Source organism: Eretmochelys imbricata, chromosome 18 (genome assembly GCF_965152235.1).
Source record: "Eretmochelys imbricata isolate rEreImb1 chromosome 18, rEreImb1.hap1, whole genome shotgun sequence".
NCBI lineage: Eukaryota > Metazoa > Chordata > Testudines > Cheloniidae > Eretmochelys > Eretmochelys imbricata.
Window position 1 is genome coordinate 23841841 of NC_135589.1, and position 123160 is coordinate 23965000.

General features: G+C 42.8%; 1 protein-coding gene across 1 annotated transcript; it reads left to right on the plus strand.

Annotated features, from left to right (window-relative positions):
* Nucleotides 1–52790: 52790 nt before the first annotated feature.
* On the plus strand, nt 52791–120372 carry SLC45A1 (solute carrier family 45 member 1). Its single transcript, XM_077837295.1, has 9 exons — nt 52791–52841; nt 97560–97967; nt 100733–100825; nt 102414–102638; nt 103793–104532; nt 106398–106551; nt 108143–108319; nt 111530–111735; nt 120106–120372. The coding sequence occupies exons 2-9, from the start codon at nt 97571–97573 to the stop codon at nt 120370–120372; spliced, it is 2259 nt and encodes a 752-aa protein (XP_077693421.1). The 5' UTR covers nt 52791–52841; nt 97560–97570.
* The last annotated feature ends 2788 nt before the right edge of the window (nt 120373–123160 follow it).

A 123160-nucleotide genomic window follows, 5' to 3' on the forward strand; every position in this document is an offset into this window, starting at 1 on the left:
CCAAAGAGCTTACCATCTAAGTAATAATGAATGATATAATTGAATGAACCTGGACGTGAAGGCTGCAGGCTTTATATGAACTTTGCACTGGTCCTAAGCCCATCCACTCCTATCCCTAAACTCTGCTATTGCAGCTTTCTCCTGACCTGCTGCAACTCCATTCCTGACCCTGATACCCAATTCTGCCAAAGCACCTTAACCCTGCCCAGCAAAACCCCTTCTGTTCCACTTCCACTCCACTAATCACTGGCAGTTGTACCTGATACCAGAGATGGTTTTCTGATGTTTATGAAAAACCACTGGAGGAGATATTGAACTCACTACACTCCTTTCATTTGTAAGTTACCTCCTCACTTCAGAGAATGCAGTCAGGTGCAGTGAACTCATGCGTCATTGATAAGGCTATGATTTTTTCATGGAGGTCGCGGAAGTCACAGAATCCGTGACATCCAGCAATTTCCATGAATTCAGCCCTGTAGGCCAGGAGCGAATGGCAGGGGGACCCGGGAGCTCCAAGCTGCTGTAGGCGGGTGGGGGTACCCTGAAGCTCCTGGTCACCACGGGTGGCAGGGGTACCCCGGAGCTCTGAGCCACCAAGGGCGGTGGGGCCCCTGGAGTTCCAAGCTGCCACGGGTGCCTGAGGTCCTTCAAAGCTCCTGGCCACCATGGGTGGTAGGGGTACCCTGGAGCTCCAAGCCGGGGGACTCTGGAGCTCCGAGCCCCCAGAACTTGGAGCAGCCCCCATAGCTGCCCAACCTCTGCAGGTGGTGTGGGGACTCTGCAGCTGGGCTCCCCATTTTGTCAGGGATATTTTTAGTAAAAGTCAGGGACAGGTCACGGGCTTCCGTGAATTTTTCTTTATTGCCTGTGACCTGTCTGTGACTTTTACTAAAAATATCCCTGACAAAATCTTAGCCTTAGTCATTGAGCCCCCAACTCCTGCCTATGTCTGTAGTTGTATGTGAATGGTTTGGAGAGTCCTTACAGACCCCACTAGCACCCTCCAGACTCAATAGAAAGGAGAACTGGGTATGCAAGGACAGAGAAGATGTTGCCAAAAACATTTTAAAGAAAGAGATTGAATTTTATGGATCAGAAAACACATTATCTCTTAGAATCTCATTTTGAGTGACTGTTTGTGCAGTAAACCCTGGAATATCTGCAAAGCAACATGCTGTGGTTGCTGAACAGGAAAATGACTTTCCTGCATTGGTTTGTCTCTAATTATAAGAGCGCGTATCCTGCAGTCTTTTTTACCGTTTCAGAATGCTTCATTCTTCTGTGTGCACTACATGCTCTTTATTGGAATCACTCACCAGTAGAGAACAGATGAAAATAATTCTAGTCATCACTGAGTTTCACACAACTACTTGGTCTCTTCTAGGCATTTCTGTCACAACTGAGTCTTTTCAGAGACAGATCGCAGTCTGTAATAGTAATAAACACACATATCAAAACAAGGGCAGTTATTTAGGGGGTACATATTTGAAGAGATATGTAGTTGGCATATGCATAGGCATCACAATACAAAAGCCCTACAATACAGCTACACAATTAAGCTGAAGTTTTAGGGCCAAATTTTCACATAGGCCTTTACGCAAAATAATTTAATAACAATCCTTCTCAAATAGAGCAATTTATATTTTCACAGCACTCTGTAGGTAGAAACTGAGTTACAAGATGTGCAAATGTGCATTTTACAATCACAAAATGGTGACAGCACCAAACTGGCAGGTGCATCTTGAGATGTTTGTTCAAAAGTGGGTCCCTCTTTGAGCTTGATTATTATGGCATAGCTGACACCCAGTGTTTAAATAGCAGACAGCTTTAAAGAGCCTGGTCAATTGAGGTTACTGGCATGAGAAAGCAGGTCCTCACTCACCTTACAGCTGAACATAGCTTATGCCAGCCATCATACATGTGTCCGCAAAATCATGGGAGGGATGCTCACTCCTGAGACAAAGATAATATCCTTTCCTTTTGAATTCTGACTAGTAATACACAGACTGAGTTAGTTCTGAGCAAATAAAACTCGTTCTTCATCCCATTCTGAACTGAACACTCTTTCCCTGCATCTCTCCAGCTACCAATAGCTGGGTGGCAGGACATTTCCATTTCTCCAGCACTAAGTGACTTCTACAGCTGGCAATGAAGCTACATTCACCTCCACACACCATAGGAAACAGATATTCACTGGGCCTTTCTGCAGTTGGAGGATAAAGTCTCCTGTCTAATAGGGCTAATTTTGGTCAGCTGGAACAACATCAACCTGGTTCAGTCTCTTGGCTGAGAGCTGGGAGGCTCCACTCTCTGCATGAAATCCTGGCCACATTTAAGTCAACAGGAGTTTTATCATTAACACCACTGAAGCCAGGATTTCATTCTCTTTCCCCCAACAGGGATTGTTCAGGCCTGGCAGGGCTTCCTCGGAACACATCTAAGTTCAGGGTTAGAAGTTGGAACTTTGTGCTGCAGACTCCCTGGTGCATAAAGGTCACACGTCTGCATCAGGTGATTGTCCCCACTCTGCCAAGCCAGTAAGCTGCCATTGCCAGGCCGACAGCTGCCGCCAAGACATGCTTGCGCTGTTAGTTTTTAAATCACTGTTATGGTGCCATATACCTGCGCACTCTGATATTCCCTATGTCTATTTTTGCCATTTAATTATGGATACCCTTCAAATCCTGGTGGTGGAGGTTCCATCCTGTAAATACTTGCAAATACGGTAACCGTGGCTTAGCTCCATGGCCCAGCAGCATTAGGGGAGGTCAGAAGGCAGCGCTGCAGTGAAAAGAAGGCCTCAGGATGGTTTGAGTTAGCACAGTTAGTTCAGAATTGAGTCCGTCCAGGTATGTCTAGAGGACACTTGCATTAGTGTAAATTTCACCTTCTTCTGACCCATCAATGTTTGTTACACCAGCTCCGACCCTCCCATATACCAACCTGTAACTTACACCCTCACCTATATGTGATAAATGGGTATACATCTCAGGGATTATGCATTGGTGTCAGTCAGGATAAAGTTTGCAGCCAGAAGAAGGCCAGATCAGGAGCAGAATGAAAGCATAAGTAGGTGTAACTTATGTACATGCATCTTCACTTCTGTTGTCCATGTGTTACACCTGTGTCTGTAAGTCATCTCCGTGCAGTTTCCACTGTCTGCAAAGGGCCAGGGCCATGAGGACCTGCAAGACAGAGGCTCTTGAAGAACAAGGGATATGCTCTGTATTTATATTTCCTTAATCTACAGTAAATCACCTAGGCTGAGAGTCCATATTTGCTTTTTGTGTGCAAACACGTGAAAGCAGGGAAAGGGACTTATGTTACACTCCTCCCCATCCCTGCATTAGTTGCTTTGCTTGCAACACCCTCCTGTGCCAGCCCTCTGGGGCGTGACTTATGTCTACCTAGGCTGATGGGTCAAATGCTGCCTGCTTATGGTACCAAAATGAGACATCACTTGCAATAAATTGGAGTGATGTGAAATAGGAATTAAGTTATACATGGAGAAGAGGGTCCACCTCCAGGACCCTCTTCTCCATGTATAACTTAATTCCTATTGTAGTTAATGTGCTGAGAGGTTGGAAGAAGGTGGACATTACAGCAGATAGCCTCAGTTTTAGCCTCTTCAATATCTGATCGTGTGTGCCTATTGTTGAGTGACAAGGGACTGTTAGACTCTAACTCCCTACTGTATTACATGATTTGGGATTGCACACAATAAAAGACACTAGAGAAAACTACCCCCCTCCCCGCTCCTAATTCTAACACAATGTGCCTGTGTCTTTGTCAGACACAGTGTCTTTCTTTTGATCGGGGAGAGAAATGTTGTTGCTGCCTGTCAACCCCAAAGGGAAGGCACCAGTGATTCATTTATATTAATCTCTCTACCTTTTGCACTCTGAATTCATGCAGACAATGCAGGCAAAATTTTTCCTCTGCTGCCTGACCTACCCTACCCTTGCACTCCTAGACACTAGCCTGTTTTCAAAACAGTCTCAGTCCTGCCTTTAGCTATTAATTTTCAAAGAGCCATAAAGGAGTTATGACCCTTTTTCTGCTACCACTTGAACAAGTTAGTTCACAGCAATGTTTCCTTACATTTTAGAAAGAGGATGTTCTCTTAGCAGTGCTGCTGAGTGAAAAGTTAAGTTGGCCTCAACAGGGGCAAGATCTATGGGAAAAAAAAAACACTATTTAAGCCCCTGAAACCTGAACTGTCCCAAAGATAATAAGAAGAAACCATCACATGAACAGGGCCAGATTAATCTTTTGTGGGCCCCGGCACCTGGACCGTGCCCCACTTGGCCCTCTTTCCCCCAAGGCTCCGCCTGCTGCTTGCATGGTGGGAGGAGGAGGAGAGAAGCGAGCAGGAAGTGAGAGGGGAAGGGGGCGGAGTGGACCGAGTGGCAGGTAGGCCTTTGGGCAGAAGAGGCTGAGTGGGGACAGGGCCTTGGGGTGGAGCATGGGCAGAGCAGCAGGGTGGGGCGGGGCCATGATCCAGGCACCAGGGCCCCTTCTGAATGTGGGCACGGCGCCCTTGGCACCATTGTCCTGGTACTGCATATAAATCCTACTTGCATGGCGATAATTATCATCAAATGCAGTGGGAAATTAAGGTTGACTATCTTCCCAGAGAAAAATTCTATGCTGTGTGTCAGGTTTCAGAGTAACAGCCGTGTTAGTCTGTATTCGCAAAAAGAAAAGGAGTACTTGTGGCACCTTAGAGACTAACCAATTTATTTGAGCATGAGCTTTCGTGAGCTACAGCTCACTTCATCAGATGCATACCGTGGAAACTGCAGCAGACTTTATATATACACAGAGAATATGAAACAATACCTCCTCCCACCCCACTGTCCTGCTGGTAATAGCTTATCTAAAGTAATCATCAGGTTAGGCCATTTCCAGCACAAATCCAGGTTTTCTCACCCTCCACCCCCCCACACAAATTCACTCTCCTGCTGGTGATAGCCCATCCAAAGTGACAACTCTTTACACAATGTGCATGATAATCAAGTTAAGCCATTTCCTGCACAAATCCAGGTTCTCTCACTCCCTCACCCCCCTCCAAAAACCCATCCCCATACACACACAAACTCACTCTCCTGCTGGTAATAGCTCATCCAAACTGACCACTCTCCAAGTTTAAATCCAAGTTAAACCAGAACATCTGGGGGGGGGGGTAGGAAAAAACAAGAGGAAATAGGCTACCTTGCATAATGACTTAGCCACTCCCAGTCTCTATTTAAGCCTAAATTAATAGTATCCAATTTGCAAATGAATTCCAATTCAGCAGTTTCTCGCTGGAGTCTGGATTTGAAGTTTTTTTGTTTTAAGATAGCGACCTTCATGTCTGTGATTGCGTGACCAGAGAGATTGAAGTGTTCTCCGACTGGTTTATGAATGTTATAATTCTTGACATCTGATTTGTGTCCATTTATTCTTTTACGTAGAGACTGTCCAGTTTGACCAATGTACATGGCAGAGGGGCATTGCTGGCACATGATGGCATAAATCACATTGGTGGATGTGCAGGTGAACGAGCCTCTGATAGTGTGGCTGATGTTATTAGGCCCTGTGATGGTGTCCCCTGAATAGATATGTGGGCACAATTGGCAACGGGCTTTGTTGCAAGGATAAATTCCTGGGTTAGTGGTTCTGTTGTGTGGTATGTGGTTGTTGGTGAGTATTTGCTTCAGGTTGCTGGGCTGTCTGTAGGCAAGGACTGGCCTGTCTCCCAAGATTTGTGAGAGTGTTGGGTCATCCTTTAGGATAGGTTGTAGATCCTTAATAATGCGTTGGAGGGGTTTTAGTTGGGGGCTGAAGGTGACGGCTAGTGGCGTTCTGTTATTTTCTTTGTTAGGCCTGTCCTGTAGTAGGTAACTTCTGGGAACTCTTCTGGCTCTATCAATCTGTTTCTTTACTTCCGCAGGTGGGTATTGTAGTTGTAAGAAAGCTTGACAGAGATCTTGTAGGTGTTTGTCTCTGTCTGAGGGGTTGGAGCAAATGCGGTTGTATCGCAGAGCTTGGCTGTAGACGATGGATCATGTGGTGTGGTCAGGGTGAAAGCTGGAGGCATGCAGGTAGGAATAGCGGTCAGTAGGTTTCCGGTATAGGGTGGTGTTTATGTGACCATTGTTTATTAGCACTGTAGTGTCCAGGAAGTGGATCTCTTGTGTGGACTGGACCAGGCTGAGGTTGGTGGTGGGATGGAAATTGTTGAAATCATGGTGGAATTCCTCAAGGGCTTCTTTTCCATGGGTCCAGATGATGAAGATGTCATCAATATAGCGCAAGTAGAGTAGGGGCTTTAGGGGACGAGAGCTGAGGAAGCGTTGTTCTAAATCAGCCATAAAAATGTTGGCATACTGTGGGGCCATGCGGGTACCCATAGCAGTGCCGCTGATCTGAAGGTATACATTGTCCCCAAATGTGAAACAGTTATGGGTAAGGACAAAGTCACAAAGTTCAGCCACCAGGTTAGCCGTGACATTATCGGGGATAGTGTTCCTGACGGCTTGTAGTCCATCTTTGTGTGGAATGTTGGTGTAGAGGGCTTCTACATCCATAGTGGCCAGGATGGTGTTATCAGGAAGATCACCGATGGATTGAAGTTTCCTCAGGAAGTCAGTGGTGTCTCGAAGGTAGCTGGGAGTGCTGGTAGCGTAGGGCCTGAGGAGGGAGTCTACATAGCCAGACAATCCTGCTGTCAGGGTGCCAATGCCTGAAATGATGGGGCGCCCAGGAGTTCCAGGTTTATGGGTCTTGGGTAGTAGATAGAATATCCCAGGTCGGGGTTCCAGGGGTGTGTCTGTGCTGATTTGATCTTGTGCTTTTTCAGGAAGTTTCTTGAGCAAATGCTGTAGTTGCTTTTGGTAACTCTCAGTGGGATCATAGGGTAATGGCTTGTAGAAACTCGTGTTGGAGAGCTGCCGAGCAGCCTCTTGTTCATATTCCGACCTATTCATGATGACAACAGCACCTCCTTTGTGTGTGTGTGTGTGTGTGTGTGTGTACATTCACGTGTGTGTGTGAGAGAGAGTATATGCTGTGTATGTGTGAGTGTGCTGTGAGGACCATATTGTGAAGTCCTTACCCCGGTAAGAGTCTCTTGGAAGTGAATGGGAATTTTCTCTGAGTAAGAACTTCAGCATTTGACTCTGTGCATTTTTGGGCATGCACATAACTCACAGTAACTGGAGAGAGCACTGGTCTATGAATAGTAGGATCTTTGTTCTCTGGGTTTGGTTGGCTTAGAGTTGCCAACCCTCCAGGATTGTCCTGGAGTCTCCAGGAATTAAAGATTAATTTTTAATGAAAGATTATGTCATCGAATGAAACCTCCAGGAATACATCCAACCAAAATTGGTAACTGTATTTTTACACCCCAATCGTGTGAATGGGATGCCTGCCCTACAGGGTGCACACGGGTGCTGTATCTGGAGTTCATTAGAAAAGCTCTTTGGATCTCGGGGAGAATATGTATAGGTAGTGTGAAGAATCTGGACTGGACCACTGAAAAAGACATGCACAGAAGAATCACAGTACAGGGAATGACATAGAGAAGCATTGCTGTTGGTGGTTACCAGGGCCGTCCCTAGCAATTCTGGGGCCCTACACGGCCCCCCCCCACGCAGGGGGTGGGGGGCAGGCCTCCGTGGGGGGCTGGGGCTTGCTCGGGGGGCACCACCCCCCAGCACTCCCCAGCGGTGCGGCCGGGGCCTGGTTGCTGCACTTCCTGCCATGGTGAGTGCAGATCCCGCCCTGCCGCGGAGCTCAGGGGAGTGGGGCAGGGCTGGGGCAGAGCAGGGGCTGGAGCGGCAGGCAGCTGCGCAGAGCAGGAAATTTGCCAGATTTCCTGGTGGCCTATGCAGCTGCGTATTTTGCGTGTGGGTAAGGATGGCCCTGGTTGTTACATTAAGAGAAACCTGATTGTGCCAGGACTTTGTTCCTCATGTGTTATGTATGAGGCACTGACAAAGGAACATACGGGCTACAGTCGCTGGGCACAACAGAAAAGCATCAGAGTGGAGATGCAGTCTTCCTTCTGAGTGTTCTTGAAAATGTTTTGGCTTCATCTATACTCTGACAGTTACTGTATTTAATTTGGGGTGGGGACGTGAGACTTGAACAACTATTGTTATGATCAGTGTTCTGAGTAGCTGTGTAATTTACAGGGATTATTTGTTGTTCTTCAATTTTTTCTCTTTCTCTGTTGGCTGAAGCATTTATATCCCATTACCTGCTTTCTGTTTAGCTGTCAGGAGGATTTTTGATAGCATCCCAAAGATCTAGCAGTCTCTCACTGGAGGAGGATTGGTCATTTCCTTTCTATAAAGGATGGGTTCATTGGATCAAGTGACTATTAAGCACCCACACTGGCTACCTGGAGAGTAGGAGGAAAATGAAGAACCTGGTTCCTGTTTAAAACTCTCAGTCTGAGCCTGTTTCCTAACCCAGCTAATTAGAGGCATGCTCCCAGAATTTCAAGTCAAGCATAGAAATGATACACATCTGGGCTATGCGGCTTCTGCTGAATCCCAGAGCTGCTGCAAGTTTGTGATTTCGAGGGGAAAAAAACCCCTTTTATACTTTTAAACAAAAGGAAAAATTTACACTAAATGTGGAACATTCCTTAGCAATTTTGCGTTACATTCTTGTAACACATGCAGAAAATATTTTCTAGCAGAGAAGTTTAAGTCTTGAAACATCTATTCACCAGGGCAGGATTTTCCCTTCTGGATTCACTGTGACCTACTTCACTATATAGGAAAACCTTGTTTGCAAACTTGTTTAAATGCAATTCAAATCTAGTTCTCAGTAACTCAGTCTGTAGTAGTTTAAAGGGCAGGGTTCAAAACCAGTTGACATGTGTCTCTGTGCTGAACTGGCGCCTCTCTGAAACTACTATCTTGTTCTCTAGAATTTCAGATTTTATTAAAAATGTAAGTCTATTATTATTGTGAAGAAAGCCTAAAAAGTATGAACCAAGTGCAGCCAAGGCAGAGATGTCTGCCTGAGTCTGCATTGAGCCTAGACAAATAACTCAGTCAGGTGTGAACTGCCCTATTCATCTCAGCAAGGAGTCAACAACGTAAACATTGGTTTCAGAGTAACAGCCGTGTTAGTCTGTATTCGCAAAAAGAAAAGGAGTACTTGTGGCACCTTAGAGACTAACCAATTTATTTGAGCATGAGCTTTCGTGAGCTACAGCTCACTTTAAATTATAATCACTGGGCATCTGAGTTAACTATTTCATGCCTCATATGTGACAGGATTGTGAGCATCACAGATCTATACAATTTACTGCAAGTGATGTCTCATTTTGGTACCATAAGCAGGCAGCATTTGGGAGACACCACCAAGGAGAAAACAAGGCCAAAGAGCCTGCTAGAATGCCTGAGTATATTCAAGCTCAAGGAGCTTGTGTAGCCAAGTGGTAACACAATTATATTTTAAATAGCTGCACAAGCTGCTGTGACTGGCATCTGATTTTGGTGATTCGCATGGGCAGAGCTTGGAAAAGTACCATTTGTTTAGCTCCAGTCTGTGCCCTGTGAAAGATCTAGTATGCATAAACCACTGTCAGAAAAGGCTTTTAAAAATATTTTCTAAACAAAGTGGAACACTCATTAACCCTCAGGGGGTCGCAAAGTTATTATCTGGGGGGGTCGCGAGCTGTCAGCCTCCACCCCAAGCCTCGCTTTACCTCCAGCATTTATAATAGTGTTAAATATTTTAAAAATTTTTTTTAATTTATAAGGGAGGGGTCGCACTCAGTCTTGCTGTGTGAAAGGGGTCACCACTACAAAAGTTTGAGAACCACTGGTCTAGTCCATACAGTGAGGAGTCAGCGCAGCTCAACAGAACCCAGATGCACTGGGCTATCAGAGAGAGTGATAGTGTATTTTAACTGAGCTCCCAGATGCAGGTGGAAAAGCCAGAATAGACATTTCCTCTTGACCCTTTGCCAGCCTTGTCTTTGGCAAGTTACTGACCTGGTACATAATAATCTTCTGTAGTTCTCCCAGTTACTGGGCGCTATCCATTACTATTTGTCTTACACAATAATTATACTTCAGGGTTAGAATGAAAAATTTCCCTGGACAAGACCTGCTATTGCATCAGAGCTGAGGCTCCTAGTCTATGAACATTCTGGCAGAGGCATACAAGCAGTTGACTGCAGTAACCTCTTACACATTAAAAAAAGCCAACACTACACTGCAAATTAAAATTGATCAGTCCTCTCAGCATGTAGCAACTGCATAGATTCTGATAGATGGGGAAAAATAATACTGCATTACTGGGGGAAATCAAATACTTCAGAGAGATTTCAAATTGCTTGTTCTATCCATTCAAAAGCTGTTGCTCTGGAAAAAGACAGCATGAAGACATTTGATTATCTTAAAGACACATCAGTCTTGTGTGTGTGTGTGAGAGAGAGAGAGAGACTACCATTGATGTTGTTAGGAGTAAGGTATATGATTCATTAAGGGGAGGTGGCATGCTACAAAGTGAAAGATTATGGCTGCTGCCCTGTTAAATACATTGAGCATGTTTGTTTGCACCAGTGGTAAAATGTGAGTGAAAAATGGCTTGAGAATATTCCTTCCACAGCCTGATATAAGGAAAATCTAAATAAAAGGTGCTGTGTCCCTTAGGTCCTGTCTGCAGGTATTGCTGATCTTTCACAGGGTAAATCTCAGACAGGGCTTGGGGTCTAGCACAGCACAGTGACATGCAGGCCTTGGTGTCTCCCTGTAGGACCCTCCAGAGACAGAAGGCCTCTGAGGCTTGTTAACATGCTGCATTTTTTTCTATGTGAATCCTGCTCCTCTGGATTATTTGACTATGTGCCAAATCACAAACGCTTGGAAATACTATTTCAGCATTTGTTTTGTGTCTGGGGAGCAGACTGACAAGATCATTGGTGGCATTTTCTGTGTCATAATTTGCACTTGTGCCTATATTGTTCAATTTCACGTCAGTTTGCCTTCAGCAGCAAACACACCCATTAGAACAAGGAGGCCATCTCAAGAGCATTGCTCAGTATGTCAGCTATGGCTATAATTGTAGCATCTACTTTTAAACCAGATGTTTTCTGGTGATTCATGCTGAAGTGAGCTGTAGCTCACGAAAGCTTAAGCTCAAATAAATTGGTTATTCTCTAAAGTGCCACAAGTCCTTCTTTTCTTTTTGCGAATACAGACTAACACAGCTGCTACTCTGAAACATGCTGAAAAGTGTAGCCAAACTTGGCAGTTTAACAGATATCGTCAAACACGAGGTTTTGAACAGTGTGTCATATTACACCAATACCACATTGTGGTTACTAGAAGCAAGATGAGTAAAAATATGCTAATTAGTGCCATATGTGAGTTTGTATAGTAAGACACTAGTCTAGATCCCAGAAACATCAGAATTTAGGGCACTAAAGCTTTTTGCTCCATGAGTCATACCTGTCTTTTATAATTTGAAAACCAGTTTATGAATCATTCATGAATACTCCTGCTCTTATTTGGCTAGATGGAGGTTCACTCCTATGTCAGCTTCTGATGGGCTCTGACAACTGCACCAGGCTCCTCCTTCCTGCTGGCAGGAAATAACACTATCTGAAAATTATTAAAGCAAGTCTATTTTACAGTCATGTCCATGCTCATCCAGCTGCTTCCAGGCATGCATGAATGATTAAATGAACTGCACAACACACTGTGTCCCCATGACTAAGAGACTGCCTTTCCTGTCCAGATTCCATCCATGGGTTACGATGAACAACCTGACCAGTTATGGCCTCTGGAACAACTCTCTGACCAGATAGTCAGACTCTCAGGGAGAAATGCAGTTTACGTAGAACTTGCTTATTGATCATGAACTGATTGTATACTGTAAAGTACTAGCAAAGTATGTGCTGTCTATGACTTCTACGTAGAAGGGATGATACTCAACCTACTATTGCAATGCTCAACACAGAGAAAATAATCTAACACTGAATATTTCTTTATTAATACTCAGATCAGTTACAGTAAAAAACAAACTGTAAGAACATGGAAAAGGAGTACTTGTGGCACCTTAGAGACTAACCAATTTATTTGAGCATAAGCTTTCGTGAGCTACAGCTCACTTCATCGGATGCATACTGTGAAAAGTACACAAGATCTTTTTATACACACAAAGCATGAAAAAATGGGTGATTACCACTACAAAAGGTTATCACCCATTTTTTCATGCTTTGTGTGTATAAAAAGATCTTGTGTACTTTTCACAGTATGCATCCGATGAAGTGAGCTGTAGCTCACGAAAGCTTATGCTCAAATAAATTGGTTAGTCTCTAAGGTGCCACAAGTACTCCTTTTTTCTTTTTGAGAATACAGACTAACACGGCTGTTACTCTGAAACCTGTAAGAACATTAGGAAACTTTTACAGATATATTGTTAATTGATATTGAAATTATTTTACCAAGCACTTCTCAATTACTTATGAAACACTGGATACCTTCCATTCTTGTAATATACAATCTTGAGAGGATTTATGTTTACAAACATAAGCTGGAGCCTTCACTTAGTATCATGACACCAGTGAATTATTACTTTAATTAAAATAAATAAGCAATTAACACTTGGTATTTTACATAAATCTATAAAACTAAATATGGACATTTATGCAGCACATGTGTGAACCAGCCCTACCCCATCTTCTTTCACTACATAACACATTTATCTCTATACTTTCTTTTCCATTTGTTTGCATTTTACAAAACAACAATTTTTTAAATTTAACAAAGAAAGAAGGTTTAGAAACAGCATTAGCCTTGGTATGAAGACCAGGGACTGGAAAGTCCATATGGTTGGAGTCACCTAAGTGAGTCATTTCCCAATCTTCTGACTGCCCATCTCCAGTAAATGAACCACTTTCCAATTTCTAACAGCTCTTTTTTAATCACATGGAGGAAAGGAGCCAGCATCTTTTCTGCGGCCCATGACTGGGTGTTAATGAATCATGAATGAGGGAAAGGTGCACTTACAAAAACATCTGTAGGAGCACTGAGTGTTGAGGAGAGGTACAGAGCGTGGAAGTATCATGGAAAGAGGAGCATGGAAGATCAAGGGAAGGGTATTGGGGAGTCAAACAGGGATAGAGGACCATGGGACAAATGAAGAAACCTAGATCAGGGCATAGGGAGCATGAGAAAAGGGAGTATATGAAGATGGTGTGGAAGAGCTTAAAAAAACTAGGCAACTGCAGAGAATGCTTGATGAGCTCCAGGAAGTCATTGGAGCATTTGGAATTTACTTTTCTATGCACCAAGCATCAAACCCCTGTGTCTCTGAAGTGTTTACTAGAGCAGAGGTTCTCCAACTGCTCCACGGAGAAAGCTGGCTGGTCACACACTGCTGTCTCCTCCTCTTCATTTCCAAATGCACATCATCATCAAGACAAATCCAAAAGGGACGTAACCTCCTTGCAGATTGAGCATCACCTGAATTGATCTCTAGCTAGGTCCTTAAAATGGTCTGTCTGGATGTTCAGTCTACCTCCAATCATTAGTGAGCTTAGCACACCTTCAAAGCTTTTGGTAATAGTATGATTGTTGACTGCATAGCGGCTTTCCTTGGCAAATGCACTTCATAATTCATTGGTCTAGTAATATATCCATACCAAGAAAGTTGATAAAATTAAACCAGTGCTAACAGAGATGGTTGCTGGGTTTGGCTATGAATATCTTCATTGCTGATCTTGTCCTACCACTTAATATGGAGCAGCTGACAAAAATAATGCAAACTGAAAATGTCAATTCGTTGTTCTTCAGGGTTTCTTAGCACCCATGTTTCACTGCCTTCCAACAGAGTTGGTATAATCGTGGTTCTGTATATTCACAGAATTGTAGTAAACCTGATGTCCTGACATCTCCACAGACGCTGCAGAAGGACCCAGAATGTGGTGGCAGCAGCTGCTATGAATATCCACATCTTTTGAACATATCCCAGTCCTGTCTATGATGCTACCCAAGTACTTAACAGATGCTACCTGTGCGATATCCTCTTTGGACAGGTTACTACTGAACAGGTTGTAATCTAGCATTGGATGCTGCTTGATGGTAATGGTCAGGGATTTAGTTTTATCTAGATTAATAACCTGACCAATGCATGCTACTTCTTTCCTGAACAGATCAGCCATCAGCTCCAGCAGTCACCCATCTAAGCCAACAAGGCAGTATCATTAATACATTTCAGGGCTCCAAGTAAAATGGTGTTCAGTTCATTGCCACCAGCGGCTGCATCCTCAAAGTTATTCATCAACCAATATACGCCAATATTGAACAACAGTGGTGCTGGAACGCAGCCTTGGGTAACTCCTTTGGGGACAGAAACCATGCCATGTATCATTGACTTGAACATTGCTTTCTCTTCCATTATATAGCTCTTTTATCAATGACACTATCTTTGCACAGATGCCAAGTTGCCACATCGGATCCCATAAACTTGCTCCATGCAGTGACTCAAAGGCCTGAGGAAAGTCTATGAGTGCTTTGCACGGCTTATTAAATTCTCATAAAGCTCTCTCAAGGAAAAGATTTGGTCGATAGTGTGTGTAAAGGTGCACTAAGCCACACTTTGCCATGAAGTGCAATACTGATTCTAGACATTACCTCAGAAATAAAGATTTTCCTGGGACCAACAACAGTGCGATACCTGCCTATTCCTGTTCTTCTGTCCCATACTAAACTTCCTGAGCGTATTTGCCCAGGTGACATTATCCTTTCTTATCTGTACATTAACGTTGCTCACTGTAATGACGTCTTTTATCAAGATTTCATTATCAATTGTCTACAATTGCTGATACAAATTATCTGCAGCTGCATCATTGATCTTGGCGTTGGTGGGACCATACACAGAGACGATGGTATGATGCCTGCAGTCAGTACAGAATCAAACACTGATAAATTGCTCATTAATCATGTGCCAATCCTATGATTCTTGTCTGCCATTGGGTGAGAGTACCATGATCTACACTTGCTCAAGCAACCTAGCAGGGCTGCCTGAGAACAAAAATGTATAGTCCTCAACTTTGTTTTCCCCACTTCCTGGCCAGTGCACCTCAGATAAGGCACAGATATTGATGTTCACGGTTTTCAACTGCCTGATGAGGAGGCTAGCTTAAGCAATTTTGGACAATATTTGGACATGCCAGGCACCAATTTTACATTTACCACTGACATACAGAATGCAGAGATGGCCTTTTCACACGTTTTCACTGGTCATTTCTCCCTCCATTGCAGAAACAAACTCTTGACCATTTTGACTTCAAAAGCAATTGACCAGATTGTCACAGATGATTGGCTTAATTAGAAACACCCTCATGAGATAAACCCATTGATCCTGGAGGACATTTCCAGATGCTAAATTGCATTAAAAGCTAAAAATAGATTATATGTTTCCCGGATGTGGGTTTTCCATGAAAGCAATTGATGCAGGTGCTACAGTGATGTAACCATCAGTGGGAGGGTAGTTGAGTCTGTGGTGTCCCAAATAGGAAGGGCTGTTACTCCATGACAATCTTTTAGTAGGTATGTGCTCCATATCTCAGATGAGTTTGAGAATTCCTGTGCTAGATGGCTTTGGCATTTCTGCAGATCCTTCACAAAGTCAAATTGATACTTGTTCTGTTCTACTACAGATGACTCTGCAGAGAAAATTATTCCCAAATCCTCTTTCTTGTCTTGTCCAGAAGATCAGGAACAATTTCCTGATGGGGAGGAGCTCATCTGGGTCACTGATGCTGCCTTTTGCAATAACATCTGCCTGCCCATCCATATTAGGCAATGTGACCAGCCTGAGAGGCATTCCTTTTTCATTCAGTGTCACTGAGCTGTACGTGACTCAGTTCTGATATATTATTTACACTGCACTGTTATACATACAGCCAGTCACACTGAACATACCCCTGTACATAAAGCAGAGGGCTTGGCCTCCTAACTTTTACACAAACTACTGGGAGCATATTTTAAAGAGCAATATGGAGATTTCCATTTAAATTCTGTACTAGCTGAAAGGCTGTGTCTCTTCCAAATCTCTTGATTGGTCTAGTAAAATCCCTATGTCATCAGTTAGGACTGGCTGACTGAAAATGGTTTAACTGTGTCACAGGCAGGTAGTTTTCTGACTCAGCTGGAGGAAAGTTGAGATGTACAGGTCATGTTGTACACAGACTTTAGAGACTCAACAAGTCTGAGACAATAACCTTGATGCAAAATGTGAATTCCAAACCCAATTGCTTCATCTTTCTGACATGAGCTTAGTTCCTTTTTAAGTAATGGAAAACTGAAAATTCAATCATGTAAAAACCATTCATGCAGGTCACTTAACGCCTCTGCATCTGTTTCCCAGTCTGTACAATGGGAGTGATATAGTGGGATTGAAATGGTTCATTAATGTTTTTAAAGCAATTTGGTATCCTCAAATGAAAAGTGTTGTGTTGTTCTTTTCAGGCCTCAAACATAGTTTCACACGCAGAACATAAAAACTTTATTCATAAAGAAAAAGGTGTTGTTGTCTTTGCCTACATGGTAATATTGACTTGGAAAGACAAATCTTGTCTCTGGACCTGCTTTGCCAAAATATTTATAGAAGGTCAAACATGATTTTCTTCCCCACTGAACTGAGCAGCAAAGCTTATTTTGCATTAAGCTGCAGGTGTGCATGGTAGCCTAGCCTGGCTCATTATCATTTCCTTTCTGAGGAAAGTGAGAAGGACCTGAGTTGAGGCCCAGATACTGGAGAAGAGTCAGGCCTCCCTGCAGAAGCCTCTGAAAAAACAGTCTGCATACAAATTCTAACAAGAGACAGGGCTGAGGGCTTAGAGAGGAACATGAAAGATGGAGGAACCCAGAGTGACTGGCCATTAGCCATTAGATACAAACCTGCAAGAGGGAGATGCCCCTAACTCCCAATCCAAGTATTTTTGTACGTATGCTTAATTTGCTTGTCTTGCCTGTTTCAGAACTGAGCAGCACCTGAACACAACCCTCGGGAAGCTTGTCATTTTACGAGTTGTGTGCCAAATCCTGATGACATGGAAGTTAATGGTAATTCTTTCACCAACTTCAATGAGACCAGGATCCAACTATGTCTGTAGTCATAGAATTATGTGCTGGTCATTTCCCTGCATGTGAGGGGCCTCCAAGACTTAAATCTGTCACAGAACAAATGAAAACAATGGTTTTATCACGTCAGTGAGAGTTTTCATCTTCCAATTTCCGAATTTCTCTGTGTATATACAGCAATGACCCCACTTTGAGCTGTGAAGGGATATGCTCTGTCAAGTAGATCAAATTCCCCAAACTGGGGAGGTATGATATCAGTTATTGGCATCCTGGTCTCTTGGGATCCTGCAACTGACTGATTCCTGAAATGCCCTGCACTGGATGTCTGAGGAGGGACAAAGTCTGCCAGCTACTGCAGCTTTATCCGCCAGGGGATGTACAGAAAACTATCAATTCCTATTCCTCCTGTCTGGAATGTCAATGGGTGGAAGCTTCAAAGCACCCTTAGTTCTCATGCTCCTGGTCGACCTTACGGGCAAACTTGTATTTTGAGGCCCTTCCTTCAAGTTTAAGAACAGCAACGTGCGGCACAGGGAGGACCAGCTCCTGGCTTCAGAGCCTGGCCAGGCTGCACAGGAAAGAATTTCTGAGCCCAGGTGCTCCCCAGCCATACACCCCCTGACCACCAAGCTGGAGGAAAGCAGATGCATGGCCACCACCCATGCCCACAGGAAGCGGGGACCCAGGGGCTGGCCTGCTGGCTCCACCGGGGCAAGCCCTGCTGCCTGCACTTCCCCACCAGGCTGACAACTCTAGATGGTATCACCAGCCACCCACCTGGCTGGCCAGGTATTCCAGCCCTAAGCTTGCTCGTATTCACAGGCCCACCAGCTTGTGGCACTCAACGACACCCCTGGACCATGGCACTCTGGACAGTCACACACATCACCCACCCATAAGGTCAGCCCTGCCCTGGTTAATACCCAGCTTCAGTGAGACACAAGTGGGCCCTTGGAGAAGAGCGCAAATGGGGGCACTAATACATTCTAGTTATAATCGATTATAGCAACCTCTATCCTGAGGCAGTGCCCTACTCAGACTATGATCAAGGAATTAGTCCAAGTTTCACCAGAGTTGAACTCCCTACTGACAGCATCGCAGAGCGAAGAACAAATTTCTTGTCCTGCCTAACACAGAAGGTTTGGGATCCTCAAGCTAAAATCAGTTCCTGCTTCTGTTTATCACTCCAGACAGACGGCTCAGTTGAGATTTTTAATAATCCTCCAAAAGTATATTGCGTAACTTAATGATGACAGATGCAGAAGACTGGGACTGGTGCTTCTCCCTTGATGCCTCTTTGTGATTCGGGACATTCCACACACTGGCAAAATCTGAAAGTTGTCTCCGGTACTTCAGCTAAACTAAGTTAACTGAAGGTGAATGGAAGGTTCCTTTTGGTCTCTGTAGAACCCAGCTACAAGTTAATCATCACATTTTCAAGTTTTACTGATACTCTCTTTTGTACAGCACATTTACAAATGATAAATTATATTTTTCTTCCTTCTGAAAATACCTGTCTACCCCATACAGTCATTCACAGCCACACTACACATTCTGGGTTCTCGCCACCATGCTGAACCATGTGTTTTCGAATTGCTGCAGAATCACTATGAGAAATTACACAGTCCCGGTTTGTCTAATAACTACATACTGTATATCCTCCCTCAGAAACAGCTTACCAACCATACTGGGAGGTCGTCATTAAACTAAATTCAATTATTTTCTCTCTTATCTGAGTTCAGTTGAGACAGAGAGAGCACCCTTTCTGATCCATGTGAATAGACTAGTTGTCCAAGCAGTTTGGCTTTGCTCACGTGACTGGACAAACAAATGGGCAGCTTGATGAATGTTTCAAGTTCTGCAGGAGCAAAAAGCAATTAATTATCTCATAACCAGTGGGTATGCCATGGAGTCCCATTCCCATTGAGCCTCTATTGCTGGTCTCACTTCCACTTGGTAGATAAAATTTGTAAATTCCACTGGGAAGGAGTCTGAATGTCTGTGGGTAGAATTTTAACCATTGTGACTGGCCAGGGGAAAGTTTTATCTCGGGTTGTGGAAAGCTTTGCATGTTAATAGCTTTTATCTTTGCTAAAAAAGCTTTTTCATGTGTGTCCAAAAGGTCAGCCCTGAGGGGCAATTCCAAGAGGTCAGAGTTTCTTCATTAACAAGCCCTGAGGCCCAGCGAAAAAGGGGAAGGATTGAAAAAATATCCCCATAATTCCTCTTTATATAATCTTGTCAAAACAGTTTCAGATTTCTGAGATTTCTACAGGAGTGCAGAACTAGGCTGGAAGACTTGTCTGAGTGTTAATTTACTACCTGATGTCTCAGCCTCCTGGAAAAGACTGGAAAGCAATGGTCTCCTGCTGGAGTCTTGGCCAGAGGTGAATAGCTGAATGAAAAAGCCTTTGCTCTGCATTTGAGCCTCTCTGACCTTTCACTTCCTGTTCAGTTGTGAAACAAAAAAGTAAACATTTAACTGAATGTGGTAGCCTGGGACAATTGGCCTTATTGTGGGATGAATGCCAGTCTCGTCTCTCCCTGCATAAATCCTCTTCACTGGCAATGCTAATGGATCTGCTGCAGAAGAAAGCCATGCCCTGTATAGGGCAAGACCTGCATCTAGTCAGAAACACAAGTGGTCTGTTGTTGGGTCCCTGGTAATGTCCTGTATGAAGAAGGATTGTTACATGGGGTGTGCAGATCTCTCACAGTCAGAGAGAAGAAGGGCTCTAAGTACTTACTTAATTTTCAGTATAGAGTATTATGAGTGAATTTTTAAGTCCCCAACATTACCACGAGGTTTGATTCCAGAGTAAACTGTGGAAGCAGTTAGACTTCAGCCCTAAAATTGTGCTGTCACAGTTATTGGGATAACTGTACCTGTAGCTCTGACTCCTCCTGGTGGTCCGATCAAGAGCACCACCTTTTCAGGTCTCATGACTCAGACCATCACCTGGCTCAGCATGGAATCATGTGATTCTCTCACTTTCAGACTGGCCATGCCTGGCACTCCCCTGGTACTAGCCATGAAAGTCTCAGCAGGTTTGACTTAGGCTCAGATGCTGCAGTTCTGTTCCTTTTGGGGCAATGACGGTAGTAATCAAGGCACCACTTATTTAGGACAAAAGCATTTAAGACTAAATATATCTTAAACACAATAAAACAGACTGTATGAATATCTAGCTTTATCCTAAGGCTTACCTTCTCTGGATCTGAGAAGGCCCAATTTCTTTAGACTCCCTCTGCAGAGTCTCCCTCTGTGTCAGCATGTCCCACTAGACAGCTTTGGACATGTAACTCTCCATCCTCAGAGGGCTTTGAACTCTTTAGTCTCCTGGCAAAACAAGCTTGCTGCTCCTTGGAGACAGGAGGTAAGGTCCTTGAAACTGATAGTTTTGTGCATGGTCTTTCAAGTGCATACTGGGGTGTTCTTATCTGGGAAGCCATTGTGGTGCTTCTGTTTGTTCTTCCCACAGACCCCAGTATAAGTTAGATCAACATAGTCATGCAGGAAATTCTTATCCAATATACAATAACTTTCCCTCACTGACCTGGTCACATACAGGGTTCAGAAAATAGTCACATCTCAGTATTCCCACGATTATTACATATCAGCTCTGCTTGTGTCACATGTATATCTCTGGATTGTTTTGAAGACAACTTGCAGATCCTTTCTAGCTTCCACTACACCTGACCTGACAGGACACTCTTACATCATATGTATTGCTGGGCTCTATTTGAACTAAAGTGAACATAAAAAGCTGTAATTCAAACAGCTATTCTAAATTATAACTTTGCTTTCAGTAAGTCTCACCATTATTTCAAGATTTATGGCTTAGCTCATGAGCTCTACAGAAATCAATACCACATCAAGAAACATTTATTTACAATTACCCATTGGTTTCTGGAAGTACATCTTTCAGAAGGGTTAGCTGGATTGTTGATATGCAGTAACCATTGTTATGTATATTGCAAACATATGCTTCACAATGCCATATTATATGCAAATCCTTATACCTGTTACTTTTGCTTCGTTGCTTAAATGTACTATTGTATTGTTTGAAAAGAAAAAGAGGCTAAATAGTTCCATTATTCAAGCCTTCTGAATCTGAATGTAGAAACATTATAGCTAAAGGCAAGCCTTGTCAAACATTGGAAGTCTGGAGGACAATGCCAACCTCTTGCATATTTTGCTTATTGTAGAAAGTTGCATAATTCCTGGGGTAGAATTTTTAAAGCATGTTCATCAGTGCTGAACACTAAAATTCTACCCTGCCTTGGTTTGTGAGTTCTGAGGATAGGAAATAAGTTGGTATGTGATTGTGTGTTCCCAATAAACATCAAGAAATTAGTCCTTGAAGCCTTCTCATGATTGAAAGGATCCTTCTAAGATTATGGAAATTGGATGCTTTTCTTTCTCAGGCTGACTGGCTTAAGGTGTTGTCTACAGTAGCACTGATGGAGAAACTACCTTTAACAGGTTTCAGAGTAACAGCCGTGTTAGTCTGTATTCGCAAAAAGAAAAGGAGTACTTGCGGCACCTTAGAGACTAACCAATTTATTTAAGCATAAGCTTTCGTGAGCTACAGCTCACTTCATCGGATAGTGAGCTGTAGCTCACGAAAGCTTATGCTCAAATAAATTGGTTAGTCTCTAAGGTGCCACAAGTACTCCTTTTCTTTTTACCTTTAACAGGAGACTCTGGGAAAAGTACAATAATATTTGGTCCCATATGAAAGAGCAACATACCATAGTCATAGGTTTCAGAGTAGCAGCCGTGTTTGTCTATATTCGCAAAAAGAAAAGGAGTACTAGTGGCACCTTAGAGACTAACCAATTTATTTGAGCGTATGCTTTCATGAGCTACAGCTCACTTCATCGGATGCATTCTGTGGAAAATACAGTGAGAAGATTTATATACACACAGCCCCTTATCCATATATAGCTTTCTGGGTACCCATAACTGAGATTCCAACTGCTGACAAAACAAGTGTCAATCCCACATTAATACATTTCCCAATGTTTCCAGTATATTAATGTGGTTAACCTCATGGTTAGACATACTAAAAATCACCCCCAAATTGGTTATTTCGTGATTCTGTGGTGTAATTCTTTATCACAAGCTACATATTGCAAAATATTGCTAAACTTTATAACCTTAGGTTAAGCAATTTGCTACTTAGGCTAACTATTAAAACCACCACTAGGCCTCAGCTTATTGTCAAGCCTACCTTAGTTATTACACAAATTCTTACATTTCCTACTTCCTTTACAGCTTTAATAGATTATGTTTTGCTATCTTAAAGCATTTTAGTATGCTTTGTCACATAATATGTAATTTAATCTTGCACCCTAAAATCAGGTCAGGGGTTACAGGTCAACAGATTGGTCTCTCAGCACCCTGTGTTGCTTTGTAGACTGAATGCAGACTGAACCAACTAGTTTCAACATTGTCAACAGTTTCATCATTTTTTAACCCTAAATATTTATTTATAGCCTTTTCACTCAGAAAAGGGATTTGGTGAAATTAAAGAAAAGTTAAGTTTACATCACATATAATGATGAGCCAGCTAACAGTTCTCTAAGTACACTGAAATGCTCCTATATTTTAGTTTACTTAGTGGGGGGAGGGATAGCTCAGTGGTTTGAGCATGGGCCTGCTAAAGCCAGGGTTGTGAGTTCAATCTTTGAGGGGGCTATTTAGGGACCTGGGGCAAAAATTGGGGATTGGTCCTGCTTCAAGCAGGGGGTTGGACTAGAAGATGACCTCCTGAGGTCCCTTCCAACCCTGACCTTCTATGATATGCCAGATGCCAGAATTGTAAACTGTAAGCATTATATAAGTAAGCTTGAGTCCATAAACCTGAAGTCATAATCATTGCTGGTTTTATTTCACACTTTGGTGGTACTGTTCCATGCAGTATAGACAAATCTTGATTTTACTAAAATTTCAGCAGACAACACAATATTTGTAACATCTACAGAACATGTGATTGCTGGTTATCGGGCAAGGTGACAGAGGCATTTTAAAAATTATTATTGTTTGTAAAATTGGAGTTTGCAAAATCAGAGTTGGGGTGAGATTCTCAACCCCACTGTGTATCTGTGTGCTGGGTAAGACAGCTGGAGCAATGTAAAGGGGGTAGAAGAGCCTTTGATACAACCAGGAAAGAATTCCCCCAGCATGGGAACTGAGAAGACAGCTGCAGGATGTCTTTCAAGGACCTCACCTTTCCCCAGCAAGCCCTAGCACAGGTGGTATGCAGGGAACAGTGGTATGTCTGAGGGGAGAGGGTTATATCTGGGGGAGGGTCTGCAGATAGTCCTGTGGAGACTCTGTGCAGTACTATGTCCCACAGGCAACCAGGAACAGACTGGATAACTTTGGCAGCCCTAAGTTTTGCTAGGGGCTGTGAGAGTCCCCAGAGCAGCCCAGAACTGTAAGGGAGGTTACAAATGTGGTTTAAAGCTACTTCAACCCCACTCTTCCCCTCCTCCTGGACTGTGAGTTCTGTGCTAAGCCTTTTACAAGTGCAGCACAGAATCTCAATGGTAATCTCTGAAAGAGCCCCTGGGTTCTGTGAAGTGCCCTTTAATGTCATGCTGCCAACTGAAATAACTCTAGCACTGAACACTTCTACAGAGATCCTGGATGAGCTGCACAATGAGACTTCACAAGAGACTTGGAAATTGAAACCAGATTTTCTTAGACTATTAACAGAATTGCTACAGATCAGAAATCTTAACTGCCAAATGTTGTTAACACCTTTAGAATTCCCAGTAACGATCCTTCTTAGTTTTTTAAAAATCTCACTCTAGTTTAACACTGTAACTTTTGAGTTCCTGGGGAATCATGAGTTATGGATAAGATTTGGAAATCTAGAGGAAATTTGGTATCATATATGCAGGTACACATTTTTCATTACTTATCTATGGACTACACAGGTTAGGTTAGGAGGAAAAAATGTTAACTTGATGGGTTCAATTCCAGTCTTTGTGATACACTCCTTCTGTACCAATGTGTCTTATTTAATTATGATACTAAGGAATTTTTGGATGTAAAAATCAAAGAAAGGGAATGACCAAGATAAATAATGATCTACGGTAGTTTGTGAAAACATGAATGAGCTGGAGGACAATACATAGGTGATTCTATATTATTCTGAAAAAAGAAAAGGAGTACTTGTGGCACCTTAGAGACTAACCAATTTATTTGAGCATAAGCTTTGATGCATCCGATGAAGTGAGCTGTAGCTCACGAAAGCTTATGCTCAAATAAGTTGGTTAGTCTCTAAGGTGCCACAAGTACTCCTTTTCTTTTTGCGAATACAGACTAACACGGCTGTTACTCTGAAACCTATATTATTCTGAATACTCCCTTCTCTCACTGCAGTAGTGTACAATGACTGAATGTAGGTTTATGGATAATAAGGCCCATGATTGGTGAGACAGTTATCAGTTCATTTGGCACCATTACCTTATGCTAGCCATCTGCAGCATTAGTAAATTGGCGTTAATTTTTCTCACAACATGTCCCACCCCTCGCAAATATTGTGTATTTTAAATCTGAGAGGTTTGGAACAATTTTTAGTAGCCAGAAATACCCTCAAAACACGTATCTTTGGTGTATAATTCAAGTTATGCCACTCAGTGGTCTATTTACCATAAATTTGGGGATGAAATATTATTGCAATGGAGACAATGTTGAGAATACAGTAAATAAAAAGTTAAAATGAACTATTCCAACCAGTTTAGAACTGACATACAATTTCCAAACCAAAATATACAGTATATATCTGGATTGAATCCAAAATACCTTCCCCTCCAAACTGGTTTAGGCCTGACAGACAGGATAGTCTATAGAGCAACAGATCATGTGATTAAAGAGAGTGAACAAACTATGGTGTATCATTAACAAAACACCAGACTGGATTTCATAGTGCTCTTTTGTGATTAGTGACCCATGCAATTTGCTCAAAAAAAAACCAAAGGGACAAAGGTTCATTCTGTTCAAAATATACCCAATAATAAAAAAAAAGCAAATGAAACCGTTTTTGTATAGCAATGTACGGCTACCCATCATTGAAATATAACTGCAAAGAACCTTGTGTTCTCTACACAAACCTCTACACTTTGTAATATACTATGAGAAAGAGTTTGGACAAGTATTGTGCCTGATTTCCGCACACCCCAGTTCTGCTGATGTCCTTCAATCCTGACTCTCAGCCTCCCCAGAAATCTACCTTTGCCAATGCCCGTCTATCCAGGTTCTCTATTTTAGCCCATACCTCCCTATGAACACAACTTGACCAATGCCCTTCAATCCTAAACCACAGCCTCCTGCTATTCCAGTCCTGGGGCCCTTCTGCATTCTGCCAATACCTGTCAATTCTCATCCGCAGCCCTTCCGGATAACTCAGTCCATGGACTCTATTGAGCAGACTGCCATTCAAATTAGGCTGTAGGGTGATCTGAATTAATGAACTGTAGACACAAGGATGAGACCCCACAAAACTCACTTCTTTTGTGATCTGAGCCAAGTTTTGAGCCATTCTCCAGAGATGAAAGGCGAGTCCCCCATCCTCTACCACTATTTTTAGACAATTTTACAATGTTCAGAATATGGGGTAAACACCTTTCATCTAAAATTTTTGCCTAGAACAAATGGCTGCTCTGGGCTGGCTGGCTGTGGCCCTTTAAGGGCTGCTCTGACTTGAAGGCTAGGCACCAACAGGTATGGAGGCTGCTCAGATTGAAGGGCAGATGGCATCTGGAGAATTTTGGAGTACTTTATGGCCAGCTGGTTGGCACCTGATTTTGAGTGAAGATCAGACAGATAAGGGTGAGGTGCCTTGGCTGGGAGCTCAACAGGAGGAGAGTGGAAAATCCTGGATAACCTAGGCAGTAATTCAAAGAAGGGGAAGACCCTATTCTTGGAGCGTTTAAGGGTACTGTGACACAAAGACTCATTTGTGGTTCACTACTCTGACAACAATTCTTGTCAGGTCTGACATACTCCTGACACACCTTACATTCAAAAAGTTGCATGTAATATATCCTTGGAAAACTAATTACACAGTATGCATCTGATGAAGTGAGCTGTAGCTCACAAAAGCTTATGCTCAAATAAATTGGATAGTCTCTAAGGTGCCACAAGTACTCCTTTTCTTTTTGCGAATACAGACTAACACGGCTGTTACTCTAATAACTCACTGATCATTAATATTCTTATGTGCTGTATATACGTGGTGTGTACAAAGAATTATGTTCTTAAAATGTGTTTTGGCAAGCAATGCATAGCACAGTCTGCTTTGGCAAAGGAATGGGTATTTGCTTGTCTGACCAGCCTGGTCAACAGGCAGAGACAAAGGTACGTTTACATAAAAGGTAAACAAAACCATCAAACTAGTAACTGGGGAAGATAGCCTCTTAACTGTAAAGGCAGAGGGCAGAACTTCAAATGATAAGCAATTGAATCAACATTATTGTATTATAGATATGTATCACATATGGTCTTTTATGAAAGCCAGTGACACACTGCTAATTGAGATAATTGTGAAATGTCTGCATTAACACTATATGAGAAATTATAGCTACTCACTGATATTACACTTTAAAGGCTGACCATACACAGGGAGAAATAGGTTCTTTCTCAGACAGGAGAGAATGCAACTATCAACCTGTCTCCAATGTAAATTGACCAGCATGGAATCAAAACAATGGAAGCCCAATTTTCATATGAATCAGCAGGGGGATTAAGGTCCAAAGGAAAGAAAGAACAGCAGGAAGCTTCCTGCTGTCTTGTAAATTCAGACAGCAGCAGAAAGCAACCAGTCCTGAGGCAGGGGGAGAGGGAAACCCCTGACATCAGCCCCTGCCTCCCTCCCCGGGCTCTCTGCACAGCAGTCTCTCTCTCTCACACACACACACACACACACACACACACACACACACCCGCCACCCTGCATTCCACATTAATGGTTTGCTTTGTGTCCTGGAACAGATCAGCACAACAGGCAACAGCTGTCAGAAATGGTGCTTTGAAAGGAGAGAGGTGCATGTCTCCAGGGCAGCCGAGTTCAAACCAATGAGCAGAGCGGTCACGTGAGGCAGTATGGGACAGCTCCAGAGGCCAATTACAGTGCAGAAAGCAATCAAGTGTCTACACTGCCATAGAGCGCTGGAGCCTGCACAAATAGCCTTACAACTCTCATCGATGTGGGGTTTTTTGTGGCACTACAGCTGAGGAGTTTCTGCACACAAAGTGGCTTGGCAGTTGTGTACACGTCTGCAGTTTGAGTGCAAAAAGCTGCTTTACTGTGCAGAAACTTTCCAGTGTAGACAAGTCCTGAATAGCAAAGGTGCTGCTATTTTGAGACTGCAGCTTGTTGCCAATAGCAGTGCTTTTCCCTCAGACACCACTAGTTGTCTTCCCTTTCTGTGCTGTTAGTTGGCACATAGCACCCTATTTCTTGCTGACTCCAAACGGGAAGGTATTTTCCCATCTTTCCTCACTAACTAAAATATCTAACTAGAGGAGCAGGGATTTTCTAAAGCACTTTAGGGATTGCATTGTTTTGGATTAGACAATATTTTTCTATTGAGCAGCATGTATCAAAGTTCCAAATGAAGTGCCTGCCCCAGAATGTGAGCGAGTTGACAGCATTAATCATAAGCTGCAGAACCAGGAAAGCAGGGGTGGCAACATTATTATTATTTGAATAACTTCCTACCCAGCAGCAGGTCAACCTAATGAGCAGCTGCAGCTCAGAGCAAGAGCTTGTTAACTTTCCAGCCAGCAAATAGCTCTGGAAGTGGAACATGTAATGAATAGCTTCAATTCATCAGCCTATTGTACTGTCTATATGTGAAATTTGGTGTTCAATTTCAAGTAATTATCATTGTTTCAGTTTCCTGGAGCCTTCTGTTCACATATTTGTGTTAGGTCAGCTAACCTGTTTCATAAATACTAGAAATGCCTTATGAATCTCAAGAGTTTGCAACATTAAAGCAGAGTTTAAATATTATTAAATCTCAGGAACTGTGATGCTTTACAATAAACTTCAGATATGTAACTTTATTATAGAGTTAAGATTCAACAATTCTCCCTTTCAGTCTTAACCAGCCAAAGAGTTTGTGACCAGGTGTCAAACACACAGTTCCCTTACAGACAAGATTTCCTTCAACAGTGGCAAAAAAAAAAAAAAAAGTTATAACAGATGCTCCTAACTGGGGAGAGGGAAGGGGGAAGCAAGCCTGGTTCCTGTAGCATTTAAAGCCCCACATGAAATTGCAGTCTCATTAGCAAGGGGTCAGCAGTCATTACACATGACTGCTCATTTAAATGTTACTGAGTGGGTAAAGGATCAGTTCTTGCTCTGCAGCTGCTTGCAGATGCAAAGACTGAAATCTAAGGGATCAGTTTGTTTGTTTTGAGGTTGGAGAAGAACTAAATCATCAAATAAGTGAAATATTTAAATAAACATTGAATGGACTCTCTGAATATAAAAATCAACCCAGGGAGGGAACAAATTTCACAGGCATTTCTTTGAGCCCAGAACACATTTCTATACACCGTGAGGAGGAAATTAGAGAATATAAAGATGTTTAAATATACAAAAAATTTCTTCTTCTGCAGGATAGTGGCTACGAAGTGACCCCCTTTACCTCATTCAAATACCTTCCTAAAACTGACTCCTAGAGTCTACCCAGTAATAGCACATCAAGCCCAGAACACAGAATTTACTTTTAAAAATAATTCACTGCTGCATGAATTTTGTCCTTCACCAGTGTCTCTTGTATGTATGACTGTATTTGGACTGTATTGTCTGGGTTTTAGATTAAGCTCCTTAGGGCCAGGACTCCAGATTTCTCTGTTTCATACAGCCCCAAGTAAACTATTAGTACTGAACAAAAATAAATAATGGCAGCTCCCTGCTGCAATGCATGACAATGACAGGCAGATAACCTATACAATTAAGGCTTTAGCTGTGAAGTGGTTAAAAATGGCCAGAACATGTTACGCAGAACATGACAGGGCTTGTGTGTCAGAACAATCAGGGCAAAATTTAGAGCTAGAGCCAATCATTAGAAATTCTTGTTCAGCTCCAGAAAAGTGATTATTGATTGAACTGGGTGAATTCTAATGAACAAAACAAAGAAAACAGCAAGTTGTTTAACAGCAGCCCTGAATTTTGAAAGGATGGAAGATTCTATACTGCCCGGAAAAGAAACTGCACATCTACACAATAGAAATTGAGGGGTGTGTGCGCATATTTTTTAGCTCTGGCTAGGACAATTAATTACTGTCAGTCCCCTCCGTCCAAGAAAAAAAACCCTGTCCAAACCACACATCAAAGGCAATTTATAGCAGACCCATAACAGGGAGGAAAACCATGATTCCATCGAGTCAATTGCCCTAGAAACTGCTGCATGTGACCTTTATGAGAAAATTCTCAGACGTTTCACAACAAAACTGCAAATAGAAACTCTGTGACCTATTTACTAACCAGGGGCATAGATTAGATGTGAACTGATGACAGATGTCAGAATATTTGTGTAAGCAAATATGGCACAAGTTTTCTGCCCAAATTCGGTGTGGTTAATTCAGGTGACTTCAGCCTGCTGAAACATTACATCACTGTTACTTCTCCATGGCTCACATGATGAAATCTCAAAGAACGAGGCAGGAGCTGTTTACATGGGAGGGCACGAAGAATTTTGCTATCGTTTCATAATACATGCACAATGACAGTTGTCAACATCCAGCCCTAGTGCAACTTCACTGATGTCAATTGATGAATTTGGCCCTAAGGGTCAAATTCATGACACTTTGGTTCTGATATTGACTCCAGAGTTGAAGTAGAGAGAATCCAGTAGGGTGCCAAGGATATAGTATGAGGCATGTACAGGGGGGAGATACACAGGCCAGGGTTGAGGAATTTACTAAGACACTAACAGACAAAAGTTTTGTAGACAATTACTGTTTTAATTGGTTTCTTGCAGCTCACTAGACTTAGGCCCTGAGTAATGACCCTACAAATTAGGAAACCAGCCAGCCAGACACCTACAGAGAGACTCCTTTTTTCCATCTTTATTATTCTGGGATGCGCACACTTAGTCTTCTCCAAAAAACCCTCTCAAACAAGGAGTTTTTGAAGCACACCTGGAAGGGTCACCGAATTCAGGGTACTTTGAACCAAGGGAGCGGAGTGGTTTCCAGAGTCTAAGCCCTTCTATAGTGAGGGGGGATACAGCTCAGGCACATCTAATGGCTGCAGGCTGTAGCAATATAGTACAAGGATAGGCGATCACTCAGACAGACTAGGATCAGGCCATGTAGGTAGGGATGACCATTCAATTACATATAAGGTTTAACACTCTTTATGGGAAATGCCATTTAGAGCCAATTATAACCTGGCTGACCTTCACTGGATTTTAGAATGCCTAGATGAAGTTGCTTTATCCTCCATGATGGAGACTTTACTTTCTTGCTCATATCTGGGAAATTCATAGATCTGAATATCATCCTCATTCATCTAAAAATGTTAAAAAATAAGTGCCTTGCATAATGACAGGTTTCAGAGTAGCAGCCGTGTTAGTCTGTATCCGCAAAAAGAAAAGAAGTACTTGTGGCACCTTAGAGACTAACAAATTTACTGGAGCATAAGCTTTTGTGAGCTACAGCTCACTTCATTGAATGCATCCGATGAAGTGAGCTGTAGCTCACGAAAGCTTATGCTCAAATAAATTGGTTAGTCTCTAAGGTGCCACAAGTACTTCTTTTCTTTTTGCGGATACAGACTAACACGGCTGCTACTCTGAAACCTGTCATTATATACACAGAGACCATGAAACAATACCTCCTCCCACCCCACTCTCCTGCTGGTAATAGCTTATCTAAAGTGATCACTCTCCTCAGAGGCTCGTTCACCTGCACATCCACCAATGTGATATATGCCATCATGTGCCAGCAATGCCCCTCTGCCATGTACATTGGTCAAACTGGACAGTCTCTACGTAAAAGAATAAATGGACACAAATCAGATGTCAAGAATTATAACATTCATAAACCAGTCGGAGAACACTTCAATCTCTCTGGTCACGCAATTACAGACATGAAGGTCGCTATCTTAAAACAAAAAAACTTCAAATCCAGACTCCAGCGAGAAACTGCTGAATTGGAATTCATTTGCAAATTGGATACTATTAATTTAGGCTTAAATAGAGACTGGGAGTGGCTAAGTCATTATGCAAGGTAGCCTATTTCCCCTTGTTTTTTCCTACCCCCCCCCACCCCCCGACGTTCTGGTTAAACTTGGATTTATGCTGGAAATGGCCCACCTTGATTATCATACACATTGTAAGGAGAGTGGCCAGTTTGGATAAGCTATTACCAGCAGGAGAGTGGGGTGGGAAAAGGTATTGTTTCATGGTCTCTGTGTATATAATGTCTTCTGCAGTTTCAACAGTATGCATCTAATGAAGTGAGCTGTAGCTCACGAAAGCTTATGCTCAAATAGATTGGTTAGTCTCTAAGGTGCCACAAGTACTCCTTTTCTTTTTGGTTAAAGATCGAGAGAGAACACAAGATCTTGCTATGAAGTCCTATCCATCATGTTTAGAACTGTCAGTGTTAGGCTTTTTTAAAAAAGAAAATGAAAACAATTTGCTGTCTAGAAGTGTAACTGCGCTAAATCCAATGAGGTCGAAGGCAGCCAGTAGGATTTGTTTTATCTTACTAGTCACCTGTCTCCTACAATCCCATCAGCACAATTGCCTTTAATCTATGGCTTTGTGCTCCATACAAATTCTATTTTCAGTTCCACTGGTTAGATCAGAGTAATCTTTTTGATTTAGTGGAGTTACTCTGGATTGGAATCAGAATCATACATCAGAATTCAGGATGTAGTTTTCACTGCAAGGAGAAAGAGCGTGATGCCTAAGTGTTTTGGGAAAACATAATAAAAAGTAAAAGCCAGAATGTTTGTTTGGCTTATGCCCAAAATGTCAAAAAGATAAAATATTTGTGTGTGAAATAGCTTTGCACAGATCACTGTAGGAGCTCAACAGCCTTAAGAATGCCAAATTATTACCCTATAGGGCAAGGTTAGATATCCCTCAGAATCTGGCTTTTAATTTTCTGAGTAATATGGGAGAACCTATACAAAAATAAAATAGTAGAAAAGCATTAGTACACTTTGAAGTAAGTATAATAATGTAGTGCTATTGTCTGTGTTCCCATTGGGTAAGGATGTGGTGTGCATTGATGTCTTTATTGTGTCTGCACCCAACGTGCTCTATGGGAAAAGGCCTGCCACTTCCTCTAATAGATTTTTTTTTTTTTTTTTTTTGGTGCCAAAAGGCAAACCCTCCCGCAGTTGTCCTATGTGTTCATTAGCACTGCAAGGCAGCACAAAAAACTTAAGCAGGCCATGTCTAGATTTCCTTTTAATAAATTTAGAATCCTGTTTAAAGGAATGACTTGGAAAACACTTCTTTAATTAAAGAAAAAAAAGTGTTTGTAAGCAGGAGAGTGGGGGGCTCTCTTTGTATTGATAATCAAGGTGGGCCATTTCCAGCAGTTGTATTGATAATCAAGGTGGGCCATTTCCAGCAGATGGCCCACCTTGATTATCAATACAAAGAGAGCCCCCCCGCACTCTCCTGCTGGTGATAGCTCACTTTACCTGATCACTCTCATTATAGTGTGTATGGTAACACCTATTGTTCCATGTTCTCTGTATATATAAATCTCCCCACTGTATTTTCCATTGCATGCATCTGATGAAGTGAGCTGTAACTCACAAAAGCTTATGCTCAAATAAATTGGTTAGTCTCTAATGTGCCACAAGTACTCCTTTTCTTTTTGCGAATACAGACTAACACGGCTGTTACTCTGAAACTGATCTTTAACCAGTTTTTCTTTAAAAAGAAAAGGAGTACTTGTGGCACCTTAGAGACTAACCAATTTATTTGAGCATGAGCTTTCGTGAGCTACAGCTCACTTCATCAGATGCATACCGTGGAAACTGCAGCAGACTTTATATATACACAGAGAATATGAAACAACACCTCCTCCCACCCCACTGTCCTGCTGGTAATAGCTTATCTAAAGTAATCGTCAGGTTAGGCCATTTCCAGCACAAATCCAGGTTTTGTGGGGGGGGTGGAGGGTGAGAAAACCTGGATTTGTGCTGGAAATGGCCTAACCTGACGATTACTTTAGATAAGCTATTACCAGCAGGACAGTGGGGTGGGAGGAGGTGTTATTTCATATTCTCTGTGTATATATAAAGTCTGCTGCAGTTTCCACGGTATGCATCTGATGAAGTGAGCTGTAGCTCACGAAAGCTCATGCTCAAATAAATTGGTTAGTCTCTAAGGTGCCACAAGTACTCCTTTTCTTTTTGCGAATACAGACTAACACGGCTGTTACTCTGAAACCAGTTTTTCTTTGGCATTCACGTACTGTGAATACAAATTTCCTGGTTTGATCTCTCAGTCAGCTGCTTCTCCCTCTAAACCAAACTACCCTGTCATGGATCAACTGCAGGTCAGTGGTACAATGAACTACCCTTCAACCGTGGTTATGTGTTCCTGGGAGGGTAATAATGATAAAACCCCCAACCTAAAATAACTTTCTTCCTGATCCTGTTGCATCCCTCAGTGGTGACAGGACAGCGTAGACTTACTTGAATGATACACATTATAGGAACAGAGCTCAGGAACACACTCACTCCCATGCAGCCTTTATTGTTTCCTCTCCTTATCTTCTTGTCAGAAGGAAGCTGCTGGGATGAAAGTCACCAGATGACTAGGCACCAGCTGTGTCTGAAGCTGTTGCTGTTATACTCCAATAGGTCAGGTTATCAGTGATGTTATTTAAATGACACAATTAGCCCATGTCTCTGCAGAGTGAAGTGACTTCTCTGAGGCATAGTTACTTTACAGCATACACGCCTGGGGCAGGGAGTGACCTATTCCATTATCCAGCCTGCCAATCTGACTGACAGAGACATGAACTTGTGCTTTTCTAACTTATTCATTCCGAGTTAAGACACAGACATATCGAACCAAACAAATGTTACATGTGCAATCAAAATATTTTCCTAAGTCAGTCATCTATTCCTATTTACCAGTGATTTCTAAAACAAAAGAATCCCCCCCCCCATCGCAAGAGAATGAATCAATAAGTAAATAAGGAATCAGCCTTTTCAGGCAGCTTTTCTTGTTCATATACTGGCTGTTTTCCTTAAAACTTTAATTTATAAGCAAATCCATTGTTGCCAGAAGCGGATCCCCCCCCCACTCAAAAAAATTTTTTTGAGATATATTTCTCAAAAACTGATACTTCTGTAGAAACTAATCAGAGAATTCGTTTCCTAACACAGTTTCTGCACATGCTGGTTGATACACATGTGATTCTAAGAGTTAAAAGGCCTTCATTTCCATATCACATACATATCTCTATAGATTAGAATTTTAGGGTGAATATTTCACTGGAAATTGGTCAGGCAGATGCAGTTCAAGAATTTTTAAAATCTCCATTCAATATGGCTTTGACAGAAGACAGAAGTCTCAATTAATTCAATATGGTTTTGTAATTTCTGCGGCAAGAAGTCAGGAAATCAATGGCAATCTTGAACAAAATGCTTCTACGTGTCTGTCCTAGTTACAAGGTTAGCTGCACCTCTGTCACTTGTCTGGGCACTCTGAGTGCACCCCCTTAAGTTCAAAGCCCTGAGCATTCACCTCTCTGTGGAATCCTGCAATTCTTCCATTCTTAGGCCAGGCCCTGGGCCTGCAGTGCACCATGCTTACCCAGCAGGTGTGAATGGGTTCAGCACCTGCAGTTCTTCCCTTTGGGAACCTGTGACCAGTGGTAAACACAAGTGACCCAACACAGCCTTCTTAAAACAAAGTATTGTCTAGTCTTTAACATTAAGAACAAAGCATTATGTAAGAGAATGTATGTATTTAAAAAAATAATAAAAGTTCTATACACATATCTACCTTACCTAAGGCTTGCCACCCCCCCAGGCTGCTTAGGAAGGCCTAACTTTTTCAGATCGTCAAGCATGTGTCAGAGTGTCAGACTGTTCTCTGCAAACAGCTTCCTAACAACTGCCTGACCTCTGCTGAGAGAGAGCCTTTCTAACTCTTCACTGTCCTTTTGATCTGTTCAATTCCCAGCACTGGCAAAAACAGGCTCTAACGTGGCTGGCACCAAGGTAGTATGATCTTCACAGTTAACAAATGACTGCTTCTTGGAGCAGCTAGTCCTGGAACCCACAAGCAGAGAGGCAATTCTAGATTTAGTCCTAAGTGGATGTGGTCCAAGAAGTGAATATAGCTGAACTGCTTGGTAATAATGATAGGTTTCAGAGTAGCAGCCATGCTAGTCTGTATCCACAAAAAGAACAGGAGTACTAACAGGAGTCGCTAAGGTGCCACAAGTACTCCTGTTCTTTTCACTTGGTAATAGTGACCACAGTACAAATTATATTTAACATCCCTGTGGTGAGGAAAAAACACCACAGCTGCCCAACATGGCAGCATTTAATTAGAGAAAGGGGATCTACACAACGAGGAAGTTAGTAAAACAGAAATTAAAAGGCACAGCTCATGCTCAAATAAATTGGTTAGTCTCTAAGGTGCCACAAGTACTCCTTTTCTTTTTGCGAATACAGACTAACACGGCTGTTACTCTGAAAAGTGTCAAAAGTGAAATCCTTGCAAGCATGGAAACTTTTTAAAGACACCATAATAGAAGCTCAACTTAAATGTACACCCCAAATTAAAAAATACATAGTAAGAAAACCAAAAAAGGGCCATCGTGGCTAAATAAAGTAAAAGAAGCAGTAAGAGACAAAAAGGCATCCTTTTAAAAGTGGAATTTAAATCCTATAGAAGAAACTAGGAAGTAGCATAAACTCTGGAAACAAAGGGTAGGAATGGTCAGTTTTCAGAATGGAGAGAGGTAAACAGTGGTGTCCCCCAGGGGTCTGTGCTGGGACCAGTACTATTCAACATATTCATAAATGATCTGGAAAAAGGGGTAAACACTGAGGTGGCAAAATCTGCAGAAGATACAAAACTATTCAAGATAGTTAAGTCCAAAGCAGACTCTGAAGAGTTACAAAGGGATCTCACACAACTGGGTGACTGGGCAACAAAATGGCAGATGAAATTCACTGTTAATAAATGCACATTAGAAAACATAATCCCAACTATACATATAAAATGATGGGGTCTAAATTAGCTATTACCACTCAAGAAAGATCTTGAAGTCATTGTGGATAGTTCTCTGAAAACATTCACTCAGTGTTGGGAATCATTAAGAAGGGGATTGATAATAAAACAGAAAATATCATATTGCCACTATCTAAATCTATGGTACACCCACGTCTTGAATACTGCATGCAGAGATGGTCACCCTATCTCAAAAAAGATATATTGGAATTAGAAAAGGTACAGAAAAGGGCAACAAAAATGATAGGGGTCTGGAACAACTTCCATATGAGGAGAGATTAATAAAACTGGGATTTTTCAGCTTGGAAAAGAGATGACTACAGGGGAATATGATAGAGGTCTATAAAATCATGACTGGTGTGGAGAAACTAGATAAGGATGTGTAATAAGTAAATAATGCTAGCCTGATTATTGCTTGCATATTTATACCTGCCTCTGGAAATTTCCACTACATGCATCCAACAAAGTGGGTATTCACCCACAAAAGCTTATGCTCCAATACGTCTGTTAGTCTATAAAGTGCCACAGGACTCTTTGCCACTAAATAAGGAAGTGTTATTTATTCCTTCTCATAACACAAGAACTAGGGGTCACCAAATGAAATTAATAGACAGCAGGTTTAAAACAAAGAAAAGGAAATATTTCTTCACACAACACACAGTCAACCGTTGGAACTCCTTTCCAGAGGATGTTGTGAAGGCCAATACTAGATAAATTCATAGACGATAGGTCTATCAACGGCTATTAGCCAGGATGGGCAGGGATGGTGTCCCTAGTCTCTGTTTGCCAGAAGCTGGGAATGGGCAATGGAGATGGATCACTTGATGTTTACCTGTTCTGTTCATTCCCTCCGAAGCACCTGGCATTGGCCATTGTCTGAAGACAGGGTAGTGGACTAGATAGACCTTTGGTCTGAACCAGTATGGCTGTTCTTATGTTCTTAATACCTCAGGCATTGTTTCTTAGTTCCCTTGAAGTGTTTATCCGGAGGTGTTTTGTTTTCCAACAACCTGTTATTTAACTAAACCAATATATGCATACAATAAACATCACAGTGACCCAAGATAGCCACACTGCAATTAGCCCAAAAACCGATTACACACAGGTTTCAAGAATTATTACAGATCAGCCCCACAGCCTTCAAAATGGCATCAAGCTGTGGAAAATTGAAGAATATTTTCAATCCCGACTGCAAATGCAGAGTTACTCCAGACAGCACCTTGCAATGGGAAATGAGAAGTAAGGGGTTAGGGTCTCCCTTCCAAATACCCCAAATCATAGAACTGGAAGGGACCTCGAGAGGTCATCTAGTCCAGTCCTCTGCACTCATGGCAGGACTAAGTATTCTCTAGACCATCCCTGAAAGCGGTTTGTCTAAATGGTTCTTAAAAATCTCCAGTGATGGAGATTCCACAACCTCCCTAGGCAATTTATTCCAGTGCTTAACCACCCTGACAGTTAGGAAGTTTTTCCTATGTCCAACCTGACCCTCCCTTGCTGCAGTTTAAGCCCATTGCTTCTTGTCCTATCCTCAGAAGTTAAGAACAATAATTTTTCTCCCTCCTCCTTGTAACAACCTTTTATGTACTTGAAAACTGTTATCATATCCCCTCTGAGTCTTCTCCTTTCCAGACTAAACAAACCCAGTTTTTTCAGTCTTCCCTCATTGGTCATGTTTTCTAGACCTCTAATAATTTTTGTTCCTCTTCTCTGGACTTCTCCAATTTGTCCACATCTTTCCTGAAATGTGGTGCCCAGAACTGGACGCAATACTCCAGCTGAGGCCTAATCAGCGCAGAGTAGAATGGAAGAATTACTTCTCGTGTCTTGCTTACAACACTCCTGCTAAGACACTCCAGAAAGATGTTTGCATTTTTTGCAACAGTGTTACACTGTTGACTCATATTTAGCTTGTGATCCACTATGACCCCCATCTCTCTTTCTGCAGTACTCCTTCCTAGGCATTCATTTTCCATTTTGTATGCGTGCAGCTGATTGTTCCTTCATAAGTGATGTACTTTGCACTTGTCCTTATTGAATTTCATCTTGTTTACTTCAGACCATTTCCCCAGGTTGTCCAGGTCATTTTGAATTTTAATCCTATCCTCCAAAGCACTTGCAACCTCTCCCAACTTGGTATCGTCCGCAAACTCTACAAGTGTATTCTGTATGCCATTATCTAAATAATTGATGAATACATTGAATAGAACCAGACCCAGAACTGATCCCTGTGGGACCCCACTCATTATGCCCTTCTAGAGTGACTGTGAACCACTGATAACTACTCTCTGGGAATAGTTTTCCAACCAGTTATGCATCCACCTTACAGTAGCTCCATCAAGGTTGCATTTCCCTAGTTTGTTTATGAGAAGGTCATGCAAGACAGTATCAAAGGCCTTACTGAAGTCAAGATATACCACGTCTACCACTTCCCCCTGTCCACAAGGCTTGTTACCCTGTCAAAGAAAGCTATCAGCTTGGTTTGACACGATTTGTTCTTAACAAATCCATGCTGACTGTTACTTATCACCTTATTATCTTCTAGATGTTTGCAAATTGATTGCTTAATTATTTGCTCCATTATCTTTCCGGGTACAGAAGTTAAGCTGATTGGTCTGTTATTCTCCAGGTTGTCCTTATTTCCCTTTTTATAGATGGACAAATATAGTACCATTTTCCAGTCGTCTGGAATCTCTCCTGTCTTCCATGACTTTTCAAAGATAATCACTAATGGCTCAGATATCTCCTCAGTCAGCAACTTGAGTATTTATACAGGCTTCCTGCAGCTTAAGCCCCTGTTGACTTTGTTTTTTTGGCTGAAAGGTCATTCTTCATTATAATTGATTTTAAAGTTTCTACCATTAGTTTAAAGAAATTTGAATTTAATTCAATCCACTAAACGCCATAATTAGTATCTCCTCTCTTTATGGCTATTGTAAGTATCCCATTAGTGCCCATAGCAGCACAGAAATCTCAAACATTTGGGCATCAATGCAATTAAATTAGAAAATTTAAATTGTAGTTTGAATTTTTATGTTGTACGATTTGAAAGTTGAAACATTTACTGTGCTGTTTACGATTTTCAGGTTTCCTTCTTCTGTAAATGACTGAGGGCCCCTTTGACCTGATCCCCTCCCCACCATCAGCGGCATGAAACCTATGGCTCCTGAAACCCACTAAAGAATCAACCCACCCCAAATAATCAATAGTATTTTCTCAGCTGGAAATATGGTTTACTATAACTGGATGATATATCGTAGATGGGCTCGTCTCCCCACAAAACGGGAGACTCACAAGTACCCCCTTCCTAAAGATTCAGAGGACCAACTTCAGCTCTCATTTATACCACTTGCTATCTGGAGTTACTCCATTAAAGTCAGTGACTTCTCCAGATTTACAGTATTGTAACTGAACAGATTTCAGCCCAAAATGTTTGGTTACCTGATGTGATGATATATGGACTATATTGCAGTCAACTGCATGGCATAGAGCAGGGATCTCAAACTCAAATGACCACGAGGGCCACATGGGGACTAATGCATTGGCCCGAGGGCAGCATCACTGACACACCCCCCTGCTGCCCCGGCCCCGCCCCCACTCCACCCCTTCCATGAGGCTCCGCCTCTTCCCAGCCCCCATTCCAACCCCTTCCCTGAAGTCCCCACCCTAACTCCGCCCCCCCACCCCCAGGGGGTGCAGGGGGTGTGCAGGTTATGGCAGGGGACTCAGGGCAGGGAGTTGGGGTGCAGGAGGGGTGAGGGGTGCAACAGGGGGTCCGGGTGCGGGCTCTGGCCCGGCGCCGCTTACCTAGAGTGGCTCTGGGGTGGCAGCAGCGCAACCTGGGGAGCCTGCCCTGGCTCCGCTCCAGGAAGCGGCTGGAACTACGTGCCTGGGGGAGGGGGGCACAGGGCTCCGTGTGCTGTTCTTGCTGCTTCTCCAGGCACCGCCCCACCGAAGCTCCCATTGGCCGCGTTTCCCCATTCCCGGCCAATGGGAGCTGTGGGGGGCGGTGCCTGGAAGCAAGAGCAATGCACGGAGCCCTCTGCCCTCTCTCCCCCAGGGGCCACAGGGACATGGTTCTGGCCACTTCAGGGAGTGGTGCGGGGCTTGCAGCGCCATGGGGGGCAATCCCGTGGGCCGAATCCGGCCCGCAGGCTGTAGTTGCCCACCCCTGGCCTGGAGGTAGGCAGAGGAGTGGGGCGGGGAGCTTGGCGGGCCACACGAAAGAACCGCGTGGGGCCCCGTGTTTGAGGCCCCTGGCATAGAGTCACAGCTTGTAATGTCTGATGTTTGTTTATTGTATTGAGTTTTATTCAGAGGTAATTAAAATGCTATAAGTGTTAATACATTGTAAATGGAGTTCACAGCATGGGGACTGAACAGTTACTGTGGTGAGAAGCTTAATATAGGGCAAATGGGTGTGGTGCTCAAAGGGCCATGGAGGATCCCCCTTCTCTTTTTCTAGTGAACAGGGCCTTCTTGTTCATTATAGCACTGAATGCCTCAGAACACCCAATAAATTATACATATGCCAAAGAGCACTTGTGCCTCACCACAAAAATGCAGAAAACCAACAACAATGGAATGTATGGTGGATGCCTCCTTAATGCGCATCACAGAAAGATTACCTAATGACATGTGCAGAGTCCAAATTAGCAAAATAAAGACAGATTGCAATGGATTAACTTTAACTAACACTTCTTTATTGCAAGGCAGCCATGACAGCAATGGAGGGCACTTCCCCTCAGAGTTCCCCCAACTTAATTTCCATATATCTCACAGGGATATTCTACCTAGTGACCTCACAAAAAAATGCCATTTGACATCTGTTAGGACACAGCCTCCACCTAGAGCAACTTTCTGGTGTCATTATAAACTGTCAAATTTACTCTTTCAGACAGAAATTGCTAAATCAGTGGGGCCATCGAGTCCAGTATCCAGACTCATACAGTGATCAGCACCAGCTGCTTCAGAGGAAGAAGCCCTACGGTAGGCAGCAAGGAAATGAGAAAATGGAGTAGCTTCTAACCCCCAATGCTTAGAAGTTGGCTCATACTTTCAAGCAGGTGGTTTTAGAGCCTTTTCAAAATTCTTGTTTAATTTTTAATATTTACAATTATAGTTCGTGATATTCTGGTTATCCATATAAATCATAGACATGTAGGACTGGAAGGGACCTCAGTAGATCACTTAGTCCAGTCCCCTGTACTCATGACAGGACTAAGTATTATCTAGACCATCCCTGACAGGTGTTTGTCTAACCTGTTTAGGGTGCCAACCTTCCTGGTTTCGCTGGGAGTCTCCCGGAATCAATCCCTATCTCCCAGAGGCTACTGCAGCCAAACCGGGAGATTTTCGGCACTAACAGTCCGGCAGTGCAGCAGGGCCAATGCAGGTTCCCTGCCTGCCCTTGCTCCATGCTGCTCCTGGAAGCGGATGGCCCTGTGGCCCCTGGGTCTCTGTGCACTGCCCCCATCCCGAGTGCCGATGCTGTAGCTTCTATTGGCTGGGAACTGCAGCCAATGGGAGCTGTGGGGGTGGTGCCTGTGGGCAGGGGCAGCACATGGAACTCCTTAGCCCCTCCTCACACCCAGGAGCTGCTGCCAGAGAGATGTGCCAGTCGCTTTCAGGAGTCACCTGAGGTAAGTGCTGACCCTTCACTCCCTCCTGCACTCCAACTCCCTGCCCCAGCCCAGAGCCCACACCCAAACTCACTCCCAGAGCCTGACCCCTCACCTCCTCCTGCACCTAAGCTCCCTCCCAGAGCCCACACCCCCTCCTGAATCCAAACTCCCTCCCAAAGCCCACACCCCCTCACGCACCCCAGCCCTCTGCCCCAGGCTCAGCCCAGAGCCACCTCCTACACTCCAAACCCCTTGGCCCCACCCCCAAGCCCAGAGCCCACACCACTCCTGCACCTCAACCCCCTGCCCAACGTGGTGAAAGTGAGTGAGGGTGAGGAACTAGAGTGAGTAGGGCTGGAGCCTCGGGGAAGGGATGGGAAGGGGGGTGGGGCAAGGGTGTTTGGGTTTGTGCCATTAAACAGTTGGCAACCTGTTCTTAAAAGCCTCCGGTGATGGAGATTCCACAACCTCCTTAGGTAATTTGTTCCAATGCTTAACTACCATTACAGTTGGGATTGTTAAGCACTGGAAAATGCCTAATCACTTTTTCAATCCTGCTAAATAATGTTATCTAGCAGCAATGAGCTCCACAGTCTAATAGTCCACAGTGTGAAAAAGTATTTCATTCTATCAGTACTGAATTTACCACCTTTCAAATAAATTTTAATTGAATGTCCATGCTCTTGTACTATAAGCCAGGGAAAATATAAGTTCCTTACTATCCTCTGTTAGGGGCAAATTCCTAAAGCTGTGTTTGTATGGCTATTAGTATTATGATTTATTATGTTTGTATGGAACCCATTTTGTTATCTAAAATGGAGGACTTGGTCATGTGATCAGGAGGGCAGTTGGAGTGTTTTCCCGCCCTTTCCAACAGTCAGCAGTGGCTCAAGTAGTAAACAAGTTCCAGTTTTAACTGGATTTTCCTGGGGATTCTATGGAGTTTCTCACTATAGTCTATATAAGAGCAGCAGTTACCTCAGCTTGGGGCTGCCCACCTGAGTGGCAGGTGCATGCAGGTTTGCTTCCACAGGTGATCAAAACTCCGGACAAGTGCCATCTCCAGCTATTACTTACCATCTGCAGCAGTTAACATCCATCGTTGTCATTCGCCTGTGAACACCCAGCTGTCATCCTGTGAGTCTGCCGCTGTGTCATCTGGAGCCAGTGAGAAGGACGAGTCATCGAGGGATCTCCTCAGAGTTCCTCTCCTGAGGCTCTGAACAAGCCAAAGGATCGAGGTCCTGAGCGACCATCAGAAGGGTGATATTGTATGTTTACTTACCTTTTGTACTCCATGGGGGTCTAGTTTGGGTCTTGGCTTCAGGACACAGATGTTTGAGTTACTGTACCTATAGAGGGAATACGTTTCTGTTATTGTTTTATGCATTTTTCCTCTTCCCTCCTCAGTTTCCCCAAAATAAACACAATTTGTTTGGTTTACATACACCTTATTCTACTTGCCTCATTCCAGCAGAGAGAGGGGGAGGATGGTTATATAAGGAGGATTATCTTGGCTACCAACCAGGTGATAGATACTGGAGCTCGCAGTAAAGGACTGTGGACCTATATTTTTGTTGGGGGGGGGGGCCTGTAGCCTTTCCATATTTTATTCCTTGACCTAACACCACCTTTACAGATTAAAAAACTCTTGTGATAAGAGATGGACCAGATCTGAATTGTCTGCTGTTTCTATATACCCACTATACACAGATGCCCCCAAATTCCTGTGAACCCTCCAGCTCCCCTATTCTTGAGCTACTGATCCTGTAATTTTTACAGAGAAATTCAGTTGCATGCTAATCTTGAATAAATTATCCAGTGGTCATTGTGTGATTATTAACCAATTCCACAGTTTAAGATTAAAAACGTATTTTCTAAGAGTGCTTTGACTTTGTTTATGGCTCCACTCTAGAACTATTCATGCTGAGAGATTTAACCAGTTTTTCAATATATAATCAATAAAACAGACATAATAAATGTACAAAAGTTTGTACATTACAAACTGGAAAAGGTGATTTCAAGCATAGATTTCACTAGTCTTTCTCCACCACTGTGGTCTAGGGGCTGTGGAATAATTTCTGATGCGTTGCATTGGTGTGGCAAAGTGGATTGATTTAAGGTTTGGCACCGCTGTATCACAGCAAAATTCCTGCAATACACAATTTGACAAAACTGAGGAGTGTTATACAAGATTGTAGTGGAGTAACTCCCATCAGTGGGAATGATGGGGTGAAACCTCATGCAGCATTGTGAAAATGTCCATTTTGTTGTTGTTGTTTGGATTCAATTGTCATGTCACTGCATTGTCCTACATATTATTTTGAGGTCCTAATTCTGCAGTAAAAATCTTAGTGAATTTAGAATCAGTGTATAGAAATCTTTTTTTAAATCCTTGTTCAGATTATATATTTAATTTTGGATATATAATGTCTTGCGAAGATTTATATCCATCCAACCCCCCCCCCCCCAAAATCGCTGATTACCTTGAAATCTAACACAATGTAGACACTCTCCAGTGCCATGCACTGATTTTATAGTTTTACTATTTCCAGAAAAATCTATTGTAATCCTGAAACTTTGTAGATTTGAGTCATACGTTTTATAATCATATACTAATACAGGGCTAAATTCTCCAAGTTTTACTCATGTGAAGAAAAGGTTGAATTCTCTCAGCCTTTACTCCAACCACTTACTCACTCAGATAAACCATGTGTTACTACTTTAAGATGTGGAATCTGTTCCACACTTGGGAAATGTAAAGGACTATCTCCCTCTAGCATTTTAACCTCAATAGTAAAAATAAAATACCTATATGTAGCTATAATATAATAGGCCTTTCCCCTCTAGATTCTATAATTCTGGCAGCACCTTTCATCTCAGGGGATCCCAGAATACTATACTTTACATACAGGATTAGCTTACTCTACAACTGAAATACAGCTACCTTTGGGAAAAAACATGGCAGCTCTCCAGTATTGCACAATGACACCATATGACAGTTTAAAATTGGTGTAAAGAAGAATCCTGCATTAAGCTGAAACTTCAGGGTAATGCAGGAAGGCAGAATGTATTCATCCCAGTAAAAATTTGGCCAAGACAATAGGATTAGCATTCCTATTTTTGTTAAAAGTGCCACTGGATATTTATTGATACCCTCTCCACTTTTAAATGTCTCAAAAAACATCTTTCACTATGCTGATGATAGGGACTCTTGGTCTGTACAGAAAATTCCTTTTGTTTTTTCCTTCAGACTGAACTCCATCTGTCTGGTTGGCTGGCAAAGGAGCACCCTCCAGAGGACAATGATCCTGTCCTATAAATTATACAAACTACAGCTATTGGGCTGCATGACTGGTGATTTATTCCTGTTGAATGTAGCCAATTTAATCATTTTTTTAGTAAATTTATAGTACTATATCCTCACGCATCCTCCAAAAGACTCTGGAATGTACATGTTTCCTCATTCACATATACTTATCCATGACAAGGACAGCTTGAAAGATTAATCTTCAGATGCCATCTAGAAAATTCTGGTAGGGTCTTTGGGTGCAAATGAGAAGTGTCAGCTTTTGTAAATTCAGCTCAACTGTTGGAGACCAGGGTCTTGTTTCACATTATACTGACTAATTCTACTGGAATGAGCCATTGCCCTTTTAAGATACAGCGACATCAAGGAGTGAAATGGAGCTGAGTATTTGAATTAGTAGCATGTAGCAGTGGATGTTAACTTCAGCCTTTCCCACCCCCGCATCCTCTTTGCTGACATTCAGAGCAAGCAAGGCAGCGAGAGCATGAATCAGTGGAAATAGTCACACAGACAGGAAGTGGATTCAGTAAAGCCTGTGGCATGGACTTTTCCTGAAGATCAGGTTTCCATTCCTTTCTGGTGATCTGGTCTTCAACGTGCACTTATCAATTGTATTTTTATACGTTTAGATTTTTTTTTCCCCTTCAAGTGAGCACTTGTGCTACTTGAGCACTTCCTCGTGTCTGTCTTGCACTTTGGAAACTCCAAATTTATTTATAACCTGTATATATATTTATTACTTCACACCTGAAATTTGTCTCTCTGTATAAAGTAACAGACAACGGCAAGTGTCCAAGCATAAAACACCTCTTAGAGGGTTACTGCTTTTCTGAAGATGCTGAAATATTTGGGCTCTGCTTGCATCTGGCTAAAAATAAGTGCCTATACCATGTAACTAGTCACATTAACATATAATTAGAAGGACAGGAAATAATGTTTTGAAGCTTTATAAGGAAACGGAGTGACAGAGACTAGTAAGAAGGCCAGTTTATGCATAGATAGTAGCACAATTGAGAGATGATCAGACTTCCTGTGCAATGCCCAGTTGGTTGAGTCAGACTCAACCGGTGTTCTTGTTTGCTCCGTGAGAGGCTTCATCCTGTAGGGAGGTGAATTATTACAGTGGGATGGAGTTCTCATACTTTAAACTGTTAAGGGGGAAAAAAACCAAAACAAACAAAAGAAAACCAACATTTTCTTCACTCAGCCTGTGATCAGAGCCCATTAGCAATGACGTCTGACCACATGGAGAAGGCCAGAGGTAGCAAAATTAGCAAGTTCAATGCACACTGATGTTTGTAATAATATAAATTAGTAAATATTCTAAATATTTTATTTTAGAAGGAAGGCTACAAACTACCACAAATTTCTGAACCTACACAAAACGACCAGAAAAACTTCCAAGTTAGTTTAAAATTGTTCTGTTCATGAGCACAGCACCATTGTACATCTGTCAAAGTGTCCAGAGACAAGCCCATGGTGGACATGTAGCTTATGTTTAATTAAAAAGATGAATAATTTTCATTACTCAGTTTCTGTCAGGATGAATGTGCCATGTCACATGCAGAATTGTATTGATCAGGATTCCTGACACATTGGGGATGACACAGGCTCTAACCCATTGACTGCTTCTGCATTCCCTTCCATTTTGACAGTCACCATAAAGTTTCACAAATATATACGTGACAGTTAGTTTATGGTGTATTGAAAATTAGGGATAGTTAATTTCATGGATATGTAGCCTGACTTTGGGAGGTGATGAGTGCATACAACTCCTTGTTTCAGTGAGACATTCAGACATACAACTGGTAATTGACAGAGTATGTGAACATAAATGCAATAGCCCCCAACTAAAACCTCTCCAACGCATCATCAAGGATCTACAACCTATCCTGAAGGACGACCCATCACTCTCACAGATCTTGGGAGACAGGTCAGTCCTTGCTTACAGACAGCCACCCAACCTGAAGCAAATACTCACCAGCAACCACACACCACACAACAGAATCACTAACCCAGGAACCTATCCTTGCAACAAAGTCCGTTGCCAAATGTGTCCACATATCTATTCAGGGGACACCATCATATGGCCTAATCACATCAGCCACACTGTCAGAGGCTCGTTCACCTGCACACCTACCAATGTGATATGTGCCAGCAATGCCCCTCTGCCATGTACACTGGCCAAACTGGACAGTCTCTACGTAAAGGAATAAATGGACACAAATCAGACGTCAAGAATTATAACATTCAAAAACCAGTCGGAGAACACTTCAATCTCTCAGGTCACTCGATTACAGACCAAAAAGTGACAATTCTTCAACAAAAAATCTTCAAAAACAGACTCCAAGGAGAGACTGCTGAATTGGAATTAATTTGCAAACTGGATACAATTAACTTAGGCTTGAATAGAGACTGAGAGTGGATGGGTCATAACACAAAGTAAAACTATTTCCCCATGTTTATTCCCCCCCGCCACACACACACACACACACCTGTTCCTCAGACGTTCTTGTCAACTGCTGGTAATAGCTCACCTTACCTGATCACTCTCGTTACAATGTGTATGGTAACACCCATTGTTTCATGTTCTCTGTGTATATAAATCTCCCCGCTGTATTTTCCACTGAATGCATCTGATGAAGTGAGGTGTAGCTCACGAAAGCTTATGCTCAAATAAATTTGTTAGTCTCTAAGGTGCCACAAGTACTCCTTTTCTTTTTGCGGATACAGACTAACACAGCTGCTACTTTGAAACCTGTCATAAATGCAATAGGTTTCAGAAAGCTGCGAGGGAAGGTATTGTGATGCTAACAGACCACTCTCAATAGTTCAGTGGGCAACTATAATAGGATGACCAGATAAAACGGTGGGGAGGGGGAAGCGCAGCGGCCGGAGCAGCGAAAGCCGCAATATCAGGACAAATGGCATCCCGACTGTGCCTCGGTCGGGACGCGGGACAAAGAACTAAAAATCGGGACAGTCCTGATTTTATCAGGACATGTGATCACCCTAAACTATAATGACCTTTTTGTCCAAGCACTGTTGGTAACATTTAACCTGCAGCAAAGCAGGAAGACAGCTAGAGTGCCAGCAGTGGGTCTCATGGTGGGTGACTGTTTACTGCCTATATAATTTTTAAGCCTATATATAATTTAAGCCTATATATAATTAAGCCTATATACCATGGCTGTGCAACGGACAAAGAAAAACTGGGTTGATCTAAACTGATGCTTTTAGTTACAGAACTGAGTGTCTTGGTGTGAGGAATTTTCCATTTACTTTGTGGATTAAAAAAAAAATCTCTGAGACCCAAACTGAACTTTCTGCTTCCATGGGACCCAACCAATATCTCATGGGTAGGGCCCTACTAAATTCACAGTTCACTTTGGTCAATTTCATGACCACAGGGTCTTAAAATTGGTCAATTTCACTATTTCAGATGTGAACATCTGAAATTTCACAGTGTTGTAACCATGAGGGTCCTGATCCAAAAGGGGATCATGGGGGGGGGGTGTCCCAAAGCTGTTGTAGGGGGTTTGCAGGATTGCCATACTCACTTCTGTGCTGCCTTCAGAGCCCAGTTCTGAAGGCAGCAGCTGCAGAGTTTCCTGCAGCTGGAGGAGGCTCCTGGAGGTGGAGGTAGGTCCCATCTCCCCAGTGCTACTGGGAGCGCCCCAGCTAGGGGGCTCCTAGCTGCTAGTCAGGGCCAGTGGTGGATTAATTTATGAGCCCATGCAAGGGGCCCTGGACATTTTGAAAAATGAGTGCCCCAGCCCTGGCAGGAGCGCCAGAGCTCAGGCAGGAGCTGTCAGGGACAGCAGCCCTGAGCCCAGGCACCTGAATCCCTGTCTCGAGCCATAGAGTGGGGGGGTGGGGAGGGGTGCAGCAGCCCTGAGCCTGGTCCCCAGGTCCTGGACAGGAGCTGCAGGGGGTGGCAGCCCCCATCCCAGGTCCCTGAGCCTGGACAGGAGCCACAGGGGATGGAAGCCCCGAGTCCTGTCTGGAGTCCAGATGCCCTCAACCCTGGCAGGAGCCACTGAGGGGGTGGGGGGGGGGCAGGGAGAGGGAGCAGCAGCCCTGGAGCTCGGGCATCCAGAGCCTGGGCAGGAGCCATGGGGTGGAGAAGGGGGGCAGCCCCAAGCTGGGAAGGAGCTGCAGGTGGTGGCAGCCCCCAGCCCAGGTCCCTGAGCCCAGGCAGGAGCTGGGGGGTCAGGGAGAAAGAGGGGAGCAGCAGCCCAGGCAGGAGCCATGGCCCATGAGGGAGAGGGAGCAGTAGCCCTAGAGCTTGGGCTCCCTGAGCCAGGGCAGGAGCTGCGGGAGGTGGCAGCCCCAAGCCTGGGTGCCCCCTGACCCACAAGATCTGTACTACCCTCACTTCTGCGCTGCCTGTGGAGGTGGGTCTGATCTCTCTCCCCATAACAGCCATGCACGGGAAGGACAAGTCCTGTCCCTCCCCAGTCTGGCTGATTTTGGGGAGCTCAGATTTCATGGGGCAGGGTTTATTTCATGGTCCATGAAATTGGTAGGGCCCTACTCATGGGGACACATACAACTTTCAGTGCTTGAGTTTTGGTCAGTTACACTACAGCCAGCACCTATTAGACCCATGTCCTTCCCAATTGGTTACAGCCAATGGGGAGACATTGAAGCCATGAATGGTTGAGATTCTCAGTACCACCATGCGGGAGGAGCAGGAAACCAGGGGTTCTGAAAGCAAGCACTGGCCTATGTTCAAATCCTTGTTGGATATTGATGATCTTGGAAACCACTGACCTGTGTCAAACCTACTGTTTTAGGGAAAGCTAATGAGGCCCTAACAAGTGGATGGAGTTGCTTTAATACAGCTCTGCTCCTTTCTGACCAAGAACCCAGCAGATAATTATGGGTGATTGTCACAGTCTGTTCCCCAGTTACTGTATTTGACATGTAAGCAGAGTATCCCTGGCTCATTAGGCAGCGTGTTGCACACACAACATTTAATTCACTCAAGGCCAAGCAGTGCACAGCTGTGCAGTAAACAGCCTGCCTTGTCAGTGTTTGGCCAGAACAGACTGTTTTAATCTCCCTCATGAATCATGGTCTCTTGAATTTATTTTACATGTTCTGGAACACACAGTTTTCCTCAACTCAGTCAACTGGACATGAAGCCCAACGGGGCGGGGGTGGGGGGGGAACAGAACATAAATCCATTTTCTTTATTTAAAAAAAAAAAAAAAAAAAAGATGTTTGTGGGTGGTGAGTGGCTTGATTACAGATGAACACTTTGTGTCATTAAAATGTACAGGAGAACCTGAACTCTCCTCCTCAACATGGTCACTGCAAGACACTTGGTGTGGGAGCATTATGGGTTTGGCTACTGCCAGTCTGACTGATGTTTTATTTGTAGGGTACCAGATGGAAGAATGACTATTTGTGTGTATGTGTGCACATATTAGGGAGAGGGTAGGGAAACTGCAGGCATGGGAATGTGATAATGATGCCTGCTCTTTTCTCTGAATTGATTCCCAAGGACTTCAGACTCCAAATATTCATATATTAATGTATTTTTCCTTATCTTTACTCATGCTGGTTTTGTGAACAGATCCTTTAGGAAAATAACATTTATTATTTAGTATCTATTGACTTGGACCCTGCCCCAATAAAACAACAGTTTAAATGAGACCCAAACAATATATTAACCCATGGATTAGGGTGCTGTTTTGCAGCAGGGCTGATATTAAATACATACTTCAAAGAGAATAGTGCCTGACCATAGAGTATGAAGACTTATTTGATCATATTGTTCACAAATGAATACCAAGGCCAGACTATCATGATGGGTGGATGAATGCAGGGTTTTTCTAAACTCTAAATCTGTGTAATTACTTCCCATTCCTATAATTATATATGGACTGTGATATTGCAGCCTGAGACCAGGGTGGTCCATATGCACAAAACTAAAAATAACATTCTTCACTTAGATTTCCTAAGTTACCTTCAGGATGGGGGCAGGATCAGCGTCTGCTTGTTGGAAGGGGAAAGCTACGGTGTAGGTGAGTCAAAAATTTCAATACTGAGGGAAGATCAATGGGAAGTTGTAGGATGGGCAGTGGTAGGTGCTCAGATACTATGGTGATGAGCATGGTATAGACCAGTGGTTTTAAAACCGTGGGTCATGACCCATAACTGGGTTGTAGAATGGAAGAGACTGGGTCACGGCAGCTATGGTCAGCACCGATGACCGGGCCGTTAAAAGTCCCGTCGGCGGTGCTGCCTGGCTAAGGCAGCCTAGTCCCTACCTGTTCAGACACCACGCTGAGCCCCGGAAGCAGCCAGCAGCAGGTCCAGTTCCTAGGCTTGCGGGGGAGTGGGGGGCACGGGGCTCCATGTGCTGCCCCAGCCTGAGCACCAGCTCTGCACTCCCATTGGTCAGGAACCGGACAGTGGGAGCTGGTGGGGAGGTGCCTGTGAGCTGCGCAGAGCTGCTTACGTCCCTCTGCCTAGAAGCCGGACCTGCTGCTGGCCACTTCTGGGGCGCAGCTCTGTCCGTGGTGTCAGGACAGGCAGGAAGCCTGCCTCTGCACCCCCGCTGACCGGGAACCGCCCAAGGTAAGCCCACACCCCAACCCTGCTCCCCAATCCTCTGCCCCAGCCCTGAGCCCCCTCCCATACTCCAACCCCCTCATACCCAGCTCCATTGGGTCACAGGCATCAACAATTTTCTTCAACTGGGTCACCAGAAAAAAAAGTTTAAAAACCACTGGTATAGACCTCTGTGTGTAGGGTGCCAGAACGGGGGGGGGCTAAGGGGCCATGGCCCCCCACTTTTTACCGGAGGTAAGGGTGAACGACAGGCAGGCAGGGGGCAGAGAGGAGCAAGTGGGGGGGAGGGTCTAGGGGGAAGAGTTGATACGGGAGTGAGTCCTTGGGGGAAGAGGGAAGGCAGGGGCCCAGGGAGAAGGGGCGGAGTGAGGACGGGGCCTCAGGGGTGGGCCCACAGTTCAGGCGCTTGTGCCCCCCCACTTTTAGGGAGCTTCCATTGCTCCTGTTCTGTGTCATACTTTTGTATGAAGCTAGACCCTTTAACACATGGAATTGTTCACGTAAAATCCACGTCTTCACTTTTTCTGAATACTCAGTAGAAGTTTCTGTTTTTCTAGCTGTACACAGCAGTGCCATATCAATATTATAACAAAGTAATAATATAAATAAATAATACAGACTGAGAAAAGTATGGCAAACTGTGACCAGACATGATCCAGACACATTCCTAATAAAATCCTTAGGGCTGCAATCTCTAGTAATACCTCTATACATGAAAACTGTACCCCCAAATCTGCAATAATTCATATTTTGGGGTGGGGGTGGGGGAAGCCTTCTAGATGATTAATTCATCCTGTTTCAGGTTATTTACTAGACATGACACACCTCTTGGCAGAACCATGAGCACAAGATAACATCCAGTGACGCAGTGATAGCACCAGAATCCCTAGCAACAAGGAGACAATCCTACTGATCCCTAAAGAACCAGATATATTACAGGGCTTCCAAAATACAAAGGTAATATATTATCTGAGCCTGGGTCTAGTCTGCTAAGGAAACAATGGGAATATACCTTCTGACACAACCCCTCTTTGATATTAGGATCTGACCAGCAGTTTCATGGTCTGTGTTTGGATGATGCCTGTTCCATCCCTGTAATGCCAACCCAAAAGATCAAATCAATGCAGAATTAGAAAACAAATCTGAATGGTATAAAATGCTTGTGGTTCTGTACTGTTGGAAGGACATGTCATCATTTACTTTTGCATTGTTTACCCACCTCCTGTGTTTTCTGATTCACAATGACCTGCAAGGGAACATTCCTACACCATAGCCAGGGCACTGAGGTGTAGCTAATTGAGCAATTAAGTTATCAGGTGATGGAAGTAAAAAAAAAAAAAAATCTCATCAGCACAGCTAGATGGATTTGGCTAGCCAGCTCCTTTTTGTTTATTACTTGTTATTATGTAACATGTGTGTATAGCTCCATGGGTGCATAGCTCCATGGGTGCACATAGTTTGGCACAAAGATGTAATCAACCACTCTCAGGTAGACTCCAGCTGGCATCTGGGGTCAGGAGTTCAGTCAACTGACCACTGAGAAAGGATAATAGGAGTTTCTTACCCTATTGTCTGGATTTCGAAAGCCAGTTTTTAAATACAATCCCCCATGTTTCTAATAGAGTTTTCTGTTAGGGGTCGACTTCTGAGGCTGTTGGCATTTAGAAGGGACTATAGTGTCACAGTCTTTTTTCAGTCAGTAGCATTTCACCTATATAAAGTTGCTCACCATAAAGTGTAGGGAAATGGGGAGCTATAAGGTGCTAGTGGATCCACACACATTTGGAGAGGGAAGGAAGGAGGAAGATCAACCCCCATGTCAGTGGAGAATGACAAGTACTACCTAGATGACCCATCAAACCTTGAGGCCCCCTCAGTACTTTAGATGGAGGAAATGCAAGATAACAGTGCTTCTGGAGAGCCTTTAAGTCGTGCTGATGGGTCAAGGCAAGCTTCCCCAAGTCAGTAACAGTGGAAACAATAAATGTAAACCAGCATTCTTGGCCCCTTTGTCTGCCATGCACAGGGCTGCATCAACAGCTGTGCAGCAGTGCTGGAACAATTTTTATAGTGGGGGTGGTGAAAGCCATTTAACAAAACCATAAACTCTGTATATAATGGAAACCACTTTAAGCCAGGGGCTGTGACAGCACCCCCAGCTCCCCTAGTTCCAGCACCTATGCAGCTGTGATTATTTTTAAGAGGCCAAGTCAGTGAGGGAACAAAGGAGGGGCTTTCTGGGTTAAAAATGTATGGTGTCTCTGTATAATTTTTCATGAGGGGAGTACTCAAATATTTGGATGGCAATATCTAAACTATATCGTTAAATTTAATCAATCTAAATTTGGATTATTGCTGATTATGTACTATATTTATTGTATGATTTTTTAAACCAAACTGTACTTTGGGATAATTTAAGCAATATACCCAGATGTACAGACACTATTTCCTTAACCTGTAAAATATACATTAGCTTTAATCACACTGCTCATCGGAACCCATCACTGCTTTGCACCTTTGATGTAGTCAAAATGCCCAAAGAGCTGGAGAGGGCACATTTCTTACTTAACAATGTCATGACTGTAGGAAGTCAGGTGGCTATGCATGTGTATCAAATGTGCATGATGCTCAGGCAAGATTTCTGAGGGGGACCAACTTAGATGAAGTATTATAGTATTCTTTATGGTGAGACGGGCAGGAAGGAGATGAAGGCACTAAGAAATTGGTCTCATTATCTGCACCAACTCAGCCTATTTTAGCTTACTTGGTTTAGAAATCAGGCTGAGGGAGTCTTGCAGGACATCTCAGTTTCGATATTTGTCAAACCAAAGTGTGTCCAAAAAAATCATGAGTCAGACCCTCAAAATTCCAGGGGATGGCTTAAAAAATCATGACTTATTTAAAAATAATACATTGTGGGTTCTTTTTATTTACCAGCTGATTATGGAACTGTGCACCGGGGTGACATTCTCAAATTTTTCTCCGCAACCAGGAAGGTTAGAAACTTTTTTTAAAATGAAACCTGACAGTTATGTAGTCACACAATTCCTGGAGCTGGGGCTTTAAGAAAGGTGACAAATATTGAGAGACTCAACAGAATCTCAAGAGTTGGCAACAGTGTGTGGGAAGATTGCTTGCTTTTTTGACTGGGCTCTGAAACGCCCATATGTATGTTACTTGGGCTTCTTGAGATGCCAACATCAGTCCCCTACTTGTGACCTGTCCTGTCACACCTAAATTAACAATACTTTTCATTTGGAGGGGGATAAAGGGGAGGCATAGATCAGCATTCATGTTACACTCCCCATCAGTATCTGGCCCAAGCCAGCGAAGCTAATGATGCAACCAGTGTGCCAAATTTGGTGGTGACTCCTGGTCACGTGCAACCTGAGGTATGTTCTGCATATGCTAAGATGATGATTTGAAAGGGCCCCAAACTGCTTTGTAAACTATATTTTTTATATTAAACCTCACACTCATGAAAAACTTCACCCATTGCTGAAAAATTGCTTCCTCTGGGGTAGAATTGGGTAGCCATTTAACATAAACTAACTAACAAACAAGTTTAGGACAGAGTGTAAAGAATGCTATTTCTGATAGAAATTGTTGGGGGGCTTTAGGAAGTCAGAATGTAATTACGCAAATGGGAACTTGGCCACCACACCAGGGCCTGCTAAGACTCCTAATCTTGCTGAAAATGCCATGGAATTTTTAATAAATGGCCAGATCCTTGGTTTTATGCCTGTCTGAAAGATCATGTCGAGTAGCATTTGCTAGGACACCAGCTCAGTAATGGAAGTGTCACCAATACCACTTAATACGCTGCTTATCAACCAGTTATTGCTGCAGCAATTTATTAAGTTGCTCACACTTGCATAGATTTACAGTGATTAAATTATGTGGTATCATCCATCCCCTGCCTAGAGCACTGAACAAAGAAATAATAGAATATCTCAGCTAGAAGCTATGCTAGGTACCACAGGCTATATTTACTAAAAATAAATTTGTCCTTTAATTGAATAATGTTGCAAAATGTCATTGATAGCAGCACCTACTCCCACCCTGTAGAGTTTAGAAATATTTGCTTTAAACACTGCTTAGAGAATTATAATTAAGCAACACAAATCCCAGGTCAAATTTAGCCCTAAAGAAACTTAGAAAAGGGATCATTAGTATATATATTTCAGAATTGTATAAAAATGGTGGTTCAGATGCCGTTTTATTATGTAATAATGGCTGATTTCTAATGAAACACCTGTCTGTCTAAAAACCCTGTCATCACATTATGTAGGTTCTTTATGTCCAACCCCCCAGGGTTCCATCTGAAAGGCCCCACCTTAAAGCTATAAATTAGAGATCCAGACAGACTTAGACCTTACGGCTAGAATTCCCCAGAGATCCAGATGAAACTTAACCCCAGAAAGGAAGCTCTTGTGATTAAGGCACTGGACTGGGATATAGAAGATTCACAGATTTTAAGGCCAGAAGGGACCATTAGATCATCTAGTCTGACCTTCTGTATATCACAGGCCATAGAATTTCACCAAGTAGCCCCCTGCATTGAGCTCAAGTAATTTGTTTGGCTAAAGCATCTTCCAGAACGACATCCAACCTGAATCTGAAGACAAACTAACTATTGGAACAAACTACCAAGGAAAGAGGTAATCACGCTCAGTTAAAGATGTGTGCTTTATATCTAATATGAATTAGTCTGGCTTGAATGTCTAGCCATTGGTTCATGTTATGTCTCTCTCTGCTCAATTAAAAAGGCCCATTAGTATCCAACATTTCCTCCGTATGAAGATACTTATATACTGTAATCACACTTTGATAAACTACACAGATTGAGCTCTTAAGTCTGTCACTGTAAGGCATTTTTTTTCCAGTGCTTGATCTGAAATTCAGTTCCCTGCTTTTTCATAGTTTTCCTGTGTGATTTCAAACAAGTGATTTAACTGGGAATTGGTCCTGCTTCGAGCAGGGGGTTGGACTAGATGACCTTCAGGGGTCCCTTCCAACCCTGATATTCTATGATTCTATGATTCTAAGTCACCAACCTCTGTATCTCAGTTCCTGATCTGTAAAATGGGGCAACAGCACCATTTCACAGGGGTGGTGTAAGAAGTTAATTCATAAATGGGAGGCACTGAGATACAACAGGGATGAGCACAAAGAACCCAGACAGACTGCTCCAAAACTTTGGGATCCAGATGAGACCTCTCCCCTAAGGATTGTACATTTTCTGTGATTCAGTAAAAACATGATCCTTTTGCATTGCATGGTGTGGGAATGTTAGCTGCACTACACAGAGAAATCCCTGAGCAGTCTTTGGAAATGTATGAAACAGCTTCCAAACTCAAACCAGGTCCATGGGAGCTTTTCTTCTAAATCAATCACACTCTCAGAAGTATGTTTATTTTGACAACTCCATGTTTCCTGCATGTATGGCCAGCACTGACTTCCTGCATGGTACAAAGGAGCTGACTGAAAAAATACCTTTATAATGATTAAACAGAAACCACCACCTGTATAAGATCAAGCAGACAAAACAGTGCAGAATAAAATCCTCTTATGGACTAGCCACCAAACCATAAGCTAGCAATACCTGTAGGTACATAACTGAATCCTCTTGAAGGACATAGAACTAAATTGATTTCCATTACACTGAGTTCAAGTGCCATGTGTAAGGACATGATTTTGTCATGGAGTTCATGGATTCCATGATTTTAACAAACCTCCATGACTTCCAGGTTGAACAGGCAGACCCAACCGCCCTCCCCTACTTCCACACAGTAGTAGGGCTCTGGCAGTCAGCCTCAGGCAGCAGGGCTGGGGCTTCCGTGATTTATAGTTTATTGCCAACATCCTGCATGTGAATTTTAATAAGAGTCCCCATGTCAAAAATCTTAACCTTAGCCATGTGTATATCCAGTTGTAACACACTGCTGGGATACCCAGAGCTGTGAGCCACTGTGTTACCTCTCTGACTCAGCAAGAGCAAGTTTTGTTGGAGATCAGATTAGAGGTCAGCTCACTGCTACACCAACCTCCTCAAGGCTCTCCCCACCCCAACCTTGCCTGGCAACTAACAGAGAACTCCATCCCGCAAGCGTCTCAGATAAGTTTCTTTGCAATGCACAGCTACCATAGTGGATACACAGAATATACTAAGTTGGCTGCTCTGTTAAACAGTCAGTACATCACGGCTCATTAGTTTAACTGGGGTGAAAACACCCTTCCCTTCAAACATGGCACTGAATTTGTTCATATAAAGTAAAACACGTTTATTAACAAATGAGTATGGATTAAGTGATAGCAAATAAAAGTGAAAAGTAGAGATGCTTATAAGCAAATAAAAGTGAAAAATTCACATCTAAAAGTTTAAAACTTAATCTAGCCAGATAAAGATCTTTGTTCAAGATAGTTTGTTTTACCGAATCTCCTTTCCAGCTTTTTATTGGCCAACACCCATCAGAGATCAAAACAGTTGGTTTCTTTGTTTCCGGAGGGGAAGAATAAAGCTCTGTTGCCCCTTGAAACACACCCATTTGATGATGATTCCCAGTTTACAGTTACATTTTGGAATCTATCAGTTAGCCAGCTTTTAATACATTTCATGTTCGGCTTTTGGTACACTGGATGAGATACCACATGTTGTGATAAGCACGTGTAGGATACCTGGGTCTTAAAAGTTGTGTTGTGGGGGCCCTGATCATTGTAGTAGTGGAGATAGGTCTACAGGTTTTGCATCTGTTATTCTGGCAGGGTCTGGTGCTTGCTTTGAGTTGATGTGTCCTGGTCTACGGGGAGCCTATTTCTAATCAGCCTGGGGAGGTGGGCGGCAGATGTTTGAAGGCCAGAAGATTTTTTTCAGGATGTGGTCATAATTTAATCATACCCTGTATGGGTTCCAAGCGTGAGTTGGTAGGTGACAACTATGGGTACATGCTTAGAGGGGGGTTTATTTCCATATTGATGCAGGTTCTCTCAGGGTATTTGGGTGGCCTGTTCCATGATGTGATCTACTTCTCTGGAGGAGAATCAACTAGCATCAATTTCCTGCATACCACAATCAACTTCAAACAATGGAACCCACTATATACACACAAGAAACCCACACATGCCACCCCACCTATCTTCTCAGATCCTATAACCCCCTCAAATATAATCAAGAAATCTGTTATCTACAGCCAGACACTCAGATACCACAGAATATGCTCTGAGGAAAAAGTCTGGGCTATACACCTTAACACTCTTAAAAATGGCTTTACCAAACAAGGACACTCCACTACTATATTAATAAAAACAACTTCTACCATTTCCCCTAAATCTATATAAGGTATAATTGCCAATTACATTTATAACCTTGAAGTAAGTTTACAGCAGTAAATGATTTCTTTTACTGTCATATTCTGGTCCCTTTGAAGTCACTGCCATTGATTCTGATATGACAGGCATTTTGGTCCTTATAGCAGTGCAAGTTATCAGTGTTCCCAGCAGAATTACTGGATAGTCTCAGCAAAAAAAAATCACATACTGTATTTGTTTACAACTGCTATGAAATTAGCAAATGTAATTATTGTACAATCACTTTAAAAATGTATCTGTACATCTGTTAGTTTTGGGAAAGAAATACTAGCTACTATGAGTGATCACAAGATTCCTCAATAATATATGTGAGCAGCCAGCCCCTCATAATTCAGAAGCATCTGAATCAAGTATTTAGAACATAAGACACCTCCATTATCCCAAAATAAGTAGAGGTTAGAGCAAACATTTCCTGAAGGTCATTCAGCTTCTGTATGTAATGGCCAAGAGGTTTTGGAATCTAAGAGCCTCTTAGCCCTTTGAGGAAACCAGATGGAACCACACATTACTTCCCTCTGATTAAGAGACTACTAGATTTTTTTTACCCTTCTCAGCAGGGGGTTAAATTGGATAGAGTTGTGCAACTGTGCTGGGTGTAATTCTCCTGTACTTACTGTGAGCTCTGAAAGGCATGCAATCCTGATTTGAAGACATCAAGAGATGGGGGAAGTTTGCCACTTCCATTCGTGATTTGTTCCAAATGTTTAAAATCACACTCACTGTTAAAAATTCATGCCTTATTTCTAATTTGAATTTGTCTGGTTTTAACATCTAAACCATTGATTCTTGTTATGCTTTTCTACAGTAAAGAAAAAGAGAAAAAAAAAAAGTAAAGAGTCTTTAGTACTGGGTATTTTCCTCCCTGTCACATTACTTCTATACTGTGATCTTGATCTTTTTGTTATTCTAAGAATATTGAGCTCTTTAGGTTTTCCATTGTAAGGCTTTTTTTCCAGCTCTTGAATCATTAGGGTGCAGAGAATAGACAATTATTTTTTCAAACACTTTTAAAAGGTAGACACCAGAACTGTATGCAGTATTCCAGTGTCGGCCTCACCAATGCATCATATAGAGGTAGAATTTACCTCCCAATTCCTACTTACTACTCCTCTGTTTATACACCCAAGGACTGCAGCCACACATCCCCTCCTAACCTGTCTCACTGATGTGCCTCCACCCTGATTGGAGGGATTCCATGGCTATTCTGTCTTTGACCTCTGCGCTAAGACTGCCAAGGTTGATAACTGCAGTGATAGTGGTAGTGTCTGTGCAAATAGGATCAAACTGCAAGAGACCAAACCACTGTCAAGAGGTAATGATTTTCAGTCAATACTGAACCAAGCCAGATTTGGAGGGATAATTTTACAGACCATCTCTTACTCCTAAAGGACAGAAGATTCTACCAAGAAACTGATTACACACCTGTGGATTCTCTCCACACAAAAACAATTTCACTCATCCAGCAGGCTGATTTTAGCTCCTGAGATTAATTATAGCACCTGCAGGATTGGCCTCATATTTTGCATCCAAAGTTCATGGTTCCAATCAGGGACAGTTAGTACATCCAAGCATCAAAATCAGCACATAAGCATTTATCAAAGACTGGATAGAAGATATTTGTGCATTGTTTGTTTACATTAGCTAGCAGTTTACCTGGGGTTAGGAGTTCACGGTTTTGTTATCTGTTCTATTCCTCTTACTCAACAGCTTTGGCAAATATTTACCTGACAGAACATACTGTCCCATTACTTTTTTCTAAGAAAATGCACTCAATCCCTAGAGAAACACTATCTTCGCACATGTTCCACTCTGTATTCTAGACAGTAGAGTTTTACTGGGGAGAGCAGAAAGTGTCTCAGACACGAGAACAATCTCATGCTGACCTAGGTATAGGGACCTATTAGAGAGGGAGTCAGGGAAAAGGAAATATGTTTGAACACTTTTGTTTATTTCTGTTAGTGGCTGAAATTCTCCTCTGAGCTTCTGTGAAACAGTGTGTAGAGTATATTGCACCCTGAAAACAACTGCATGAACATTGAGACTGGTCACCCTAGAATGGACCACAGGTGTGTACATAAGGCAACCAATTTGGTCAGACTAGCAGAAGCAAGAAATCATTGTGAACAGTAATAAACTGCAGTGAAAAGAATTCACTCTTTGGTACCCTGGGTCAGAGGCGGGGCCATGGCTTTGCAGTGCCCTAATTAATCAATGTTCTGTAATGCAAATTGTTTAGGCACTGTTTGTACAAAGCTTTGAAAATATAAAACAGGATCAGCCATTTTTACTCTATTGGGTGGAATTTGCACCTTTGGCAACCCATTTGGTCCTGGGTCTCATGACAGTCTATAACCAAATACACCTATTTTGACAGCATTGTGTCTATTGAGCAGATGTACAGACCCTTATCCTTAGAGGCAAAGATTAGATACCTGATGCCATGGTCTGCCACTCAACAGCAGCCAGATTGGTGCCAAAGAGATCTTTGAAAGAGGAGGAAAGAAAGACACGAAGCACATGCCAGGTAAGTCAGTAGCCCTCAGAAGAGCTCCTATGGAAGATACTTTGGGGAGAGAGTAGTTCAAATCTGCCTTTGGAAGTAGGGTAGCTGGGTGAAGGTGCATTAATCTAAGTGGTTGAGACTACAGCTTTTATAGTGGTAAAGACTAAGGAGACTTTGCACGTATTTCTGCTTCCTCATGAGCTCTGAAGCTAGAGATAAGCACATGGGATGGCTCTTAGTTTATATCCAGCCATGGGAAAAAAGAAAACTGGCCGGTCAGGTTATTGTTATGAGCTTACATTCTAGAATGTATCAGATGTCATGTGGTGCCAGTCAGAAACCAGAACCATGCAAGGTTGACCATCTGCAGTGATGTGTCCAGTTTATTCCCAACAACAACCCTCTGTGTGCAGCTCAGTCTGGCATAGTTACTGAAGGCTCTCTTCCATAGAAGAACATGGGGATGCCTGGGAGAGATTTCCTGCTCTCTCTGGTAGGTGGATGGGAGGAGGAAGGTGAGATGGATGAAAACAGAAACCTTGTTATCAGTTTATTTATTAATTTAAGAGTCTGCAGTTAACACTGCATCATTAAGCTGAATGGCTTCTGTGTCCAGATTTCTATATAAAGGTAAACATCTTCAATTTTAGAGTCTCCCAACTGCATTCAGCATTAAATAAGATTAATCCAACAAATGTAATGGATACAGTCATCTCAGGAGAATTTGCTGACATGATTTCCACTGACTGTCCTGGTAGAAGGCTTTCCTGTGAAGCACCTCCCTCACTAAAAAGAGTTTGAGCCAGACCCTTGGGTCCAGCCAAAATGCACACAACACAATCCAGGTAAAAAGGTGACCCAGTGCTCACTTGTGCTTCCCCAAACCTGAACTAGCTCTGTGCCAGACTCCTCTGCTCTGACTGACTCCAGCTGCTGAAGGACCCTAGGGGCCAAACCATAGGCCATGATGAACTGGGCATAAGGGTATCCCATGCAAGCTCCTCTACCTAATCTGTGGCCTTCTGTGCCAGAAGCAGGGAGAAGGGTAGCATAGGAACCACTGTGCTGTCTCCCTCACCTAGGGAGCACCTGCACTGAGGTGATGATCCTCGTGTCCAGTTACATTGGATCTATGGCCAGATGACAGCAATGTTGTCCTCACAAAGCAGCCACATGCCACATCTGTCCATCTGCCTGTCTCTGACAGAGAAGTAATTGTTAGAGATGGCACATAGACAACTCAGTGCTTTATGGCTACACTCTTTCTTGTCACTGCACACTTTGGGACAGGGAGGGGCCAACATCCCCTGCCTCATCTGTCTGAAAGACACACTTTACTAATGGACGAGACAAAGTTAAACACAGAAGAAGTGGACTTTCAAGTTTTTCCTGATGACTGGTGTATAGGAGAGGAGGGAGCAGTCTGAGCCCTGTAATTAAATCAAGTGCTATTGCATCCCATCCTGTAATAGGATATAGATGATAATCTGAGCAGAAATGCATACTGCACTGAGTCAGAAATACAGGGGAATGCTGGGTTTTGAAGGAGATAATTAGGCCCAGGAATCTGGTGGTTTCTTATTTCCATGTTAGAGACAGGGGGTAGGGTCAGCACTTCCTATAGGTTTCTTTGGTCAATAGGCTATTAATCAAGATTCCACTTCTGTTTAAAAATGTTTGGGTTGAGGTAAACAGTAAATTGCATGAGCTTTCACACATAGTCATGCCCCATGTGGCCAGTCAGCACCTCAGTCTGACATGTTTCATCCTGTGCAGCACTATACCTTTCCTCCCCCTACCATACTGCTCCTCAAAAACCCACTACCATGTGTGGTACCACTTCCCTGCTCCATGCCACACTTCACAAACCAATTTTGTGAACTTGGCTCCCTGTGCCATACTGCACTTCCCCTGCCTCCAGCCACATGGGCTACCACCTCCCTGTGCCATACTGCATATTCAATTAGGTGATCTGAGAGGACTGGCGTACAGGCTATAAGTTTCTGTATGGGGAGAAGACAGATGACAGTGATCTCTTTAATCTAGCCGATGAGAGCCAATGGCTGGAAACTAGACAAATTCATACTGAAAATGAGACATAAACCTTTAACAGTAAGGGCAATTAACCCCTGGAACAGTTTATCAAGGGTGTGATGGAGTGTCTGACTCCTGAAGTTTTTAAATCAAGATTAAAGGAGTACTTGTGGCACCTTAGAGACTAACCAATTTATTTAAGCATAAGCTTTCGTGAGCTACAGCTCACTTCATCGGATGAAGTGAGCTGTAGCTCACGAAAGCTTATGCTTAAATAAATTGGTTAGTCTCCAAGGTGCCACAAGTATTCCTTTTCTTTTTGCGAATAGAGACTAACACGGCTGCTACTCTGAAATAAATCAAGATTGAATGTCCTTCTAAAACTATATGCTCAGGATCCACCTGAAGTTAATAGGCTAGATGCAGGAACCACTGAGTGAGATAATCTGGCCTGTGTTATATGGGAGATCAGAGTAGATGAGTGTAATAGTCCCTTTTGGCCTTAGAAAAAAACCCTCTATGGATCTATAACATCACTGCTGTTTTAGACGTTGCTAAATCTCCTACCATTTGCAATATTGTCACCAGCTCCAGTCCTCCACCTCTCCTCCTTAAAAGCCCTCCCAAGAACTCACCCTTCTGAGATGCCCTGACGGATGAGTTAACAGCCACTACTTTACATCTGTACAGTCCTGTTCTTTGTATTAATAATAAACAACAAACAAAGACAGGTCCGTGCCTGTACTGTTCATGTAATTGTATGGCTGTGACCCTTGTCCTTCCTCCCCACATTCCCTCCATACTATTTGTCACCTCTACTTGATTTGGCATGTCTGCTATTTAGATTGCAAACTCTGGAGGACAAAGATCACGTCTGTCTCCACTTTTTGGGCATCATAATTTGCCATTCTCTACCTCAGACAGCTCCACAGCCTGCCTTGTGCATTCACACCTCTTTTGTGCATCAGCTCCTCAAGCCACCCACTCATGGTGCCACACTGCACCAAAGTGTCACACATTAGATCTTTGCTTGGTTGATTTGTTCAGAGCTTCTCCCTCCAAAAGCTCATGGTGAACATCAGGCTAGAAGATATGTTGCTTCTAGAGAGAATTATCCTTTTGTGCCCTTTGTGTTAAAGCAAAACAGACAGTAAATTAAGTTGGATTTCCCTTATGTGAGATCTTCAGAGTGGTTATGGGAGCTGGATATGAATTAAAGAACACGTTTTCCTTGAACACCATAGTACTTACATAAAACATTGTATGGCAGTATACTCCCATCGCATTTACTGGATTCTATTAGTGCCCTCTAGTGACTAATTTTACATGCAGCAATTTTGTTTTCAATCAATATTTGTAGGGGCAGATCTGTTAATCCTAGTCTAGATCTTGTGTTTCAATTAGTTTGATGACCATATCAACTTTTCTCTCAGTAGGAAGTGAAGGGTGCTCACTCTCAGATGCTGAATGAAGCTAAATGGGGGTCACTTAGTGGACATCAAGCAATTGCATGGAAGTTGCATGACTGCACTGAAGCAAAGCCTAGCCACCTGGACACCAATCTAAATGCAATGCAGCAGGCTCTTGCTGCCCAGAACCCAAGTGGCTGCACAGGAGCCAGGACAAGGGTGGCATGTTTTCCTGAACAATTGCTTTCTAGAGGTTGAAGAGAGGCTGGCATTTTACCTCAGATTGCTCTGGCCTGTGCTGACTGGTCACTGGTGTTTCATGTACTGCATACTGAGTAATAACATGAGGATTCCATATTTCTAAAACTAAACTGGCTGCTTACAGAGATAGCTATTTGGAAACAGACTTCTTGGTGCCTCGTACAAACTCTTCCCTCCTGCAACCTGTGCTCCTCCCTTCAAGTTCTATACAGGTTGCTACCTCTTTCCATTTAAGAATTGTTGTTGTGTCTTTTGTGCAAGCATTTTATGACTTGCTGGGGCCTGATGTTACTAGTATGTAACTCATCCTAGGCACACAGCCTTTACCGCCAGCACGTTGCAGCCTGTTAGGCCTCACAGACCTTCAAGCGTACTGCTCTTCAAACAAGCCTCCTATTTCTGGTCTGTGTTATTGCTGTTGGTGGGGAACTTGCTTCCTGTCTGTTGCTGTCTTCATTCTGTTGGGTGGCATTCTATTGGTCCTTTGCATTGGTCATATGTAAGGATATGATTTTGTCACAAAGGTCATGGATTCCATGACTTTAACAGACCTTCTTTGGCTTCAGCCCCTGCCAGAGCGGCGGGGCTGGAGCAGCAGTCGATAGTCAGCCCCTGGGGCTGAAGCAGCAGTCATAGAATCATAGAATCATAGAATCATAGAATATCAGGGTTGGAAGGGACCCCTGAAGGTCATCTAGTCCAACCCCCTGCTCGAAGCAGGACCAATTCCCAGTTAAATCATCCCAGCCAGGGCTTTGTCAAGCCTGACCTTAAAAACTTCCAAGGAAGGAGATTCCACCACCTCCCTAGGCAACGCATTCCAGTGTTTCACCACCCTCTTAGTGAAAAAGTTTTTCCTAATATCCAATCTAAACCTCCCCCACTGCAACTTGAGGCCATTACTCCTCGTTCTGTCATCTGCTACCATTGAGAACAGTCTAGAGCCATCCTCTTTGGAACCCCCTTTCAGGTAGTTGAAAGCAGCTATCAAATCCCCCCTCATTCTTCTCTTCTGCAGGCTAAACAATCCCAGCTCCCTCAGCCTCTCCTCATAAGTCATGTGTTCTAGACCCCTAATCATTTTTGTTGCCCTTCGCTGGACTCTCTCCAATTTATCCACATCCTTCTTGTAGTGTGGGGCCCAAAACTGGACACAGTACTCCAGATGAGGCCTCACCAATGTCGAATAGAGGGGGACGATCACGTCCCTCGATCTGCTCGCTATGCCCCTACGTATACATCCCAAAATGCCATTGGCCTTCTTGGCAACAAGGGCACACTGCTGACTCATATCCAGCTTCTCGTCCACTGTCACCCCTAGGTCCTTTTCCGCAGAACTGCTGCCTAGCCATTCGGTCCCTAGTCTGTAGCGGTGCATTGGATTCTTCCGTCCTAAGTGCAGGACCCTGCACTTATCCTTATTGAACCTCATCAGATTTCTTTTGGCCCAATCCTCCAATTTGTCTAGGTCCTTCTGTATCCTATCCCTCCCCTCCAGCGTATCTACCACTCCTCCCAGTTTAGTATCGTCCGCAAATTTGCTGAGAGTGCAATCCACACCATCCTCCAGATCATTTATGAAGATATTGAACAAAACCGGCCCCAGGACCGGACAGTCAGCACCCCAAAACTGTTAGTACACTCCCTTCCCATGTCTGTTCTGATCTTTTCTCAGGCTGAGATCTGGATTTCATGAGGCTGTAGTTTTCTTTTATTGTCACTGTATTTTAAAAACAACCACAAACACCTCACACTGTTCCATGTATGGTCTCAATTGGAAATTGATGCCTGGCCAGTAGATATACTCCCTGGCTCATCTCAGGCATGCCTCTATCCCCAGGTATGATGCATGTATCCCTCTCATGATGTCAGCTCTTATATCTGCTGGAATGACTGCTGAGTCCTCTTTAAACAAATTCCCATCTTGCCCACTCAGCTCATCTGTCACCTAGTAGTAGCTAGTGACCTCCTGTGGCACTTGCTCTTTGCACTCCAGCCAGCCCTGAAGCAGGAATAATTTTACTGGGCCTGTCACACCCAGAGGTGAAAGTGGGCCGGTATGGTGTACCGGTAAGAAGTGGCCGCCAGTACCGGCCCATACACAGCCCATGTTAAAGAGCTGTACTATGAGTAAAGTCTGTTACTGCTTCTTGTCCAGAGCTCTCTCTGCCGGTGATGGTGAGTAAGCACCTCATTCTAATTTTTCCTCCCTCTTTTTCCTACATTGAATTATAAAATAAAACCAAGGAAAGGACACCACACAGAAATGCTCCCAGATCTTCCACCAGTGTCTCCCCTAAATCAAATTTATGTTGGTCCTGGAATTTATAATAACTTCCTGATCCAATAAAAAGTACCATATTTCTACCCTGCTCTTTTTCCTAGAGGGCCAGTGTGGCTATGAACATTTTCTACAGATCACAAACAGAAGAGGAATTCCACCTCATTCATTCATATTCATATTATTCATACTACATGGGCAACAAATACTGGAACAGATATTTACAAACATAGTGCAATAACACAGGCATGTATACAGATAAGGCAAATGAGCTGTCTGAAAGGACAGCTTTTACAGTAACTTGCAGGGGCCCTAGATTTCCTAATCTTCCATGGCATGGCTGAAGCCTGTGCTATGAGGGTAGAAAGGGCAGTTTCCTCATACTGACATAACCAAAACTACAACTGGCACAAGTCAAGGGTGGAGAACTGGTGGGACATATTGGCAAGAGCTTGGTTCAACTGAGTTTCAAAATCTATCTACTGAGTATTCATTTGGGTTATAAGGAAAACAACATCTGGCAGAAATACAGGCCTCATTAGCTAATACTTCTCAAATATAGCCTTTCAAACATTTATAGTATAATATTATGACATAGCAATAGATTTGACAAAAGCTCTGGTTCAATGTTCTAATATCTGTTTAGACCACATTAATTGCAAAACTGTTATAGCAAGAACTTAGTAGATCAATGCTATTGGTAACAGGATGCAAGGCCTTCCACTTCTAGGTCATCAGTTCATTTAGGCCCAAATTGATCACAATTGAAAGTTATCAGCATCTTAATGCTGTTTAGTGTGGAATGAATTGCTAGGTGTCAGTCTAGTGGACAGGTAAAGGGACAGCTGTCCACATCATAAAAATACCATCACAGGTAGTTAAGCAGTGAATGGTAAAGCCATGCTAATTGGGGAGAGGCTAAGGACCCCTTTCTCGGAATGCTTAGTCAAGTTTCAGGCACTTTGGTAGAATAGAGTGCAAGAAACCTGAGGGGCAACTCTTTTGTGGGTGAAGAGACAATGAACATGCATATTTCACCAGCAGTAAAAAAAAAATTTACTTGATAAATTAGATTTTGTTTAGAAATTATTTGTGACTCTAAAGTGGTATAATTTTCAGAGTAGCAGCCGTGTTAGTCTGTATCCGCAAAAAGAAAAGGAGTACTTGTGGCACCTTAGAGACTAACAAATTTATTTGAGCATAAGCTTTCGTGAGTTACAGCTCACTTCATCGAATGCATCCGATGAAGTGAGCTGTAGCTCACGAAAGCTTATGCTCAAATAAATTTGTTAGTCTCTAAGGTGCCACAAGTACTCCTTTTCTTTCTTAAAGTGGTATAGGAACTATGGGCATGCATGCTTAAATTCAAGCCTGTCATGCATGTTTATCAGAACACTGCCATACTTAACATCAAGTAAACTGCCGTTTCCTAGCTTATTTGGCATAGAGAATCTCTTAGAATACTGGCAAGGAGATTTGGTAGGCATGTAGTCAGGTGAATGAGCTTTCAAAAATACGTTACTGCTGCTGTGCCAGATCCCTGCCTGGATGGTTTCTATTTTATGGTACATGAGTTTCACAAATAGAGAAAATGCAAATGAGTAATCGTGAGGATACATTTATTGTGTGACCGTATTTTCATGTGCATTCAATTTTTATACTCAGTCTCTTATTTTGAGAATGTTGTCCAGGGAGCAAATAAGGCCAGAGAGTTCTGGATTTTTCTGGTCAAAAGAGGGGATCCCTCTGGTAAACATTCAGGACAAACATCAGGAAGTTAGTTCCCTTATTTAAGTGCCCTCATACACAATCTTAACTTGCCTGTATACATCTCCTGTGCTGTGGGAGAAGTGCCTTACTTACCTGATGTCTGGGCCTACTTTCAGAGTAAATTTTCCAGAGTTCTCTGTTTGTGAGGTGCTAAAAGAAGTTGATCTGAAACTCAAATGAGGAAAGTTAGCCATTATAATTACGTGACAAGCCTTCTCCTTTATCTTCCTAATAGTACTACCTTTTTCCTAACTTGTCCAAGGGAGAATTTCTAAATGGTTTATAGTCTAATTATCCAATCAGTTAACTGATGTTGCCAGAACTCTGCTTATAATAAACAGAATTGGGCTCTCTTTTTAAAAGGCGCTTTAATTTTTTGAGTTGAGGGCTGCATATTTTTGAATTTGTTTTATTTGGAGGGGATGCTTATTTGGGCCTAAAGGCGGGCTGGGCTTATAGCACAGAAATTTTGCTTAATGTCCCGTGAAAAGAACTGTTCTGGTTGCTATGCCGTTCCCAAATACATTTAAAATTCTGATAGGCTTTTTTAGTCCCAGTTCAGCACTCTGCTGAAGACCAGTAGGAGAAAGAGGGAGAGAATACCAAGGTGAGACGAGAGTCTCATTGGTTGCCAACCCTCCAGGATTGTCCTGGAGTCTCCAGGAATTAAATATTATTTTTTAATTAAAGATTTCATCACGTGACAATCTCCAGGAATCTGTCCAACCAAAGTTAGCTTGACAAAGCAGAGCAGCAGTAACAGATGCTACAGAGTTTGTTTAGAATTTTTCAGTTTTTAGAGTTTAGAGTTTTCAGTTTTAAAAATGAAAATGTTTAGTTCTGCCTGAAAAGTACATTTTTTAGATTTTTCAATTAACCAAAAAGTTTGGGAAAAAAATCATTTTCAGTTTGATCTGAAACTAGGGTTTCTTTTGTAATATCTTAATACTAAAAAAGTAATTCACACAGTGCTACTTGTGTCTTCTCTGGATACTGAAATTAAACAGAGGCATCTCAGCTGACTATTCTACTGGCAGGTGATTTACTGGGATTTACAGTCTGAGGAGATGGAAGTATTTCTACCACTCTCAATGAGACTATTCCCTAGACCAGTGGTCCCCAAACTTTACACCTCACGCTCCCCTTTCCTCCTGTCAGCACACCCCCCAACCCCCCAGCCAGGGCTGGGAGAAGGGCCGCGGACAGCGGTAAGGAGACTGAGGCTGGGGCCCTAGGCCAGGAGCAGAGCGGGGTAGTGCTCCCTAGGGTTGCCAGGTATCCAGTTTTCAACCAGAAACCTGGTCGAAAAGGGACCCTGGCAGCTCCGGTCAGCACCACTGGGCTGTTAAAAGTCCAGTTCGCAGGGCTGGCACGCTCCCTACCTGGTTCCATGTGGCTCCTGGAAACTGCAACATATCCCTTGGGCTTCTAGGTGGAGGGACAGCCAGGGGGCTCCGTGCACTCCCCCCACTCCAAGCGCCAGCTCCGCATTTCCCATTGGCCAGGACCTGTGGCCAATGGGAACTGCGGAGGCAGTGCCTGTGGGCAGAGGCAGCATGCATAGCTGCCTGACCTATCCATTTAGGAGCCGAGGGACATGTCACCACTTCTGGGGAGCCCCTTGAAGTAAGTGCCCAGAGCCTGCTCCTTGTACCCCCTTGTGCACCCCTATACCCTGCCCCAGCTCTGAGCCCCCTCCCGCACCCAAACTCCCTCCCAGAGCCCGCACTCTCTCCTGCACCTCTCCCCCAGCCCTGAGACCTCTCCCGCACCCAAACTCCCTCCCAGAGCCTACACCCCATCCACACAGACCCCCACATCCCCAATGCCCTGCCCGAGCCCCCTCCCACTCTCCAAACCCCTTGGCTCTACCCCCCAGCCCAGAGCCCCCTCCTGCACCCCAAACCCCTCATCCCCATCCCAGAGCCTGCCCCCCTACACCCTAACCAGAGCCCCCTCCCACACCCTGAACCCCTCATTTCTGGGGTGAGGGTGGGGGAGAGTGAGCGACAGAGGGAAGGGTGGGATGGAGTGAGTGGGGAGGGGTGGGGAGCAGGGCCCCGGAGAAGGGCCGGGGCAGGGATCTTTGGTTTTGTGCGATTAGAAAGTTGGCAACCCCATGGGGGCTGGCCTGGGCCCAGCTGCACCCCACAAACCTTCCTCCACATGTCCCCCCCCAATATTTGAATTCTGACTTCATTAAGATCTACTTTTCATTTCCTCTTGTGGCTTAGAAATGAGAGTCCTGCTGACAGAACTTAGGTCTGTGGTGTATTTGGGGAAGGAAGTCAAGCAGTACTTGCACTGCCTGATTCCTTGACAGACAAGTGAATAAGCAGCAGGTTAAAGAAAGTTTGAGCTGGACAGAGCCCCATTATTAAGATGAATGGGAGATGGAACAAACCATATTTAAAATATACATATATATTTAAGAAACGTTATATGCAAATATGGTGTTAATATGAAGCAACTCTAGGATCTTCTTTTGACCAGAACAGTCAGTTCTGCAGCTCTCCAGTGTCCTTAAAGTCTCCCAGAGACTAGACAGATTACATTTTTTTCCAGCAGATTGAGTGTGCAAAATGTTTTTTGTTCATCTGATAGCAGTGCTCTTGTTTCAAGGGCTGAGTGTCTATATTTATAATTCCAGAGAAGCAGCTCAGCTAGTGTATGTAGAGAGACTTATGGTTTAAATTGCCTAAACATTTTCATTCTAAAAGGTCATATTCAGTTAATAAATGTAATGTTTTATCTGTTGGCTGAAATTTGACACACTTGCTCTCAGTCTGAAATTTTCATCAAAAAGGGCTGAGCCACTTTCTACCAGACTGTATAAAGAAGTGGTTAAGAACATAAGAATGACCAATTCTGGGTCAGACCAAAGGTCCATCCAGCCCAGTAGCCTGTCTACTGACAGCAGCCAATGCTAGGCGCCCCGGAGGGAGTGAACCTAACAGGTAAGGATCTAGTGATCTCTCTCCTGCCATCCATTTCCACCCTCTGACAAACAGATGCTAGGGACACCATTCCTTACCCATCCTGGCTAATAGCCATTAATGGACTTAACCTCCATGAATTTATCCAGTTCTCTTTTAAACCCTGTTATAGTCCTAGCCTTCACAACCTCCTCATGCAAGGAGTTCCACACGTTGACTGTGCACTGCTTGAAGAACTTCCTTTTATTTGTTTTAAACCTGCTACCCATTAATTTCATTTTGTGGACCCTAGTTCTTGTGGGAACAAGTAAATAACTTTTCCTTATTCACTTTCTCATGATTTTATATACCTCTATCATATCCCCCCTTAGTCTCCTCTTTTCCAAGCTGAAAAGTCCTAGCCTCTTTAATTTCTCCTCATATGGGGCCCATTCCAAACCCCTAATCATTTTAGTTGCCTTTTTCTGAATCTTTTCTAATGTCAGTATATCTTTTTTGATATGAGGGGACCACATCTGTACGCAGTATTCAAGACATGGGCGTACCATGGATTTATACAAGGGCAATAAGATAGTCTCCATCTTATTCTCAATCCCTTTTTTAATGATTCCTAACATCTGGTTTGCTTTTTTGACTGCCACTGCACACTGCGTGGACATCTTCAGAGAACTATCCACAATGACTCCAAGATCTTTCTCCTGATTTGTTGTAGCTAATTAGCCCCCACATCAGGTTCTCAAACTTTTGTATTGGTGATCCCATTCACACAGCAAACCTATGAGTGACCCCTCCCTCCCAATTAAAACCACATTATTTTACATTTAACCCTATTATAAATGCTGGAGGTGAAGCGGGGTTTGGCAGTGCAGGCTGACAGCTTGTGACCCTCCCTCCCCCCTCCATGTAAGAGCCTTGCAACTCTCTAAGAGGGTCACAACCCCCAGTTTGAGAAACCCTGGTATAAAGATGTGCTTTACTGCTAACAAGGAATGTTTGTAACTTTTTTCCTGAATAGCTTTAGCACCTCATCAGCAAGTGAGGAAAACTTGAAATATGGCAGGGACTTCACATTGTTAGATTTGCCTGTAATTAGCTCACTGAAAATCAGATTTAATTTAGCCAAGTTACAGGGATTTAAAACTGTACTTTGCACATACACATAGAATTATGTTAAATGATTAATGATAAACATTCTATTAGCACTGTGCATGCCTGTACATATAAACTGAAAAATTCCTTTCAATAGATGTTTAAAGACCCTACAAGTTGTGCACATACATGCAATATAAAGTAGAGTGAAATTTCAGGTTTAATAGGTAGAAGACTGTGGGACATGCTCTGTAAAAGTGTGTTGTGAAAGAAGGCAGAGCTCAAAAGGAGTAATAAGGAGGCAAGTAAGCATATCAGTAGGAGTAGTCTTATCCTGACAGCTGCTTATCCTTTATCAGCTGTCAGTGTTCTTTAGGCATCATGGTAGAAATGAACCTTAAGATGATATTTGAAAGCAGATAGACCAGTGGCTTTATGTATATTCTTTATGGAATAATATTTGCATAATAGAGAGCATGAGAGAAAGCTCAAAGGTTCTTATGGGAGAAGTGGACAAGTAGGTGACTGTATACACCCTATACTAATCCACATTACTGAAGGAAAAATTCTGGTTGCTAGATTTTTCAGAAGGATACAGGCCAGTAAGGGAACAGGCAAAATATTATTCTATAATGTGCAAGTTTGCTGGAGCTTTATGTGAAAGTTGCTGCAATCATAATTTGAGACTGCCAGGCTGAGCTGGTGACTGGAGCTTCTAACATGGTGCATGTTACCTCTCCCCTTCAGCACAGGCAGCAGTCTTCACTCTGACTTTCTTCACTTTTGGATTATGTTAGTTTCTCATTATTATGCAGAAAAGAGTATACTCCCTTCCCTTCCCTGCCCCAACCCCCAAACATCACTGAAGAAAGTCTTCCTTTGATGCATAAAGGTCTGCTTGATGCCAGATGCATGAGTCCAAAAGAGTCCATGCTCTGACATCTCCACAATTTGTAGCCTCTTTCAATCTGATACGTTAGTGCAATCATTCCATATTTCGACAGACTCATCTCAGATGCGCATGTTACACTGGAACATACGCCATAGGCGGAAAACTCTTGTAAGAGCTTTCATTTTCAATTTTTCAAAAATGAATTGAAAACTGCAGTGTTTCCCCTGATCACTTGGCACTCAAGCTGTACATCACTAACTGTTGTCTCTTGCTTTAAATTAAGTCTTGGTGGATTTTCTGTAACTTGAAGTTTCTAAACCATGATTTGAGGGCTTCAGTAACTCAACCAGAGGTCTGTTACAGGAGTGAGTGGGTGGGTGAGGTTTTGTGGCCTGTAATGTGCAGGAGATTAGACTGTATGATCATAATAGTCCCTTCTGACCTTAAAGTGTGAGTCTATGAAGATGAATCCACCACCTGAGGAAGAATTCAGCATCAAAATCCACAAAAGACCTATTTAGTTAAGAATGTGTTGTTGTAATTGGGATGTACATGACAACTTCAGAATAATATTAACCAAACCATTTACACTGAGGAATGGAACTAAATGGTTCTATCTGTATTAAGCTTTGTGCTCAGGGCATTGGTCATTCTGCATATGCATGCACACTTTTTAAACTTTAGTAATTCTAAGTAGTAACTGACTGAGGCACACACTCAAAAGGTTAGTGTGGCTATTAACCAGTGAGTGGACACTGCAAAGCGAGAGACGGAAATAGTAAGGCAACTGAATGAATGGAAATACTAAATTAGAATCTAAAACTGGAGGAGATAGGCCACTATGGCCTAAAATCTTCCATCTCTATAAACAGTTAATTGAAGAGTGTGACAGTTATTCATGCTCATGTTAGCCACCTGCTCTTTTGCACATATAGCACACTGAGTTATTGCAACGTGTACCTTAGCACTTGTAAATATGTTTAACCTTGGGAAAAGGTTTTGTCATGTAGTTTCCTAGCACTCTGGAAAGATGGAATGTTTTCAGTAATAATTAACAGCTCTCTAGAGGTTAATGAACTGCAGAGCAAACAGCCTTTTTACAAACAAATGATTGTTTTATAACTTTTATTTAAAAAGAAAAAACAACCACATAGAACTAATACAAAGAGAGTGGAGAAACTCTTAAGTCAAGTTTAGTAAAATATAGCCATGTTGTCTCTTTATAGGCCTCAATCCTGAAAAGCCCTGCATGCTCTTGCCCTTATCCAGCAAAGCATTTAGGCATATGGTTAATTTTAAGCACATGTAGTAATTCCACTATAGTGCTCAGAACCTTCCAGGATTGAGCCCCTAAGGAGTAAAAAATGATACAGAGTCATAGAAATATAGAACTGGAAGGGACCTCAAGAAGTCATCTAGTCCAGCCCCCCGCCCTGCACTGAGGCAGGACCTAATACACCTAGACCATCCCTCACATATTTGTCTAGCCTGTTCTTAAAACCCTTCAAAGATGGAATTCCAAAACCACCCTTGGAAGCCTGTTCCAGAGCTGAACTACCCTCATAGTTAGAAAGCTTTTCCTAATATCTAACCCTCCTTTGCTTCAGATTAAGCTGGTTACATCCCATCCTACCTTTCAGTGAACATGTAGAACAACTGATCAGTCACCATCCTCTTAATAACAGCCCTTAATATATGCCTTCACATATCTGATTTCCTCCTCAGTATCCCCCCCCCCCCCCCACGAAACATGGACAGTTTTAACTTTTCTCCATAGGTCATTGTAGAAGGTGCCACTGCTCTGCCCTCTAGTCCCCCACTTCCAGGCCTCTTTCCTTCACAGGGACTCCACACGGTTGCTTGTCCAATTGCCACCCTTTTGGGGGTTGCAGGTATATACAGACAGTAACTCAAAACAAAACTCAGCGTCCCAAAAATCTGTTTTCTAAGGCATAGCACTTACCTCAGAACCTGGCTTTGGCTTGCAGCCATCCTGCTCAGAGAAGACTTCTTTATAGACATCCCAGGGTCAGTTCTCCCAAACAATTACTTCAGCTCTCTTATAAGGAGCCAGCTGCTTGCAGTTCCCTCTCCACATCAGGTGTCTCTGGTTAGTTCACTTAGCATGTCTGCTCCAGGCTTCAAGTCTCCTGTAAGTGGGGGAACAGTCCCGCTATTGTGGGGAACTTTCCTGGCTTCTGTACTACCCCGGTGAAGTGGGCTAGTGAAAGGATCTGAGTCCTTGCTCCCACTTCCTTTACCCAGTGGCCTCCCTGCCCTTGAGGACTCCCCTTCCACTCTCCTTTTCTGGCAGAGTCCTCGTAACCCCAACGAGGCTGGGCCCAGGATTCCTGGGGGGCTCGACCCCCAACCCGGCTGTGGTCACCTAGGACAGGGGTTAGGGTGTCCCCACTCCGGGGTACTCTCTCTGCACTGGGCACTTCTCTGACCCACTGACCATTACATACAATTTAAAGCAAATGCAAGTTATTTAATCAACAATTAATTTTTAAAAGAATAAGGAAAAATGGGAAAGATTAAAGGAAACACATCAACCCGCTCTGTGGCAGGGAACGTCACAAACAGTGTCTCTGGAATGTCAGGGCAGTTGACAGTCTGTTTCTTGTAAGTCCCAGGCCTTCTTCTCAGACCCTGGCTGTGCTGCAGGCATACTGTGGGTTGGACACTTGACCTGGTGGTGGCCACACGCTCTCAGACTCTAAGTGGTAGGACCCTTCTTTCCAGTGTCACCCCGGCCCTGTTGGGGTTAAGATCCAAGCCTGGCCTGCAGAGCCTCTTGGCTGAGGTGTCTCCCTGTGCTGGGCCCGCTGCCCAGGGTCCCCCTCGCTCTCCCCAGCTGCTCACCACACCCAGCTCTGGATTGCTCTAGCCCCAGCTACACCACTCTGTCTCAGCACTGCTGCTCTGCCTCCAGCTCCCTGGGCTGCTTCTTTGGCCCCTGTGGCTCCGGTTGCTACAGGTCTGCTCTGCAGGCTGCTTCTGTGACTCTGCTCCCAGCACTGACCTGCTTCATGGGCTGCTTTTCTGGCCCCTCTGGCTCTGGTTGCTGCAGCTCTGCTCCCAGGGCAAGTCTGCTCTGTCTGGGCTGTGCCTCTAGCTTTAAGGCTGCAGCTCTGCTCCCAGGACAGAGTCTGCTCTCTCTGGGCTGCTTTTCTGGTCCCTCTGGATCTGGCCCAGCTCTGCTCCCCAGATTAGCTTGGGCCCCTGCTTTCTCCTTAGCTCGGCCCCACTCTGTCTGAGCCAGGCAAATCCAGCTCACACGGAGGACACGACCTCCCTGGCCTCCTGACTCTCCGATTAGCCTGCCTGCCCTGTCATTCAGGCTGACCTGCAGCATTGGCCTCTCCCCATTGTTCCTGGGGACTATCAGTCTCAGGGTCCTGGTTTCCCATAGACCCTTCCCCTTTTAGTAGTGGGAGCTAGCCAACCAAAACACCCTCACTGAATGTTAGTAAGAGGGCAACAGTCCCCTTACATGTGGACAGCTCCCTCACTGCCTCTGCTCTCTCACAGTCACATTTTCTAAACCTTTTGTCCTTTTTGTTGCTCTCCTCTGGACTCTCTCCAATTTGTCCAGATCTATCTTAATGTGTGGAGTCCAGAACTGGACACAGTACACCAGTTGAGGCCTCACCCGCACCAAGTAGAGTGAGATGCTTACCCAGAGACAATGTGTAAATGTTGAGGGGGGGCATAATTTAAAGGTTCTGATGGTATGCAGCAGAGCTCAGGGAAGAGCATATAAACCCTGGCAAAAATCTGGTGGGAGGGAGGGTATATGACCCTGTTGCCTCTGCATTTACCCATGTCTTACATGTGGCATTTCTGTTAATACACTTCAGAATATTAGCCTTTTTCCACAACTGCATCACATTGTTGACTCATTCAATTTGTGATCCACTGTAACCTCCAGATCCTTTTCAGCAGTACTACCACCAAGCTATTTCCCCATTTTATATTTGCCCATTTGATTTTTCTTTCTTAAGTGTAGTGCTTTGCACTTATCTTTATTGAATTTCATCTTGTTGATTTCAGACCAGTTCCCCAATTTGTGAAGGTTGTTTTGAATTCTAATCCTGTCCTCCAGAGTGCTAGCAATTCCCTCCCATCCCCCAGCCTCCCCTGCCCTTTGGAGTCATCTGCAAATTTTGTATGCATTCTCTCCCTGGTTTAGTTATAAGCCAGTTCCTTAACAGGATGCATTTAATCAGGCCCTCCTGACTTAAATCTAACTTATCTAAATATTCTTTAAACTGTATTTTCCCCATTTTGGCCTGTGTTCCTTCCTCCTTGTTGCTATATTAATTGTGTTAAGTATCTGGTCACCATTAACCTTTTTAGTAAAGACTGAAGCAAAATAGGTATTAAACACCTCAGTCTTCTTGATGTCATCCATTATTAGCTCTGTTTTCCCACTAAATAGCGGACCTACAGTTTCCTTCATCTTTCTCTTGCTCCTAATGTATTTGTAGAACCTCTTCTTCTTACCTTTTATGTCCCTTATTAGGTCTAGCTCATTTTGCTCCTCAGCCTTTCTGATTTTGTCCCTACATACTTGTGCCATTTTTTTTACTTCTCCTTAGTAATTTATCCATGTTTCCACTTTTTGTGGGATTCCTTTTTGATTTTTGACATGCTGTTCTACCTCCCTTTGAAAATGGGGACATCATCATAAAAATACCTCCTGAAGGGAGAGTTTCTGAGAAACAACAACAGTCAGTATGCCAGTTAAGGCTATATTTAAAAAATGAGTAACCCTTTTTGTTTGAGATCGTGTCTGCCTCAGTTGCCACCTTTCTATTTGCTGGTAACCAGATTCCCTGAGGCTCTTCCCCCAAGGCCCTGCTCCCTCTCTTCTCCCCTAAGTCCCTGTCCCTGTCACTCACTGAATCATCTCAGGGAGCCTGCCTGTAAGTAGGATGCAGCCCTGGCTGAGCAGGGCTGGTGAGAGTTAATGAACCGGTGCCTCCCCTGAACCCGATGGTAACCAGGCTTTTGGTTCGGGTGCCATTTTCGATTTGAAAACTGGGCACCTGGCAACCCTAATTTTATGGCACCTGGACACAGAAGCCAAAAACTGAACTGTCCATGTAAAACCTGGATGAGTGGCAACCTAGCACCAGGCTGGGAGAGCGGTGGTGCAAGACAACATGCCCACCCACATATTGGAACTTAAGGTGGTTTGAGATTATGCATAGCAGGACCTTTTGGGGGGGGAAGGTTAGTGCTCCTTTGTGCTGAGAAAGTTATTTGATAGTTGAGACCAGAAGATCCTTGTATACAGAGGTCCTCCCATCTTATCTCCTGAAGTGGGCGCTTAAGAGCCACACTGTCCTCACCAAGGATGCACCTAGTTCAGCTCCACCAGAGTTAGCAATATCAGGAATCCTAGGTAAAGATTTTCTTCCTACATGCAGCTGTTTTGAGTGTGGTGACTCAACTGATTTTAGTAGTGTGACCATTAATGTATACTGGTGTCATTTGAAATTAGAATTGGTCCAGTAGCTGCTATCAGGTTTGATCAAAGCATCAACTTATTCTACACAGGGCAGAGCTGTATGTCACAGTGCTTCAACACTAGCAGCAGCAGCCTGTGCCTGGCATACACCATAGCTTGTGAAATTTTTAATGCCAATGGAACTGAACCACTCTTAGCGTGGACAAGGTTTGTTACTCTCCTCTCATTTAATCTGTACTTCAAACATGTCCAATTTGATAACAAAATGACCTCTTTCTAGGCTACACCACAAGTATGAAACAGGATTTTAGTACAGTTCGGACCTATTCCCACTGGCTGACCATGTCACGTTACAAATTAGTTTAGCTGGAATCACTTTAAAATGGAGTTTAAACATAGTTCCTTAACTCCTTTGATGGCCTGTGAAAATAAGTTGGATAGGGCTTCATTCTCACTTTAGCTCCGCAGAGAGGAGAATTCAGTTTTGTAACATTCTGACATAGTCAATCATCAGCCACTGTAGAAGCATGTCCATGCCTCAGTTTCCCTATTGTAGTTGTTTTCCTGCTTCTGTGCCTTAGTTTCCCTTTGCTGGTACAGTTTCCAGCCAGACTAAGAATCCTTCCTTTCCAGGGTAAACAAAATAAGTCCAAACCTTCATCCTTCTGTATAGGGACTCCACTAAATTCTTCAAAATAGCCAGACCCCTCTGCCTAGTGCCTATGTGACCTTAACCTCCTACCTTTGTATTAGGACTTCATGACATAACTGCTAAGAGGTGCGATTTAAATAGTCCTCTGGTCTGAAAAGGCTTCTGTAAAACAATCTGATTGATTTGTGTTGGATTATCATCACTAGTACTATTTAATTTTATGATGGTAGTCTGCAAAGGCCCCAATCAGGATTGAGGGCCCCTTTGTGCGTGGCATTGTATAAACACACAGAAGACGGTTCCTTCTCCGAACAGGTCAGTCCAAAACAACAAAGTACAGAAAGGAATGGGGGGGGGGGGGGGGGGAAGAGAGAAGGGAGAGAGAGAAGAATGGGTCACAGCAGTAAGAAAGTGTTCATGGTGGCCAGTTATTTGCACAACTAAATTGTTTTGAGACAGATGTACATAATTATAGAAGTCTACTTTTGATTAGCACTATCCTAAGTAATCATCCTCTGTAACAGAGTGAAGGGGAAGCTAAACCAGTCTATGCTTTCCCATGAGAACCAAAGCAGCAATTATTTAGAATTGAAAAGCTGTGTTTTGTGTTTGTGATCAGCCTGCACTAGATGGGCTGCTGGTGCTACTAAAGTAATGATAAATTATGTTATATTCAGTCTCATTAACTGAACCAAGACCAAGTAGTGAAAAATATAGTACTTCCGCTAGGGGATAAGTGTTACACTTTTTGATGGTCAGATTAATACATATTGCAGAGTTCAATTAGACTGCCTCATAACTTTAGCAGACTTCACCGTTAATACATTTCAATTGGTTACATACTCCAAAGTACTGTGCTGCAGTTCTGGTAATACGTTAGTTCATGTACCTGTGGGGAAGGCACTGTAGTAGAACTCAAATTAAATTCTTAGCGTAGCCATACACTCCCTATATCACCTTGGACAAATAATTTAATCTCTTGCTGGACTTCATTTAGCTAAATATGAAATGGAGAAAATAATCCTTCCTTTGTCCCACCCATCTTTTGTCAGTTTTGTTTATTTGGATTGATAATGCTTCTGGGCATGGGTTATCTGTTACTATGAGTTTGTACAGTACCTTTTCATAATGGAACCCTGATTTTTCATTGGAGTCTCTAGCTGCTACCATAAAACCATCAGTTTATCCATCCTTTGAAAGCCCAATAGGCTGTTTATCTCTCAGCAAATAGCAATAATTGTTTTAGTTTCTCCCCCTCCATCCTGTAACATGTAAGCAATCTATACTGCTAAGAATTGGTATTCATAGACCATCCTTAATATAGGTTACTTATGGGGCACCTGTAGAGTTAGGCTTTTTCCATAATAGATAGCTCCATCTACACTAAGCATGTTGAATAAGTATTACAAAAATTCCATCTGGCCCTGGTATCTTCAGCTGATCCTTGGCACTCTTCCTATTGTAGAAGCAATTGAGTTTACCTTTCTGCAACTACACACAACTGTTGCTTTGAAGGCACCAGGGAATGCACTGCACAAGGAAGCTGCAGCTCCTCCTACAGACACTAGTCATTCTGTGACAAACTGAACCTCTGCTAGCTTGTGTCATTGAATCCAGATTCTTCTTTGCAAAAGGGACTTTTGCTTGGCCTTTAAGTATTCTATAGCTGCAGTACCTGACTATTAGGCAATTTTTTCAGTGCATTGAGCTGGCAGTACAAACATTTGGTCTCCCAGGAAAGAATCTAATTATGCTTGAAAGAGAATCTGCTGCTTCCAGGTGGCTCATGAATGGAGGTCTCAGATCCATTGATCTTAATTGAAAAACCATGTTAAATTAAGTTTAAAACAACAACAACAACAACAACAAAAAACCTTTAAGAGAACAATAAATTCTGTGTTGTTGCCTGAAGCAGAATTTCACTCAGCTGGAGCTAATGTTTTCCTCAGAGAAAGGATTATGGAGATCCTGAGAGAGGTTTCCAAGAAACAGAGACCTAACCCTGATCCAAGTTAGGCAAATAATGCGGTGTCTGTCTACTGGCAAGTGAAACACTGAGCCTAAAATGAAGCTGTAAATGAGGGAGGAGATGAATACACTGTCAGAGGTTGTTTCACAGAAGGACCAAACAAAGGGATTTAAATAAATAGAGAACATCTTTCTCCCAGAGAAGACATCATGGTAGGAGGGAATAATTGAGATTCACAGCAAAAAAAAAATATATATAGTCATCACCAAAACTCACCCTTTTGAGCTCTGTTGAGTTAAACTGGAACAAAGTAAACTGGAGACTCCACATCTTAACAATTTACATGTACATTTACAGCAAAGAAAGATTTGTAACTTCTGTCCAGGCCCAAAAAGAATGCATTGCAGGAATCTGGTTCATTCTCACCATCAGTACCCTGGTAAGGAATATACAGTCCTATTCCACAATCCCAAACAAACAAGCTACATTAAAGGACACAAAACTCATAAGGGCACCTCTTGGTGGATAATTGTATCTACTTTGGCTAATGTCGTGAATCTCTCCAAAGTTGGTAACTCACACAGCAGTCATCTACATGATTTTCTGGGCAGAATATTTTAACACTTGACAGACCACTGTATTAAGGGCCAGGTGGAACATACTATCAATAAAGGAAAACAAATTATAAGTGGCTCCTAAACCTCCTTGTCCCCTGCCTTTTCTTCATAGGTCCCCATAGCATATATCTCTTGTAGGCTGAAATGGGACAGAAGATGGCTAAAGCATAGATCCTGGAAGTCACATCCCAAGTCACTTTGTCTGTAGGATAAAAATGTATTAAATGGCTGTAGAGTTGGAGACATAACATACCCATAATGGTAATATAATAAATACACTAGAACCTCAGAGTTATGAACACCAGAGTTATAAACTGACCAGTCAACCACACTCCTCATTTGGAACTGGTAATATGCAATCAAGCAGCAGCAGATTAAAAAAGAAACCACACAAATACTCTGTGCAGTACTGTGTTAAATGTAAGCTACATAAAGAAAATTTAAAAAAAATATTTGATGAGGTAAGGAAACAGTTTCTGTGCTTGTTTCATTTAAATTAAAATTACTAAAAGCAGCATTTTTCCATCTGCATAGTAAAGTTTCAAAGCTGTATTAAGTCAATGTTCAGTTGTAAACTTTTGAAAGAACAACCATAACATTTTGTTCAGAGTTACAAACAACCTCCATTCCAAAGGTGTTTGTAACTCTCAGGTTCTACTGTAGATGAATCCTCAAAAATATATTCCTGTGCTCTGGTCCAGATCCACATAGAAATTGTTAAAAGCCAAATTCTTTATTAACTGCTTAAAAGGAATCATTTTGGTATTAATTTGCTCCCAAGTTGTATTACATTAGAGATGCATCAGTCCTAATACAATCTTTAAGTGCTTGCATTTCAACTCTAACTTTGATTTTTTCTGGATTTGCCTTCATCTTCTCTTGATCACATGCCCTACGGGCTGAAGTTGTATTTAGCGTTGCATTCATTTTTCTTTGTATAATTTTAGTCCAGCAGTCTCAGTTGCCTTAAGAATGTTATGTTCTTCCTCAGACCGCGCATAAACTTGCAGAATCTCACTTATTTTCCTCTGGAAGTTTCCTGGGATGTCTAGGATTCTGAATGTGAGGTGACAAAAAGCAGTATTTTCTGAACAGCATCTTAAAGTTGTTGGGTTAGCATTGTTGTAATGGAACAGAACTTGTCAGAAGATATAAACTGCATTTGCTGAAGAGACTTAATTGGAGACCATAACTTCCACTTTGGAAAGCATGTATCTTTCCAATTTTACAGTGATGCTTTTTAGGTCTATGCAGATACAGATGGATCAGTTCCTCCCCCCGCCAATGGGCACTGAAGGGTATGGCACATCACTCTGTCTCAGTAATATGTTCTATTACAATATCCCATCCACTTCTTCCTTCACTTTGAGAAAGAATGGGATTGTGAACCTCTAGGCCAGAGGTGGGCAAACCTACGTCCCGCGGGCAACATCCGGCCAGCAGGACCGTCCTGCCCAGCCCCTGAGCTCCTGGCCCGGGAGGCTAGTCCCCCTCCCACACAGCCATGCAGGCAGCAGGGCTGCGAGCTCCTGCTGCTCTGAGCAGCATGGTAAGGGGGTTCTGGGGGGGCAGTCAGGGGACAGGGAGCAGTTGGATGGGGCAGAAGTTCTTGGGATCACAGGGGTTGGATAGGGCGTGGGAGTCCCAGGAGGCCTGTCAGGGGACAGGGAGGGTTGGATAGAGGTCAGGGCAGTCAGGGGACAAGGAATGGGGGGGTTCAATAGGGGTTGGGGTCCCAGGGGGCAGTCAGAGGACCAATAACAGGGGCAGGTTGGATGGGTCAGGGGTTCTGAGAGGGACGATCAGGAAGTGGGAGGGAGCAAATAGTGGGCAGGGGCCAGGCTGTTTGGGGGGCACAGTCTTCCCTACAGTTTTGCACCCCCAATGTGGCCCTCAGGCCAAAAAGTTTGCCCACCCCTACTCTAGGCCATGCTGAGGGCATAAGTCATGGCCTCCTCTTTGACTAGAATCTGTACTGTTTCTTCTTTAAGCAGGACGTTTTTATTGTTCCAATTTCCTCTAAGCATTTTATTGAGGTCCATCTTTATGATCGCAGTTTGGTCCAGGAGGTGGACCAATTAACAACAAAGGCTTCAAACACTTCCTTGCCTTGTAGTTTTTGCTGAAATGTTTTAAAATAAAAGAGTCAGCTTGAGCAAACACTCAGTGTGGAAAATTTCAGCCTGAATGCTTAAAATTTGGCAGAGTTATAAGTAACAGAAAACAGGGCCTTATAAGGGATAGTGTTAGATAAACTTAGCTATTGGCATTGCAACCAGCTTGCCTATTGTTAGGAAAGCTATATCATACCAATTTTTTTCTCTCTCTATGCTTTACTGTAGAGCTTCTGCCTAGAACATTCCCTAGTCTGCTACTGCTTGGTTTCTTGTTGGGTGTAATGTGTCTACTGTGACCGGGTCAGGCCAGACAGCTACAGGAGAATGCTCCTTGTAGCAACGAATGTTGCACCCAGGGCATTTCTGGAAACTAGGCCAGCCTACCCAGGCAGTGAATGGGTGAGGGCAGCAATCATGTGGACTGAGAGCATCTTGCTGGGCTGAGGGGTGAGTGGATGGTGTCTCCTGCAGCTGCCACTGGTGCCTTGCACACTCTGCACAAAGGCAGGTATATTAGACCCAGGATAGGCAGGTCCCTTTTCCCTTAGTAGGTGAACAGGGTTACTCTAGGTTAATTAAGACACCTGGGGCCAATCAAGGGCTTGCCAGAACCTATTAAAGCCTCCCCTCCAGTCAGACAGGGGCATGCGCTAGGAACCGAGAGAGGAAGGTGAGCTACTGGAGAGCTTGGTGGTGCAGATGCTGGAACCCTGCTCCAGCAGGGTGTTGGCAGCAAGCCCAGGGACATGGGGGAAAAACTGAGGGAAAGAGGAATACCCTAGCCCACTGCTAAACAGAAGCACAGGACCCACCAAGGCGGAGAAGCAGCAGCTCAATCACACCACATATTTTCACAGCTGGGCTGATATGCAGAAATTTAAGAACAGGGCCCTTAGAATATATTAAATAGGCACAGGTTTCAGAGTAACAGCCAAGTTACATACTATTGTGTTTCCGTGAATATCAAGATTTATTGACATGTAAAATGCTACCTGGAAGAAACATATTTAGGTTGAGATTAAGAGCCTAAGGAAAGGAGGTTTCTAAATCGCCTAACTTCCATTAGGCGTCTTTGAAAATCCCAGCTTTAATCAATCATATGACTATTTTCAGTCTATACTCTTCTTCTACTTGGTAAACTTGCACATATTACATATAATTATAGGTGTCTATGATAAACTTCTCAGGACAGGGATCAAGTCTCTATAAAATATATTTGTCTTGTGCTGGGGGTAGAACTGTCCATTCATGCTCTTTCCTCATTGATCGGTGGCAAACTCCTGTGACTAATGCACTATAGACATAACTGTGCAATGCAAGATCCCATTGGCTCTCTTCCCTTCCCTTCCGTTTTTGTTTTTTGGGTTTTGGCACACAAATGCTTGAAACCATGAGCTAATATGGTCCTGTGACTAGGGTCCCAGTGGGGGCCAGTTGCAGTCATTCAATTAGGGTGAACTGCAAAGAATGGGGTAGATAATCCCCAAAGCTGGTGGATATTTTCAATACTTAGATTTACCAAGTCAGCATAAAACAGCTTCTTTATTACCTCATGGGTTGCCCAGAGCCAATAACCCAGTTCCCTTGAAGTAACCCAGCCTCAAGCCTCCATCCAGCTACTCATGTCAAATATGATGAAGATTTATGAAAATCTTATCACATAAAAACAAAAGGTTCTACCAATCCCAAAGGATTGGGCCTATTACCTCCCAAGTTTTTGACTAGTCCAGATCTTACCCAAATACACGCATAGTCAATTCTTATAACTAAACTAAAAATAAAAATAAAAAAAAATCCAAGAGTGAGAGTATGGTTAAAAGCTCAATATACACACAGACAGGAGTTCAATTCTGGGAAGCTATTTAGGGTGAGCACTGAAGAAAGAGGTTTTTTTTTTGAGAGAGAGAGAACTAGAGCCCCAGGATTTCCTTAACCTGGGCCTGGTTTTAAATATGCTTCTAGCAAATAAATATCATTGTACTCTAAATGAACGAACACCAGTACTGGAAATAGGGTCTTGGGTTGTCATGGCCACACAAACATTTTAAGGATGTTTATAATTTAGTTTTTATGTTATTCTGTTTATTATTTATCTAAAACAAAAAAAAGTTCAGATCTCATGCCAGGCAACCTCTTGTGACACGAGTCAACAAAGGCTCATTGTTCTCATCTGTGCTGGAGGGATTATATGACCCTCAGTCATAGTCCTAGGGCTCTATATGAATTTGCAGACTGACTGAAATCCACCAGCACTGAACTGTTCTCTGTAAAAATTGTTTTTTCAGGTGTTACTGTTGCACCACCTAGTGTGCAAACGAGTTGTACCTCTGTTAGTGATTTCCATATTATGGAGACATTCTGTTTCACCAAATACAGAAAAGTGACTCTTCATTAAACATGATCACAAACCAAATATACGATCTTCATGATAAAACACACTGTTCACTGAGCAAGGCACTGAGATGTGCTCTGGCAAAAAGGCGAATTTCAGTTTGAGTGTGTGTAATATAACAAGCATAAAGGGGTTCAGTGTGATGTTACAGCCATCTCTGTAAATATAGATTTACATATTGCAAAACGTTGCGATAAAATTAAGGTTTTGGGATTAAGTTGTTTTTTTTTTAAAAAAGCCACACTGGGTGAATTAAACAAATGGCAGTATTCAAGCCCACTGACAGCAATTCTAGGCCCCAGGGCAGAACAGTCAATGGGCCCCTGGCCCATAAGGACGTGGTCTGCCTGACATTTGGGCGGTGCTGCATGTCCACTGGCTAGTGCCCCGCAAGCTACTGGCTGCACATTCTCTTCCTGCACGGCCAAGGCTTCAACGTGCCCACCTGGCTGCCTTCGACCCTGCCGGTACCACCCCACATGCGCCTAGGAGCCCCTGCCCTGTGGCCCACACAGGCCATTTAAAAAGGCCTGGGTTCCTAGACCCCATCCCTCCCCTTCCCATCCCCACTCCTCCCAGCCTCTTCCCGCCCCATTCGTCCCCCAAGCACACACTGTCTTCGCTCTTCCCCAGCACCTCCTGCACGCCACTGATCAGCTGATCATTAGCAGGCAGGCAGATCAAGAGGAGCTGATCGGCAGGGCCGCTGGTGGGTGCTGAGCACCCATTTCCCCCCCCCCATGGGTGCTCCAGCCCCAGAGCAACCACAGAGTTGGCACCTGTGGCAGAAACCCATGTCTCTCTCCTACCTCCCCAGGATTTTTCCAGGCTGCAGTTCTCTGCCTGCATTGATATTCCCAGCAAGCCAGACTGCCTAAAGAGGCCAGTGACTATGCTTTTGCTTTCTCTCTGAAGACTTATGATCATCATATTGCCAGCAGTTGTAAGTTACCACACAGCTCTTTACATATAAGGACATTTATTCTTAAAATTAAAGTATTACAGAGAAAACATTTAAAAAAGTTCCTATATGCACGCTAATGTAACCCCCACACCTCCTGGGTATGGTGTTTTGTCCCATCTAGTGGCACCGAGACCACTTAGAGAGAGATTAATGAGTTTGCTCTACAGCCTTAGCTAACAGCCAGTTGGCTTTTAGCTCATGCTGCAGAGGCTCATGCACTAAGCTCCAGAGATCACAGGTTTGATCCCACCTGCTGACAACCAAGGTCTGTTGGAGTTACACTGACAGTTTACTAGAAGTCTTAGGTTGCTTCAGTAGGGCAAAGTACTTCCAACCTTCCCAGGAAAGATCCCTTGGGCAGAAGGTCTTGTCCATTTGCTGGATCAGAAAGAAGCCCAGGAGTCAGTTTAAACTCAACATATTTACCCAAAAAGTCCTCTTTGTTGGTCTCTGAGGAATCCTGTTTGAAGCAGTATATGTGAGCTCTGAAAGTGGTGGTACTTCTCTGGAGGAGTTACAGCCTGAGTGGATTTTTCTAATCACTCCTGTGATAGTGTTCTCCACTCACTGCAGGTAGGGTGCCTCTTCCTGGCCATTCTGGGGAATAAGTCCCCAGGTCAACACCTCTTCCTACAAGTGCAAGGTGTCCCTCCACCTCTGTCTCCAGCCATTCTGTCATTCCAGCTGCAGCCCCTTTGTCCCTCAGCCAGGTCACTATTGTGGTTTCCCTGGGGGTGGAATCTCCTCTGCAAAACAGGCTCAGATAGTCTTCCTATGCACTGCCCTGCCAGTGCTACTTCCCCAATGACTGATTGAAGAAACCCAGACCCAACCTACACTCCAGTTTCCAGCTCAGGGACTCTCTAGTCAGCAGCCAAGGTCTATTCCACTCTGTACCTTGCTGGATTTCTCCAAGCCCTTTTCTAACCTTCTAGCTTGCCCTTGCTTGTCTGGGTCTGCCAGCTTCACCACTCCCTCCTCCCAGGGAGCAACTGCAGGCTACTCACCTCAACAGCCTCCAACACGCCTCCTTCTTCCCAGAGAGAGACTGCAGTTTTTCCCAGCAACCCAGCACTTCTGTTGCCAGTTTCCTGGCTTCTATATACCCTGCCTGTTCCTGCACAGGTGAGCTTCTTTTAATTAAGTCTTCTCTTGCAGTCTTAATCCCCTCCCCCCCTTGCCACGTAATAGGCTAATTGGCCCCTCTGGCTGCCTTAACCCTTTCAGGGCAAGTGTGGGGATAACTCCACACTGCTCTTAGTTCCTGGAGGAACTGTGGTCACCTACAGAACTATATACAGTCCCTAGCCCACAATGATACATAAACTAATACAATAAGATCTCCCAAAGATAGTGGCAGGAAACTGCCATAACTGTCACACTCTATGTCGAAGAGTGAAAGTGCCAACCTTAAAAACAGCTCAAGTTCATTCAGAACATAGCAGCTTTTCTGCTTCAAAAAAAAAAAAAAAAAACACTGAAAACACATTAACATGGTGCTCTACTCCCCTTTGAATAGTCAGATTCAAGGTTTCACTCCTCTTTAAAGCCCTCCCCGGGAATGGCCCATGTTACCAAAGGGATTATCTCACTGGGTATACAAGACCTCCCATGACATATGTGTTCTACTTCAGACATACTGAATTTAAATAGAAGTACTTCATTTTGCAGCTTCTAGCAGCTGCAGACAGAAGGTGTAGTATACCTGCTTGTCACAGTTAAGAGTTTTATAGTAATTAATTTTCCTTCCGATCAATTCCTGCCCAGTCATAGAGTGTGAAATAATTTTCTGCTTAACGTAGTTGTTCAGAAGTTTTCTCAATGTATCTGGGAGAGCCATTCACCTCTTCCTCAGCTGCAATTGATGCCATCTTTGAATTCCTCCATACAACATTTCGAACCAACTTTGAAAGATTTCCAGAGCATGTGTTGCTTAGGACTGGTCATACACAGTCAACAGTATCTTTCTGGAGGCCTGTGTAATGTTGAGGATTCATATTCCTCCCTGGTTATAGTTGCATCTTTTTCTGCCCAACTATTTATTTTTCTTAGAGCTTCCCTTTTCTTCCTTCTCTCCTTCCTAACGCATGTTCCACACTTAGATAAAATATTTTAATTTACCATAATCTGTCATTCTGGGTGCCCTCAACTGAGGATTGAGATCAGGGTTCAGAGTTGAGTTGGTGCTGGCAAACATTTTTTGCTGAAGTGTTCTTTCATTTCCGTAAAAAGGTGGATTAAGTGGTGAATGAATGCTAAATTAGCCCCTTTCCTTGGGTCATTCCTTCCTGGGCAGCTTTTTTCCTTCAGTAATCATAAGTAGTTATATTAAAATTGAAGAAAGGTTTTTGCCCCTCCCACCGAAGCCCCTTGAGCATCTGAGGTGTGTTGTATGCTTTTGGGATGTTTGGAGATTCTTCCCCCCCCTTAACCCTGGTTTTATTCCACAGGCCTGTCATGAGTCCCTGGTGAGTGCTGGGAATCCAGAGGAGTGTAGGAAAACTCTGTCCATTGGCACCTAGTGAATATAGCAATATCTGCCAAATTCTGAAACCAATTACACCTCTGTAGGCATAGGAACACAACAACCCAAGTGCCCTCTGAAACATCCTGGGTCATCTTAGGTTTTGAACATTTTCAGAGAGGCTCTAAAGGAAGCTTATCTGTATTACTGTAAAAGGACAGCACTTCTGAAAATCTTGTTGCATGCAAGTTAAAATTGCCAGTCATTTGTTTTTAGGACATTTTAAAACCAGTTGATCAGCAAGGTGGTAAATCTAAGTAGAGGGTAACTTCAAAGTAGCATTTAAAAAGCCATGTGACTAATGCAGTGAGTGACTTTGTTTATATAGATTTCTTATCAAATATACAACTCTTACTTGAGAAGCCTTTGATAGAAATTAAACTATTAAATTGAAACAGCAGCTAACACCAGCAGCCTCCTAGTAAAAATAGTCATACTTGATTACAAACCCTTTGTGGGATCAAAAAAATTCTCTTATGAAGACTGGAAATATTTAACAATAAGAGAACACAGGTATTTCTCCTGTTAGTTTGTCCTATTGTTATGCAATACAGGCAGCTTGTTCTTGCAGCCTGCAGCTTTAAGAAACAATAGCTGAGGTATAGAGAAAAGCTGATGCTTTCTGCAGAGCCCCAGCAAGCTGGGGAGAAAGGAGAGCAAGAATAGTGATGACATCACCATTCTCCCCAGCCAGAAAGCAGGCTCCTTACACAGGGAGGGAGGATTCAGCCACAGCAGCAGTGACTAGGAACCTGTACCTCGGATAATCCAGGCATAGATAAGCATTTGAAAAAGGATGCTCCTCCATCTGTAATTACAGGTAACACTATTTCATACTGAACAAATACAATGCTTTCTGTGATCCAATCCATTCTCTCTTAGTGCTCTGGGCATTTGCTTCAGGGCCCTTTGACAGGAAGCTTTACAAATACTGTATATGGGGTGACATTTTAGAGGAGGATGGGAGGGAAAGGATGATACCTTTTGATCTTAGTTGCATCTCTTTCTGCAGTTAGTGGTCAGATCACTGTGCAGTTCCTTGGATAATACTTCTCCTGCTGTGGGAAGTCCAGAGAGAATGAGCCTTTGGAAGAGAGAATGTCCTGTCTTAAATTTTATAAAAATGTAAGACATGGACTTCAGTATAAATGGAGAATGGCCATTACTGTGAAAATTTCACAAGGGCTGATATGATTTGTGGTTTTCTGCTTCAAATGATTCATGTTGGTGAATAGGTCACCTGGGCTCTATATTGCCTTCCTTACAATAGAAAGGGTGACAGACTTGATTTTACTAGTAATCTGTTTATTCATTAATACATTTTAATCAACAAACCTTGTATTTCAGAACATTTGGTGAAAGCCTTAAGAACCCTTGTATATCTTATACAAGGTGCTGGGAAATATTTTATATTTGCAATTCAAAGCTTGTCTCACACAATGAACAAAAAAATTAATGAACCCTGCAGTCTGGGCAAATCTGCTGTTAGACTCATTTGCCTTCCTCTCCTCCACTAGAGTGATGGTCTCTCCGCATTTCCATTGCTGTATCACTGATAGAAGATTTAATTCTTGGCTGAAACTAGAAGCATAGGAGAATTTTCAGCCCATTGCACAGAGTTCTAGACTGACATTTTCATGTGAAATTAATATTAGCTGCACAGTCAGTGCTTTGAAAATTAATCTCAAAGTCTTGGCCCAAGAGAACTTTCTTTTTCCAATATTTAAAAAAAAAACCTTTTTGTTTAAATGAGGGTACTAAGAGCCTATGTATATAAAGTACATGCATGCATCCTTCTGACAATTCATGTGCCTGGTTGACAGGACAATGGCATGGTACTAAAAGGTAAGACACTATTACATTTGTGACACTAAAAAATTCAGTAAAAAAAAAAATCCTAAAAATTAAAAGTGAAATGTAACTAAGAGTTATATACTAGTTGCTTTAGATACAGTAAGAAGTTTATCCCTCAAACTGTTTAACTCTCAGGGAGATGTTACCTGATTTGCTACCTTAGGGAAGTTCATAATTTAGTGGCAGGCCCCTGTGCTAAGGAGGATGGGTTCTATCCCTTGTGAGGTGGAGCTGAGATAAAACTCTAGGGAAAAGCAATCTTACTATTAGTGTTTAGACTCAATCTACCAAACCCCATAAGTAAAGGATACTCAAAATGAAAGCTGCTCAGTCCAATAATATCTCCTATTTATGCAGAACCTCTCATTCCAAATGATGTCAAAGTGCATTACATATTTTTTGAGTTATATACAGGAATCACTTCATAGAATCATAGGACTGGAAGGGACCTCGAGTGGTCATCTAGTCAGTCCTGCCATGAGTGCAGGGAACTGAAGTATTATCTAGAACATCCCTGACAGGTGTTTGTCTAACCTGCTCTTAAAAATCTCCAATGATGGAGATTCCACAACTTGCCTAGGCAATTTATTCCAGTGCTTAACCACCCTGAGAGTTAGGAAGTTTTTCCTAATGTCCAACCTAAACCTCCCTTGCTGCAATTTAAGCCCATTGCTTCTTGTCCTATGCTCAGAGGTTAAGAACAACAATTTTCTCTCTCCTCCTTGTAACAACCTTTTATGTACTTGAAAACTGTTATCATATCCCCTCTGAGTCTTCTCTTTTCCAGACAAAACAAACCCAATTTTTTCAATTTTCCCTCATAGGTCATGTTTTCTAGACCCTTAATAATTTTTGTTGCTCTTCTCTGGACTTTCTTCAATCTGTCCGCATCTTTCCTGAAATGTGGCACCCAGCCATTTCCCATTTTGTATGTGTGCAACTGATTGTTCCTTCATAAGTGGAGTACTTTGCATTTGTCCTTATTAAATTTCATCCAGTTTACTTCAGATCATTTCTCCAGGTTGTCCAGGTCATTTTGAATTTTAATCCTATCCTCCAAAGCACTTACAACCTCTCCCAGCTTGATATCGTCCGCAAACTTTATAAGTGTACTCTGTATGCCATTATATAAATCATTGATGAATATATTGAACAGAACCAGACCCAGAACTGATCCCTGCGGGACCCCACACTCATTATGCCCTTCCAGCATGACTGTGAACCACTGATGATTACTCTCTGGGAATGGTTTTCCAACCAGTTATGCACCCACCTTGTAGTAGCTCCATCTACGTTGCATTTCGCTAGTTTGTTTATGAGAGGGTCATGTGAGACAGTATCAAAAGCTTTACCAAGTCAAGATATACCATGTCTACCACTTCCCCCCCATTCACATGGCTTGTTCTCCTCTGCTGTTTTTATTTAAACATTTTGAAGGTGCTCTTTTAATGTAAATTAAATAGTTTAATTACTGTATGGTGTGCAGCTCCCATAGCTCAATATTCCATGCTATATGGACTCTTCCAGAAGGGAAGTAAGTTTCTGATGGGCAGGGCTGCAGCACTGGGAGCATCAGATGGTGCCAGGGGAAAAGTGGGCCCACCAACTTCTATTTTTACCCCTTCCACCACTCAACCAAGGGCAATGGCAGCAGCACAAGGGGCACTTAGCAACTATATCCAGAAACTGAGGCTTCTCCTGTTCTCCCTCCTCCCCCTCATCACCATCCATACCAGCAGTCATGCAGCACACAGGACCTCTGGACCTAACTTCTTTCCTTCATTGATGGGACTGGCATAAAATGTGAGCTACAACATATTAAATACATTTGGAGCCACTTCAACTCACTTCTGAATTAATTTATCTTGCCCTTCCAAATTTATCAATATTAACTAGCTCACTTTCTGTATTGGTTAAAAAAATAGTATGGGTGATGAGGTGGCAAAAGCAAATCTAAGTAATTCCAATGCATTGGGTGTTTTTTAATCCCTAATGTTAACATGTTATGCCTGGACAGTCAGGGTGGAAGCAGTAATTTCTCACATAAGCAAAGATTGGGCAAGAAGCACCCATAACATTTATTTCTATAATGTCATCAAAAGCTAAGAAATTACAAATAGAGAAAGCAGCATTAAGCAGCGTTTTGCACAGAATCAAATTTAATTAAGACATAATTCACCTTTTTCACTGGTGATAAGATCCATATCCAAATGTAGGCATTCCACAGGCATCAGCCAGAACACAAACATAGGCTGTGGGCTTAGCTACATATCAGTAATAGATCAGTTACGTGTCTTCAGAGGGCAATGTTAATGATACGTTACTCCAAAAGCTTTGAAAACAAAGACATTATTAGCATTAAAATTAGTGCACAAATTTCCTTTCAGTCGGCACCTTACCATTAAAACCAAAAAGCCATGGATGCTCAAAGACCCTGGTTTGCTATATTATGTTTTTTGCAGATGTTCAAACCACATAGTAGATGACGCTTTGTCATTATTCTCTTGCAAAATTGTGTTACATATAGAAAGTTGTTTGTTTGTTTATGGGATATGTAGCTAGTGATACCAAAAAGATGACATGCAAGGATGCTGTTGACTTACAGTAACATCACTAAGGCAGAGTGAAATAGAAAGGTTTGGCAAGAAGTTATTTTTGGTAGCCTGCTTAGTCCAGGACATAGACAGTGAAATTAGTTAATGAGTTATGTAGGAGCCACCAAAACATGCCAGAAACAGCCCCTTGCCAAAGAGGCAACTAAACACTGGCAAAGACTAAGGGCCAGATTCTCTAATGGGCTCAACAAAGCACGGAGTGAAAGAGGGGAGTGTCAGGGAGCCAATTACAGTTCCCTGATTCTTTGCCTGGCTTCAGGTACAGGTTAGAACAATCTGGGTACTTCTCTAACTTGTACCAGTTAGCTATAGTCCCCAAGGGACCATTGTCTAGTCAGGGATTGACAAACCACATTATGCTCCTTCCAACACTGCCCCCTACCTCTAAACACATACCCTGCGCCAAAGGCTGCAGCGAGGGGAGCCTAAGAGCTGGATCTATTGGTTCTGCACCTGCTGGGGACTCCTGTGGCCAAGAGAATCTGCAGCAAGGGACTTGCAGCCAGTCTCTGCTTCCTTTGTACCCACTGAGCAGAGCAGAGTTCTGCCTCTAAGCACTGAATGTGTGAGAAAATAAGCAAATGTACTTATGTCCTACTTCCAGCTATCTGGAATATCAGTAAGACAAACTCTTCTGCTATTAAGGCTCCCAAGGCCTTGCTGAATGTTTGCTGACTGAAGAAATCGTATCAATAACAATCGTTGATCAATCTCTAAGGCATATTTGAAATTCCTTAGGAAAGAATCAGCACTCATACTTTTCACCTAGCATCAAATAAGCTAGCAAGGCACATATACAGATATCTAAAAGGGTGTTAAGAAAAAGGAGGGTATAACGTATTCCAAATACAACCCAATGTGTTGCAAATATTCTGTCCTCCCATAGGTCTGCACCAGAGTATACCACTCAGACACCTCCACCAGAGGTTGTTTCTGAAGTCAATTATGTATTACACTTAGACAAGATTTAGCACACACAAAACTAGATGGAAAAACAACAAAGAATCCAAGAACCTTCCTGTTGTCAAAAAAGTATTGGAACCAGTGACATTCAAAGGAAGAGAATGAAGAAATAAGGTAAAGGTTCAAAAAGAAGAAAAGGTGCTGAAAGTGAAGCTGATTTCCAATTACGATGTGAAGGTAAAAAAAAAAAGATGTTGAGCTTTCCTGGGTGAAAGAAGTAAATTAAAATGTTGTAGAAGGTGAATCTCAAAATGAAGTTGAGGCACTGGAAGAGGAGAGGTCAAACAGGTGCATTTTGTCATAATCGTCACATAGACCAGTTTATAAATATAAGTTTATTTTTGAGACAGGACTATCTATGTTTCTGCTATGATTCTATTTTCTCTGTACTGAAGCTGTATATCGCTATCAGTTTATGAGGCAAAAGAGATGCTGGACTCTGATGAATGTTACTTTTGTCCTGTCTTTTTGTTTTTCTTAATTTAAAATAAAAAGGCCTTTCAAACAGTGTGTGTGTGAGAGAGGGGGAGAGATATATCTAAGAAAGGCAGCAGCCTGGGCCTGCCGCCCCAGACTTCACAAAATGCCGGGGCGGAGAAAATGAACAACCTCTTAGCTTTCATGATAACCACAGCAAACAGCTCTACTGCACCTGATCGGGCTGGGGACTTGTCCTCCATCACTGGCACTCTAGCTTCCTTCCCTCTCACAATATTGGTTCCACGTCATCCATGAACTATAGTGACCTGCAAGGGCATTATGAGGGAAAAGGCCCCTAGGGGCCAGCGTGTCCCCTACTAGGTTATTAGCACAGTAAGTTCTTGAATTGACCAGCATTCATTTTCTACATTAAAATCTTATGTTCTATGAAAGGCTGAGGCATTCAATATGCTCCATGACCAGAAATGGGCTAGAACTTCAGCAACTAAAATCAGGTGACATTTCTCTTTCATACCAATACTGAATCTCAGCTTTTTTCCTCCCAGGAATATTCACAATGATCCCTTCAGCTGCAGCAACCCCTCCCAGCGATGTGCTTTTCCCCAGCCTGTCTTGTCAGGAATTCTGGAGGTCTCAGATCTCAGGCTATTCCGGATCTGTCACTCGCCACATCAGTCATCGTGCCAACAACTTTAAAAGACACCCAAAGAGGAGAAAACACATCCGCCCCTCCCCTCCACCACCCCCAAATACACCATGCCCTATTGATCTGATTGATTTTGGGGATCTCCACCCTCAGAGATCTTTCCTAGAACTGCTGTTTAATGGGTGTATTCTCTTTGGGATTGAGTTCAGCTATGCCATGGAAACAGCCTATGTGACTCCTGTGTTGCTTCAGATGGGGCTGCCGGATCAGTTGTATGGAATGGTGTGGTTTATCAGCCCAATACTAGGTAATTTTTTTTTACGCTAATTTTACCCTCCTGCTTTTCCACTTCACAAGGGATTAGTTTGACACTGAGTTCTTTCTTTTCTTTGCTATTTAATTTACTTTACAGGTTTCACACATGTGATGTGGAAGTTGGAACCACTACCCATAATTTTAGAGAACAAAATGGAGAATATACCTCACTGGCCCTGGCTGAGGAGGGCGAGATGTGACCAAAGAGGGATTTCTCATTACTGATTTCTGAGTCTATTTTTATTTGCGACCAACATACTTCCAGAATTTTGGCTACTCCATTTGTATATTTAAAAAATTAATTTAAAGGAAGTCAAGGAACTAACCTCTACTGACCCAACAGAAAGAGGGGGAAGAATATGGAGACTAAACCTCTCTGGGCCTGTCAGCAAGCTGGGTGGAAAGATGGGGGAGGGATAGCTCAGTGGTTTGAGCATTGGCCTGCTAAACCCAGGGTTGTGAGTTCAATCCTTGAGGGGGCCATTTAGGGATCTGGGGCAAAAATGGGGGATTGGTCCTGCTTTGAGCAGGGGGTTGGACTAGATTGACCTCCTGAGGTCCTTCCAACCCTGATATTCTATGGGGGATAGCTTTGAGTTAAACAAGGCATCCCAGGGATGGAGTAAATCTACTTCTCAGTCCAGAGTTTTGCTTTCTGTTGGGGTTGTGGCATATTCCTCTGCACAGACATGGGGTGGAAGGTGTATCCTTCTATACAGGAAGAGCAGCAGAAGGTATTATTCCACAACTTGGGTAACATCCTTCTGTCTCTTTGTATTTTTAAAACTGATTTCAGAAGAAGAGAAGAAATAATTCCTTTCCTCAGTCACTGAATCCCTACCTGGCCCAGTATAATCCAGGCAACATTCAGATTTACACATTGACTTACTGCTACAGCCCAGGCTAACCTCATAAGGAAGTTCTGGTTTAAGGCAGTGAAGTTGTTCATACAGAACAGAGCACCTTACAGGATAATATAATTGCCCATTCATTTTACACTTTTTGTCAAACTCCACTGTTATTTTGAAGTGGATTGGATTGCATTGGGTCAGGCTGGTACCAGCTGAACATTACATAATGTACTATAGTTCCCAGCTTCCACTCCAGGAAATTCAAAGAAGTAAATAGTGCAAAAGCCTAAGGCCCAGATTTTTAAAGGTATTTAGGTCTTGCCGCACTCAGCATTGCAACACTTAACTGATAAGTGGGAGTGTGCTAATAAAGTCTGCGGATGATACAAAGCTGGGAGGTATTGCCAATTTAGAGAAGGACCAGGATATCATACAGGAGGATCTGGATGACCTTGTAAACTGGAGTAATAGTAATAGGATGAAATTTAATAGTGAGAAGTGTAAGGTTATGCATTTAGGGATTAATAACAAGAATTTTAGTTATAAGCTGGGGACGCATCCATTAGAAGTAATGGAGGAGGAGAAGGACCTTGGAGTATTGGTTGATCATAGGATGACTATGAGCCACCAATGTGATATGGCTGTGAAAAAAGCTAATGCGGTCTTGGGATGCATCAGGAGAGGTATTTCCAGTAGGGATAAGGAGGTTTTAGTACCATTATACAAGGCACTGGTGAGACCTCACCTGGAATACTGTGTGCAGTTCTGGTCTCCCATGTTTAAGAAGGATGAATTCAAACTGGAACAGATACAGAGAAGGGCTACTAAGATGATCCGAGGAATGGAAAACTTGTCTTATGAAAGGAGACTCAAGGAGCTTGGCTTGTTTAGCCTAACTAAAAGAAGGTTGAGGGGAGATATGATTGCTCTCTATAAATATATCAGAGGGATAAATACTGGAAAGGGAGAGGAATTATTTAAGCTCAGTACCAATGTGGACACAAGAACAAATGGCTATAAACTGGCCACCAGGAAGTTTAGACTTGAAATTAGACGAAGGTTTCTAACCATCAGAGGAGTGAAGTTTTGGAATAGCCTTCCAAGGGAAGCAGTGGGGGCAAAAGATCTATCTGGCTTTAAGATTAAACTTGATAAGTTTATGGAGGAGATGGTATGATGGGATAACATGATTTTGGTAATTAATTGATCTTTAAATATTCATGGTAAATAGGCCTAATGGCCTGTGATGGGATGTTAGATGGGGTGGGATCTGAGTTACCCAGGAAAGAATTTTCTGTAGTATCTGGCTGGTGAATCTTGCCCATATGCTCAGGGTTTAGCTGATCACCATATTTGGGGTCGGGAAGGAATTTTCCTCCAGGGCAGATAGGAAGAGGCCCTGGAGGTTTTTCACCTTCCTCTGTAGCATGGGGCATGGGTCACCTCCTGGAGGATTCTCTGCTCCTTGAAGTCTTTAAACCACGATTTGAGGACTTCAATAGCTCAGACATAGGTGAGGTTTTTCACAGAAGTGTGTGAGATTCTGTGGCAGGAGGTCAGACCAGATGATCATAATGGTCCCTTCTGACCTTAGTATCTATGAATCTATAAGGAGCCTAAATCTCATTTTCAAAGTTGTGTAGGCACTTAGGAGCCAAAATTTCAAGTGCCTATGTCCCTTTTGAAAGTAAGATTTAGGTTTCTAAATGTATTAGGCATAGCAACACCAAGCACAACAATGCCTAATACCGTTTAAAATCTGGGCATAGATGACTGCTGTTGATCGAGAAGGTCACATTCTGCCTTAATGATGCATTTCCTGCCTTCTAAACTTCCCATGATGAAGTCTTGGTGAAACAGGATGGTAATAGAAATGTCCCTTACTTGTGAGTCATTTTTGTTTCAGGATTCCTGCTGCAGCCTTTTCTGGGGGCCTGGAGTGACAGATGCACATCAAGATTTGGCAGGAGGCGACCCTTCATTCTGGTCCTGGCAATAGGTGTGTTTTTTTAAATATAAAAGAAAAATAACTTTAAATCTCAAAAAATGTTAGTCAGTGAAAAACCTCTCCTTCCCTTCCACCTCCCTCCAACTGCACACCCCCCCCCCCCGGGGCAGTGTTCTTGGTGACAGGCCCCCTCTTCTCCCCAACCCTCACTGGTGCTCTGACCTGAAAAGCCCCATTCCCCTTCCCCTCAGCTGTGCAGGGCTGTGAGTGCCACAGCTGGTGAAAAAAGCATAGGACTGGGCTTCAAGATCTTGACTTCTAATTCCAGCCCTGACACTTGCCATGTGGCTCTGGTATAATCTCTAGCCTTTGCTACACCAGTTTCCTTTTCTACATAAGAGAGGTGCTGTGAGCTTTAGCTGGTTAGTGTTTGAAAATGAGGTGTGTGCAGTGCTGTTTGTGTTGAATTTTACACTTAAAAAGCTGAGGTCAGCAAGTGGGATTGTTTCCTCAAAAGCAGAAGGAATTTATAATTGGTCAGAGAAATACATAGACTATTGCCCATATGGCCTTTCCCAGAGTGAAAGCTCCCACATGAGGGGGCCTGAGAGGTTCCCTGCTCCAGGGGAGAGTTATGGGGCTCTCTAGAGTTTGCTGGGGCTGGCAGATCCAGAGAGGCAGGAGCCTTCTAGTTTGCCTCTGGCTGGTTCTCCTTACTGTTGTGCAGTAGAAGGCAGGAAGGGGAAGCAAAGGCAGTTAGTGCTTCAAACAGCATTCCCTCCTGTATCTGTAGCATTTGCAGTGGATGGTACTGCTGAGTGTGGACAGTCCCCTACTATTCCCCACACCCTACCATGAAACTCCTTCTATGTGGAGCTCCCGTAGAGGGGCATCTATAGGGTTCCAGGAGGATGGAACAGTGCTACATCTAAACTTTGAGCTGTGTGTGATTCCCAACTCATGTTTGCATACTCGCACCAGTTCTCATTGAGTTAACACAAGTCTAAATAGTAGTGTAGCCATGGTAGCATGGGCAACAGCAGCAGAGGCATGGCTTAGCTGTACTAAGTACCAACCTGCGGGAAAATGGTGGGTATGTACTCAGTACAACTAAACCATGCTGTCACTGCCTGTGCTATTGTGGTTACATTATGATTTATAATTGCAATAGCTTGATGAGAGCTAGTGTGAGTATATGTATGTTAGCTGGGAACTATACCCCTAGCTTCTAGTGTTGACATTAGCCTCAGATGGCACTCTCCCACTGCCTCCTGTGTGGGCAACTAGAGATGTATGTATGGAAGCGTCCTGTCTGCTCAATTATCTGGAGAGATCTAGTCCTATGTGAAGGCCTGTCAGCAGAAAGGAAACTCTACAAACAAACAGACTATGGAAATTGCTCATTAAATTTTGAGATTGGATCTAAGAAGAGCAAATAATTCAGTTTGGACATTGTTGGGAACAGAGATCCAAAATCTTTCCATAAACCACACAGAACCCTCAGTCTGTGGTGATCTGACTGTGAATGATGCTACCTGCTGTACTGAGTTTGGTGTAGAATAACAATCGGAGAGCAAGGAAGGATGGGCCTTCATAATTTTTTCCTCCCGGTTGATCTAATTTGATTCCTTGTTCCTAGGAGCATTACTGGGGCTCTCACTTATGCTGAATGGAAGGGACATTGGCAGTGCGTTGGCTGACACTGTGAATAACCATAAGTGGGGGATCATTCTCACAATCTGTGGGGTTGTCCTAATGGACTTTAGTGCAGATTCGGCAGACAATCCAAGTCATGCCTATATGATGGATGTGTGTAGCCCAGTGGATCAAGACAGGGGGCTTAACATCCATGCTTTGTTAGCAGGTATGCACTTTTATTTACTCTTGCATGGTATATAGCCATTTAGCTATGAGCAGACAAGTTCCAATATAGAATAGCATGGCACAAATGTTTGTATATACCATAGGTCTTTGAACTGTAATGATACATACAGCTTTGGGTTGGGGAACTGTCTCTTTTCCTCTACTATAAGTATAACTCAATAGGTAACTTCAGTAATTTAAAAAATAAACAGTGTATAAATTATAGTAAGTTTGTGATATTTTGCCCTTTATCAGTTTGCGTTTTATTGTCAAAGAGTTTAACAAATGTAAAAATAGAAATAAACCAAATTCTTGACAGCTCTTCATGAGACCCCCCTCAAACAGATGTGGTAGCAATAATATTTACAGAGAGGAGATGATCATACTGTATTCAGGAGAAAATACCATTTGTATTGGCTTTATTGGAGGAGGCAAATCCTGCTGGTTGCCCTAAAACTGCTGATCTTTATTTTCATTGTTAGCTATCAAATTCTGCAGTTTAGTTTTCCTCTTTCACCAGATTTATAAAACATACTTCTGCATTGCTCTGTGTGTGTGATGAAAGAAAGGACATTCGCCTAAGGCTGTCACCACATGAATGGAGCTTGTATAATGTATATATTTTATATAGTGTTTGTTTTAAACAGTGTTGCCACTTCAAATGTGTAGCCAGTCCATTATTCAGTAAATTGAGCTAACCTGACTCTGAATACACACAGAGAAGAGCTTCCTATTGAGTATGAAGGATCAATTTTAACTTCACTTTTCAGAGGAGAAATGCACTTTAATCCTAGAGCTATGCCATGAGGCAGGTAAGCATCACTATTGTCATTTTACAGGTGGGAACTCTGACACTTACAAAGATTAAGTGACTTGTCCTAAAATGAGCTGGCAAATGTGGGAGTAGAGCTGGCTTCAGATTCTTTACATCAATTACTTGTGCAGCATCAACCCCCTTCCCCTCTCTGTCTCATCATTAATGTGTTTTTGGTGCAGGCTATTGTATTGTATTTAAGAGATATAAATCCTTAAAGGGATTAGCTAGGAATTGGGAATCTAGCTCAGAACTCATGATTCAAATGGTGCTGTGCTTCATTGCCTTTTTTCTTTAGGAATTGGCTAGGGAAGGTAATCTTAATCTATTTTCCCCAACAGGTCTTGGAGGCGGCTTTGGTTATGTTGTTGGAGGAATAAATTGGGATAAAACCAGTTTTGGAAGAGCTGTGGGAGGGCAGCTCCGTGTCATCTATGTCTTCACAGCAATAATATTGACTATCACTACTGTCTTGACTCTAATTAGCATTCCAGAAAGACCGCTGCAGTCTTTTAGCAAGAAGAAAAAAGTGATGAAGAGTCCAAGTTTTCCTCTTCCTCCTTCTCCACCTCTTTTGTTTGAGGAAGGTGTAAATGAAAACCTCAGTTCTCGTAACTCACATGATTTATATGCAAGTTTTACAAGTCCAATTTCCCCTCTCAGCCCACTCACACCTAAATATGGCAGTTTTAACAGCAGAGACAACTCCTTGACAGGAATTAATGAATTTGCATCATCATTTGGGACCTCAAATATTGACAGCGTGCTCATAGACTGCTTCACAGGAGGGTATGATGGCTATTTAGCAATCCCAGCTAGCTTGCCCAGACAGGCAATCAGTGTCAGCTTTCCCAGGGTGCCAGAGGGCTTTTACTGTCAAGAAAATGGAATCCTGGACCAAGGGGAGAATTCTGTAAATCCAGGGACAGATGGAGATGCATTAAGGGTGGGTTCACTGGATGCAATAAAGCCACGATCAGTAGGGATTCTGAAAAGGCCTCAGACCTTGGCCATTCCAGATGTTGTAACAGGATATTGTCCAGAAAGTAGCAGGAGAAGAAATGTAACCTTCAGCCAACAGGTAAGGGGAGAAAATATCTCCAGAAACAATGTCATGACCATGTAATCTGAACATTCATTTAGTCTCTTTAGATAGTTTTACCTTTTATTTTAAAATGCTTAAATATATACTTTTATCATAATGACTGACTTTTTGTTTGTCTATACACACTTGTGATTAAGGGCTCTTTGTAACAGCTTGTTTATGAAAGCTACGGTAGGAATACAATATATGAACTCATAATATGAGTCTATTAATAAGAGAGATTTAGGGAACAAAAATTAGTAAGAGATTGCGGGAAATTATTTATGATTCGGACTCTCCGCCAGGGAATAATGTGGGCCTTTTCCCACCCCTCAGACAATATAACACAAGGTGCAGAGGCAAATTATGTGCATCAGCATTTCTGAGGTTAATAATGTTAGACACAAAAAGAAAAGGAGTACTAGGGGCACCTTATAGACTAACCAATTTATTTGAGCATAAGCTTTCATGAGCTACAAAATGTTTCACAGCCCATGAAATGATAACCAAAGTAATGGTGGGTGTGGGGAGGTGTTTTGCTGTGAGCATCTCCTCATGAAGATTACTGCCCATGTTTTCATCAGGGAAAGTGAGATTTTCCAGCTCTTGGGAAAAGGCTGTGGGGCTTGTCCCCAAACCTAGTGGTTTCCTGGGAATCTGCAGGAGGTCAGGGACCTCTCTGTGCTGGTACATAACGGGAACAGAAATGAGGCACCTGTCCTGTTATGTATGTTTCTTTTGCTATCTTTTGACCCAGTTATACATTTTGTGTTTTGAAACATGCTTAACGGATATTTTTTGACATCATATTACTGTTTTCAGGCTTGTGAATGAGCTTATTTTGTATAGGGAATGCATTCGGCAGCCCTTTGTACACATGAGCCAACTTCAGCCAACGATAACCTGATGTTAACAGGTGTAACACTCATGTAAATCTTTTGCCAAAATTCAGGAGTGACATAAATGGCGGTGTAAATTACATGCTAGGTGTAAGTTGGTCTTAAAAGGTGCAGGTGGGAATAGGAAGTACTTTAACATACACCAACTAGATCAGTGATTGGCAGCCTTTCAGAAGTGGTGTGCCAAGTCTTCATTTATTCACTCTAATTTAAGGTTTTGCATGCCAGTAATACATTGTAATGTTTTTAGAAGGCCTCTTTCTATAAGTCTTTAATATATAACTAAACTATTGTTGTATGTAAAGTAAATAAGATTTTAAAAATATTTAAGAAGCTTCATTTAAAATTAAATTAAAATGCAGAGCCCCCCGGACCGGTGGCTAGGACCCGGGCAGTGTGAGTGCCACTGAAAATCAGCTCGCATGCCATAGGTTGCCTACCCCTGAACTAGACATTCAGTAGCTGTGCAAAATGAGTGTAATTTACCACTATGAGTAAAATCCTGGTTTCCCTGATTTCAGTGGAGCCAGGATTTCATCCCATGTATGTGGGGAATAGCAGGAAAAACAACTAACGTGAGTGTGTAAATTAAAGGAGGTCCTTTTGTCTGCACCACCCCTACTATTCCTGCAGCCAAATGCAGCCCTGTTCTGAGGACAGCTCCTATTGACTTCAATGGGATTCATGTCCACTTACGCCAGTACTAAATTTGGTTCCCAAAGAAATCCAGAAGAGTGTAAGATACTTGTTTTGAATCCACTGAAAGCCAAAACCGTATACAGAATACTACTTTGCATTTTATGATTAACTTATTTACTCCATTGCTTGCATCCCCACTGAATCTAGACTCATCTTTATTCTCAATGTTTACTTTTTATGGCAACACTGTCAGTGACCACAAAGAAATGTAATATTACACAGCTTTGTTTTTATGTTTTCTGATTTGGAGTTCTTATGGTGCAGGTTGCTAATATTTTGCTGAATGGTATGAAGTATGAGAGTGAGTTGAATGGATCAGGTGAGATGTCTGAGCAATCACTTTCCATGAAACTTCTTTGTTCAACCATCTGCCACATGCCCAAGACTCTGCGTAACCTCTGCATCAACCACTTCCTAGGTAAACCTGCACAATGTCGTGTTTTCACCATGAAAGTAATCATATTTTCCTTCAGAAGAAAATGGTTTAAGAATCAGTTTAGATTAATATTTTAAAGTGTTTGATCTATTGTGGTTGTCCCTTGCTGAGGACTACTGACTAACTGAGTCCTAATTTTCTCCACGAAGGTGACCGATAGTATTCCAAACTCCAGAAAGTCTCTTATGGTTCTTCTATAACTAGATTATTTTCTACCAGAAATGAATACATATTTATTTTTAGTAAAAAAAATAATTCCTTGTTTATATTGGCACTAAGGAAATCTACCTCTGATTAGGTTGAGTATATGTACTAGGACACAAGAAACTGAACTAGGAGCAGAAATTATAAATTGAAAATTTTATCATTAAAATTTTACAAATCAGCCTCCTTTGACATTGTCCTCTGGTATTGGACTTCTTATTGAATGAGTGTTTATTTGCTCAGAGGCCTCTAAGGGCATTTCTAGATGAAACTCACTGCTCAGTAAACTGGGGTGTAAATCTTCAGAGCTCCAGTGTGCCATCCACTAACTGTCCGTTCCAAAGGGAACTCTTCATGTGGACCCTGCACACAGACTCTTAGTGTGCAGTATGCTGGAGCTCTGTAGATTTATCCCGCAGTTTGCCACACAATGTGTGTTCATTTAGACATGCTGTAAGGGTAATGATGGGTGATATTCTCTTTTATTTGTGCCAGGGACACTCCCATGTGAGGCAACACAGGGTTCAACTCTCTTTCTACTCATGTTCCATGCGTACATGAGGCTCCGTAAGAAAGATTGTAAGAGACATGGGCTGTGGAGTTTTCAGTATTCTGATGGCAGCCAGCTCTACACCACCATCACTTTCCATCTGTTAATACAGTGGCCAAGTGACTGTAGAAGGCTCGATAGGTCAGGCTCAGTCGAGAGAAGACTGAGTTAATATTAATAAGTTGGCAGAAAGAATCAGATGAACTGTTGCATCAGCATCCTTGAGTGAGGGAACACAGCCACCATTTGCAACATACATTCGCTGCTATGGAATTTTATTGAACTAGAGGATGCTGCTGGAGTCCCAGGTAGTCGCCATAACTAAAAGCACTTTTCCCATCCGATTTTGGAAAAATCAGTGGAGTCATCTCTCTCAGACCTTGCTACACTAATACATGCCTTTGTCATCTCAAGATTAGACCACTATGATGTGCTCTATGTGAAAGCTAGATCTTGAATCCATTTAGAAACTGAAGCTAGTTCAGAATTCTGTAACCCATTTGTAGTTTCTCTTGCTCTGATCAATGCTCTGACCAGTGCAGTCTGCCTTTGGAGATTCCAGGTGGTGTTCAAAGGGTAGGTTTTAACCTTTAAAATGCTAACTGACTTTGATACAGATTACAGTGTAGTATATAAAGAGAGAGGTCTCAGGTAACTCCCATGATGATGATAAGGGCAAGCTGTGGAGTGTATTATAGAATGTTACACAGTTTGTTTACTGCTGGGACTTCTAAAATATGCAAGAGTACCCAGAGCTTGGAGTGGGAGCTTAAAGATGCCATTCAAATTTAAATAAATATTGCTTCTGGCTTCTTCTAGGTTGGCTCTCGTTTGAGGGAATGTTGCTGTTCTACACAGACTTCATGGGAGAAGTGGTGTTTCAAGGCAATCCTAAAGCCCCTCACAACTCTGATGAATATCAAAAATACAATGCTGGGGTCACCATGGGGTGTTGGGGAATGTGTATCTATGCATTCAGTGCTGCATTCTATTCAGGTATTAAGCAGAGCTTTCTCCCATAATGCTGAGAGGAGAACGAACTGCCTCTGAAAAGCTGCTTCTGCAGTATAGAATGTTGTTTTAGGCTTGGCATTTATATTGCAGATTAGAGTGCTACTTGATGGTTTTTCTGCCCTAAAATCTTTTTTTTTTTATTAGCAGTTCTTGTCTGTCTGTTTGTTAATACTGGTTAGCATTGACAGCACAGACACCCAACAGTCTCGTCACAATAAAACAAATTGCCATTGTATAGCACTGTTCATAAAGTAATCCACAGCTTCACAAAACTCTTGTGAGGTAGGTGAACTGAGGTATGGGGGAATTGCACACTTCATAGCTTGTGTAAGCCGGATATTTTGCATGCACCAAGGGTTCCTTGCATCCCTCAATTTTCCCACATAGCTCCCTGCCATCCCACCTGCCTCTATTGCAGGGGCTTCCTGTAACTCCCCTGCGACTGCTAAGGATTCTGTATGCCCTGCATTCACACCCCCTATGCACACACAAACCCCATGCACAGGGAGCATGCATCCCTCCACCCATATGCACAGGGACACAGTCCTACTTGCAAAGTGGGAAATGTGGCTATGAAATTACTGTAATGTGCGTGCACAACTGACTACTCTGAGTACAGTTTTTCAGTTATCAATGGTTTTCTGCCAAACTGGGAGGACATTAATAGTGGGGCTCCACAGAGGTCTGTCCTGAGTCTGGTTCTATTCACTATTTTCATTAATGACTTAGATAATGAAGTGGAGAATATACTTATAAAATCTGCAGGTGACATCAAGCTGGGAGGGGTTGCAAACAATTTGGAGGACAAGATTATAATTCAAAATGACCATGACAAATTGGGGAACTGGTCTGAAATCAACAAGATCAAATTCATTAAAACAAGTGGAACCTACTGCACTTAGGAAAGAAATGTCAAATGCACAAATATAAAATTGGGAATAACTGTCTAGGCAGCAGTGCTGCAGAAAAGGAACTGGGAGTTATAGTGGGTCACAAGTTTAATATGAGCCAACTGTGTGGTGCAGTTGTGAAATAGGCTAATATAATTCCAGGGTGCATTAACAGGAGTACTTTATGTAGGACTGAGGGGGAAACCTAATAATAGTCTTCAAATATGTAAAGAGGATGGTGGTAAATTGTTCTCAATGTCCATTGGAGGTAGAACAAGAAATGTAATCAGTTAAATCTGCAGCAAGGGAGATTTAGGGTAGATATTAGTAAAACCTTTTTAACTATAAAGGATAGTTAAGTACTGGAATAAGTTACTAAGGAAGGTGTGGAATCCCTATCATTAGAGGTTTTTAAGGACATGTTAGACAAACACCTCTCAGAGATGGTGTATGATTGCTTGGTTCTGCCTCAGCATAGGGGGGTGAACTAGATGACCTCTTGCGGTCCCTTCCAGCCCTACATTTATATGATTCAATGTATTGGTAGGATAGACAGAGATGAGTCAGGACTACTGTTATGCTGGAAGACATTAATGGGTACTATCAACCAGTTGTTTGAGCTAAAACAATTGCAGAGGGGTTTAAAATTATGGCTGTACTAAAGAGCTGGTAAGGCTTCATGGGGTCCCCCATTTCCCACCTTTCAGCTTCCTGATTTTCCAAAAATCCAATAGTATTCTGGCCCTTGATACCTTGAATGTTTACTGAAATTTTGAAATTGAATAGTTGTAGCATTCAAAGGTTATTGTGTTACAGACAGAGGCAAATAGAAATGGTATCAAGTTGAGTGTAACGTCTTTGCAAGCTCAGGCAACCATTGTGCAATTCCTTCACTCACCACTGACAGGCAGCCTCTTCTGGGTAGAATTCTGTTTTTTTGGCAAATAGTAACACTGCACAAGTTATGCATATTGCAAGCATTCAGACTCACCCAGCAGCACCTCCTACTGGTCATCCTTGGGAATTAGCTCAATTTCCAGCCCAGAGCACCCTCTGCAGGCCAGTGATCTACCTTACCACTGGCCCCCATGTCCGGTGCCCTTGCCTTGGGTGCTGCCCCCTGGCAGTACCCCCACTCCCTAGGAACCCTCACCCACTATCCCCACATCACCTCAGTCATGGCTACTGCCAGTTATCATCAAGCCCCCACACCCTGGGGCAGACTGCAGTGTAAAAGCCAATCACCACAGGCAACAAGGGATTTGGACTGGCTGCCCTTACCCACCCTCAGACTGCCCCTTTGCAACCCCAATACCTATAAGGGCCTGGGACCAGGCCCTGCAGCCTGGGGAGTTGCTGGCCTAGGGCTTCCCAGCCCTGCCTTACTCTAGGTCCCCAGGTGAGTTCCCCTGCAACCAGGCCCATCTATCTCTCTCTAGCCAGAGAGAGACTGCCTGAGTTTCTGGCTCCCAGCCTTTGTAAGGGCCAGCTGGGCCCTGATTGGGGCATGGCCCAGCTGCGGCTATTTCCCCTATCAGCCCAGCTTCTAGCCCACAGCCCTCTCAAAGGGCTGGCTTTTCAGTCCTTCAGGGCAAGAGTGGGTAGCCACCCCGCTACACATACACACTGAGAAGAAAACATACAGTACCCCTAAGATATATTCATTTTTTTCCACATGACAACTTATTTTGTTCTAGAAGTAGCAGTCCTTCAAGAAATGTGCAGTTGGCGGAATCTGGCCCTTATTTATCAATCATTTCTCCACTAAAGATCTTACATTTCATTCATAGTCCTGTTAAAGTTGTATCCATAAACCATAGATTAATAATAGACAGGGTTCAGAAAACATGGGGATGTACACCTAAAAAGCCTTAATGTGGGTAAAGGAAGGATAGACAGGCCATTCTTCAGTTCATAATTACCTTCTTAACATGCTCTGTGTGAAAGACCTTATTCTGCATGACCTGAAAAGCTGACAGTACCAGAAGCTGATCACTCCAACCTTATACAGTATCACATATGCTAACTTTACAAGTATTTGCATTAAAGTATACTTCAAAACAATTGGCAAAAGTAAAAATTATGACATCAGATTAAGAAAAAGAAATATAATATCTCACAAATTCCCTTTATTGTTTGTGGAAAGTTATTTCCCATAATTAAATAAACCAATAATTCTAATGCTTTGAGAAGGTTAAAGACCAGGGCAACTAGGATGTAGTCACAGCAGAAAGTTAAAAAAATACACAGAATCTGTTTATATGTTTCTGTGCAATTTATTCTCTTAAATTCTATTTTACAGCTGCACTAGAAAAGCTGGAAGAATACTTCAGTATTCGCACCCTGTATTTCATAGCATACCTTGCTTTTGGACTTGGTACAGGCCTGGCTACACTCTCCAGAAATATCTATGTGGTTTTATCTTTATGCATAACTTATGGTATTTTGTTTTCAACGCTCTGCACACTCCCTTATTCTCTGTTGTGTGATTACTACCAGAGTAAAAAGGTAAGTTTCCCACTACTACATGTTTTTAAACCATAAAGTGCAGAAGTTTCTACACTACCCACAGCTAAGACAAACTTCTGCCAAGACAGATCATGTTCAACTAGAATTTTTTGCTCCTTTTCTTTTTCTGCTGCACATACAATCAGTTAGAATTAACTTGTTTAAAAATCTCTTTCTACTATGTGGCCAGCCACGGGTAGAAAGGGAACTGAATCTTCTTCATCTCTACTGATTTTCCTTTGCCCTCCTCCCCTTCCCAGCCTCTCTAATGCTTACTTCTTTTTCCTTGTCCCTTGCCCTCCGCTGCATATTGCTGAGAAGCTGAATATTTTATTCTAAGTTATTTTTTCATAGCTCAGTCTGTGCTGGCCAGGACACTATTAATGGTCCTATACTCATGTTTGGCAGAATCTGATCAGGAAGCATAAGAAAATAAGAATAGCTATAGTGGGTCAGACCAATGGTCCATCCAGCCCAGTATCCTGTCTTCCGACAGTGGCCGATGCCAGATGCTGCAGAAGGAATGAACAGAACATGGCAATCACTGAGTGATCCATCCTCTGTTGTCCAGTCCCAGTTTCTGGCAGTCAGAGAATTTGGGACACCCAGAGCATGGGGTTGCATCCATGACCATCTTGGCTAGCAACCACTGATGGACCTATCCTCCATGAACTTATCTAATGCTTTGTTTAACCCAGTTATACTTTTGGCCTTCAGAACATTGCTTAGCACTGAGTTCCACAGGTTATTGATTTGTTGTGTGAAGTACTTCCTTATGTTTGTTTTAAACCTGCTGCCTATTAATTTCATTGGGTAACCCCAGTTCTTGTGTTATGTGAAGGGATAAATAACATTTCCTTATTCATTTTCTCCTCACTACTTATGATTTTACAGACCTCTATCATATCCCTGCCTAGTTGTCTCTTTTCCATGCTGAACAGTCCCAGACTTTTTAATCTCTCCTCTTCTGGAAGCTGTTCTATACCCTTAATAATTTTGGTTGCCCTTCTCAGTACTTTATCCATTTCTAATACATCTTTTTTGGGATGGGGCAACCAGAACTGCACACAGTATTCAAGGTGTGGACGTACCATGGATTTATATAGTGGCATTAAGATATTTTCTGTCTTATTATTTATCCCTTTCCTAATGGTTCCTAATAGTGTTAGCTTTTTTGACTGCCACTGCACATTCAGCAGATGTTTTCGGAGAACTATCCATGATGACATCAAGATCTCTCTCAAGCGGTAACAGCTAGTTTAGATTCCATCATTTTGTATGTATAGTTGGGATTATTTTTCTAATATGCATTCATTACTTATCAACATTGAATTTCCAAAGCCACACTGAGCACAGGGGGATGGATGAGCTAGAAATACCACAAGCAGTCAAGACTGAGCGAGAACTAAAGGTGGGATCAAAGAAGGTACATATGCACCTAATCCTGTTTTTAGGTGCCTGAGTCCCCTTTTTAGGCACAGTTGTGATTCACAACCTCCTACTCAGCTGCCGCCTAACTTTGTAGTACCTAAACTTGCTTGTTGCATAAGTTTTGGCAGTAAGAGTTCCATAGGTGCCTGTGTTTCTGCTACTGAGCATGCACATTGCGGCATCACTCTTGCTGTCCAGGTGCATGTCTCCTGCCTATGCTCTGGAATGATTCACAAACTGAAGAAGATGGGTATTAGAGTGCGTAAGTCATGTGTGGGGCCCAATCTGGTAGGCAGTCTCTTAGCACACCTACTGGATCAGGCCCCACATGTGAGTTCACACAAAACAGCTGGGGGGAGGAGAGGAGGACAACCTCCATTCTAACTTTTAGCCTAGTGGTTAGGGTATTTATGCAGGATGTGGAAGACCCACCCTTCAAATCCCTCTCTGTCTGATGAGAAGAGATTTGAACAATGTGCTATAGGATATTCTGACATGGGGCTCCCTCAGTATCTCCTTTTGAAGTTGGCCCACTTTAATTAAATGATTGAATAATTAAATATTAATTGGACTGAGAAAGAATTAGAATGACTCTATAGCTTAGTGGTTAGGACTGTGGCAACTCCCTGTTCAAGTCCATTCTCCCCTTCAGGTAGAATCATAGAAGTATAGGACTGGAAAGGACCTTGAGAAGTAATCTAGTCCAGTCTTCTGCACTCATTGCAGGACTACATAATAATTAGACCATTCCTGACAGGTGTTTGTCTAACCTGCTCTTAAAAACCTACAATGATGGAGATTCCACAACTTCCCTAAGGAATTTATTTCAGTGCTTAACTACCCTAACAATTAGGAATTTTTTCCTAATGTCCTACCTAAACCTCCCTTGCTGTAATTTAAGCCCATTACTTCTTACCCTATCCTCAAAGGTTAACAAGAACAATTTTCCCCTCTCCTCCTTGTAACAACCTTTTATGTACTTGAAAACTGTTATCATGTCCCCTCTCTCAGTCTTCTCTTCTCCAGACTAAACAAACCCATTTTTTTCAATCTTCCCTCATAGGTCATGTTTTCTAGACCTTTAATCCTTTTTGTTGCTCTTCTCTGGACTTTCCCCAATTTATTCACATCTTTCCTGTAATGTGGCACCCAGAACTGGACACAATACTCCAGTTGAGGCCTTATTAGCATGGAGTAGAGTGGAAGAATTACTTCTCATGTCTTGCTTACAACACACCTGCTAATACATCATAGGATGATGTTCACTGTTTTTGCAAGTGTTACACTGTTGACTCATATTTACCTTACGAGCTACTGTGACACCCCAGATCTCTTTCTGCAGTACTCCTTCCTGGGCAGTCATTTCCCATTTTGTATGTGTGCAACTGATTGTTCTTTCCTAAATGGAGTACTTTGCATTTGTCCTCATTGAATTTCATCCTGTGTATTTCAGATAATTTCTCCTGTTTGTCCAGATCATTTTAAATTTGAATCCTATCCTCCAAAATCCAAAGCACATCCTGGGTTAGTACCTTAACTGATCAGCTAAAGGTTATAAGGAAGTGCCTTCTTGGGCTGTTTTGTGTGAACTCGCATGCAGGTTTAAATTAAATTTATTCTGGCAAAAGTAGGTGTGCTGAGAGGCCAACTATTGGATTGGGCCCCCGCATTCAATCTAGACAGCTGAATGCCTATCTTCCCCTGATTAATTAATCACAAACAGAGATAGGTGCCTTCCTACAGACCAGACTTAGGCACCAAACATCAAGAGTGGTTCAGGGCTTGGCATGCATCCTTCTCATAGACATCTCCCATTGGCTAGCTTAGATGGCTCCCTGCCTAGCAGGGCTAGCTTTGTTGATTGCTTCTATGTCTCTCCTCATTCATTGTGTAGGAGTCTGGGTGCCCAACTCAGGCTTTGTGGACCACAGTGATGTTCCTGTGACTTTCTAGGTGCCTAAAAGTTAGGAGCATCACAACACCTAAATCCCTTTTGTGGATCTGGGCTAAGGAATCTCTAAAAATGTTTTAGGACACCCCAGCACTATACAGCAAAAGGGAAATACCATGTCTCAACAGAAATACTGTTCATGCAGGTGATATACACTGGCTGAATGGCAACCCTAAATCTCAGGCAAACTTCATTACTGCTGGAGCACTTACTACAGCTGTCAACAAGGTTGCCTAAGCATTTCCATCATAAATCACTTTTCAGTTACTCATACCTCTCAGATTTGCATGATTAAGGGTGAATTTTTCCAAGTCTAATTTCTGCCCAAGGATAAACTTGTTCTATTATCTGCACAAAAGCAGTTCATTTTTGAGAATGGGGGGGACCTATTATTTTAAAAAAATCTAAAATATGTAAGTTTTATATGAACAGTTTTAGCAATGTCTGGAGGCAAAATAGGAAATTTGGTAGGTAAGAGCTGTGAGGAAGGAGAAGTGTCTTACAGTATCCTTGTGAAAATCCATTTGCCTTGTCACCAAGTTGTGAAGGTTTGAAAATAGTAGCTTGTACATGCCTGATAGCTTTTGAACTATGGCTGAAATTTTAACGTTGACGTTTGCTGACTTTTGAGTGCTTAACTGTATAACCCTAACATTATTGTGATGCTATACAATATTCTACATGAATTATATTTGCCCAATTGTGACCCTAGCCGCATACTCATACAGGGGATAGACAATGTAAGGAGTCCTGGCTCCTCACATAACAGGGAGGAAAGCAGTTTCTACAGGGCTGCTACTTTCTCTTTTCCCCTGCACATGTGATGGGCCAGGACAGGGAGTAAAGAGAACCTTGGATACGAAATGTCCTCCAATACGCTTGCCAAGTGAACTGATGTGCCAGGAAAGTAATCTGTACTATCTGTAGTGCTAGCACAGATTATTTCCTCCCCTAGAACAAGGGGATACCCAAATTATGATTCTCTGAGTCACAATCAGTTTCCTGGCTTCAGCATTTCCAACCCCAAACATTTAAAACAAAAATCATAAGATTGGCTTTAAAATCATGTTTTTTTAAAAAATAATTAATTTGTGATGAGTTCTATTTGCCTTCTGGGTTTTTAGACTCTAGGACACACTAGGATCACATTTTCAAGATATTCTCCACAACCATGAGGGCTAGAAACTTCCTTTATCTATATACAAAAGCTCAGATTCTCACATATTAATATCACTCCAGGAGCTTGGGAAACACTTTTTGTCACAAGACTCCCAGTAAAATTGTGAGAGTTGGCAAGATTGTTGTGTGCTTCTGTGGCAGACAACAATGCATTGCCTCTTCCGCAGGGCTTGTGGCAAAGCCACAAATTGGCCCTAAATTATTAGACCCTGGTTGCACAAAGGATTGTATGCAGGCATACAGGATCGCAAAGCACTAAAGTAATGGAGCTCCATAGGTGTAACTCTTTGCAGGATCAGGCCTTATTTAGTAGTATTGACATATCTTGGAACCACTTGCACACTCGATAAACAGACCTACCCAATTAAAGCTCACACAAATCCTTGTGTCAAATACTCTCAAACAGATGGAATTTAATCTCAGTAAACTTTCTCCTGCATTAATTTTACAAGTGACATTAACTGAACAGCACACGCCTGTATTCACCTCTTTGGATACAAATATTTTTCCAAAATTCTTAGCATGTAAATAAAGATGCAAACATGACGTAGAAAAAGATGTAAAAATTTAAGGAAAGGGGGGAAATCGGCATCTTGCATTAACTCAAGCAGAATGTAGTATTAAATAAGGACATTAGACAGTTTCACAATTTAAATTATTTTACGCAAAAATAGCTATTTTGTTTTTTTAGAATCCCACTGTTAAATTCTTTTGTTTCCCCATTTACGCTTAAACGATAACTGAGTAAAACATGGGTCACTATATACAATGGGAACTGTTTATTGGCATCATCTGCTAGGGCAATTGTCAAATTCAGATTCCGAGGTAACTGGAATTAAATTAGCTTTTTATACATTGTAAATTGTAAATCTTGTTTCTTTTTTATATATTCCTATTATTATTACATTAAGTATTTCAAACCTTGTTAATATTGACCAGAGACCTATCAGAAAATTCATAGCTTTCCTAAGCATCTGTAGAGCAAAAATGACATGATTATGGTAGCTTCTTTGTGAGTACAGGGTTCTGCATAACATCAGTGAAAACAGACCAGTCTTATTAATTTAATTCTACTGCTTGTTAGAAAAGATAGGAATGGTAGCAGAGACACTGGAGCTGTTGATTTGCAGGTTCAGGAAGATAGCAAATGCATCAGTTTACATGTGGAAGTTGTTTTCTCCACTGCAAGAGTTAAAAGCTAGTTTTATTAAATGAAGGCTTAAAATCTGCAAAAAATGGATGGCTGTAGCTCCCTCACACTGGTGAGTGGATTTCTGCTTGTTACTGGTGAATGGATTTCAAGTAACGAGTATTAACATTATCAGTCACTGTTCTAGTTAATGGGCTAGAAGTGTCTGTTGGAATAGTTGTGTATTTATCCTTCTCTTGTTTAGCTAGTAAGTGTTTGGCTGTACATATTGGGCCAAATCTTACTCCTATTGGTATCAGTGGGACTTTTATAAAATGATTTCTGTGGTAGCAGGATCAACCTCACATTCAGAATTTCCAATGGAAGATTTATCACATTAAGAATTCTATTCTCCAATTGATGTTGACCAGAAAGAAACAACTTTTAGGAGCATTAATGGTATATACTTGTATTAAGGGGAGAAAAGATTCCCCAGCAGACAAATTCAGGAAATATTGGAGTTTCAAAAGGTAGAGAAGATCATTTGCCTTTCTGCTGAGCTGTTTCCTTTATGCACAACTGCTTTTTCCTATGGCGTTGCCTTGGTAGTCCAGCATTAAGGGAATAGTCCAGAGAAGAGATTAGTTTGCTAATTAGGGCTGTCAATTAATCACAGTTAACTCATGCAATTAACTCAAAAAATTAATTGTGATTAATCACACTGTAAAACAATAGAATAACAATTGAAATTTATTAAATATTTTGGATGTTTTTCAATTATTGTTTTTCAATTGGATGTTTTCAATTATAAGGCAGCATACAAAGTGTACAGTGCACACTTTATATTATTTTTATTACCAATATTTGCACTGTAAAAGTAACAGAAATAGTATTTTTCAATTCACCTCATACAAGTACTGTAGTGCAATCCCTTTATCATGAAAGTGCAACTTACAAATGTAGGGTGTTTTGTTACATAACTGCACTCAAAAACAAAACAACGTAAAACTTCAGAGCCTACATGTCCACTCAGTCCTACTTCTTGTTCAGCCAAATGCTAAGAGAAACAGGTTTGTTTACATTTACAGGAGATAATGCTGCCCACTTCTTAATTACAACTTCACCTGAAAGTGAGAACAGGTGTTCGCATGTCACTGTTGTAGCTGGCATCGCAAGATATTTACATGCCAGATGCGCTAAAGATTCATATGCCTCTTCATGCTTCGGCCATCGTTCCAGAGGATGTATTTCCATGATGATGATGCTTGTTAAAAAAATAATGCATTAATTAAATTTGTGACTGAACTCCTTGGGGGGAGAATTGTATGTCTCCTGCTCTGTTTTACCCACATTCTGCCATATATTTCAAGTTATAGCAGTCTCAGATGATGACCCAGCACATGTTGTTTGTTTTAAGAACACTTTCACTGCAAATTTGACCAAATGCAAACAAGATACCAATGTGAAAGTTCTAAAGATAGATACAGCACTCAACCCAAGATTTAAGAATCTGAAGTGCCTTCCAAAATTTGAGAGGGATGAAGTGTAGAGCATGCTTTCAGAAGTCTTAAAAGAGCAACACTCTGATGCAGAAACTACAGAACCCAAACCACCAAAAAAGAAAATGAACCTTCTGCCGGTGGTATCTGACTCAGATGATGTAAATGAACATGCATCGGTGCACACTGCTCTGGATCATTATCGAGCAGAACCTGTCATCAGCACGAACACATATCCTCTGGGAATGGTGGTTGAAGCATGAAGGGACATATGAATCTTTAGCGCATCTGGCATGTAAATATATTGTGATGCCGGCTACAACATTGCCATGCAAATGCCTGTTCTCTTTTTCAGGTGACATTGTAAACAAGAAGCAGGCAGCATTATCTTCTGCAAATATAAACAAATTTGTTTGTCTGAGCAATTGGCTGAACAAGAAGTAGGACTGAGTGGACTTGTAGGTTTTAAAGTTTTACATTGTTTTATTTTTGAATGCAGGGATTTTTTTACATAATTCTACGTTTGTAAGTTCAACTTTCATGATAAAGAGATTGCACTGTGTAAGGTGAATTGAAAAATACTGTCTTGTTTTTTACAGTGCAAATATTTATAATAAAAATAAATATAAACTAGAACTGTACGCTTTATATTGTGTTGTAATTGAAATATATTGGAAAATGTAGAAAACATCAAAAATATTTAAGTAAATGGTATTCTATTATTAACAGCTCATCGCGATTAATTTTTTTAATCGCTTGACAGCCCTAGTGCTAACCCTCAAACCAGTGGTTTTCAACTTCTGGTCCTTGGACCCGTGAGGGTCTGCAGTTCCTAAGATTTCCAAAGGGGTCCACACCTGTATTGGAAAAAATTTAGGGGTCCTCAGATGAAAAAAGGTTGAAAACCACTGCTACAAACCACTACTACATTCTCAACAATACTGGTGTAAATTCAGCAACTACTGGGGACAGTAATTCCTTACTCTGCTAGGTTTGGGAAATCAATGTGTCCTCCTCTATTAAATGTAGTGAATGCTGCATATGGATGTTAATTATTGAAAGTCTCATCTTGCAGGTTTGCATTTAGCATATTGTTTTACCATGTTAACAATTTGCATATTTTGCTCTGGTTTGCTAAACTACTCTCTAGTTCTCATATGATTTTCTTTCCCTTTGAACAGTTCACAGGATCGACTATCGATGGTACCAAGAGGGGGATGGGCGTGGATATCTCTCTTCTGAGCTGCCAGTATTTCCTAGCTCAGCTTCTTGTTTCTATAGTGATGGGACCCATAACTTCCATGGTGGGCAGCGCTAACGGGGTGATGTATTTTGCCAGCCTCGTGTCTTTCATTGGCTGCTTGTTTTCCTCTCTGTGTGTCATATATGAGATTCCAGCCAACGAGGAGATGGCTGAGGAGCAGCAGCCGTTGGTGCTCAGCGTGTGAAGGGGCCCCAGCTCCGCAGTGCGGGATCTCTGGTGCGGCTCCATCAGCCGCCGGAGAGGGGCTGGCGTCTGCCGGGGAAGAAGAGGCACCAATCCGTACGAGGCCCGCTGGACGCTGCAATAAAAGCGACTCAAACAAACTGTACTTGTGCCTCCTTATTACTCCGGACGGCAGGTGCTGCGTGCCCCGCGGGAAGGCTGCCCCGATTGCCCCTGGGGCGCTGCGCACAGCTGGCGGGGCCACACCAGCCAAAGACACGCCCTGCAGCGGCCGGTATGGGCGGAGGAGGGGCAGCGGGGCGCGCCTGTCCCGGAGACCGCCCGGTGCTGGGGGAGGGGGGAATCCACCCCCTCCTGGTGGTCGTGTCTGACCCGACGTCACGTCGGTCAGATCTTCCCCAAAGGGTTATTGGAGGAGGGGTCACGGCCTTAGCGCCATAAGCCCCGCCCCCGAAAGGCCAATGGCCTTGGTTATTGCTAGGACAACCGCCACTGATTAGCACCTCCTATTGGGCCGCCGTCCGGATTACTCACTGGTAGCCAATGGACTCCGAGAGTGTTGTGATATCATCTCTGATTGGCTACTGAGATGGCGTGCCCTCCCTCAAAGGGGGCGGGGCTTCGGCTTTGACTTGACTATAGTATTCCGTGTATCCCGCCGCCCTCCCATTGTTCTGGTCAGTAGCGGCTGCTCCCCCTGAGTCCGTATCCGGGTTCTCTTGCAGCACTTCGCAGGCGCCGCTGTAGAGTGAGTCTGTGGGAGCCCGGAGAGCGGGGGTGCTGCTGGCCGGGCTGAGCTCCCGAGTCTGTGCCCGGCCCGAGCCGCCGCTGGGTCCCTCCGCCTGAGCCTGCTGTGGGAGTGTGGCAACCTGGGCCGGGGGGTGTCTTACGAATTCATGCCTAGTAATGAACAAAGGATCTTTGGCACTCCCAAGTATATGGAGGATCGCAACAGAAAACCTATTGTCTTTTAAGATAATCAAATCGTTTGCACTGAAAAACATGTTGAGTTACCTGGAAGTTTTTCAGCTGGTTTGTGACGTGCTCCACAACCAAGCCAGCGTTTGAGTCTCTCAGTGTTCAAGCCAACAAGCTTTTCATTTGGCTGTTGGGGAGTGGGTCATAGCAGCCCACTTGCTCTAACCACAGGTGAGATCACCGGTGTACATTATTTCCGGCCGATGTTCCCCTTGGGCTGCTGTTAGCGTACTGGGGCGAGTAGCTTCCAGTCTTTGTTCCTGGTCAGACACTATTACCCTGCGTACCAGGACAAATAACGTCCGGTTATTGGTTCTAGTACATCCGATGAAGTGAGCTGTAGCTCACGAAAGCTCATGCTCAAATAAATTGGTTAGTCTCTAAGGTGCCACAAGTACTCCTTTTCTTTTTGCGAATACAGACTAACACGGCTGTTACTCTGAAACCTGGTTCTAGTTGAATACCATTAGAGCCTTTACTAGGGTAACTTAACTTCTGCTCACCGTTTCACAATCCGTGGGCCAGTAGGAAGGGAAGTGGGGATTGCAGTGACCGGCTGTGCCCTGAGTGGGTGGTGCTGCTATTAGGCAAAGGTCGGAGGAGGAGGTGGCGGCCGCATTGGCACTGGGAGACCTGGATTTCACGGTGAGACAATGAAGACAACAGATTAATATGGTCCTGCCTGCCATGCCTGACGGGCCTTCGTGCATCATGAGCATTGTAGTTCCATCCTCCTGGGTGTTCCAGTCCCCACCCTGTTGTGCCTTGTGACCTCCCTACTGATATCCAGTAGGGATATTGGGTTATTTTGGGTTTTGCAGATGCCAGCCAGGGGCCCAGAGTCACACACTGGAGTGTTGCCTTAGCCCCCACCCCCCAGTTGCAACCTGCTTGTCCTCCCCCCAGATACCCATGTGAACATCTGGCTTTAACGCTGTTCTCTGCACATTTTCCAGGTGCTGGGGGTGGTCCTGGGCCTGGAAACATCTAGTGACTGCATCTGTTTGCAGGAGCAGGGCCAAATCCTTTATGGGCCCAGGTGTAAAGGTCAGATTTCTTCTTTTATAAATCAAGATTCTTTGGAGTCGATGAACAGAAAGTCTGCATCATAAACAAGTTTTCCAGTAAATGTTAATTAATATATGATGCTTCTAAGTACACCAAGATAAGTAGCCTTCAGAGGTATTTGTGAGAAAGGGGGAGTCGTGTTAGCATAATCATAGTAGCTTGATTAGCTCCTAGGCAGGTCTTCCCATTCACAGATTCAAAGGAAGGAGTGTGTCTTTAGGTAGTGACTCTGTGGGTGCTCTGAGGCCCAAACACCCATGGGAAAAAAATAGTGGGTGCTCAGGACCCACCAGCCACAGAGGCAGATGGAGGGTCTTGGGGAGGAGCGGGGGTGAAGCACCTGCAGGAAAAATAAAGCTTAGTGCATATGAAAGATGTGGGAAATAAGCAGAGGATTTTTTCTGACAGCCACTTGCTAGTAAGTGGTGTGTGTGATGGACACTTAATGGAATGTGCAGCAATTTCGTAACCCCACTGTCTTTTCTTTTCATTTCAGTAGGGTTAGGGTTAGAGTAAGGGTTTTTAGAGTCAGGGTTGGGTTAGGGGTAGGAATAGGGATAAGATTAGGGTTGGGGTGAGGGGTGGTTTAGGGTTAGGGGTTAGGGTTGGGTTTGGGTTAAGGGTTGGGGTTGGGGTTGGGGTTAGGCTTAGGGTTTAGAGTTAGGGTTTCGCGTGACGGTAGGGTGAAGGTTTAGGGTTAGGTTAGGGGGTTAGGGTTAGGGGTTAGGGTTGGGGTGAGGGTG

Bases quoted from the DNA above. Each gene is read 5' to 3' on its own strand.
- SLC45A1 (XM_077837295.1), top strand. From the start codon at position 97,571: ATGATCCCTTCAGCTGCAGCAACCCCTCCCAGCGATGTGCTTTTCCCC. The intron at 108,320-111,529 runs GTATTAAGCAGA...TCTATTTTACAG, and splicing joins CAGTGCTGCATTCTATTCAG to CTGCACTAGAAAAGCTGGAA. The intron at 111,736-120,105 runs GTAAGTTTCCCA...CCCTTTGAACAG, and splicing joins ATTACTACCAGAGTAAAAAG to TTCACAGGATCGACTATCGA.